Below are 144,179 nucleotides of genomic sequence, written 5' to 3' on the forward strand. Positions count from 1 at the left end.
TAATATTTGGACAGTTCTTTAATTTGTTCCGCTGTAAGTCTTAAGCGGTTTCCTTGAGCATTTGATTCAATTTTTTCTGGCATTCGAATTCTGTCACCCCCTTCAGTCGGCCATGTGATTTTCAGGATGTTATGGTCGCTTGCTTCTGCCCTTATAACCTCAAAAGTTGTAATTCGGCTCAGCATCGACTCTGATACATATATGTAGTCTATCGTTCCTTCTTGAGAACCTCTTTCCCAAGTGGGAATATAGATGGCCTGAGGAAGAGAGTGATCAATATTGTGGAGGTTTCAAGAATCCATGAGGGATTGCCATTGCTTACCACGTGATTCCACCTGGCTTGTCGGACGTGGTGAAGTGCTTCTCGGGAGTCCCGTCGGGCATTTGGCATTCAAGTCTCCACTTAGAATTATAAGGGGGTTGTTTTGGGCAGTCATGATGCCATCGATCTCGGTTTCGATGGTTGCTAAGAAGAGTCTATCTGAGATGACTTCAGGATTCCAATAAATTGTGATTATGGTAATCAAAGATGAGATCATGGAGTGACTCTTCGCATCCAGTCGTTCCCACTTCATTAATACTGCTAAGTGAGTTTGAGTAGCAGAAAGCTTCTTCTGAATTGAAAGTCCAGAACCGGATCGGACTGCCACAAGGAGACCAGCTGATGGACGACCCAGACGGCCTTTGTTTGCTGGGGAACCTACAACTGAAAAGCCATCAATTGTTGGAGATTTGAGGAGCCATGTTTCTTGGAGGGTAATGATGTCAAATTCCCCAAGGTTTACTCCCCCTGGTTCTGTGAGGTGAGTATACCCCCTGGTGTTCCAAGACATCATTTTAAGTGTTCGAGTTTGGAGATCAGGTTCTGGCCTTGGGTCTTTTATGCATGTTCCATCTTTGGTTAATTTCGCCATTTCTCTGGGTATTTGTTGCTATTTCTTTAGGTGGCTTGAAGAGGTTTTTGGAAGCCATGCCAAGAGCTGCTTAATTGGAGCAAATGTTGACAAGTTGTTCTTGGCTGACAAAGATTCCGAGTGTCTCGAGGTTTTATAACTTCTGTCAGACAATTTTTGCTCAGTCTTAGTTTCAGAGTGAGACGGATTCCTTCTCTTAGACGGGAATCTTTTTTCCTGCATTTCGCTTGGTCTATGTAAGTTTCTTTCAGTGGGTCTCCTTACCGGAGAGTGTCGGTTCTTGCTCATGCCAGTGTTGTCCGACCATGGGGCCGAGTCTCTCCTTGGGGTCTGGATCAGGTTTTGCACATTTGACTCTATTTTTGACCTGTAGTGGATTTTCCCAGGTTGATAAGCGTTCTCTTTGGGTTGAAGTTTCCAATTGTTCGATGTTCTTTTCACCTCTGTAATGAAGTAGCCCTTTTTTAGGAGGTCTGCTTCACCTTCTTTGGACCATCTGCTTTTAGCTTCTGCTCTTACATGTAAGTACTGTAAGTACGCCTTTGCTTTTTGGTCTTTGTGATAAGGCTCTACTAGTATCAGATCCTCCGTCATCAGTTCTTCGAGATCTCTGGTGCGTTTCAAAATTTTCTGTACCGTTCTCCTATTTAGGGTTGTCTTCTCAAAATGTGCCGGGATCTGTTCCAGCTTAAAAACTGTTGCAAGAGCTAGCCTTTGTTGTTTTGCTATTTTTTGGTTCCAACTGCTGTCTCTGAAATAGTTATTTTCTTTCTGTACAATGGATTCCTTTGGTTTTTTGTACAAGTTGAGACTGTTTTTCCGGTCATCGACAGTGTCCTTAGGTGATTTTACTTCTGCGTAGTTTCTTTTTAGTGACACAGAGATTCTGGACATCTAGGATATCTCTGGTTAGGGCTATGCCAGTCCTTTTTCTTATTTTCACTATTTGACCTTTGTTTTTTTGATCTTGGAGATGTTACACGGTTAGTATTTGTCGGCGGTCTTTCTCCCTCGCGTTCGTCAGTTTGTCTTTGTCTGCAACTCCCAGGAGATGAGTGGAGAGTGATGTTCATAGAGGCTTCATCCCTCAGGAAGTCTTCCACGGTAATTGGTGAGTGTAGCAGTGAAGTCTGCAAGGGACTTCTGACGAAATGACAGACCTGGATGGGAGATTTTGTGGATCCACAGGACGCGCTTGGTTTAGGAACCAAATCTCTGTTTTTCAGGCAGATTTAAAAGGAGGATATTACAGTAGTCAACCCTACTGACAACCAATGCTCTAGATACATTGAGCCTCTAGGGGAAGGAGAGGAAAGGAAGAATACCTCTGAGGAGGTGCAGTTGGTAGTTCGACTTCCTAAAGACGTCAGAAATATGAGGAGAGAAGGCGAGCAAGGAGTGAAAGATAACCCTGAGGTTCTTAGCCTCATAGGTATGAGCAGGAGGAGGGAGAAGGGAGGCCAGCCAGAGAGTGGCGGGAAAGAGGGGTGTGGGTGTGCTGATGAGGAGGATCGCCATCGTGCTTGCATTCAGGCAGAGATCATTAGCGGTGCACCACTCCTGGATTGCTGTCAATCTGGGATGAGAGAGGGAGAAGAGGCTGCAGAGGGGATCCTGAAGGCAAACTGGGTGTCATCTGCATAACAATGGAAATTGGAGCAGAGAGCTGCAATGCGGTGGGCGAGAGGTGCCAGGTATTGGTTTAACAAGCAGGGAAAAAAGGTTAGACCCCTGAGGAACACTGCAGGTGGAGAGAGAGATAGAGGAGAGGAAGGACCCAAGTTGGACCTGGGAGTGTCGGTCAGAGAGGAAAGAAGTCAGCCAGGCCATTAGCAGGAGGGCATGGTTGACTGTGTCAATGGCAGAAGAGAGATCAACTAGGATGAGGACAGAGGGGAGAGTAAAATCAAAATTAGAAAGCATGTCTTCACGGATGTTCAGGATAGCAGTTTCCATGCTTCTGGTTGTTCTGAAGCCAGACTGATGGTCATGGAGACAACCAACAGATTAAGTGTGAAGAGTAAGCTGGGAGATGGCCAGCTTTTCCAGGAGTTTGCCCAGGAAAGGAGTGCTAGAGATCAGGCGATAGTTAGCCGGAAGGGAGGGGTTGGCTGAGGGTTTCTTGGGAAGAGGGTGCACAATAGAGTGCTTCAGAGGGAGGGGAAGGACCCAGAGGCAAAAGAGTGGTTGCAGAAGTCAGCCATAACCACGCAATTTAACCATTTACTTGCAAGATACATTTGGCAAATGCAGGTCTGAGCTGGGTAATGCCTTTGATCATTGTACTTTTTCACCATGTACAAAGTCAAAGTTATTTCAAAATTGCAAGGTATATTACGATTATTACAAGAATTTGGCTTCACCAGAGCTCTACTGGTAATGTGGCACACATGCATTAACCTGGACCTTTCAAATTCAGGGTTGGTATTTCACAAATGCATGTATGTTGCAAAAGGGATGTTTACAATTATATTGAATTGGCATTTTGTGATATTGAGAGAAAACAATCTGTCACCCCAAGCCCATGCTGTTTGTTGCACAGAAGCAGTGAGTAATTTGAGAACTGCCATGGTAGAAAAGGCTTAACTCTAGCCCCATTCTAGACTTTCAGGACATTGTGCATATATAAAGTTCTTTGCAAAACCAAACGTTTTGGTGTTTGCAGCTGTTTATTGCATGAATGCAGTAACTACCTGGGCAATGAAGAGCAATTACTTTATAAGATAAAATAGCTCTGGAAGTTAGTGTTTCCAGACATAGGTGATAAGGATACTGAAAAGATATCAGTGTAACGGGGTGATAGTCGTTGTTTTGCTATGCCTATTGCTAAGATATTTTTTAACCGTTTAAAGCAATTGCTGGATGTGCTGTGTATTTGCTCTATTAATGCATACTAATGTAAAATGCAGTAAATAACTACAAATACCAATATATTCATCGTAATCTAAATCTTTAGTTGCAGCGGCGTTAAGGTGAGCAATAAATTGTAACAAAACCTTTCAAATTCAAGGAAAACACTTTAGTAGCAGGGATGGTAAGGTGAGAACCTAACACAACAGAACCCCTGAAATTGAGCTTAAGCGACGTTATCTTCATCAATGATTATTTAACTAATGGCATCAGACATAAGATCACTCTAGGTTATTTGCCTTTATTTAAACCACACTTACGTTTCTTCATATGTGATATTAGCATTTTAGAATAGTACATAACAATGAGTGCATTGTTTAAAACAGTAAACAGCAACACATACATCATATCACTACTGGTGAAGCTTTTCTTGTAGAACTTTTGTAAAAGATGATTATCTGAATTATGAATAATACACTGCTTCGAATATTGCCGTTTGTGCCAAATATATCTAAGACATGTTCACTATGATATAATCTTTATATACATTTACAAAGCTATTAGTAGAAATGCATTGAAAGAGACACATGTTGAACCCTAATAATTGACTATGTATTAAAATAAACTTTTGTAAATACTCAATTATTTTATTGTAAGAACGATGTGTACAGGTATACATTCCTAAATGACATGAGAGGTTCTTTAAAACAAGAAACAACTATGTATTAGGATATATTTTAAGATCACACATTTTGGTTAAGCAGCGTTCTACAAGCTCCTTGTTTTATGGCTGGTCTATTGGTGTCTGCTGTGATACACCCCAAACCTCCAACTAACTGCAATTAAGAAACACATAGGCCCTCATTACGACCCTGGCGGAAAGTGACTGACCGGAGCGCCACAGCGTAAATAGCGTTTCCGCCATTGCACGAAGGAGCAAAGTGCGGACCATTCCGACCCATCGGGCACGAGCACCACGCCACGGCGGAAGTGCAAAGTCCGCGATGGCGGAAATGACCCCAAAACGGCCCACACCGCCGCCGTACGGCGCCCTAGGTGCAATACCGCCACCCCTCTTAGCGGTCACCGCAGTGTGCGCCTACCGGAAAGTACGGTGACCGGAAATATACGGAAACGGAAGTAAAAACATGGGCCCGGAACGGGAAACATCCCGGCGTACACCTATAAAACCACTAAACCCACACAACCACTAAAATCACTACCCTGAAACACACCCCAACCCGTCACCCACCCTAGCGAAACCAAGACAAATGGGAAAAGTAGCGAAGAAAGCGTGCGACCGCAAGCGGCAGGTCCACTTCTCCCGCGAGGAACTCACCGTGCTAACCGAGACCCTCCAGGAGAATGCTGCCGTCGTCTTCTCCACGCAAATGACCAGAACGGCACTTGCAAACAAGAAGACCATATGGGCTCTGGTGGCACAGCGGGTAAGTGCGGTGGGGACCGCACCCCGCACCCCACAGCAATGCCGCAAGCGATGGGACGACCTGCGGATACGCGTCCGCAGCATACTCTCTGCCAACCGCAACATTGCCACAGCCACCGGGGGAGGTCCTGAATCACCCATCAAGTTGACCCCCTGGGAAGAAATCTGTGCCTCCACCATCGGAATGGAGAGCATAGAGGGAGTCGGAGGGATGGAGAAAGGAGTGCAGACATCCGAAGATTCAGGTAGGTGTACCAGATAAAACAATGCCAAATCCACACAGTCCATCCATGTGAAGTACCATGCGTCCACATAGTGCAACAGAAACACATGTCCAGGAGAACGGCCACACACATCGGCCTGATAGCGCACGTAAAAACCCACAATAAATACATAAATAATTAAAAACCCCTAATACACGCACTACACGTGCAGCAGGCACACCCTAACTGCAGGCTGCCAAACAACTGCACCCTCACTCCACACACAAATCAAAGCACCTCCAAGGACCCGACCCAAATCACCCTCAGGTACCACCCCAGAGCATGTGATACAATGCCATTCCAATTCCCACAGACCCATCATTAACCCTCGCCCTCCTTTACTCCACCACAGGGTCCGATCCAAACGACGAGCTACAGGACACCCCTACCAGCACACCTGCAAAGAGGGCCAAGACCAACGGCCAGAGACCCTCCACCTCAGCTGCACGCATCAAGACACGGCAGCAGCACAAATCAGGTGGCAGCACAGAGGAGGGAACATCAACAGGCACCCCAGCAGCCAGCATGCCCACAACACCACCACCACAGGTCCCCCCAATGGATGCCACAGAAGGCACTGCCTCTGGTGGCAGCAGCACCATAGGTGACACCCCATTGATGGCAGCATGCTCCGACACAGAAAACGGGGATGTCGAAGTCAGATCCATCCATGACCTGTCCCAATCCCCCTGTCTGTCCCATCCCGTACAACATGAGGATACCACGCAGGGGCACCCACAAGACAACGACTGGCCATCCCCCACAAGCCCTGTGGCAAGGCAACATGAGGACAACAGCCCCTCTGTGACACCCCCGCAAATGGGCATGGCCCAGCAGAGGCAACAGTCCCTCGACAAGTTAATCGTGCAACAGCAGCAAATGGCCACGCTCCTCAAGGACCATGCCGATGAATGTGGGGGCACTAAGGCAGACATAGAAACATCAACTGAGACACTTAGGGCAGAAATGGAGAGAGGCACAGAGACGCTAAGGGCACAAATGGAGAGTAGCACCGAGAGCCTGAGAGTCCAAATGGAGAGAAGCACCGAGAGCCTGAGGGGGGAACTGCATGCGACGTCCAAAGACGTATGTGCCGAACTTGCCGCAGTGCGCCGTGTGCTCACTGAGCTCTCGCAAACCCTTAGGGACATGCATGGACGTGAGCAGGCAGACACATCATCCGTTGCAAGTTCCGTCCAGGGCAGCCCCCAACGTAGATCTGGAAGGAACCTGCGCTCCACAGGCAGGGGTGCCCCTGATACCCGCAGAGGGGGCTTGCAATAGCGACAGCCCACTGACAATGAGCATCTTTGGACACTAGGGTTCGGGGGGGAGGTAGGAGGGTGGAGGGGGTGTGTTGGGCTCACTTGGGTGGCGGGTCGATAGGGTGTTCAACATGACATCACATATGCCATAAAAAGTGCACGATCAACCAATGAGATGTGTGGACATTGATTTTTGTGTACTAGGCCATCATAGGCGTACAGTCCATATTGTGCATGTCCCAGACACGCACAGTGCCACGAGTCCCGTGTCCATGTATCAGCCACCAGGCGTGAGTGCTAGAAGCATACATCAATGAGATGCTGACGAATGTCACGGGCCTCCGGTGCCTCGCAGACTCCATGAGGTGCTGCCACATCCCCACCCTCATCATGACCATCATCAGGTGCTTGCAGTTCTGCGTCAGGGGGCATGGGCACATTTCTACGTACGCACATGTTGTGGAGCATGACACATGCCATCACCATCTTTGCAACCTTCTCATGGCGGTACAGGAGTGCCCCGCCAGACCTGCTGAGGCAGCGGAAACGAGTCTTCAGTAGGCCGAATGCCTGTTCAATGACTACACGGGTACGTGAGTGGGCATGGTTGTAGTCCTCCTCATGCTGGTCCCGTGGGTTCCGGACTGGTGTGAGGAGCCATCTCTTCAGTGGATATCCAGCATCACCTGTATGTGGACGAGAAACGTATGATGTGGAATGCCATTGCTACGTACGCACACCCCCCCCTTCCTGCCAGGTCATTGCCAAATCACATTCCCCACATAATCATGCATGTAATGAGACTCACCGAGTAGCCAGGATCTGTTCCCTGCGTGTCGCTCCATGTAGCGTGGTATTGTAGAGTTCCTCAAGACCATAGAATCATGGGTAGATCCAGGGAATCGGGCACAACAATGTGTAATGATCCTGTTGGAGTCACACACCATTTGTACATTCAGGGAATGAAATTGTTTTCTGTTGCGGTACTGGGCCTCCATTGCATGTGGGACGACCAATTCCACATGGGTGCAGTCGATGGCACCAATGCAACCCGGTATGCCGGCAAGTGCATGGAATCCCACTTTTGTGTTGGTAATTTCCTGCTCCGAGCGTGGTAGAGAGATGTAGTCGTCTGCGTGCTGCAGGAGGGCATCGAGCACTTGCAATAGTGTCCGTGAGAACAGTGGCTGAGAAATGCCATGCAACTGTCCGACTGTGTGCTGGTAGGTGCCTGTGGCCAGGAAGTGGAGTACAGACACCACCTTCAGTAGGGGTGGGATGGCGGTTGGGCTATCTATCATGCTGACAAGGTCAGCCTGTGTCATGTCCACAATGGCGGCTATGGTGTCCCGGTCCAGACGGTAGAGGGTGTGGATCTGCTCATCAGTGAGGTTGAACGGATGTGCTCGGAGGCGTGGGATTGCGGGCTGCCTGCGTGGTGGTAGTGGCTGTGCTGGCGGCCCTTGCTGGCCCTGCCTTGCCCTCCTCCTCCTCCTGCGTCTCCTTCGTGCGGCCGGTTGCAGTTGGTGTTCGTCTTCTTCTTGGAGTTGGAGTACTTGCAGTGCTATCAGGTCCCCCAGGGCCAACATCGCGAGTCCTGCCGGTAGCATTTCGGTGTGGTTGTGGGAGGAGACTGGCTGTGCAATTTATGTGTTTTCAGGCTGTATGGCCTCCACCTGTGGTGATTAATTCCACCTGTGCAAACTGCTCTCCCCTTTGGCCGAGCACGTCCCGCGCACAACGCTGCAAATCGGGGAATGGCATCTTGCTATTGCAATCATGTATTTGTACCCGATGGCCGTGTAACATTGGTTGACATGTTCATTCTGCTGTGGTCCCATTGTTGCACATACTATCTGTGCAGTCGCGAACAGACTTGTGAAGGGTCAGTGGAACGTAGTACTCGAGTAACGGTGGGCCCTCATGCATCACTGTACCGAGTTGCAATGACGGGCGGGGCGTCCCATTTGTGGGTGAAGGCAGTTGCCATTTTCACACACAGCCGCACTAGATGGATTAATTAGTGATTTCAAACGGCCACAGATGCCTCTTCGACGTGATGTTGCAAATGTGGAATGCGAAGGGCGGCGCTTTCGGTTTCCAGCTAGCGGCGAGGAGATGCCCACAGGTCTGACTGCAAATATAACGTTCTGTTGTTCAATGTCCTTGAGACAGGGCCCATGGCGAGGAAGCAATGATTGATATGAATAGTTTGGGATGCGCAATTGCTACGTGGGCGATGAGGCCGGCCGTTCCCAAATACATGTTACTTCACAACACTGGAATTACGGGCTGGGGCACTGTGGATTTTGCAGGCTGCATAACGCACAGACTCAATGGATTTTTCTAATGTTATGTGAGTAATTATTCAGGCGTTTTGATTCCGGGATGAGGGAATGATGAATGGATGCATGGGCAGGTGATTTGATACAGAGTTTGCCATGTACAGGGCTTCTTGGGATCTATCCGCCTCCCCTACGCTATGTGATGCAGGGCTGCCATGGTGGGACCATCGTCTATCTGGCCTTGTTGAGCCCTCCCTGTCGCGACACGCCCTCAGACACTTGTGTCCATGCACATTAACATTCCCATCTGATGGATTCTGTTTTGACAGACGCATGCACAGGTACACTCGTTTGTGATGGTGTTTGCACCTCGATATAGATGGTTAGGAGTCGCAAGTGGTTTTGGGGTGGTGATGATCCTTTGGAGTGGGCTAGCATGCATATGGCTGTGGATTTCGTGTGATCATTGAAGTGAGTTGTTGGAATGTAGTTCTGATGGCCATTCTGTTCTTTTTCTTTTCTTTTGGTTGACAGGTATCTCCTCCCCTTTTGCCACTGCCATCTGTATGCCACTCCTGCAGATGGGTTTTACTCCCGACACCTGCTGCTTCGTGTTAATCAGTGGAGCAGCATTACGATCTTATGGGACGATCGCCAATGGCCCACATGCCCTTACGCAGTACTGGTGGCTCGGAGCAACATTTCGGCCTTTCAGCTGGACTAGTGCCTCCCCATTGGGACGGCCCTGCGGTTCTGTGCGCTTCCATGTTGCCTTTTCGTACGTGAATGTGGCTCTGTGTACCATGAGGGAACAGGACGACACACAAGTAGTGGCTGGTCATTTCTTGCGGATGCAGCCCACAATGGTGATTGGTGTTTAGGAGTTCATGGCCTGATGGCTGTATGGGCTTGGTGACTTTGATGTGCATTAAATTTCTATTCTGATTTGGCCCGTGTAGCGTTTTTCTTTGCAAGTGAGGTGGCATATGCCTATTTGGGGGGCGATGTATTGTGAGGAGATCTGCATTGGGTTCCAGCTTCGGAGTTTAGTTGCGTGGTACTGTACTGGGCGCGTTTGCCTACTAAGCCCATGAGGTCAGGGATGGGGGCTGCCAATATGACAGTTTGAATGTTGTCATGCTCAGGGGCGGGGGATTGGGTTTTGTGTAACAGATGCCGGTCAGCCAGGTGGACTGGTGGAATGATGTGATTCTCGGAATATGGCTGGTCACAGGTGCCTGTGTTTGCGTGCGTTTCTTGGTGGGGGACTGTGGTCATGTCCATTGGGATGGCTTCTGTATTCGTGCCATCTGTGCCCTGCAGCTCCCATTGGCCCCTCTTGTGTTTCTTTTGTTCGTTGCCATGCATGGGTGACTTGTACATTTCAATGGTTGCATTGTGGCTTCATTGCACCTACGGGGAGTTGTACTTTGTGGGCAGGGAGCGGTGTACAGGCACTCAGTGGGGCCGTTTACGGTTGATTCGCGAGGCCGTACTTCTCACCATGGCGGAATGGTACATTACGCCATGCCTGATGGCGTTAGGTACATGTCCGCTAGGGTCGGAATTGGCGTACCGTTGCGCCATGGTGGTGTTTGCGGTTTCGCATGGCGCGCGCGCGCGTGCTTGGTGCAGTTAGCGTTGGCGTTCACTACGGTGTCGCTAATGGCTTCGTACTTTGCGGTGACGGGTCATAGTCGCACCGAGCGCTATTCGATGGCGGTATTGCATTTCCGCCATCGTTTTCCGATTTCCGCAAGGGTCGTAATGAGGGCCATAAAAGGGAAAAACATGACCAGCTACAAGAAAGAAAATATGGCCGGGTACTTTTTCCCCATAGCGAAAATCAAATGCTGGCAACCATAAATATATGCACAGTAAGTGAACATATATTTTAAAGTGATATTACAAATGCAGTTCCATTGACCTCCTTAGAAGAAAGTGTGAAGGACAAAATAGCATTGGACTTTTAAACAAAGTAATGAACACCCGATAAATGACCTGAGAGAGGAAATCGTTCAATACATATGCTTGCAAAGTAGTAAAGGTGCTCACGTTTTAAATCCAAAAATCTGTCCTGAAATATTCACTGGAAAACAAAATCTCGATACGTAACATGTGCGTCTGGTCTTGCTGGTAAGCGTCTTCACTGGGAACATGACAACCTGAGTAAATCCTGGTAGCCAAATACTTAAGCAAGCTTGCCAACCTCAAAATATCCCAAGGGGTTGCATCCTCCATCTGACAAAAAGTTACACTATCCACCCACATGTGCCCTTTACTTGTGCCTTAACCAGGGGAAAAAACTGCACCAGTGTCCAGGATTGCTAACTCTCTTGCCACATTGTAGGCAAATACTCATGATTTAATTGACCTCTCTGTATTTCCCCTTCTCACCCCATGTCTGGCTTTCATCAATATTCTGCTTTATAAACATCACTTGAAAAGTACACATACTATAATGTCTATCAAATATATAAATCCTTACAAAACAATGTAGGCACAAATTGCACAATTGTGGCATTGTTCCCCACCTTGGACACTACAAATACCAGAATGCAATTCAGCCAAGGCACACAAATAGTCTCTGAGTGCAAAACATTTAAGGATTGACAGTAGCAGGATTTAACAAACAAGAAGTTGGAGGCCCATTCAGTTGCCCATCCACGTAGTAACCGGGACTGACCCTGCTTAATTTCAAAGCAAACTGACCTGGGCCGTCCACCCTCAAGCCTTGTTTCTCTAAGTAGTCATTTAAAGTCAACTTGTAAATTTGGTAACATGATCTGAGGGGGCTGGCCCCTTCCCCACTTTAAAGCTAAGCAGGCTCTGTCCTGGTTATTTAATGGATGGGAGACCTAGATTGTTATCGAGTCAATGGCCAAAGGCACCGGGCAGTGATTTTTTCCCCCCAAACATCACTATAGCTGTAAAAATATCTTTAATAATAAAATATATTACATGGATGCGGTAGCGTCCATGTAGTTATGGTTAAATTGGTGTTTCCATAGGAAGAGCATTTTTTGGGTGGCTTATAACTTCGCTCCCCCTGGGCAAAAAAGGTATATGGCCCACTCTGAATTTTTTTGCAAACTTTGGAGAGGTTTGGTCCAGGGGGGACAAAGTTATAGGGGGGGTCCCAAAACTTTTGTTTTTTCCCATAGACATAATGAGTGCAAAACATTTAAGGATTGACAGTAGCACGATTTAACAAACAAGAAGTTGGAGGCCCATTCAGTTGCCCATCCACGTAGTAACCGGGACTGACCCTGCTTAATTTCAAAGCAAACTGACCTGGGCCATCCACCCTCAAGCCTTGTTTCTCTAAGTAGTCATTTAAAGTCAACTTGTAAATTTGGTAACATGGCCTGAGGGGGCTGGCCCCTTCCCCACTTTAAAGCTAAGCAGGCTCTGTCCTGGTTATTTAATGGATGGGAGACCTAGATTGTTATCGAGTCAATGGCCAAAGGCACCGGGCAGTGATTTTTTCCCCCCCAACATCACTATAGCTGTAAAAATATCTTTAATAATAAAATATATTACATGGATGCGGTAGCGTCCATGTAGTTATGGTTAAATTGGTGTTTCCATAGGAAGAGCATTTTTTGGGTGGCTTATAACTTCGCTCCCCCTGGGCAAAAAAAGTATATGGCCCACTCTGAATTTTTTTGCAAACTTTGGAGAGGTTTGGTCCAGGGGGGACAAAGTTATAGGGGGGTCCCAAAACTTTTGTTTTTTCCCATAGACATAATGAGTGCAAAACATTTAAGGATTGACAGTAGCACGATTTAACAAACAAGAAGTTGGAGGCCCATTCAGTTGCCCATCCACGTAGTAACCGGGACTGACCCTGCTTAATTTCAAAGCAAACTGACCTGGGCCATCCACCCTCAAGCCTTGTTTCTCTAAGTAGTCATTTAAAGTCAACTTGTAAATTTGGTAACATGGCCTGAGGGGGCTGGCCCCTTCCCCACTTTAAAGCTAAGCAGGCTCTGTCCTGGTTATTTAATGGATGGGAGACCTAGATTGTTATCGAGTCAATGGCCAAAGGCACCGGGCAGTGATTTTTTCCCCCCCAACATCACTATAGCTGTAAAAATATCTTTAATAATAAAATATATTACATGGATGCAGTAGCGTCCATGTAGTTATGGTTAAATTGGTGTTTCCATAGGAAGAGCATTTTTTGGGTGGCTTATAACTTCGCTCCCCCTGGGCAAAAAAAGTATATGGCCCACTCTGAATTTTTTTGCAAACTTTGGAGAGGTTTGGTCCAGGGGGGACAAAGTTATAGGGGGGGTCCCAAAACTTTTGTTTTTTCCCATAGACATAATGGGAAAAAACTTTGCGCACGCCTACAGCCCAAACCGCTGGACGGATTTACACCAAAGTTGCGGCAGGAGCGCGGGCTTGGTCCCGAAAGCGTGATTTTGCAAATTTGGTGTAAATCCGTCCAGTAGTTTTTTTTTAAATGACCAAAATGTAAGGCAAAAAAATTAGTGATATCTCCGTTCGCTCCGCGGATGGACTTCCCGGTTCGCTCCGCGGACAGTGCCCTGATTGGCCGAGCGACTTGCGTGATGTCCGCAGACATGAGACGTGTTCGCTGATTGGACGGCGTGGTGCGTGAAGCGAGTCAGATTTTCTGTGGCGCCCGCCATCTTGCATTCGCGGACGACCGCTGACAGCGCGGTGAAACTTGGATTAAAAATCGTATTTAGTGTTGGTGTGTAAGAGTGTTTGGGGAGTATGAGATAGGTTCAATGTTCTGTTTTTTTTATATGCTAAACACTTTTGTTGTGTTCGATTTGTCTGCGGACAACACGGCTGTTCTGAAATGTTCTATATAAACTAAATGGTGGGGTGTTCTGAGGACGGAGTATGTGTCCGTTTTGTTCGCAAGCAAGCTAAAATTGACCTAAGAACACTTGCGGTGTCCTTAAATGTTCGTACATAAACAAAATGGGGGTGTCCTGAGGACGCTATCCGTATTGTACTCTGGCAATTTGAATGTGTTCTAAGAACACTCGCGGTGTTCTGAAATGCTCTGATTACTTACCGGTAATCTTCATTACTCCTAGTCCTACTCTTCCTCGTCACAGTACTGACGACCCTCCTCACCCTCCCTGCGGGGAAGGTAGCATGCTCCGGCTTGGTAATATGAAACTGAGTGATGTGGATGTTGGGGAGGAGTTAAAGGAATTTAAAGAAATAGAAGAAGGTCCTGTGTCGGAGGCAGGGGCCTCATGAAGTAAGTACTGGGACGAGTAAGAGTGGACGTGGAGGTAATGGTTGCAATTAAACAAAATGGGGGTGTTCTGAGAACGCTGTTCGTATTGTTCGTTGTCAGGTTGAAAGTGTTGTAAGAACCCTCCTTATGTCCGTTGACATTACAATTTCCTATGGCCATTACCCGACTTTTTGTCCACTAAACAAACGATAAATCAGGCTGCTGTGCGTCGACATTATGTGATAATCCTATCACTTGCCCCATCGACCTGGCTGACCTGCTTTTGTGACACTAAATCATATCTCCCGCCCCTAAGCCTGACATTATCAAAGCATTCATATTCCCCGTCTCTCTCCGTGACGGTACAGGGTGCGTAGCCAAACGCGCCCAGTCGTCTCCAGTCCTACGTGACTTTACACACAACCCGGAAAACAACACAGATCATCTCACAACACAGCGCGCAACAATTCAGAATATGAAACTGTGATTTAAAAGCAAACAGCAAGATTGTAAATTTCGTAAAGTACTTTTATTTGACATAGAATGTTTAGAGAATATTCAGCGATTTGCATTTGTCTTTGCTGTCGATCCACAAAAGTTCATCTTGAGTCACGCGCTGTTCCTTTGCGGTACACACAGTGTTGGTTTATGATAAAAGAAGCACTATGGTCGCACTGATAATCGGAAGGCTGTTCCAACAACGAGGCATTAGACCACCATAATGGTTGGTATGTTGCTTCTAGCCGCTAGCACCGTGTAAGGGCATGTTGGTCCTTGCCATTTGTCCCATAAAATGGTGAGGGTCATGAAGTTGTTTAGAAGTAGCTGCACCTGGCAGTTAAAAAATCTGTCGGCCGGGGTCTGAAAATCGTGGCATTGACAGTACGGAAGGACATCCCTGTTTTAAAAAACATAAATAAGTCTCACCAGCCGATCTTCATTAAAAATATTCATTTTATTTATTAGGGCGTGAAACTGTTTGCTAGCGAGGATAGTGCAACGGAGTATGTTAACTTATTCCCATGAACCCACCCTCTGTCCTCAGCCTTTTTCAGAGCCCTCTAAGCGACAGGGGACCAATCCGGCGGTGATAGTGTGCGGTAGAAAACACTTTGCCACATTGAATGAACAAGTACAACTTAACCGGGCTTTAACGCCACGCTATTGTTATTATATTCCGGTATAAAATAATCTAAAGGGTTACTTACATTATATTGGCATTTTCCATTGTCTAAGCGTAGTGCAGTCCCAAAATACGCCTCCGTCTGTGCCAACGATCTTTCTCATAGTGATATAATATATAAAAGTGGTTTCGTTTCAGAAATGTCATCCTTATCGTGTCTTATGTTTTTGCAACACTCCTTCAAAAGAAGTCTTTTAGCAAAATCCCTGTCTGTCAAGGTCCAAAAACAATAGAACCTTATAGTGCGAGTCGTGGGCCTCTCCGGCACGCGAGCAAAAAATGGAAGCAGCTGACCTTCACTGTAAACGACCATAAATTCTTAGTTTGCAACATTCTGTGTACAGCCATCTCTGAGAAATTGCTTTTTACACTCCATCTTTGTATATTGTTTGTGTGCTAATAAAAAAACTTTGTTAAAGGGACATTATGGTTCCAAGTAAAACCGAAATACAGCTGAAATTCGCCAGTTATGGTAAGCTAAGCAACCATAACTCGCGCCACCACCGTGCACTGCTAAGACTAACACCCAGGACATCAAAGATGACATCACAAATTTCATTGATGACATCACATGTGTATGTACTTTTCATGAACTATGTGTACACGGGATTCTTATTATAATGTTGTGAAAAAAGTGTCAAGGATCATTGCAATAAATATCATACCCTAATTAGTGCTTTGAACGATGCATTGATATAAATAGCATTCTATTATGGGGTTCTATCTAGTATACTAAGCTACTAATGCAGAAACATAGCATTGTGTGCAGCGTACAAGATGAAGGTATAATATTCGTAATGTTAATATGTTGAATAATGAAATGATAATTGTTTTCTTAATAGATTTTTGTGTACTGTGAAATATGTAATAAATAGCTAATACAACCCATGTATTACATAATTGCATTACTATAGAGAAAACAGAAAGAGACAGGAACACATACCAATATACATATACATAGGGTAAATAACAGCTTTGAAACAGAGAAATCATCATTTATTTGCTTGAAAATAATGCTGTCTTCAAAGCTTGTGTCTTCCCCTATGTATATGTTTCATATGATGTGACTGGACTTTAAGGGAATTACTATAAGAACCTACTTGTAGGATATGTCTACAAATAAAATAAAATGTTTAGTTTCTGACTGTTACTGAAGAAAACCATGTGGCCTAGATATGTCAGCAAAAGAAAAAAGAGTGAGCCAGAAGAACACTCGCAGTGTCCTGAAATATTCATACATAAAGAAAATGGGGCTGTTCTGAGGACGTTGTCCGTATTGTTCGCTGACAAGTTGCATGTGTTATAAGAACACTTGCGGTGTCCTGAAATGTTCGAAAATAAACACAATGGGGGTGTTCTGAGGACGCTCTCCATATTGTGTGACTGTTTAGCTGTATGCAATGAGGGAATGGCAAAGAGAGTGAAGTGGAAATGGTAGAAGGGCTGTCAAAGAGTTACGCGGTCCGCGGACACCGCGGCTGTCTGTGGACAGGGCGTGCTACATCCGGGGTTTTCCAGCAAATCCAGCATGGAAAGAAGATTGTAGGGATAAGCCAATCAGAGGTTGAGGTTGTGGATTTGTGTTGAAAGAGACTGTGTGTAGTGAAGATGGCAGAAGTGGAGAAAGTCAGGGTGTTGGTGCTCGGAGATATGTTTGTGCATGGTTTACAACAGTATGCTCAATGCAGGCATGTTGCAAAGAATTTTGATGTTAAAGGAGTGGAGGTTGTGTGGAGCACTGTGCCTGATTGCAATGTGCAGGGAATTGTACACGTTTGTGAAGATATGGGCAGGATCAACAGTAATTTTTTCTGGATTACTACCTAGGGCAATATGGGACAATAGTTCAGTTTTTTATCCTCAGCAAAACAATGCTAGGTGTGAAATCAACCGAGGCATGTGTGCCTTCATGCTTAGAGCTGGTATGTTCTTCTGTAATAATGAGAAAATTGATTCCAGTAATGCTGTTTATTTTAAAGAAGATGGCATTTCCTTATCTTTTATGGGAAATGCCATGCTGTTTTGGAATGTAAGGGTTGCTTTGGAGAAGGTTATGTGAAGATTTTAGGAGTAAAGTAAGAAAAAAAGAAGAAAAAAAATACAAAATAACAGGTGTCTGTCAAGCATCTGCAAAAAACCCCCAAAAAATGGCTCTTTTCAGAGCCAACCTCAAAGGGGAAATGGGGCACACTATTTAAATTTACATTCACCACGCTCAGATTTTCGATATGTCCGCGGACATGGCGGTAGTCCGCGGACATCGAAATCACTAGCTAGGGGTTCAGTATGTTCTATGTTACATGTATTTAAAGTCAGGGATATTATGGTTAAGTTGTGCTACTAAAAACCTATGAAATTCAGTAAAAACACTTTGATAAAGGGACGTTATGGTTAAGTTGCGCTACTAAAAACCTATGAAATTCAGTGAAAAAACGTTGTTAAAGGGACGTTATGGTTCAAAGTAAAACCGAAAAACCCCTGAAATTCGGCATTTATGGTAAGATAAGCAACCATAACTCGCGCCACCGTGCACTGCTAACACTAACACCCAGGACATCAAAGATGACATCACAAATGTCATTGATGACATCACTGATTACAGAAAACCTTTGTGTTGCAAACTCAGTCCCTGGACCGCCTCCAACTCACGCATTTCACTTGGTGCCCTCTAGCCACACACCCTCACCTAATGACATTTGCTTTTCTTGTACATGCAAATGTTTTTTTTTTCCTTTGTTTCATTTTCCCATAACATAGGCTATAGCCACTGCTATCTTTCGCATTGAGAAAACGAAGATGGCGGCCATTTTATTGCTAAAAATCCCCGGTTTTGGCAATTTACCTGAGGTATACCTATCTATTTTCGTGAAGGGGGCTCCACCTTCTCTGTCAAATATTTAAAAAACAACTGCAGGGAATTACCTCAAACTAGAAAAAGGCCTCTTTTAAATGCTTCATGCCCAAATTGTTTCAGATCTGGTTCGAATCCATCCAGCATTTTTGGGCTGTGTGGTCCGGCAGAAATTGACCTTGTTTGTCTTTAGGAAAATGATTGGGAAGTAGGCCGCAACTTTGGGAATTTCTTCTTTATTAAGCTTCTTAGTAACTCTTTTTTAAACAAATCTTTACAAAACTTTGCAATCTGCGCTGGGGGGGTTGCACACTCCTAACCAACATCAAGATTTTGGTCAAATCCGTTGCTCAAATCAAATGTTATTAACAATAGAATTTTTCAAGGTTTTTATGGGAGTCCAAGTCACCTTAAATATAGGTGCCTTATTATATATGTATATATATAAAAGAAGGCATGAATAGGACTTCTAGGAGAAGCCTGTTGTTTTCTCATAGAAATTAATCTATGAGTTCAGATTGAAGGTACTATAAATTGTATAAGAATTGCTACGAGAAAAAAACGAAATGTTGGACTTTCAAATTTGAAAGCTTCTAATATTATCCAACAGGAATGCTTGTATGGACTGTTCATGCTGTTTACCTTGAACACATACCTTTCCTTCACATCCTAAGAATCCATTAGGAATTTTTCAATAATTTGGTTGGTGGGTCCTGTGAGCTATTATGGAGCCAGGTACCTCATTGAAGTGGATTAAGTCCTCTCGGATGAGTGATTGAGGGAGACCTGCTTGAAAGTTTGACTGATGGCATGCTGAGTTGGATTCCCTAGTGAGGCCATTAGGCATTGCAGTATGTGCTCAATGGTGTTGCCTAAATGCTTTGTGTGCTTGTTTTCTCGCTGGTAAACTAGTTTGAAGTAACTTGATACATAGTTACAGACAGGGGTGTAGCGGGAAGCAGTTTCCATTGTTTCCACTGATGTTATGGTCCTGCTACCACCCAGAGACTTAATTTAAGATTCACAGGGTTTTAACAGTGATGTGTTGGTCCGTTTGGAGCCAGCACAATCTTTTAGCGCAAGCACAGTGTCTGCTCTTTTAGCACAACCAGGAAGTGTTCAGCTCTTTTAGTGCAAGCAGGATGTGCTCTGCCTCCCAAAGTTCAGGTAGAGCTTGGCTGCTTCTCTCTGGCTCTTCCAGAGGACTTTTGTTCAGTTGGCAAATCTGTTACTACATAAAGACCATTTCAACAACATGAGAATGGCATTGGTACTTGTCCGGATAAATAGGGCTTGGTGGTCAAACCAGATGCCAGCTCTTCACTTTCTTTTTAATGGGATCTCATGATTTCTGAGGGTGGGGGATCGCAGATTTGGTCTTGTCTGAACAACAAGCAGTCAGTTTCTTGGTGTTAGAAAGATCAGGCATAAATAAATCTGCTTCACCAACTAATGTATGTACCACATTGTTCTCCAATACCACAGACGTCTATGATAGCAATTGGCATCTATGATCACCAGTGGAGGGAACTGCACATTCATGTTGGAAAATAATGTCAACAACAATAAGCCTTTGGGGAACACTGCAGATAACCTGTTTGATAAATTAGTTGGTGTTGCTGATTGTCAATTGCTGACTCTAATCTTAAAAGGAGGTTTAGATGCTTAAAGTGCAGGATGGGGGTAGGGTTTTACATGATGAAACATGAATGGGTTGTTAATCGTGAGGTCAGGGTCCACTGGACCCACTCTGAAAAATCTGCAATTCAGTCACTACAAGTACTCCCATGTATAAGTGCTGGGAGCTGTTAGGATATGCATATGGCTGCATATGGCTTCTGGGGACTTTCAATGGAAAGTAGCAGAGAGAGATTTTAAGGTCTGAGCTTTAGAAGAGGGTTTGAATTACAGTATAGATTAGAGCACACAGTAGCTTGGTGGTGCTTGGTGGTGCCAACAAAAAACACACATGCTTTCATTCATTCCATTTAGGACATGTTCTACAAGCCCCAGCGCAAGCACAAAACCAGGATGGTGCTCATATTTCTATGATGATATGTGTTCTTCCTTCAGGTATACATCCCTACACGGACCTGTGAAGATTCTCCAGAAATCAAAGAAGCAACTTTCTCTTAAGGAGAGTGTTGGACTTTTCCAAAACTGTGCTATTCAAAATGATTTTTCCTAAGAATGTTCCTTTATTGCATTGATCCAGTTAGTGCAGGACCTAAGGAGCTTCAGCATGGTTGACACCATGTCTCCAGCATCTCTTTTCCAAGCAAATATCTTTTACAGCACTGACCTGCCCAATGTAATGTGGCCTCTGTCATCTGATGTCACCCACATATTCCTGACTGGGATGCTCTAAATCATGTTGGGGATTGGCATTTTAGATAGATCGACCAGATGGGCCAATCAAGAAAAGGTCTTCTTTCAGACAGGTTCCATGTTTTAAAATCGCGGCAATAATTGCAGTGAATACAAAATATTGCAGCAAAGATACTGTGGTTTTGCCGCCACAATCATGTAAAGGATGCTGGGGACACCCCTGCGACCCCCAGACTCATTATACCATTTAAAGGGAGCCGGGGAAACCCCCACGACCCCTGCTCCCCTTAAATGGTATATACACCTTTACCGGGTCAAACCACAGTATTTTTGCCGCAATTTATTTTACCGGCAACATTTTTGCCGCAATTTTATTACCTGATACCTTTCATCCTGCAGAGTCATCCCATAGGTTCCATGAAGTATTCTGTAGCTTTTTAGCTTTTGTCAGGGACTTCACTTTGACCTAACCTCTCCCCGTCCACCCTACAGCAGTTTGCTGCCTTTTCACTTGGCCAAAGAAGAAGTGGACAAGAAATAAACAAAACAAAACATGCAGTCGGGCCACTTGTTTCCCAACAAAGCACATGTTTGCCTAATCCGACAAAAAAAACAAATAGTTTGTTGTGTAGCAATGCATGAGCAGAACATGCATTGTATTTTTGTGGTTTGGTGTCCGTCTATATGTTGAATAGATGTAATGAATGCTGTATTTGTAGGCTTATTGTTTTGGATGGGCCAATCAGATGCATATGAAGAAGAGAATGAAGGAGTTGTGAGCAGATCTTCTCAGGATTTGGCCCGTGGGCTGTTGGTCGTGGAAGAGAGTGCAACCAGTGGCAAGAGGAAGTATGGTCAAGGCATGCAGGTAATGGGCAAGGGAATGAGGGTGTTGTTGAGGCCTAGCAATGTGGACTTTGGTATGGGAAAGGAAGAGTAAAGTATTCCCGATGAATGAAGGGTGTGTAATGGGAGCCTAGTGGGAGCATCTATTGGTGGGAGCATCTATATGTTTAACCTTTTTTTATTGATAACACATTTTATTGGGTTTTGAAACAAACAAACAAACAACATAAGCACACTGTAGATACAGATCATTGACTGTTTCCCACCCTCGTTTCTTACAACATTTTGAATCTGAGTTCACTGCCCCTTTGCAGGAGCTACATTCGATTCCCCCGCTTGGAGGGCACCATGGACATCGAGGGGTGCCACATTCTCTCTTCCTGTCCACTTGTGCAAAGTTACCTTTCAATGGACGTCTTCCCACTTTTGCCATACTTTCTGTGCCTTGGCCGGACATCTTCTGGCCGTGTATACCCGGCGCTCCATTGCAACACAGATGTCTACGTCTGTCATCCATTGTCCATAACTCGGAGTCATCTCCGACCCCCATTTTTGCGCGATGTTTCTTTTGATAAGTGCGGTAGTGGTGAACACAAACAACTTTTCATATGTTGTCAGGTCAACTTCATTGTCTATTCCCAGCAGTAGTAACTTAGGATCTCTAGGAATCTCTTTGCCTATGACTCTAGATAATTCGTTACAACATGCACCCCAGAATTGTTGAATGTGTGTGCATGTCCACAGTAGGTGGAAGAAGGTACCTTCCTCTGTTTTGCATCGCAGACAAGTTGGGTCGTTTATCCTTCCCCATGTATAGAGGGCTACTCTAGGATAGTATACTCTGTGCAGTATCTTTAACTGAATCAGCCTAAGCCTTGACAATATGGCTACCTCCCTAGGGAACATCAATTCCATGACCCATTCTTCCGGTAGTATTGTACCCACATCAGTCTCCCATTTGGTCTGTAGTGCCAGCAATTCTGTCGTGCCAAAGGAGGTTATGGCACTACATAGGACCAACGTCACTTTTTGGGTGATTCGCTCTGGGAAAAGGTTCCTTTCTATTGGGGTAAATTCCGGCAGTACGGTCATGTCAGGGAGGTTGCCCTGTAGTGCGTTTTGCAATTGAGTGTAATGGTATTGTTCGGTTTGGGGAAGTGCAAGACGGAGAGCCAGCTCCGTGAATGGGATTACGGTGCCTTCTCTCACGACGTCACCCAATGTAAGTATTCCATGTTGAGACCAAAGCGGCCATTTGGGAAGATTGTATACACCCGGGAGGTTTCTGTTATTCCACAATGGCTGGGCTTGTGACAGCTTATTGCCCCATCCCACGAATTTGTGTGTGTCCGTCCAAATTTGGGTTATATGTGTCCGCATATTTGAAGTATTTGGTCGGGCCCTTTTCTTATAGAGATATTGCATCACAGGGTTTTCAGGAGAGCCGGCTTCTAATGAACGGTTATGCGGCGTGGATTTGTCCCCGTGCAACTGGTCGTTCACTATTGTCAATTGGCTGGCCCAGTAGTATGTCTGTATTCGGGGAAGCCCTATTCCGCCCTCCCATATGGACCTTTGGAGCGTGGCAAGTGCCATGCGCAGGGGATGGCCAACGTTCCACAGCAACTTCCGGAGTGACTGATCTATTTTCCTGAATACATTTGGGCGATGTGAAGTGGGGCATTCTGTAACATATATAGGAGTCGGGGCAGGTACATCATTTTAAAGAGCGCTGCTCTGCCTAGCAGCGTCAGGGGGAGGGAAGACTAGTGTTGGGAGTCTTCTGCGAGTCTTGTCATCACTGGGTGTAAATTTCTGGGGACGTAATCATTAAGGTTATTTGTGACGAGTATGCCCAAGTACTTGAAATGCTCCCTCTCCACCTGGTAGGGGCATTGTGGTGGTATCGCTTGTTCTACCTGCCCCAGCGGAAACAGAATGGACTTAGCCCAGTTAACCTGCAGGCCGCTGAAGGCACCGTATTTTTGCAGTAACTCAGTCACTATGGCACAGGATCTTACTGGATCATACAGGTATGTAAGCAAGTCATCCGCATATAAGGACACTTTGTCTTCCCAGTTTTCTGTCCAGCGGAAGCCCTTCCATGTCTCGTTACTTCTCAGTATTATCGCGAGTGGCTCGATTGCTATCGCAAATATCATGGCTGACAGTGGGCATCCTTGTCTGGTCCCTTTTCCTATTTCAAAGGGGTTTGATACATAACCGTTTACTTTTGTGACTGCTATTGGTGATTTATACAGTAGTTTGACCCAGCTCATGAATTGGGGCCTGCATCCCATTCTTTGCATTATCTCCCAGATCGCTTCCCAGTTAACCGATTCAAACGCTTTTTCAAAGTCTACCGCCAACAGGGCTATTGGGCCCTGAATGGTGGGCGCATTTTCTATCGCTGTATGTAATCGATGTATGTTCATGCGCGTGAATCTTTGTGGCATAAATCCACATTGATCCGGGTGAATTAAGAAGGATATAACTGGTTGGAGTCGGTTAGCTAGTGTTTTTGCTAGGATTTTGGTTTCAGCGTTGATGAGAGAAATAGGTCTATACGAACTGCATCTATCCGGAGGCTTGTCTGCTTTGGGTAATACCACTATGGTGGCTTCATACATTTTCAGTAAGTGTGGTGTAACTATGTTTGTACCTATTTTTGTCCACACCTCTACCAGGAAGCCATTGGGTCCCGGGATTTTCCCGGGTTGGAGGTCCGCCATGTCTGCGGACAGCTCGTCCTCATTGATGTTAGCGTCTAGCAGAGCACTTTGCTCGGGTGTTAAAGAGGGAAGGGTGACTCCCGATAGGATTGCGGTATCAATGGGGAAGGTCGGTGCTTTGTAGAGCTCCCTATAGTAAGAGGCGAACCCCTCCGCAATTTCCCGATCTGCAGTTAACAGTGTGTCCCCCTGTGTCCTAATCACTCTGACATGTCTGAGCCCTTCATCTCGCTTCTCCAGCCATGCCAGCATTTTGCCCGCTTTATTCCCGGTTTCGTACACTCTGGCACACATTGCTGTGTGTGTGCCTGTTTGGCGTTATCTAGGGCAACATTCTGTAGTTGTTTTTGTGCTAGTTGTAATGCCCGGTGAGATTCTGGTTGGCCTTGGGATATATGAGCTGCCTCTGCACTCGCATTTCCGCTTCCCGGATTGATTTGGCTTGTCTTTTCTTATGGGCCGCTATCCAGGAGATAAGTTCCCCCCTTAATACCGGTTTATATGCTTCCCATACGGTTGTTGGGCTTCCCACAGAGTGTTCATTCACTTCAAAGTACAATTCTGTGGTGTTTTGCACATGCTCTAATAGTTCTGGGAAACCCAGGTAGTAACTGTTTAGCCGGCAGGTAGGTGGGGGGATCGGTCTATCGGTGTTCATTTCCATCATGAGTGGGGAGTGGTCTGATATGCCTCTGGGTAGGAACTGTGCTGCACTTACTAGGTGTAGTTCAGATGTCGAACGAAATAGTCAAGCCTTGACAATGAGGCATGTGCCCCAGACAGGAACTAGTATTCCCTCGTGCCAGGGTGTAGATGCCTCCACACATCTTTCAGTCCCATAGCGTCCGTAAATGTGGCTAATTTGTTACGCGTGGAGGGGTTTCTCGCGCGGATGTGCATGCGATCAAGCTCCAGGTTCATAACCTCATTGAAATTTCCCCACTATCATCAAATTCGAGGGATCTGCAGTGATTATAGGTGTTAAGTCATCAATTAGGGAGGTAAGTAAGGTTGGTGCTGCGTAAATGGCTAGCATGGATATGGTACGTTCCCAGAGAGTCCCGGTTATATGTACAAATCTGCCCCCATGTCCTGTGCAACGGATAACAGCTTAAAAGGTAATCACTTGTGTATTAGGATTAGAACTCCCTGAGCCCCTATGGAGAAGCCTGAATGCAATGCTATGCGGTAATTGGTTCGCTTGAAGAGGTTGCAGTTCGTGCCAGCTAAGTGGGTTTCCGTTAAGAAAGCTGCGTCTGGCGCTTGTCGATTCAGTTGTTGTAAGACAAGGTGCCTCTTAATGCTACTGCCTAGGCCGTTCACATTCCAGGTCATAATCTTAATGGACTTGGTGTTACTCATATTGTTGGATTCCATCATATCGGTTAGGTATTGGGTGTGACGGGTTGAGCTGTGTGTGTCCTGCGGTAGTGAACCTTGTGTCTCTGGTGGGAGCCAGATCCCGACCTAAAGTGTGCTGTAACTTCTGTGCCCGAGTGAAGCCACGGGCCATCTTAAAACTAAGAAATAAACAAGTAAATTCTGATGCATCTTCAAACTCCCCTACCCCCTCCCCATACTCCACCCCAACATGAAGTATCTGTCGCCCGAACATCAGCCCGAGATCGCCAACGGTTTGCTCAGACAACAGTTAACAACCCCTACAACTTCTACAACTGTTCCCAATTAACTAGGGGGGTGCGTGCGTCCGAAACGGCCTCCTCATCCATGTCAAATACCTTGCTCCGATGCTTCCATTCAATGCCGATCCCCTGTCCTACGGTCTGCCGCCTGGGTGAACGCTGCTGCCTTGTCTACCCTCTCAGCCCTCCCCATCAAGTGGTGGCATAATGTCATCTCGGTTGGGTGGATAGTCCGGAGGGGGGTCTCTGGCCGGAGGATTGCCAGGGTGCACAGGTCTGTTTCATCTATTCGGTCTCCAGTCGTCATCTATGTGTAGTTCCGCCCACCTCCATGCCTCTTTAGGGTCAGTGAAGTGGACCGTCGTCCCTTTATGGAAGATTTTCAGTTGGGCTGGGAAGATTAGACCATATTTAACGTTCAGAGAGCGCAGCTGTTTCTTGATTTGCTCAAATGATTGCCTCGCCTTTTGCACTTCTCTTGTATAGTCCGGAAAGAGAGCAATTCTGGAGCCATTGTGGGTTATCGAGCCCCTCGTGCGTGCCATTTGCAGCAATGGTCCCGGTCCCTGTAATTTAGGAACCTTGCCACCACCGTGCGTGACGGGGACCCAGGCGGGGGACGTCCTGTGGGCACTCGGTGAGCTCGTTCTATCGAGAAGAATTTGGAGAAACTCTTTTTATCGAACAGATCGATGAGCCATTGATCCAGGAACAGTTCCATGCAGTCACCTTCGGCCTTCTCAGGCAAGCCTAGAATGCGTACATTGTTCCATCTCGATCTGCCCTCTCCTTCGTCTACTCTCGCTTTCAGTACCTTTATGCGGGCCGTAGTTCTATGCAGCTGCTGCTCCAAGTTCCTCAATCCGTCCTCCATCCTAGATATGTGCTGCTCGGCCTCACCGGTGCGGGACGTTAACTTTTGAAGGTCGTTACGCAGTAGTGAGACATCCACACTTATTCCATGGAGGCACGGGATTCGGCGATCGCCGCCATAATGTCTTTCAGAGAAATTGTTCCTCTTTCTTCCATTGTTTCGTTGTGGTCTTGCTCCACCGGCGCATTTGCTGTGGCAGTGGTGAATTGGTCAATTTTGCTCTCCGTTCCCGTTTTTCTGGATTTTTCTTTTCCCATGTCAGAGGTCTCTACACGGGAGTTCCTGCGTAACATGTGCCGTCAATGTGTCCGGCGTCTGATGGGTTATAATCACCTTCGCCTTTCGATTTTGGGAGACTCTTGCAGTTGGGTGTGCGCTGGGGGCCAGTTAGGGCATGGCACGGGGGTAAGCGCTGGTTTGAGTCGCCTCCAGTCCTTCCTTGTGTAGGCTCCCCACTTACTTTCATGCGATGGCGCAGCCGTGTGCCGCGTGTAGGACGTTCGTATGAGTCAGCCTGATCGCCACCACCCGTGCCCCCTCGCCCAGCTTAGGCCGGCACCTGAGGGAATTTCGTCGGTGATCGATGCCCCTTCCACCGCGACTGTCCTCGTATGCATCCACTTCAGGCGCGACACCTTCTCTCCCCCGGAGTGCCTGGCGGATGAGTGGGGAGCGCGCCACTGCTCTCAGCGGGGTGGGTGCCGGGTCGGAGACGAGGCAGCCCTCCTTTCCCAGTCAGCCTCCGCGCAACTCCGCGCTCTGCCGTATGTTGCTGTCCACCTGCACCCACCCCGCACCGGGGGACGTCCCGGGTCTGCTCCCCACACCTCTCGTCCCCTTCGGCGGCGCCGGTTCACAATCTCGTATCTTTGCTACGCAGGCAGGCTCACATACGCATCACGTAGCATGGTGCCATCTTGGGAGAGCTTCCTCTGGCCGCTTCAGGGAGTTCTCTGTTCTTTGGTCACCTCGTTGTTGCACTTTTCGCTACGATTTTCTCCCGAAACTTCGTAGCAGCGGTCCCCCTCACCAAGGGTCTGTTTAAAAAATGTAGTTCGACATGGATGGCAGGTGTTTTAAGCAGGATGTATGTAGCGGGCCCGGGAGCTCAAAGGCTCATGTCCGCATCGTTCCGTAGCTGGCCACGCCTCCCTATAAGTTTAACTTTTGAGATATTGTTCCAAAATCTTTGGGAACTGGAGCCAGATTTGTGGGCACTTTACCAGGAAATCAGGATCCTCAGTATTGAGAAGGAGGAGTGTAGTTCTTATTGAAATGTCCCTTACAAGTTGTTTGTCTTTGTTATATGTGATGGCCTGAGGATTCTAGTATTGGGTACAGGTTTGTTTAGGTGGGTATACAAGGGCAGATGTTATGTCTAGGAGGCCTGCTATTTACTGGTTTTGTCTTTATAGTGTGGCCTCACAAATTAGTTCATTGGGTTAGGGTTTCCTACTTAGGCTGCCAAGGTTATTTATTTTCTGGGTGCTTGTGGTCTACATTGGAATGTGCATTTTATATGAGTGCAGCGTGATCCGCATGGATCAGAACATGGACATGTGGGTGCGTGGTCATCCACATTATATTGGCAAATGGACATGTAGGTGCAGGGTGATCTGCATTGGACAAGTGTGTGCAGGGTTATCTGCACGGTTTTCTTTATGTAGAACTGGATTGAAATTTGGAAATGTAGTGTTGAATTTGTTGTTTGTCTTGTTTGTTTAGTGCCGGAAGCAGATGTTTGGTCAGATTCATGTGCAAGGTCTACATGATCTGGTCAGGTATCTTCTTAGGGTTCACAATCTCAGTGTTCATGGGCACAATGTGGTGCTGCGAGGAGGTTGGTAGCCAAGGACAACACGGTCTCTTTAGGCATGTTGAGGTTCACAGGTGCAGTTAGGTGCTGCAAATAGATTTGTGGCTACATAGCTTAATTGAAGTTTTTGTTGGGGGAGTGGTGTGAGTATATATGTGAAGAGCACCACGTTGTGCACCCTGTATATGGGTGCAGATGTCACACAGTAGCTTTAGTCTGTTTTGCTTTTGCTTTGTTGCCTTCTTTGAGTGACAGTTGGTTTTAAATGTGTGGCCCTATTAATGTGCTTAGGGTTCTGACTGCATGCAGTGTTGGTTTGCCTTTAGTTAGCTCTTAGTGTCTCTAGGCTTCCATGCACTGGTTTACGTGCTGGCCACGTGTGAGCTATGCAAGTAATCTTGTGCTGTGTTGGGTTGAGGGTGATCAAGCTGGTCCTGTTCTTCCCAGTGCTAGGTGAATGTTGTAGTGGAAAATGGCATGTCACGTTGTGCTTCATGGAGTGTGGTAGTTGCCCAGTTGTGTTTTGTGGCGTGTGGTAGTTTCTAGATTTTCCCAGTCTTTGTGCAGTTATTGTTTTATATGTCAATGTGTTGAGGTTTTATTGGAGGGAAGGGTATTGTAGTCTCGTGTATCTGGTTTGCACCTAAATTAATGTTCTAAGGAGTGACAGTTACATCTGGGACTGTCTTGCGTGTGAATGGTCAGTGAAATGCCTGACAGTGTCTTTGTCACTTACCTTGTAGTGACGACTTACCTTAATATGAAGGCCTTGAGTCTGGTGTGCCAAAGGCATTACATCTACTTACACAAGAAGCTTGGATCTGTCTTCCTCTCTAACCGAAGGAACCCACATTACTAAACAATCCTTGTTAACACATTGTTTACGTGCTTTTTTGTGGATTAAACTCATTCTTTGTCAAGAATATGGTCTCTGCTATTTATGCAATTTGCACGTTGTTCTTTTTCCCCTCATTTTTGATTGAACTCCCATTTTCAGATTTCTAAGGAAATATTAAAAGAAATTCCCATAATTGTTGTGTGTCTCCCACCACCTACTTCACTTTCATTCTTTGTCAGTACCAGGGGTCCCACATCTTCATAGATCAAACATTGCATTTATTGCTGGTGATCTTCAGCTTCATCTCGTGGACTAAGATTCTGATTTGAACCTTCAGTTCATCCAATTGTAAAGAAGGAAAGCAATTCGATCAATAATCACATGGTTGTGGTTTATCCTTTAAAAGAAATATATTGAATGTAGGAAAACCAACAAATATTACCAAGCAAAACAACAACTGGTTTCTATTGCAGTTAAACTTTATCGAAAAAGACAGGGAAGCCCACAATGATCAACATTGCTTGTGCAATACATTTGATGTGATCCCTGTCAAGATCTCTTTTCTTCCTGTCGATTCTGGCCTTGGATCCAGGAAACAGAGAAAGGGATGGTTTTCGATAGGCACCTCATTTTGCCTGGAAGATGTTTGAAGAACTCACTCATGGAGAACTCAATATAACCCTCACAGTGCCCCCCCCTCCCATCAGTCTGGAGTTTGAGTAGCTATTTTGTATGCTCGGCATACCAATGTGCTTCAAGCCCCTCAGTCAAACTACATAAACACTCTTTAATCTTTATAGCAGATCGTCCACAGTTGCGCACTGCACTGCTCAGTTTACATAGTCTCAATTCTAGCATTCTAATGGGCCTGTGATACTGTCCGGAAGTGGCATTAAGGTGATATACTACTGGATTTCATGGAGTATGTTGCTACTTTGAGTGAGCAGTTTACCACACTCACTTGATACATTTCATTGTATCCAAACAATACTTATGATTTTGAGATTTGTGAGAGCTTCAGTAATTGTATTTATAGGCAGTGTTTGGTTTTGAGTTTTACTTTGACTGAATATGGAAACATTTCTTTGTGAGGACCTAATTTGATGGCCGTTTGACTTTCCTTTGTTACATTGACTCTAGCTAAAGTAAGAGTTATTGTTTCTTTGGATGTGTGAATCCCATTTTCACAATTTTTAATAGTGTTTCTAATTGTTAGTATTTAAATTGTACTAACAAAAAGTACCTGTACTCTGCCCGGATTCTGTAGATAAAAATGATAACACTCATACATTCTTGAAAATCAATGATCCTGAAGGTTGGTGTTCTGAGTCATTCTTCGCTTGATGTGCTTTGCACTATGAAGTAAACTGCACTGAGAATGGGCATATATGCCTGGCTTACATACCCCGGAGCAAATGTGGAGGGGAGGTGAGATTTGGCGTGCTGGAGCATAGTGGGACCTTCTGTGCGCTCTCCCCACCAGTCACTTCACACTGTGCAAAAATCTTGGAAATCGTGCGCCCTATGCTTTAAAACGTGGTTCTCAAGGTTGAATTTTGTTCCTCGCGTCATGACACTTTAAATGAGCCTTCTACTACCACATTGATGTTTCGCCAGTTTCAGGCAACCTTCTTATGTGTGAAGGGGATGACATCCAGGAAAGGGGTGGGGTGTCAAAATGTCAAGTAGCCAGTAATGTCCAGAGGGTCCTAACAGGTAACTATGCAAAATTCGGGGGAGATTGGTGGAACAGTGTGGAATTGTATAAGGAACATACTAAAAGATTTTCTGCTTTATATATATATATATAGATTGGGGCTTTTGGTCTTTTCGGTGTTGAAAGGCATGGCCTAGAATGGTGCACCAGGGTTTGGGTAGCGTAAGGTCTGTGTCTTTCATACATACACCAAGGACGTGCAGATTGCATTCAAGCAATCTGCATTGTGACCCCCACCTCTTGATGGAAGCTCGATCATGTCCTGACTCCTCTGTGTCCAAGACCTGATGAAAGTTAACAACATATACCATAACACATCCAAACAGACATCGTTATAAAGATCAACATCCTTTCTCCTTCCATCCTGTTATTCCTGAGCCACTTCTATTGGTTCCCCTCCTACCCTGGTGCCAGGAGCATGAGTGTTAACTTTCAAGACTGGCTCTTCTTCCCCTCACAAGTCCTAGAACTATCCAGTCTAAGAGATCACTCTTTCAGTCGCACCTACTCAGGTTCATCCAACCCTTTCTCTGCTTTGCTCACAAGGTGGAAGTGACAAGGGTTGTAGTTCCCTCTAGGATTGACTACTGCAACAGTCTCTTCCTTGGCCAGCGAAGTCTCTGTGTCATCAATTTCAGTTCACTCAGTAAAAATCAGCTAGACAGGGCTGCATAGGGCTAGACAGAGAGATCACATTACATTTGCCATGAAATCACTCCGGGGCACTCTGCATTATCAACCAGACATATTGAGGCATGTGCCTGAGGTATCTCCCCTGGAAGGTGGGCAATTACTTATCTTCCAGACTCTTATGTTCTGCCTCCTCCAGGTTTCATGCCATTTGATGAATTACGTTTGGCAGAAAAACTCTTTTGCCTGCTAGGGCAAGCTCTCGAACAACCTGCCTACCTCTCTCAGGGCTGAGGAAAAACACATTTTGTTTCAGAAAAGGTCTCAACACTGAAATAAGCCTTTGATGATATTTTGCCACCTGCCTGCAGTGTTTCACGGCTATCCACTAGTTACGAGCACTGGTTTGCACCTTAGTACCAGCAATGTGTGTTCAGTATTGTTTTTTCCTAGTCATAATACTTATTGACCTCTATGGTATTGCCTGCACCTATACTGTACTCTCACGGTTTTCCTTGCACTTCTCCAATCACCCTTTTATTTGCAATTACCTGATCTGAATGGTCTTAAGCTGCTAAGATCAGTTCTTCTCCTTTCCCTTGCCCTTTCCTATTGTGGGGATGGGTGCAAAGTGACTATGTTCACAGCGGGCACCTTATAAATCAACAATCAATCAATACATGTAAAATACAGCAATTATATAGAACTTCTCCAGAGATCTAGTGCATTTGAAGAAACTCGTAACTGTCGGCAGACGATGCAGTGAGAAACAAACAGATATCAGCGTTTCTTAATATATGGTTGATAGTGTATTGACATTTACAGTAGATCCTTTAGTTTATACAATTTGTTACGGTGGGTGTAACATGCTTATGGCTCCACATTCTAAGGGTCCTGGATATCCAATGAGATAGGGGGGGGGGGATGCAGCGCTGTATACTATGTTAGGCCCTATTAATAAAAACACTGCACCAGATCGGAGACCCTTGGGCTAGAATGCCATTCAAAGAACTGTGGTACCCCGTAAACATTCTCCTGTGGCTAAGAACAGTTAGTGCCCTCCTTCAAACACAACCAGCGTTACACCCCAGCTGGCACCTTCACCCTGAATTTGACCTTTCACATTGCTGACAAGACGAGAAAATAGAGTGACCAGATTTAAAAGATAAAAAACCGGGACAGGGCTGCTAACATAAAAGTAGGACTAACATTTGACAGTGGCTGTCCAGGCACTGCACTTCAGTAGTGGTTGGAGAAGGGGGTTTCAGTGTTACTGTTCGAATGAACACATATAATTGATTCATCACAAACTACCACTATATTAAGTTGTAAAATGCAGCATTTCTTTTTGTGCGAGATTGTGCATCCCTGCCTGCCAGCTATGAAGAACTACTACAAAAAACCAGGACCACTGCAGTTTCCAATGGAAATATAATATTGAGAAAGGGGGACAGAGCACCCAATTCCGGGAGAGTGCCAACAAAACTATGTATATTGACAAATTAAGCTCCCATAAGTACTGGACCGATAAATGTGTTACCTTGTCAAGAAAATGTTCTAATAGTGATTTGTTTGCTACTTGCAAACAACCCCTGATGAATTTCCGTTTTATTTTGACCACACCAGAATGGAAACATGTCGGGATGAATTTGGGAGAGAAAGAATGAGTATGAGTGAGAGAAAATTTGGAAAATTAGGATGAATGAAGGGTTTGATGTGAGACATTGTTTCGAATTTGCACAGCACAAGACACTTGTATCTGTGATACAACATTGGGTGGGCCAGTAGAAGCCCCAGATATGTCAAATTGTGTGCTATGCATCTTTGCACAAAATCAATGACCTATGATGAATTATTGGTCATTTATTAACTTGTGGAATTTGCGATTGTACTTTTTGATTATGTTTTTAGAATTGTATTGCTATTAATAAAATTGTCATATATACTTTTGGTACATTAGTCTTACGAGTTTGACTATAAATTCATTTGTTTGTTCAAACAGCGTTGGTAGGCAATCATAGCAACAGAGAAGCCTGCCCTCTAGCGCTATATTGTTTGTTGTTCAATGCTCTGCCTATATGACGGATCACTAGATGTGGGCGTTATTCCACCTGTACCTCTCCTTTTGTTTGTTTGATGTCTGGTCACCCTACCAGGAAACCTTCATGTATAAGTACTCATTTTATGTATTTTCCATCCCTATCATTCCGTGTTCAGGTTAAGGGCCCACACACTCCGCGTGGTATAGATGTGGTCCCGTGAATATGTATTTAAAAGGAAGTGTGCAGATATCCTTAACATTTCTAAATGATGGCGGTATGGAGAAAGCAGCACACTCTTACTGTGAAGTGTCCATCTATGGAGAGTGTGCACTCGGACGTGTGGCAATTTTAAAGTGTGATGACAGGGTAAAGGCAAGGCTTGACAGAGGCACAAGTGGGCAGTGGAAGGTTGCAGGCTGCAAGGCATTTGTCACGTGCTATCTGGCCGCAGGCAGGACAGGCGAAGCAAAGCTGACATGTTTTAATATATTTTAAGCATGCCCTGGCTTTATCTGTTCTAGGGTTGGAGTATGGAGGTATAACTTAACCAGGAATTAATAATTCTACTGGAAAGGAAAAGCACAGTGAAGACTTTGCGGATACAACAGCCTAACACATGAGGCCCATGTCTAAGTCATCTATGTGTAGCCTGTAGTCACTGTTTTGAATCCAGAAAAGACCAACTCAGCCCTTTCTACTTCAGAGGTGGAGGTGCTAGAGTGCCATAAAATGAGTTTATAATACCACATGGCATATTATGCAGTTCCAGGAAGAATCTGTCATGAAGTGTTGCATGAAAATTTGATATTATTTGTATTTAATATCAATGCTTGTTTGCAGCAGGATGGTCCTACGTGGCTCGCACTTCCTCTTTGGTTGGCAACGCTGGAGTCAAGATATCTTGGCATCGGTTAGGGCGGCACAGCAAGCCTTTAGAAGAAGACAAAGCAGAATGCTACGAAAGAACACAGCTATTTTAAGAGTGGGTAACCCAGCCCTTTGAAATGCATGTAATTTTATCCATAGCAGATGTCCGTAGGATTCCACCATAGTAGAGCAAACCTTTTGGGATGTCTGATATTTTTCGTTCTAAATGCATGTCAGGGTTCGGGGGCATATTTTGGGGGTTTCTAGCATCTGCTAATGCTGGACCTCGTTTAGTACTCCCGACGTTCCCCTTCTGATCCCTACAAAACGCACTAGTACTTTAGTTCTTCCAGCTACTAGACCCCTTGCACATCAGTAAATAGGAGGCTGCTGGAAGGCAAGGTTGGGAAACGTCGTTTGAATGTCCTCTCCTTGTCACTCTCCTAGCCCTTAGCTGCCTCCTATTCTCTGTTGTGTATTAAAGGTCCTGGCTCTGAAAAGACTAGGAAATCATCATTATATCATACAAAGAATCTGGCCCCTTGCAGTACCATGAGCAGGCCGTGTGGCTGGGCAGGCCTGCTCCATATCAATGGCCCGTAATCACATCAGTGCCGCTCGCCTCCGAGGCAAATGGGGAGGAGCTCTCTATGTTAGAGGCCCCTCTGTCTCTGCCCCACTCCTGTATTTGACATTGGGTGTGGGAGTCAAACGTAACACTTTTGGCTTGTCAGTACCCAGGGATGTAATTTCACCCAAATGCCAGGGCTAACCGGAGTGACATCACACGACACTTGACCTCTGATGACATCACAGGGAGTGATGTCATTTGACCCCACCCTAAAGTGACACCAAGGGAAGTAATGGAACATTACCTTTAACCTTTTGGCATAACAGGAAGTGGCATCACATAGCATTGTTCCTAAGTACAATGTGAAAAATATGGTTATGATATCACTGTAATGTGAAATACATTTCATACAAGAATGGATCACCATATGCATCCTTAATATCATAATGCATAAGCCCACATTTCCAAATTGTTGTGATTGCAAGCAGACGTCCAAGGCCAAATGATAATGTGGTGTTGCTATATAGCACTTACGCTTAAGCACTTTATATAGAACACATATACATACAATATCACCCACTCTGTTTTGGTACTCATTTATTGACCTCAGAAAGATGAAAGGCTAAGTTGGCCTTTCCCGGGATTCAAAAGTGCAACCTGCAGATCACACACAGATTGCAGCAGCGTGCGCCCAGCCCGCTGAGCTATCTTACTGCTATAGCTATTTTACTGACTATAGTAAAATTTTTAATTACATGTCTGAATTTGCTCAAAGTCAGAAAGCAAATTGCACTCTGTAGTGGATACCATTAAAGTGATAACTGAGATTTAACAGCAGGCCAGTTCATCTGCAGGCCTGGTGCAAAGTTGGCCACATGTCAGGCCTGCGTGGATCTAATTTTCAGACTTCAGAGGTTGGCAGAACACATACCATTGGGAGAGTCCATTACTGTGTATTAAAGAAATTAGAGTAGTCCAGGGAAATCAGCGCACTCAAACGGCATCCCGTACTCTGGGCAATTGTTACCCCATACATGCAAACAAACATCCTGAAAAGCATGCCAGGGAGATAGGAAAGATAGACACATTACAACAAAGCATTAATTGTGGCACAATGAAATCAAGGGCCACTTGATGTGCTATGGTCTGTACACAAGCCTTTAGGGACAAGGATTCTGTCAAGTGATCAAGGACACCGAGATGGAATGTCTTGTGATGATCGTAACAGAGGCAACAGCAGGAAGAAATAAAAAAACATGCTATAACTGAAGTTACGAAATGCAAAATACATAGGGCCTCATCACGAGTTGGGCTGTATTCCCGACTGTAATACCACCTACTGTAATAGCCCTAGCACCGACCGATCCAGTGGTATTACCACCGGATCACGGTTGGCCCTTAACAGTAAATCCCCATTCCTGATTGAGTCCATTGGAGCCAATGGGGAATTTTCGGTTCTAATACTGCAGGCTAATACTAATACCTGCTTTCGGCTGTAATACAGCCGAAAGCAGGGATTTACATCTTCAGAAAAAAGCTGGAGGTAAAACAGCCGATTTAGCGCCCAACTCGTGATAGGGCCAGCCCTTAAATGCAGCGGTAATACTTTTACACCCGCATTTAAGGGCTCCAGCTCAACTCGTGATGAGGCTAGTCTAAAACTGATGCTTATTCTAATCTAAATGCTTTTTGGAAGTTTTTGTCTGCGTTGTGAATTGGAGCTGTTTAAAAACAGAATAAATCAGTGACTCACCCCCCTGAAGTGCTTGAAATAAACCTTTAATGAGTCTAGCAATTATTGTATAGAATTCCAGAAAGACACATTATTTGTTATTCCTATTTTTTTCTTATTTAGGGTCACTGCACAAAGTATTAAACTTGTGGAATCCCCTGTTTCTTTAAGAAGCCTGGACAAGAAAGGCAGCCACCCCAGAAACAAAGAACCACATGGTGCTGGCCACAGCCTAGAAGCTTCCATTTAAAAAACAAACATTAAAAAAAAACAAGAAACAAATATTTAATTTTGTATGGGTTGCAAGGGAGACCACAGGGATAGCACGGGAGACTTCAGGCGCCGCAGCTGCGACCCCTGGTGGCCCCTAAATCACGTAATTGTCAGTAGCGCTGGTACCTGGAGTGAGGGTAGAAAAGCAGGGAAGATGCTGTGGGGAGAAGCATTTGGCATCACCACCCACCACGTCCTTGGCTCTTGGTCCCGGTACAACAAGGGTTGAATAATATTATATAATCTCAGCACATGGAGAGGCAGCCCCTGGGCCTGTGATGTTGTAACTTGAATATGATTCCTGTCCATGACATATGGGTCAATAACTCGCTTTGATAGGCAACATTTAAAGCCACATTAATCATAGCACGGCTAAACCTGAACATGTGTGCCTCTTCCTTACTTATGATATATATTTCTGACGTTTTAGGCTATATTTGGCAAAAGGTAGCAGTATTTGGGATTTCTCTGTGCAATTGGCATAAGATGTTGACACTTCTGCACGTGTAGCTGTACCATACATAAGAGAGCGATACCTGGGACAAATATAGAAGTACTAAGGCATTTGAGGCTGAACTTGCCACATGTTTCCAGCCCAGTACATGTGAAGTTGTATTATGCATGTCACTAAAATACTTTGCATGTGAGGCCACAACTGGCATAGGATGGCTGGCATTGCCTGGTTCTAGTAAGCTCCATATAATGTCTGCACCAGATGGATTTGTGGCTGCATTTAACATTAAATGGAGCCTTCGAATAACGTAATATGGCAGCAACTTGTTAATGGCATGCTATTTATTTGGTTTTATATAATGCGATCATTGACTTTTTCATGGTCAACTGCAAAAAGAGTTGGGAAATAGACTCTCAATGGCAGGGGCCCTGACAGGGCTGTACTTGGTACACCCTCCTTGAGAAATATAGCATCCAAGGCCTACAGTATGTGTTAATCCTTAACTATGTGTTGAAGATGCAGTTTTCCCATTATGGAACACAGCAATATCAATCGAAGCCTCACTCTATCTTACAAACCAGATATCTAAGACTCCCAGTAAAAGTACACACTTGTAATTGAACTTTCCACGAAAGTGGCATTGTCAGAAGGTGATTAGTATATCAGAGGAAATTATAATGTGTTTTCAAGGGAGGTGCTCAAGAAGGAATTTGCATTTAGGGTTGGTAGTTGAAGGGGATTTTATTATTTATTTTTAATTTGTATTGTCTTTATTAAAATAGAGAGGAGGGCCATATGAATGATTAGATATTACCATGATCGTGTCCTACAATGATACAAACAATTGTAAAGTAGATACGCATATTGGTTGTTGTGGGGAGGAAATGGGCCAGCGCGAGAGGGCAGATAGACAATACTAAGACATACAAAGAGCAATAATAACAATGGGTAGTCATATATAGTAGAGCAGTGCTGATTGCACTATATGAAATCATGTACAATAGATGGGCTAGACAGCAGCATGATTACAGTGAGCATGCTTGGTGATAGTGGTGGAGTGTTTAGGGGTGAGGACGGGTGCAGAAAAGCCTTCTCATAGTCATTAGCGACCAATAATAAACACCATGTAGACCACTAACATGGAACAAGGATTTAAATATGCAGGACACAATTTGGCCAGGATTGATCAAACATAATTTTAAAAGGTTGGTAGATAAACAATAAATGCAATTCAGTCCTGCAGCAAGCAAACATTATTTAAATAGGCCAGTAGCAACCAACAATACATTTGCATTTTAGGTTATCAGCAACCAAAAATGATTTTACAGTGTTGAAACCAAATATTAATGCAAATTACTTAAATAGTACATTAACGGTAATGTCAATAAGTCCGAAAAAGCCGAAAGCAGAGATTTGGCTGAAAATTCTGAACGGATGAAAAGTTTGACCAAATCCCCCATTCGGTGGCAAGGGCTGCGGGGGCTGTGGATGGTCCCCCGCACCATTGTTCACTACACATTGAATGTGGGTTGTACAAAGTGAAAAACGAAGAAAGGAAAGGACCCTGTGGCACCGGTTCACGATCACGGAAGTGAAAGGGAACAGGCGTTGCAAGGACACAGCGAGTCGGCAGCATACAGCCAAGTGTGCCACCATAAGGTAAGTAGTGGGATGGTGGGGTGTTGGTGGGGTTGAAAGCCTGTGGCTGCAATGTTCAGGGGAGAAAGTACCAAATGTTTAAGGGAAAAATTACTTTTGGTCTTTTCACCCTTGAATATTTCCGCCATGGACTTCCAACCCCAATCCTACATTAGCCACTAGTAGAATATTGTTATGTATTTGCAGGAGAGTTAGAGAAGTGTTTAGTGACTCTGGGTACAGTTCAAGGGTAATGTTTAGGAGGGGGTCAGAGATGGAGAAAATGGTTGACTCCGTCTTAACTAGCAGTGATGGCAGCCATCTTGAGTACAGGAGGGTGAGATAGGTGAACAGGCAAATGGGTGAGACGCTTGCCAAACTGTCTATTCACCTTGCCACCTGATGATGGGCTGGACGACCATACGAAGATAGCTTGAAGGAGGTCCTGTAATCAATAAATCTCAGTTTTGAAGATTCACCTTACAGAGAAACATCCCCTGATGTATCACACCGACCGTGACAACTCCACCCCAACTTTTTTAAGCATGAAACATACTGCTTTTAAACTGAATATTCCATTTAATTTAACATAATACCTCAAAATTAAAGGTGGTCCCCTAACATTCAATGTTTGGGAAATATTACATAAGGTTCTTCACAAATACAGTCAACTTGTTTACAGAAAAGAAACACAACTTTATCACGCTAATATTTTACTTTTCCAATGCCCACAAACATCCAGACATATCAAGGCAAGTCTGAATAACTATGCTGCATAAAAATATGCCTTCCTCTTCAATACGAACATTCAAATTATCACTGCTTTTCAGCATTCATTTCAAAGAAAAAACATCTGACAGATATACTTCACAACATATTATTTGCTTGGTTTCCACTGACAACATTGAAGAGTATTTGCATAAGAAAACAAACTTGGATTCACAAATAACTTTCTTATTCTAGGGCTGATCCTGCTCTGAATGTTGGTCCCTCATTTGAACATAGATGCAAGAGTACTGGGTATGGTATGTTCAGCAAATGTGTCTATAGGTTTGAGTTTAGGATAGAATATTTTATTTTGGGGAACACAATATCTAAATGTATTTAACGGTTCACCCAAGCATGAGAGTATACATATCAGACAGAAAAGGAATTAATGCTTCATTTGAATTGTCTTTAGGAGTACAATTAAGGCAGAATCCATTCTTTCCTACGCTATTTTAGTTAGAAAAAGGACATTGGTTATTTAAATTGACATCAATTTCTTCAAAATGAAGGGAATAACATAACCTCCTATTCCATTTTGAGGGGTGTAAAACTGTATTGCAGATTTATCTTTTCATGTAAACTATGGTTTTCACAGGTCAAGACGTCTATCAATTCCTGCAAATCTGCTAACCACATTATATACCATGACTCAATCCAGAAATAAATTGCCCTTTTGAAAATTCGGGATGCACCATACATACTAGGGCATTCTATTTTAGTATATTTCACAAAGTATCCCTTGAATGCCCAGTCCCCACTAAGGGGCCGATTCATAGAATCCAGCGCACAAGTGGCGCACGCGGCTGGCGCACAGTGTGCGCGTGCGGTAGTCTGCGCCAGCCGCGTGCGCCAAAACACATTCAGGCGCACAGCGTATTCATGGATTCCAACAACCACAACTAGCCGTGGCGCAGAGTGGCGCAGCGACCCTGCAGCAGCGCCAGTAACGCCCCCAAGAACGCCCCTCGCGCAGGGAAAAGCCATCAAAATACCCAATCCAGCGCAAAGGGCAGCAGCAAACGCAGAGCGGGGAGCGTGTATTCCAGGGGTGTGCGGGTGTCATCACACGCGATTGGCCTGGGTACGTGAATTTCAGGGGTGCGCGAGAAATTCTACACGCGATCGGGCTGGGTACGTGGATTTCAGGGGTGCGCGAGAAATTCTACACGCGATCGGGCTGGGTACGTGGATTCCAGGGGTGCGCGAGGAATCCTACACGCGATCGGGGCTGGGGGAGCGGGCTGCGTGGATTTCAGGGGCTCGCGTGAAGTTTCACACGCGATCGGGCCTGGGGGAGCGGGCTGCGTGGATTTCAGGGGCTCGCGTGAAGTTTCACACGCGATCGGGCCTGGGGGAGCGGGCTGCGTGGATTTCAGGGGCTCGCGTGAAGTTTCACACGAGATCGGGCCTGGGGGAGCGGGCTGCGTGGATTTCAGGGGCTCGCGTGAAGTTTCACACGCGATCGGGCCTGGGGGAGCGGGCTGCGTGGATTTCAGGGGCTCGCGTGAAGTTTCACACGCGATCGGGCCTGGGGGAGCGGGCTGCGTGGATTTCAGGGGCTCGCGTGAAGTTTCACACGCGATCGGGCCTGGGGGAGCGTGCTGCGTGGATTTCAGGGGTGCGTGAGAAATTCTACACGCGATCAGGCTGGGTACGTGGATTTCAGGGGTGCGCGAGAAATTCTACACGCGATCGGGCTGGGTACGTGGATTTCAGGGGTGCGCGAGAAATTCTACACGCGATCGGGCTGGGTACGTGAATTTCAGGGGTGCGCGAGAAATTCTACACGCGAATGGGCCTGTGCGAGTGGGGCAGTGTATTACGTGGGTGTGCGGGAAGTTGAAGAGGTGAATTGCCAGTGTGGGTCCCCCCAGGTCTCCCCCCTACCCCCTCCACGACTCCTGCAGGCAGCCCACACCACAGGGGACTACCCTGCACCCCTGGTCATGTCCCGCAGGCAGCCCATCCACCATGGGCATGCCCCCCAGCCAAGCCACATGTCCCCTTGCACCCCCACCCCCCAGCACTGTGGGGCACCTGCCAGCAGGCCCCGAACCCATGTCCAACTCATGTCTCCCACCACCCCCACCCCCCAGCACTGTGGGGCACCTGCCAGCAGGCCCCCACCCATGTCCCCCTGCCCCCAGGTCCTGACGAAACTCAATCATGGCAGTAATGGGCAGCACACCCAGCACAAACAGCCAGCCAAGGATTGCATCCACCCACATAGTAGATGCAATTACATGATACAACCCCAATGGCAAGTATGTAAATGAACACATGTCCATCACACACACATACACAATGGGTGCAAGTGAATGTCAAAACCCATATCATGAAATGCATGAAACCAATGAGAAAATACCACAAATGAAAGTAATATAAATATGTATTAAAGATGAAAAAGAACTAAAGAAATGAAACACACAATAATGGGGATGACAAAACAAATGGTCCATGTCCGATAACAAATAGAAAAAATCAAAAAACAAAGGAATTCAAAAACTAATGTAGTCCAAAGGAAAAAAATGGGTGAAAAAAATAAGGAAAAACAACTGAGTCATGGAGAACACACATATAAATCCAAAAAATGTTGTCCAAATAAAAACGATGCAAAAAGAATATCCCAGGGTCCATGAGCCCAACACCACAAATGAAAACTACTACTACCTAACACTACAAATATATACAGAAAAGTGGCCATTGTCCGAGCGGTCCAAAGAAAAATAAAGAAAATAAAGGAAACCTACCACTAACTAACTAAAGAACTATATACAATGGCAGCGGGCAAGTCCTGCGGCTCACTCCGTGATGTTGCCGGCCAGGGCATCATCGAACTCCATGTCGATGTCCCGGAGGCGGGACTCTGTCCTGGCCCCGAGGTCTCGCAGGGACAACCCCGTGTTCAACTCAAACTCCCTGCGAGCTTCCTCGAGGCACTCAGCCCGCCTCAACGCCCGACGCATGGAGAACTCCGCCCTGACCATGGAGAGCCGCTCCTCTTCCGCCCGCTGCCGCTCCGCACCTATCCGCTGGACCAACTGCTCCAACACGGAAGACACTGCCATTCCAGGGTTCTCCTGCCCTCCAGCCGATGCCTGCCCCTCTGATCTTGATGGCCCCGAGCCATGATGCCTCCCACGTCGAGCCTGCTGCTGCCTCCGACGCCACTGCCTCTGCCAGCACGACGGCATCCAGGCTGATGGTATCCACCGATGCCGTCGTGCACGTGCCCTGCCAGATGATGCCGGCACATCCTCCATCTGCAGGGGGACAGTTGCGGGTGTGTCCACCCCTGCTGGACCTTCGACTCCCGACTGTGGCAGGGATGGGGTCCCCACCGAGCTGGCTGCGTTGGTCGGGGCAGGTCCACAGGGGGCCCTGGTGGCATCTGGGCCGGAAGACGGCATGGAGCACGACTGGCGCATAGCCTCCACAGAGGAGGAGAGGGTCGCCAGAAGGCCACACACATGTAGGAAACCCCCGACCATGGCGGCTCCCAAATGGTTCACGTACGCACGGTGCTCTTCGTGATGATGTGCATGCTCCTCCCGGGAAGCATGCACCTCATCACGAATGCCAGCCGTGCGCAACGCGACACCAATCAGGACCCTCTCCACACGGCCAGGGGTCCCCACGTCCGCAGGTAGAGGAGTCTCAGATGACATGGACAACTCCCCTACCTGCGGACGGGCCTGGGATGGGGCATCCCTGCTGGTGCATGGTGGTGCAGTCACAGTGTCAGGGACAGTGACATGCACAGGCCCCTCCACGGCGACCTGTGCTGCCTCCTGCCCCTGGCCCTGGACTGCACCACTTGCACCAGCGGGGATGCCCCCACCAGGCCCCATGTGTGGCTCAGTAGCGGCCTCCTCCCCCTCTGTGGAAACCACCAACCTGGATGTCTCCACGCCGTCTTCCGCCGTTGCAAGCCCCTGTGGGGGCTCACCCACCCCTTCCGCTGCAGCCATGGCGGCATCCCCGCCGCTCTGCTCCACAGCGCCTTCTCCGCCCTCTTCTTCACTTGCCACTGTGTAGAGGGAGACATAGAACACAAGCATTAGGGTACTGTACAATGGTCCCCTAGACAGGAAGCAATAGCAGATGAGTGGCACTGTCATGCATCACTTCCATCATGTCCCTCCACAACACATGGGTCAGTGCAGGCTAAACACATGCAGTAACAGGCATGGCGCATGCCATGGACATTGGCATACATGACCAAGGGACTCATGATTCATACAATGTTGGTTTTGAACTCACATGCATCATGGGCCTTGCCATCACATGCACACACCTCACCGTAGTTCCATCCATCCGGCCTCGCACACCACAGATGCAGTGGATACAAGGATGACTAGGCTGCATCAGTGAATCTGAACATTGTCACAGACATGTGTCATGCATCCATGGCATTTACAAGTCACAGACACGCAGGTCAGACACACACACATGGACACCATACGTGTACATGGGACCAGCACCCATCCCTCACCCCCACCCATGTCCAGGAACAGAGACTGCCATGCTTCCATGTGTCCATTCCGCGCAGAGCCCCCCATGTTGCAATTGTACATATGCACCAACCATGTGGTTCACACATCACTGTACTCACATGCCTGACCATGATGTCCCTGCACACGCACATACGTACATGGCCTATGTCACACATACAGGCATGTATCAGACAACCAGCACACTGCAACATGCCCTGTCTCACACAGCAATGCCTGGCCACTTACCGGCCAACTCCAGATGGGTCTGCCTCTGAAGGATCTGGGCGTGGAGCGCTGGGTCTACGCGTTCCAGGACCCTCATCTGGATGTCAGTCAGGCATGCCCGGCCCCCCTCCGCGAGGCGCCGGGCCTTATTGAGGGTCCTGGACCTGAAGTCCTCCCAGCGCTTCTTGATGTGCTTGATGTCGCGGGTTGCCACCCCCTCCGCGTTGATGGCAACCACTACATCGTCCCAGATCCTCTCCCGTCCTTCCTTGTCGGCGCGTGGTCTTCCGGAGAGGGCATCATAATGCCCCAGGACATGCTCCACCAGGACACCAACTTCCTCCTCACTGAAGCTGGTGGCCCTCTGCCTCTGTGGCTGGGGGTCGCCACTGGTCTCAGGTGGTGCTTGCCCCGACATGGCGACCCCCGAGGCAGGCGTGGGTGGGCTACTGGGTCCTGGGGCTGGGCTGTGGAGCGATGGTATCCCAGTCGGGAGTCTACTGTTCCAGCAGGGGTGGACACAGCAACTGGACCCCTGCAGATGGCTGATGTGCAGGCACCAAATGGCAGGGCAATGTGGCAGCAGGCAGGCAGGCAGGCAGCAGCAGCAGATGGCTCGTGGGAGGCTGCTCGGGGCTATGGGGGGCAGTAATTCGGCCTTCTGGGCAGGAGCGTGGTCTTCCGTGTGCTTACGTGTGGCCAGCTTGATACGGAGTGAATTTGCACGTGAAAAATCTGCACGTCAGCGTGTAATTCGAGGAAAGGGCCTTAGCGCGTAGGCACGTCAGCACGCGTACGCGATTTCATTGGACCAAAGGCCCTTAGCGCGTAAGCGCGTGTGATGTTTCGCGCACGGGCGTTGCCCTGGCAGGGCTTGGAGATCCCGCGTGCTTTTCGTGCGGTGCGTGTGTTTTCCATCCGTTGGGGTTCACACGCTGTTACTTCACAGCGGGTGTTGGCTACGCGTTCTTCTACACGCAAGGCAGACGGTGGTTGGTACCCCGAACTTCACGCGAGCCCCTGAAATCCACGCAGCCCGCTCCCCCAGGCCCGATCGCGTGTGAAACTTCACGCGAGCCCCTGAAATCCACGCAGCCCGCTCCCCCAGGCCCGATCGCGTGTGAAACTTCACGCGAGCCCCTGAAATCCACGCAGCCCGCTCCCCCAGGCCCGATCGCGTGTGGAACTTCACGCGAGCCCCTGTAATCCACGCAGCCCGCTCCCCCAGGCCCGATCGCGTGTGAAACTTCACGCGACCTCCTGAAATCCACGCAGCCCGCTCCCCCAGGCCCGATCGCGTGTGAAACTTCACGCGAGCCCCTGAAATCCACGCAGCCCGCTCCCCCAGGCCCGATCGCGTGTGAAACTTCACGCGAGCCCCTGAAATCCACGCAGCCCGCTCCCCCAGGCCCGATCGCGTGTGAAACTTCACGCGAGCCCCTGAAATCCACGCAGCCCGCTCCCCCAGGCCCGATCGCGTGTGGAACTTCCCGCGCACCCCCGAAATACACGTACCCCGCTCATTCGCGTGTGTAACTTCCCGCGCACCCCTGAAATCCACATACCCGGCCTAATAGCGTGTGGAACTTCCCGCGCACCCCTGAAATCCACGTACCCGGCCAAATCGCGTGTGGTACTTCCCGCGCACCCCCGAAATACACGTACCCCGCTCATTCGCGTGTGTAACTTCCCGCGCACCCCCGGAATACACGTACCCCGCTCTATCGCCTATTTTACTTCCAGCGGCGCCACTTTTTTGATGCGCTGGGACTCTACCGCCTGCCTTCATGTGGCGGCCGTGTTTCAGCTTGTGCGTGGCTTTGGCTGTGCGTGGGTTTGCCCTATTCCATTCCATGAATACGTGTGGTTCGAGTGCGTGTGGGCGTTCCCTCCGCTTCCGTGCAGTACATCCCCAGTTATGCCCTTATTTTCGCGTGTTGTTCCCCATTCCGCGTGTTACGCCCCATGTCCCGCCCACTTTCTGCTGTGTGCGCTGAGGTTGTGCGCTTTCACTGTGCGCGTCGCGCACCGTCGCGCATGCCTTTCGTGATGTTGCAGTGACTTGTGCGCCATGCACGGGTTTGGCGCACATCCCGCGGTGAACACGCGCAGGGACTTCCATGAATCGCACGCGTGCGTGTGCGCCTGTTTTTTTCCGCTTGCGCATGCTTGCGCATGCTTGCGCCTAGATTTTCGGCGCACGTTGGTTCCATGAATCGGCCCCTAAGTGTCATAGCTTGTAAAGGATTCCCCCAAAAGACTTTAAGATGCAATCACAGGTTTAACAAATTATTGAGGCATACATTTAGGTCCACTAGGGTTGTTTTACTCACTTTTGGTTTATCTTTTAAAAGATCTTAACCGGTATGAACATCACCAGTCTTGGCAGCATGGCCAAGAGAGTTCTACTCACAATCGGTCCCCTGCTTCTGAAATCCCTCTCAAGAAATCTGGTCCTGTCTTGGGAAATGCATCTACATTTGGCACCCTCTGAAAAAGGCCTTCTAAGAGGCACATCACCCATGCAGAATTATTTGATGAAGCAACTTCTGATTGGACAGGTCTATGAGAGATTTTTTACAGATACTGACATTACCAATGATCCTATCCGTTACTTTGATTTGGTACAGTATATCTTGCCATGTGGCAACTGGATGAATCCCCCCCCTTACAGAATTATCATAAAGTTGAAATTAAATATATATTTTTCTTATCATTCCTTGTGTGGACCTGTAGTATTATTGAGGCCTATGTATTTAGAATTTTCAAGTGGCTGGTAATCTGAGAACACTATTAACATGTTTTTTATAAGGTACAGATATTACTATATTGGGTTTATAGGCAGATGATAGAGATATTTATGACGTCATTATTTTTTGCTTTGTACCTTGAGCCCATTTACTTTGTTTCAAATGATGTTCATTGCACATAAATTGGAGTTCATCATTAAAAGATAAATGTGCTAAACAAATATTCTGAGACCCCGGGTCACAAATCAGACACAAATAGATAATGGCGTATTGCTCTGGCTCAGATGTAACGTTCAAAATATATCTGGAGATCTGGTCTTTGGAAGCAGCCTAACTAAAGGGACAGGCTTGTGGCATTTGACCTTGGCACCCATAGTCTTTGGATCCCATGCAAATGTGGTTTTTGGAATGTAATGGCTTGAATTTCATGTATTTCTTTTGACCATGGTATTTTCTCTTGAATCCCACAACTAGATCGGTTCAGCTAAGCTAAAGGGATTAATAACTGATTAATGGTGGGTCTGTCTTTACCGAAAAGCGGACCTCTGGACATTTTGCCTTGAAAACAGAACTCTGAATTAGAACATACTAGATTTGCAATAGTCCATCTGCATTGACCATTTTAAAGTGGCATGCAAACAGAAACCAATGCTAACGGTGAAATGTTTACTTAATAAGAACTTAACAATGTATGCCTTATCAACAAATGTAACTTGCTAGGCATAATACATACAGTGCATAAACTTGCCATTCTCTCTCAAAATATTACAATTTAAATGCTAATTTGTGTAACATGGCTGCAAAAATTAACATGGTTCGCATCCAACATTCACTGGGTGAAAACTTTGTTTTGGACCTCTTCCACATTATTTTTTATTTATTTATTTATTACATTTCTTACACACCCAGACTCTTAGGTATCACAGTGTGGTTGCAGAGCGATAATTCACATATTACACAAGATTATTCACATATTGCACGATGCAGAACATAAAAAAACATGATTATATTCAGTTACACAATGATGGTCGGTACAAGATGAATAGAGAATATTGTACATCCACTCAATACAGTTATCCTTTCTTCTAATTAAAGAGCCACGTTTTTAGTGAATTTTTGAATCCTGAGAAGGAGCCCTCTTCTTTGATACTGTTGGGGAGGGAGTTCCAATGTTGGGGGGCTAAGTATTGGAAGCTACTGCCCTGCTTTAGTATTCTTGTAATGGGGTACCTCTAGAAGTCCGAAGTTGCTGGACCTTAATGTTCTTGTGAATACTTTTTTTTTTTAATAGCTTTATTTAAATACTTAGGAGCTGTGACCTGCTGGCATTTATAGGTTTTGCACAGTGTTCTAAAGATGATTCTTTCTGCAACAGATAGCCAGTGGTGATCTTTCCTGATCTTAGATATCGTGTTTGACCCATGGGGCCATACCCATGAATTCCCTGGCTCCCCCATCTCTGCTCCTAACGTTACCATCTTTGCACTGGTTTCCCACATATGCACATCAGTACTGCCCCCATGATGGGGGAGCGGCCGACCTACACTGGCACGTTGCTCGCTCGCCCTGTGTGCACTAGCACCATATTTCCAGGACCCTGCGGCTTCTCCTGAAATGTCTCTGGATCTGAGGATTATAGAAAGAAACGTAATTTGGAGGGCTCCTTATTTGGTGCAGCATGTTACATTTATATTTATTAAACATGACCATGCTGGCCAAGTGAAAATCTCGGAAACAAGTAGGGCTTTCAATCAACCTGCAGTGGTGGATTTTGAGATGCACAGATATACACAGTGATCCTTGAAATCATGGATGGAAGAGGGGGAAGAGCTTCCATTTACAAAAACCTTTGGGGGACTTTCCCACTGGACTTTGGAAGGTTCCGGCCTCATACATAGTCCACACGAGCAGCTAAATAATTGCAGGGAGCACACAGTCAGGATCCCTCTGGGCAGCCTGCCCTGATGGATCTGGGGGTGGGGCTACCCTCTCCAGTGCATACTGGCATATCTTCAATGGTGGAAGGGTGCAGTAGAAAATTAATATGGTATCCAGTCATTGTTTCAAATGCATTGTTTCGAATACCAAAGTGTTGAAAAAAAATGAATTGAAAAAATGCATTTCTTTAGGTAGAGTTTTTTTTTTTTACTATAGTGGTTTGTAAGGGCTAAAAAAACGGGGGTTGGAGGGACTCCTCCGTTACATTTTTTTTTTTTAAATGAATTTTTTGATGCATTTTTTTGAAACTTTGCAATTCGAAACTATGGCATTCGTAACTTTACTAGGAACCAATAATATGAGGCACGGGATGGGCCAGAGTGCAGGTCCTTGGCCTTGGGTACAGTTAGCACCCAGCCCCAGTGGATTCTGATTTGACCTGCAATGACATCTGTGGCAGTCTGTACCGGTAGAGATCAAAACAGGGGAGGAGCTCTAGCGGGTGTTTGCCCAGAATGATTTATTATCTGTGATATGAGTGTACATGAGATGTTTTGGTGATTTTATGGCACTTAATGTGAGGATAATTCCTTCTCTTATTTGTCCTTTATGATTGGCATAGATGAGCTTGACATTTGGTGGTACTACCTCAATATAATCATTGGACATGCATGTTTCTCTTGTGAAGATTGTGAAGACGATTCACCTGTCTTATGATGGATTTTCTGGTTTTGCCCATTCCATATCTTGACCGCACTCATGGCAAACCATGGTAGAACCATTTATTTGATTGTTGACTAAACATGTCTTTTGTATACTTAGGTTTATATGCCTTATTGTATGATTGTTATGCACATTATGCCTGCCTGACCATACCTAAATACAAGCTTACCACTATTGGTGGTAATAGTTTCCCTTTAAAGGCTGCTAAATCATGTAATTCTCTGCCACAAGACTTGAGAGCTGACCAACCCTACCTACACTTCAGAAAAAATGTTATAAAACACATTGGGGGTAATTCATAGAATTCAGTGCACAAGTGGTGCACACCACTGGCGTGCAGTGCACGCGTGCGGCAGACTGCGCCAGCCGCGTGCGCCAAAATCCATTTCCGTGCACAGCGTATTCATGGATTTCAACATCCATAACCAGCCATGGTGCAGAGTAGCGCAGCGACCCTGCAGCAGCGCCAGTTACGCCCCCAACCCCTCTCCGTGCGCCATGAACAGCACACAAATCCCTTACATGGCGCACAGCCCAGTGGACCACATACAGCCGCCCAACCACGAAAATGTCCGTACAAATCCCCACGCACCCCTCCGAATACACACACCCCGCTGCATGGGAAGTGTAACACGCGATTGGGCCTGTGCGAGCGTTGTACGTGTATTTCGGGGGTGTGCAGGAAGTTTTACACGTGATTGGCCCTGTGTGAGCGGGGTACGTTTATTTTGGGGGTGCGCTGGAAATTTTACATGCGATTGGCCCTGTGCAAGTGGGGTACGTGTATTTCGGGGATGCGTGGGAATTTTTACACGTGATTGGGCCTGTGGGAGCGGGGTACGTGTATTCCTGGGGTGCCCCAACGAATTAGCAGTGTGTGTCCTCCCAGGTGTGCCCTCTCCCCCCTCCCCAGGGCCTGCAGGCAGACCCCAACACAAGGGTAGACACTGCACCCCTGGCCATGCCCACAGGCAGCCTATCCACCCTGGCGAAGCCCCCCAGCCAGCCCACATGTCACCATGCACAAGTGAGAACTGACTCATGTACCCCAGCACCCCCATCCATCCAGCATTGAAGGGCACCTGCCAGCAGGCCCCGACTCATGTCCCCCAGCACCCCCATCCAGTCAGCATTGAGGAGCACCTGCCAGCAGGACCCGACTCATGTCCCTCAGCACCCCCATCCACCCAGCATTGAGGTGCACCTGCCAGCAGGCCCCGACTCATATCCCCCTGCACCCCAATCCACCCAGCATTGAGGGGCACCTGCCAGCAGGCCCCGACTCATGTCTCCTTGCACCCCCATCCACCCAGCATTGACGGGCACCTGCCAGCAGGCCCCGACTCATGTCCCCCTGCACCCCCATCCACCCAGCAGTGATGGGCACCTGCCAGCAGGCCCTGACTCATGTCCCCCAGCACCCCCATCCACCCAGCATTGAAGGGCACCTGCCAGCAGGCCCCGACTCATGTCCCCCTGCACCCCCATCCACCCAGCATTGAGGGGCACCTGCCAGCAGGCCCCGACTCATGTCCCCCAGCACCCCCATCCACCCAGCATTGAGGGGCACCTGCCAGTAGGCCCCGATTCATGTCACCCCCAACACATCTTAAAGATGCACAATCATGGGCCTCATGTGCACCAAAATCCCACAGCACGCCACCCCAGTCTTGAGAGGCAATCAAGGCCCCAATCCACCCCACACTGAAATGGCTATTCCATGACACAAAACGAAAGTGAACTATGTGCATCAAAACATGTCCCTCACACACACACACTGGGTGCAAGTGATTGTCTAAATCCACTTTTTCACATGCAGTAACCCAATGAGTGAATACCACACATGGAAGTAAGACACAAAAATGTATTATTAACAAAATGAATGAAATGAAATGAAAGCATAAAACATATTTCAAACGATGAAATGAAATGTATGTCCGAAACAGAATAAAAAAACATATGAAGAACCAATCCAAAGTGATGAAAAAAAAAACATGTGTCCAATCTCACGGTCCACCAAATGAAATCCAAAGGAAACGTAAATTGAAAAATCCATTGATCCATGGTGATTAATAAAATAAAATCCTCACATGATCCACTGTTCAACTATGAACACTGAGTTCATCCAGGGTCCATGAGCCCAACAAAAGAAATGAAACCTATCCAAAAAACTACCTACGAAAATAACTATATACAAAAGTGTGGGGCATAGTCCAATCAACACAAAATAAAGCAAAACGAAAATGAAACCTAACACTATTTACAATGGCGGCGGGCTAGTCCGACGGCTCATTTTCCGATGTCTCGGGCCAGGGCATCATCGAACTCCTGCTCAATGTCCTGGAGGCGGTCTTCTTCTATGGCCCGAGGGTTCGCAGGGACGATGCCATGTTGGACTCCAATTCCCTGCGAATAGCCTCGAGGCACTCGGCCCGCCTCAGTGCCCTCCGCATGGAGTTCTCTGCCCTGACCATTGTGAGCCGTGCCTATTCTGCCGGCCCTGAGCCATCATCGCTCCTACCTTGTTGCTGCTGCTGCTGCTGTGCCTGTGCCCTGGCTCTTGCTGCCTGCACGTCCTCCTCCGGCTGGGGTGCAGTTGTCGTGGTGGCCACCCCTGCTGGACGTCTGACTCCCGACTGTGGCAGGGATGTGTCCTCCACCAGCCTGGCTGCTGGGGCAGAGGCAGCTCCACAGGGTACCCAGGTGATACATGGGTGGGAAGATGGCATGGAGGACGACTGGCGCATAGAGGGGTTCAGGTGAGGAGGGGGTCGGAATAAGGTCCAGCATACGGAGGAATCTAGCCCTGGTGACCCGTCCCAGTAGGTCAACACGGTCAACGAGGCATCCACGATGACGTGCAGTGTCTTCACGAAAACACTGCAGGTCACCTCGAATGCACCGTTGATGCAACGCCATCCAAGCCAGGACAGGCTGAACCCGGTCACGGATTGCCACGTCCGCAGGGAGAGGAAGGCCAGTTGTTGTGCGCTCATCCCCTCCCTGAATACGGGTCTGGACGTAGGCATCCCTGCTGGTGCAGGATGATGCAGTCACAGGATCGGGGACAGGATTACACACAGGCACCTCCGTGGCAGCCTGTGCTGCCTCCTGTCCCTGCCCCTGCACTACACCAATAGTACCAGTGGAATCCCCACCTGCAGACACCATGTGTGTCCCTTCCACGGCCTCCTCCTCCACCAAACCCCTCACCAACCTGGATGACTCCATGCCATCTTCCTCCATCGGACCCTGTGGGGTTTCAGCTGCCCCTTCTGCTGCCGAGGAGTCCACCTCCAACCTCCGCCTCTTGGACATACCCTCGGCAGCTGCGGTCTGGGACACGGCACCAGACTCCTCAATCCCCGACGAGATGACAACGTGGGAGGGGAGCCGGGCCTTGCGTCTCCGGCTGGTGGTGCGATCCCTGCCGCTTTGCTCCACAGCACCCTCTCCGCTCTCTTCATCAGTTGACGCTGTAGACAGGGAGAGATAGAACACAGGCATCAGGGCACTGTACAATGGACTGATACACACATGACAGTTGCACATGTGTGGCAGTGTAAAACTACAGACATGGCATCACACTCCGCAACACACATGTCATTTCAACTCACACACATGAGCAAATCAACAGGAATATTGCACCAGGCAGCACCGTCCATACACAAACAACAGCACGAGCAGCCGAAGGTGAGCCTGACATCACATGAAACACGGGGAGTGCACAACACATGCACACACACCACCAGACTTACATGCATGTGTACATCTCCACCAACCGTCGCAGTGATGAGATCGCCATCCATGTCACATCTCGCATTCAGCCTTCTACATGTCAGTGTCAAATGCATCCATGTTGCATCACAGTTGCACACTTGTCAAATACACCCACATGCACATGTGCATAGTGCAGATACATGCAGCATGAACCAGCATCCATGTGTGACACCACAACCATGCCACAGTACATACTCATAATTCATTACATGTGTGCACCCACACATTCATTTGCACGGCATGCTTACCAACACATACACCATCGATGTGTCTCACACTTGATAGGAATCACATGTGGCAGGTTCACGTCCCTGTACATACGCAGCCATACATATGTCCCCACAAAGACATATGTGCAACCTGCACACTCCTGGCACACCACAACACACACAGCGTCCGATCAGTATGCATGTACACTTACCGCTCGACTCCAGACGGGTCTGCCCCTCAAGGACCTGGACGTGGATTGCTGGGCGTATGCGTTCCAGGACCCTCATCTGGTTGTCGGTCAGGTGGACCCGGCATCCCTTGACATCTGCTGCCTTCAAGAGGCACCGGGCCTTGTTGAGGGTCCTGGACCTGAAGTCCTCCCAGCGCTTCCGGACATGTTTGATCTCACGGACTGCCACCCCCTCCTCATTGATGGCAGTCATGATGTCCATTTAGATCCTCTTCCGTCCTTCATTGTCGGCGCGCAAACTTCCAAAGAGGGCCTCATACTGCCCCAGGACTTGCTCCACCAGAACACCAACTTCCCTGGCACTGAAGCTGTTGGCCCTCTGCCTCTCTGCCTGGGGGTTGCCAGTGGTGCCAGATGGTATAGTGTGCAACCCCAGAGGCAGGTGTGGGTGGGCAACTGGGTCCTGGGGCTGGGCTGTGGAGCGATGGTATCCCAGTCGGGAGTCTTCAGTTCCAGCAGGGGTGGTCACAGCAACTGCACCCCTGGCTGACGTGCAGGCACCAAATAGCAGGGCACATGGGCAGCAGGCAGGCAGGCAGCAGCAGATGGCAGGTTGGAGCATGCTCGGGGATGTGAGGGGCAGGAATATGGCCTTCCGAGCAGAAGCATGGTCTTCTGTGTCTTGTTGCGTGGCCAGCTTGATATGGAGTGATTTGGCACGTGAAAAAATTGCACGTCAGCGTGTAATTCGAGGAAAGGCCCTTAGCGCGTAAGCGCGTCTGTGACATAGCGCGCACGGGCTTTTCCCTCAACACGGGTGCATAGTGGATCAGCATGTGAAAAAAGCACACGTCCGTGAGTGAATACGTATAATTCGAGGAAAGGGCCTAAGCGCGTAAGTGACGCGACACGAACAGGCGTTTCCCTCAGCACAGGTTAAAGGTGAGCGGGGCCAGCAGTTCACTGTACGTGCCTTTCATGGAGACCGACGTGTGTGTTGCTACTTTGTGTTGTTTCGCGCACCATCACAACTTCACAGCGGATCAAAAACGTATCTCTTCTTTTGGCGGGGGTGTTGGCTATGTGTGTTTTTCATCATCGCGCTAGTCTGACGGTGAGTCACGCACGCTATTTTTCCCACTGCGGGTGCCCCTGTGTATCGCGTACCCGTTTCCGAGGTCATAGTAGCCTGCGTGTCCCATGCGTATGCATTTTTCATGTTCCTGGGTGCCCCCGCGTACTGCGGGAGGTTAATTCCAAACACATAGGCTGCAGGGGTTGCGTGCAGAGTTTTACTGCAGTTGTGGGGTGCCTGAGCGTTGCGTGACCCGTCACTACATCACCGGGGTCACATACAGCCTTGCAGGTGCAGGGGTGCTGTTAACATCTTGCATCACACCTCCCTTTGGCACTCCTCGATCTGTGCCATGGTTGGGAGGCCACCAAAGGTGAGGGGAGCCTCAGCAGTGCGTACTCCTCATGGTGGGCATGGTCAGGGATGTGGCCGGGGTGACCAGGGAGTAGGGGGACTCCAGGGTGTCCAGGGTGGCCGCAGAGTGGGAAGAGGAAGGGGTGCACCACTTGTGCATGATGTTGTGCCATGTGTCGGTGCAGTCATGCCACCACCCTCGTGGTTCAGGGAGATGCAGCTTCTGCATCTGGCACTGGCGCCCATGTGACCCAGCAGTCCGTTTCATTGACTGCCACGGGCCCAAGGGTAGTGGTAGCTGCAGGTGCAGCTGTGGACACCACCACCCAGGCTCAGGGTCTGCCAGCGCAGGCTGAGTTGGCACTTGAAGAGTCCTTGGAAGATTTCCCACAGGGCAGGAGGCAAACCGTAGGTGCACGCAGAGCTGCCCTGACCGAGACATGTGTCCCTGGGGCAGTTAAGTCATCTGCTGCCCCGACCGGCCAGGTGTTGGCACGTGCAGGGGCAGATGCAGCCAACAACACCCCGGTTGTGAGTCTGCCAACCAGGACAGTCGCGGTCAATGACCCTGCCACAGCGGATGTTGCTGCTAAGGGTCCATTAGAGGGCACCCAGCAGCCACTGACGCAACTCAGGCCTTTGGTCGTCCCTCCACCTGCCACTCCCTTGGCTTAATCCAATGGTGCCACTGGCCATAATGATCAGGGCGGCATTTGCCAGCCAGGGTCCGCGCCACAATCCAAGAGGAGGAAGGTTGCACCTGCAGCACAGGCTGGGACCCCACACACAGCCACGACTTCCTGCATGTCGAGGGAGAAGCCTTTCTGCAACCAGGAACTGGACTTCCTCGTGGAATACGTGCAGGACCACAGCCGTGACATGCTAGTGGGGCCTAATTGTCAGACTACGGCTGCCCACCGTGATACCCACTGGAAGCAAGTTGCGGAACATGTGAGTGCATTCGGCCATGAGGTGCGCACGGCGCAAGAGTGCAAAAAGCATTGGAATGACCTCAAACGCAGCGCTAAGGCTGAGCGTGCCTCAAATTACAACTTGACTCTGCTGACTGGCAGTGAGCCTGCACCGGAGGAGGAAGACCTCACTCCGCACGAGTCACTCGTTGGAGAGTTCATACCACCTGAATCGGTTGAAGGAGTGGGAGAGATGCCAGACTTTGATGCCCAGTCCAGTGAGTGTTGCTGCATGTTTGTTGAGGACATGTGTGCTTTACTTGTGTGATGTGTTGTGCATGCCTGCCACTACATGTCATGTGTACATGGTTCTGATGTGCAAGTAATGCAATGCTTGACTGATGTATGGCTGCTCTGCAGGATGGTGGACATGTGGAGTGGACAGGGACTGTCCGCATCACCACTATTGCACCCTACTCACATGCTGGTCACCAGGATGCCCCTCCAGGTCATGTTCCAGCTCACTGGCACTTCTGCATGTAGCATGGGGTGACCTTGCTCTCAGCCCTGGGATTATGTCATAGCATGACTGATGTGCATGCGTCCTCTGCCTGCATGCAGGTACTCCACGTAGGCATGCTCCCTTGCCCCTCCACCCCCCTCTGCACCCCAATTTCACCTTTGCACTGGTATGCTTCAATTTTGCCGTTGAGTACTTGCCTGTTCATTCGTCCTGTGTACATGCTAACTTCCACCAGCCAATCTGCCAGACATATGCTGTGGGGTACATCCTTTGTACTTGATGCAGGGTGTCTCACTTGGACTGTGCAGAGGTCAGATGACCCACAGGGACATGAGTGCCCATTCATGCTCCCTGTGGATTCCATGCATGCCCCCATGTGCCCTTGACTGGATGATCATTGTAGTACGTGTCCAGGGTGACCTACATTGCATGGCATTTCATCAGCCTTCCCATGGCCACTGTGGCTCAGTCCTGCATTGCACACATGTTTAGGGTGTGACAGTCTGTGTGGGTCACAGGCTTCAGCCTGTTTCATGCCAATGACTGTCCAATTGGTGTAGTGTCTTCTTCGCACGTGGGTGTACTCCTGAGGTTTCATCATGTGTCCTGCTTACTGTCCCATCATCATCTGCTGTGTTGTCACTTGACTCACATGATGCAATTGATGCTAGTCAACACTGTCTGTCAATACACAGGTCTATGGTCATCCTCTTGATGCCATGCAAGGCATCCCTGCATTTGCACTTGGGGGGAGAGATGGTTTGCTTGTAGCCATGCTACCCATTGCATGCACATTGCACGTGATGGCTGACTGAAGTTGACCTTGGACTGCCTTCACATTTTCTGATACACATCATGAAGTACTTATACATGTGACTAGTGAGTAAAGTACAAATGTGCTGCACTGCATCGACCCACTTCAGAGCGATATAACACCCTTCTACATGCCAAATCACAGAAGCAATGTCAAGTTGACCCAGCATGCATGGCAGGTTCTCTTTTGTGTGTGACATGTCTGCTTCATGTGTTTGGTGTCTGTGTGATGTTTATGTGTTTGTGTGTTGTGTGCTTCTAACATGTGTAGTGAACTTTTTTCTCTCTACTTTTCAGATGATGACGCAATGGAGCCAGAGGATGGTGTTGTCATACCAGGCACAGGGTTGTTATCACTACAGCAACCCGACACAAGTGGGGGTCGTGGGGTGGTAGGCCACAAAAATCCACATGTGCTACAGCCCATCTTGTCTTTGGCTGGAAATGAGTCCAGCCCTGATGACCACTCTGACATCCATATCGAGTTGGATGTGCTTCAGGTCCATATGTCAGGGGTGAGTGATTCTAATGTGGGCACTCCTCTGTCCGTGACACCTGCACTGAGGGGTCAGACAGTCTTGGAACCTCCGCCTGTGGTGGACCGGGACGCAGAGTCACCCTCCACACCAGTCCCTGATGTGCCTGGGCCATCAGGTCGACGGGGGCATGTAGTCGTGCAGCCGCGGGCAGTGCCAACACAATGAGGACACCCGGTCCTTGGGTCCCGCAGGTGTCAAGCCCAGCAACGCGATCTCAGCGCGCAACCGCTGTATACTGAGTGGGAGCAAGACATGACTGCCAATTCTGAATGCCAGGGGGCAGCAATGGAGAGCATTGTTGTGAGCATGGAGCGTGTGGCCCAATCCGTGCTCCCCCCTGCTAGGCAAGTGCTTCTCCAGCAGCAGGCGGCCGGGTCCACGGCCCACTTGCTCAGGCTGGGCATGGCGGCCTCAGACAGGGCACACCAGGCTGAAATGTTGTCTCTGCATGAAGCAATTGCTGCTCACACAGAGACACCCATGGAGGCCCTGAGGGAGGAGTATGCTTCCCTCAGATCCACTCTGGGTGTCCTTCTGATTTCCCAGAGGGAGCGGTCAGAGGAGAGGTTTGCGCAGCTTGAGCGTACCATCTCGGCTGAGCTACATGCTTGCCGGGAGGTGCATCAGTTGTCCAGCCACACCTTGCAGGAGTAACTCTGTGTTACAAGTGGAAGCACGCGTATTACGTGAGGTTCTACATGCAGACCTACCTGTAATCGCCGCACAGAACCAGGCTCACCCGTTCGGCAGACTTGCTGCTGATGAGGGGCAAGCTGCGACTAGGCGTGGTCAGGCTCTTGTGACACGTCCTCCTTTCCAGGAAGAGCCAGACTCGGATGACAAGTATCTCCCATATAGGTCAGGCTGTGCAGGCGTTGAGTCCATGGAGGTTTTTTTTTTCCTCAACATCATCGCATGTGGGTGTTGAGCAGCACCCTGTACTTCCCCCCTCCTGGGTGCCCCCCGTGTCATATGTGGCCATTTTTGATTTTCTTTTATTTTAGTTAGTTAAGTTTATATTTGATAGTTAGTTTAATTAGGTAATGTAGGTTTTTGATAGTTAGTGTAATTAGTTAATATCGTTTAAAAATGCTTGTCTGTTGTGCTTTCATGTGACGGTGTGGTGCTTTATGGCTTTTGAAAGCATCCAAGCCGGTCAAGTGGCACAGCGAGTAGAGCGCTTGCTTTGACAGAGCCTGCTGACGCAGGTTCGAATCCCAGCAGGGCCAAACTTAGCCTTTTATCCTTCCAAGGCCGATAAATGAGCACCACACACCGTGGGTATAAGCAGCGCTCAGATGCCCGAGGGTTCGTAGCGCTATATAAATGCTAAATTATTATTATTATTATCCACTGTCTGTTCCAGCTGGTCCCTTCAAGCTTGTCTCGTGTATGTGTTTGCAGCTTGGGGTCCTGACTCACATATGCCACTCCTGCTTCCCTTATCCATGGGCTCGCAAGGATGGTTTGGTGTAACAGCCTACTACACAAGGGCTTTGGACTGTCATATCTGTGGCATGTCTACTGCTGTACTACTTGTGTTGACACCCCTAGTGGGGATGATAGGGGTGATTTTGACCACAGTTCTTTGTATGCTAGATGGGTGGTTTCATGATTCATGTGTGCATTAATTGTTATACATTGTGTAGTGTGTTTCTTATCTTTGCTGTACATGTGCTTCATGCAATTCATGCTGTAGACAGTGGCTGACACACTTTGGCTGGGAAAGTTGCACTGATGGAGTGATTTCAGATGTACGTCTCTGACATGGTCCACTCATGACATGCCTGAGGAGACACACACAGGGAAATGTCATGCATTAATCAAGTGTTTTCTGTCCTTTTTGCAGGGGGATGAGCCTCCAGACCACCTTTCCCAGCAGACATGGCCCATTGGATGTCTGGAAGCTGGCCACGTTTGGTGGTGCAGACATGCACATGTGTGCGCAGGCAGAGCCACAGGGATTGCACTTATACATCATACAGAAGCTGATGTGTTTCAAGGAACTCCAGGCAAGGTGAGCAGCACAAGGGGGCCACACCGCAGCCAACCGTCCACCAGGACAGTTGCACATGCATGCTAAGTAGCACCACTGATGGTGAGCTTGGACAGATATTGGTGTTGAAGCGCACAGTACAGCTAAGATGCGTTGGTGGAGTAATGGGTAGTTGATGGGAAAGTTGTCAGGGGCACATGCAGGGGCAGTGGCACAAATCCTCTGGTCCAACATGGTCCATTGAGGCATTTGTATTAGCCATGTAGCGTTCCAAGACAGGGAAAGAAGCAGCTCACAGGGACAGACAGCGAGGGACAGACTTGTGTGCAGTGCATTTCATTTACAGGTTTGAATTGCCACATGCACTACCTACTTTATTTAGGATATGCTGGAACACGACTTGTACTGAAGTCGTACCTTGCTAAATGTGCCTGGATGCTTACCCAGGGAACATTGGATGTTGTGTGAATCTTGACACATTGGTCTTACATTTGCCACACACCCACCGGCGCATTACTTACTGCATTGACTGTGTATGAACCATCACGGGGGGAATCTTACTTATGGGTACGAAGCACCACACCAGATAGTTTGTAGTATCTTGTTACTTTGGGGCATGTATGGTGGTGTGTATGTGCGTTATGGGCATGCACAGATTAGTGACTCTGGCTCTCTTTGCAGCATTGAACTGCTCATGTTACCGGACCTGAGAGAGCGCAGGCCAGCACTCACCCCATATATAAGTTTCTTTTTTACTTCAATTTGAGTAATTTGGTACTATGTTCATGATGTACACGTTTGGTCTGATTGTGTATGTGTTAATGTGATTATTATGTTTTTGTACATTCCCTACTTTCCCTTGTCAATCCTACTCCCGTCTCCTGCCCCTCATTCCGGTTATCCAGTATACCAATGCCTGTCCCGAATGCATATCACTGACCTGTTAGGTGTATCAACCCACGTTCAAGTTATTATGCTGTAACATTTGGTGCTGTGGGTTTAGAAAATCCAAGATGGCCGAAAAGCCCACATTTGCGCCAGAATCCAGGAAAACCGCGCAGTTTTTGCGCACACCAAAATGGTCACCTGACCTGCCACCGACCAGTGCGAGCGTGATGGACCAGAAGCGCCATGAGTAAAACGTGGTGCCAAAGGAAAAACAGCAGTGCCTGTTAGCTCAAAAAGCGCTTTAAAATCACCTTTGTTTCTCTAAAATGCAAGCTCAAAATGCCTATTTCAAACATTGCAAGATATTCAAAAATCTTACTGAACACCAGCAGACGTCTGGTAGAATGAAGTCTTGTGGTCATACCAAATCTGGAAGGATGAAGAGCCTAAAATAATGTTCATAACAAAACTGGCTGAGCTTTGGATGTCAGCAGCTTAAGTGAAATTCGACTTAAAGCCACTAAAATCGAAATGTTTAAAATAAATGAGTGATTTACTTTGGAGTGTCACATAGGTCACATGCAACTGTTTAAATGTCATAGTTTTGAACTTAGAATCAGTGTTCTAGCTGCATGTGTCAAAATTGTAAGTTTGATTTGAATGAAGAAAAACTGGAACAAAAGTGACATTTGCCTGAAGCCTGGCTTAAAGGGATTGAATTCTGCCCGGCAACTACCCCCGACAGTAGTTGAAACTTGCCCAGCAACTGCATTCACAGGCCTGGCCTGTCTTCTCCTGCCCCCACCAAAAGGAGATTACACCTCTCTGATTGAATTAGGGGAGGGGTACCGGAGACTGCAGGAAACAGAACAATGAACTTTCATTGGCTCAGGCAAATGCTAAATCAGGGGGTCGTAAATGGCTTCCTCGTGGAAGGAAATGGGAGGGGCGCTGCCTCTGTGAGCCAGCTGAGTTTGGAGGAAGTGGACAAACCAGAAATACTCCATGTGCTTTGGGAAACCACACCCCTCTGGGCCAGAGCATAATTTTAGAAAGATGGATAATTCATATTACATAATTTTCCAAATTATATCAATAGTCTCATGATTCCTGTGATTTTTCTGTGCACATTTTAATAGGTGTTAGGACTCTGTGGTATGTTCTGGGGGGTAGTAGCGGAAAATAGGGTATTACTCCAAATGTATGTATGTTAAAAATCTGACACTTCATCATCTGATGCCCATATTCCTTGCGCAAATTTGTGTAAATTCTGGAAAAGTTTAGAGATTGTGTTCTGGATGAAAAGGGCAGAATTCTGTCAGAAGTGAACACAGCATCTTACAAAGACAGGAATCGGATGGTTTGGCGCTACAGAAAACATGTTAACTGGACATATAATATTAGAAAAATTGTACATAGATAAATATGCATTTAAGTCAAAAATAGATTTGTGTGCAAAGTGACAAGGGGAGTGTTCTTTCTGTATGCCATAAAAAGGATGTCAGATTACTCACAACTCTGTTCCCCAGTCAGGCGACAAAGAATTTTATAGCCTATCGGGATCCTCAGAGGGTTGGGCATAGAAAGTCAGCCTTCCCACCCACTTTCAAAAGACATAAAAAGAGCCACTGAGACCCAGGTAGAGACACTCACTTCCCACTTCAAACTTATTTCCTGCAAAGCGTTTTGTCAGAAGACTCCAGAACCAGAACTTAGAATCTAGACTTCAAATCCAGAAGATTCCAGAACCAGAACTTAGAATCCAGACTTCAGAACTTGCAGCAGAGAGGCCTAGTCCACAAGCTGAATCCTTCAGAGGCCTCAGAATCCAGCAACCTAACCAAACTATTCTACAGCCGAGCGAGCTGTTTGATTCTGGCCTAGAACCCTTTGCCAGAACCCAGAAATCAGAGCTGTATCCAGACCACCGTGCAGTGCCGATAGAAGACCAGACCCAGACCAGACTGCTGTGCAGTGCCAGAACTTTTGCCAAAACCAGAGACCCAGACCAGATCGCTGTGAGCAGAACCGGTACCAGAGACCGTCCGTGGCGAGTGAAGCCCAAACATGACCAGATCTTGACGGCCTATTTCTAATTTATAGTGTGAGTACCCACAGAACTGTGCATAGTCATCTCTTGGTTTAAAATAATCTAATTCAAACCATTTCCACCTATTTAAAACTGCATCATAGAAATCGTGTGTCCATTCTGTGATTTCAAACCTGTGAAAGTGTCATTTGCCATTCTGAGCTTTACTTTATTTTTGAGAATCTACCTCTACTATATTGTCCGTATCTTTTGAACCGCATGTGCTAGGAACGAGATTTAACTTTCATTTTAAAGCTAAGATCCTCAGCTTTTCAACGAGCCCTAAACTTTCTACCTTATAGTTTTTCCGTAATCGCGCTCGATGCACTCGGAAAAAGTGCTGCGAATTGCAATTTGAATCAAATTTCTCCACCTGTCAAGAATCGCTGTCTTTTGCTTGCAACTGCTGAAATCCGTTTTCAACCTGATAATCCCTTGTGAATCACTGATAGTGTTGACCTGAACCAATCTTAAGTAGCTATCACCTACCCTGAATCTCCTATAGGGAATTAAATTCATTTTTAGCATATTTTCACTTCTTTGCAAATCACATTTAAAATATTTTTGCCTGTGTTTTAAAATCATCCTTGTTGCTCTATGCTTGCTAGGGGGGAACTGAATTGGTATTGCATTTGATTGTATTCCTGAAAATTGTGTGCTCACCTTCCATCTACTTATTTTTATTTTTTTTATTTTTACTTTGTGTGCTATCAAAATTAAATTGATTTTACAAAGGTTGTTAATTCGTAATTGTGTCCATTATTGTTTGTGGTTGTTTGTGGTTCTGTTTCTAATTTCCTTGGTTCTTTATACTTTATTACTTTCATTTGGTAGTTTCATTCTTTATTTCTTTGTTACTTTACTTCTTTATTTCCTGTATTCCGGGTCGCTGTATCTGCTTCTGTCCTAAGATGTTGGATTTGTGTTTTTCAAGCATTTTTCCAAAGCAGCTTCTAGGATTTTAGTTGTTGCTATCGTCCAGCGGGTTTTTTTCCCACTTAGGAGGCGGCACCACCAAGTATCCTCCTCTCGGAGGACGAAGGATTCCAGGAGCGGGGTTAAATATGCTTTCCTGAGGTAGACGGTTTTCAGGCATGTCATCAAAAGATGTCTTATTGTTTCGATTTCAGCAGTATTCTTGCAAAGATGGCACTTGTTCGTGTTTGATAGCCCTCTCAAAGCTCTTATCTCGTTTGTATGCAAGAGGTTTAACCTGGCCCTTAGGAAGATGTTTCTTCTTCGTTTGTCCGGAAAGCATGTGAAGACTTGGTAGATTTCATTTAGTTTTTTTGGGTTGGATGGGTAAATGGCCAAGGAGCTTATTGGCAGCTGCTTTTTCCAATGTATCAATCCAGTCAAGCTCTTGGAGCTTCTTCTTCACCCGCATTGGATTTCGTGTTAGATCGTTCTCGTCGCATCCGATCTGTAACAGAGAGGCTTTCTGTTTGAGCACCCATTTTGCAAGGATTTCGCTTTTCCCTATAGTTGTTTCTTCTTTAAGCATATTATATTGTGGAGCGGAGTCTGGCATAATGATTTTTCTAAAAAGGGCCATTTCATTCCAATCGACAGTTGCCTTTAGTGACAGCAGTCCCAGTTCCCTTCGAATTGCTGGTAGGGATGTCGATTTCGGAAGGTGTAGCAGTTCTCGCCAGAAATAGGCTTCCAATTGTGGCCAGATGTTTGGCGGAATAGTTGCCATACCTTCTCCTCCATATGTTATTGATGGAACGAATTTTCCTTTGTAATATTTTATTACAGGCAGCAAAGAAAATCGGCCAAATTTTCTGTCTAGGGCCTTTGCCTGGGAGGATAATTTCTGTGTTTTTTCCCAAAGGTTCGATTGCATACTTGTCTCTTTTTCGGAGGAGTCAATCATAACCCCTAGGTATTTAAAATCCTTTACCTGGTCCACTTTTATGGAGTCTATCGACCAGTGGTTAGGTTTTTGGTTTGGTTTAGTTGTTCTTTCAAGAACCAGGATTTTGGTTTTCTCTTTGTTGATCAGCAAATTGTTCTTAATTACATAAGTGTTCAAAGTGTCCAACTGCCGTTGGAGACTGATCGAGGTCTGATCTATCAGGATAATGTCGTCAGCATAAAGCAACCTCGGTATTTCTGTGCCCCCTAGTTTTGGTGGAAAAGTTCTGGGCTGGTCTTCGGAGTCTTTTAGGTCGCCGAGGAAGGCCGTGAATAGGGCCAGAGCTAGAGGGCAACCCTGCTTTACGCCTCTTTCAGTTGTAATTTCTTCTGACAGGGTACCGGTCTGATTTAACTTTACTCTGATAGATGTTTTTGCATGTAGTGCAATTATAGGTTCAAGAATCTTGTCGGGGCACTTCCATCTTTTTAGCTTCGCCCATAATAGGTCTCGATCGATCATGTCAAAGGCCTGAGTCAGGTCCACAAATGCCAGATAGATCTTTTTTATCTTTTTTCCTTGCCAGATTTTTTAAAATGCTTATGAGCATGATGTTTATTGTTGTTCCAACGTTTTTTGTGAAACCTGCTTGCAACGGGTCATAACATGACAAATTTTTTGCCCACTTTTGGAAACTTGTGAGCAGGTATGAGCCGTAGATTTTCCCTATTGTATCTAATAGGGCGATTGGTCGATAATTTGATGGATCGGATCTTTCTCCCTTCTTGAAAATTGTTACCACCGTTGCTGATGACCATGAGCTAGGAAACGATTTTGAACGACAGATTTCTTTGAATAGTATGCTGATAAAAGATGCCCATGATTCTTGGTTTGTTTTTAGATTGAAATTTGATATCCTATCAGGGCCAGGCGCTCTTGAAGTGGTTAAAGTCTCTATTGCTTTTTCGATGTCCTCTTTATTTGAGTAGTCTTCCCACAGTGTACTACTCAAGGTGTAGGTACAAGTTTGAATCGAGTGAGTCGGAGGTTTATTGAAAAGCGTAGTAAAATGTTGTATCCAGCGTTCTTCGCTTACTGCATTTGTTGTTGCTGCGATTGAAGGATTTCCTGCCCCCTTTACCAGGGTCCAAAACTCACGAGAATTTTTTCCATTAAACTTTTTTAACATTAATTCGGCGTCTTGCTGATAAAGGTGAGTTCTGTGGAATTTTAACCAACCAGTATATTTCTTGGTCTCCTCTTTAAATTGCCTCTTCAGCGATTGTGAGTTTGTCTTTTGGGCTTGTCGTTTGAGTTTTCTAAGTGCTCTTCTTTTTGTAACCAGGAGTTTGTTGTATTGGTGTGAATCTTGCGGGGCTTTACTGGTTGTTTTTGAATAAGCGCTTTGATATGGACTCAAGAGAGGTTGATAGTCTGTTGTGTGCTGGCTTTTGTTTTTTTCTTCACCAGCAAGTTTTTGCCTGTAAAATTCAGCAAGTTCCACAATCCGGTCTTTTGTCATCCTTAGCCGGTTTCCTTGGTTGTTTACTTCGACCCTTGTTTCCATAGTTGTTTTTGAGGGGTTGTCAGACAGCCAAGTTGTTTCCACGATATTATGGTCACTTGCTTTTGCTCGTATCACGCTGAAAGATGTTAGGAGGTTTAGCAGGGGTTCAGAAGTAAAGATATAATCTATTGTGGCATTTTGATGAGCTCTTTCGCATGTCGGTATTTGTTGCGCGTTTGTTGACTTTTGGGCTTCGTTGTATATGTGCCTCGAGTCCATCAGTTTCACCCATTTTTGTCCTCTTGAGTCTCCCCGATGTGGCTCTTTTAGATTGGTCGATGGTTCTTTCGGAATGGGACAAGACGCGTTTAGATCACCGCAAATGGCAATCATCGTGATTTCTGTGTTTGCTTGAATATCATCGATCTCAGCTTCGATCATCCTCAGGAATCTATCGTCTGTGATTGCTTTCGGGTTCCAATATACAGTTATTACAGCCAATGTTGACTTTAAAGACTTTTTACTTGTTGGGTCTTTTCTTGACCATTCCACTTGAATTGAGAGATGACTTTGGGAAAAAAAGCGTTTTTTGGCTATCTCGAGCCAGAACCGCTTTTTACGGCTATTAGCAGACCTGCGGACGGGCGGCCTATGATAGCTTTTTTGGCTGGTGCAATTTCGAGTGAGTATCCATCTATCGCTGGAGCTTCCGCTAGCCAAGTTTCTTGGAGAGCCACAATGTCAAATTGCCCAAGGTTTGTATCTCCGTTCGTTGTTAGGTGTTTAAATCCCCTGGTGTTCCATGATCCAAATTTCAGTGAGGCTACCTCTTTTGTTTGAGTTGGAGTTTCAGAGATTGTATGCCTCACTTATGACTGCTATTTGCTAGAATTTGAAAATGAAGGTTTTGGCAGCCATGCCCAAAGTTGTTTAATTGGTCCAACAGGGGTTTTGCTATTTGTTTTAATTAAGGACAGAGGAAGCTTTGCGTGATGAATTGTGGGAAGCTTTTTTCCCAGGTCTATTATGGAACTTCTTAGAATAGGCTCCGTTTGCCATGGATTAGTGCACCTTCGTTCTTCTGGCCGCAGTATCTCCGCAGAGTTTAGTCGTGGGTGTTTTTTCGGGGAGGCTTCCTTTTTCGTTGATTGATGGTGGCAAATATGGTCTTGCTGCCTGATGTTATCCCGAAGGTTCTCTGGCAACCTTTCTCGTTGGTTTTTTGCTGGAGCTCGCTTTGACTTTGTGTATTCAGTGATGATTAGGCCTAATTTTGAGAGGATTTCAGAGTCTCTGTTGGATATAAACGAGTTGGAACACTCCTTTATATGAATAAAAGCTTTAGCTTTTCTAGCAATGTGGTATGGTACCACGAGCGTGATTTCCTTCGGGGTTAAACGTTTGAGGTCTTTGGTAATTTTCAGAATCTTCATAATAGTGCCTCTATTCAAGGTTAGCGATTCCCTGTTTGTTTCGGATTGTTCCAATTTTAGGATTGTTCCATTGTTGCTCTTACGGGGAGAACTGTGATCTAATCTGTTTCTGTCCCATGGTCTGTTGTCTTTGATCTTGTCTTGATGAGATTGATCTCTTTGCTTTTTCATTTCTGCCGGTCCTTGGGGTTCCGGTTTGTCTTTAGAAGTTCTGTACCTGAAGGATGATTGTTCTGGTTTACTTTTTTGTGGAGCTTCTTTCTGGAGAAGGTCTGAGCACGAGAGAGTTTGAGTAGTATTAGTTGAACTGTTTCTTCTGCGTTTTTTTGATTGTTTATCTTTTTCAAAGGAGCATATCGATGTTGGTTTGCATGCTCTTGGGGGAATTTTATCTTGTATTTCTGGCGAGAGATGAAGGGTAATATTCATTGCGCTTTGATCCGCTAAAAAATCTTCAGCAGTTCTTTTCACCGAATTTAGATGAACTTTTCTGGTGATCGAATGCCAGGTAGTTTTGTTTTTCGTTGGAAGCTCTTTTTATACTGTTATCTGGAGAATTTAAGTGATCAATGATGGTGCATGTTTGATCATTTTGGCTTCGTTCATCAGCAGAGGTTTTTGGACCTGCCTGTGGTTTTCTGTTTTCTTCGTTGGCTGAGATTTCTTGAATGCCAGAAAATACAAATTGAAGTGGTCCTTGTTGAAAATCAGTTTGTGTATGAACGCAAGCGCTCTTTAGTTTGGGAGCCGCCCTTGCTGTATTGTTCGTTTTAGAACTTGAAGTTACTAAGTTGAAACAATTTTTAGGTGTTTGGGGACTCTTTTCTTTTGCAGTGATGAAGCCCTCGATGAAAATCAGCTTCGTGTGCAACATAGCTAATAGAGTAGTGTGGTCTCTCAATGTCTCATTTACCGAATGGTGATAAACCAATTGTTATAGCCGACATTATCGTCGTTAGGTCTGTTTTTTTTGTAAAGGATTCGTTCTGCCTTCCAGAATACTCAGGTTGGTTTCTGTTTGATGCCTCTAAGGAGGAGTCTTGAGGAACCCTCTGTTCCTGCTGGTGGTTCGTTTCTCGAGGCTCTCGTACGAAATGGGGAAGAGAAGATCTTCTTGCCGGTCTATGTGCGCCATAAAGCAGCCAATCTGCGTCTGCAGATATTCTAGGATGGTGGGACGATGGGGCTTTAGATTTAATGAAGACTTCCGGGTGGTCTGGCGTAAAAGTTATTTGATTGCTGAAGGAGGCGGAATCTAAGCTTTCACCAACTTTTTTTGTTTCGTTGGGCCGAGGCCGGTCGGTAACTTCAGCTCCCCGGTCCTTTTTTAACGGTGATTGGGGGGGGTGGGTCGTAGTTGGAGACCCCAAAAAGGGGGGGTACAACCAACCCCTTCTCAGCATTCATCTCGCTTGGCGCGGGCTCATTTGCACATATTTCAGCTGAGTTTTCTTCTGTGATTTTCGAAGTCCTGCAGGGTATTAAGATTGGTGCAGTTTTTCTTGTTTTCACTACGGGTTGTACATCGATCAGGGCATCAAGTATCTCATCATCAGTGAGTTCCGTAAGCACATCGTGCTTTCTTTTCCCTTGTCTAGCGAAAAGTTCTTTTATGGAGTTGCAGATCCTGATTTTGGGGGTGACATCCCCAAGCGCTCTTTGTTGTGTTTTATTCATTTGGCCAGTTTTTTTGGCATTTATTTGTCCTATATTTTTTTTTTTATTCGTTTTTTGATGTTACTTGACCCTCCATTGAGTCTCTGGGAACTTGTCTTTTTCTTTGTCAGAAGCCCGAGTTTAGGGTCTTGGATGTATTCCCATTCCTCAGCTGAGTCCGGCGTCTTATCCTCGGATTGGACTGCAGTGCCTCTAGTCTCCACCGGGGGAGCTAGTCTGTCCGGGCTGGCGCCGAACGCGCCTGCGCAAGGGCAGCCGACCGGAGAATCACCCCTCGGGTGAATCGACCCGGAGGTCCCACCGTCCCCGAGGCCGCCCGCGTGCACCTGTGCGCGGATCCGCACCGCCGGCTGGGGCGCCGCCACCCCACCACGGCATCGAGGCGGGTCCTCCGTCTCTGGCGCCGACCTTCCCGCCTGAGCCGCGGCGTGGGAAGAGGAACCCGCCAAACCCCGAAGATCCGCCTGCTCAGTGCAAGCGTCCACGGTAAGTGGGAGGTCTTGTGTTACGCAGCAATTTGTTTGTTTGGGTTGTTTAGTTGGTTTCGCCTGTTGCTCTACGGCCTCTTCCTGGTTGAGCCTATGCACCTGTGGAGACTTTTCCCTCGCGGTCGGTCCTCCGACTGGCCGCACTGGGATGCCTACAACACTTGGCAAGGGCTGGGCTGGGTATTCGGGCTGAATATTCGGAACCTTTCCCGCATTTTCACCACTTCTCGCGTTGTTCTCTTTGGTCGGAGAGGCGGTTATGGGCTGCGTTGTGGCTAGAGTTTCGACCTCATGACTCACTCCTCGGGTTTTAGATTTTTGTTGATTCGTGACTTCCGTGAGGGGGATGTGAGTTTTAGCCACACATGATTGGCCCTTTTTAGGTGATTTCTGAGTGGTCACTGCCGCTTTTTTCTGGCGCTGAGACACGGCTGATGTGATGGTTGCGCAGGTGCCCATCAGGGTGGTGTTTATAGGCAATAAAGCCTGAGGTCTGAGTTTGACCGGGTGTTTTTAGGAAAACGGAGGACTTGAGGGCAGTTGGAGTTTTCGTGAGCTTCTAAGGCGCATGTTTTCTTCTTCTTCTATGCCCTCGCTGGAAATATTTAAGATGCCTAGTTGGTGGAAGTCAGAGGTTGTCGCCATGTCTCTGCCAGGGACTGCAGAGACTGCAACTGACTCTGCTCTGACTCCACGACCGCTCTGCGGTGTATCTGGGTATTTGTATTCTTCTTCCTGTAGTAGACAGTGAGAACAGACTCAGAAAGTAGAGGAGCAAATGAAAAGTCCAACCTGCAGAGACTGCAACTGACTCTGCTCTAACTCCGCGACCGCTCCGCGGTGTATCTGGGTATTTGTATTCTTCTTCCTGTAGTAGACAGTGAGAACAGACTCAGAAAGTAGAGGAGCAAATGAAAAGTCCGACCTGCAGAGACTGCAACTGACTCTGCTCTGACTCCGCGACCGCTCCACGGTGTATCTGGGTATTTGTATTCTTCTTCCTGTAGTAGACAGTGAGAACAGACTCAGAAAGTAGAGGAGCAAATGAAAAGTCCGACCTGCAGAGACTGCAACTGACTCTGCTCTGACTCCGCGACCGCTCTGCAGTGTATCTGGGTATTTGTATTCTTCTTCCTGTAGTAGACAGTGAGAACAGACTCAGAAAGTAGAGGAGCAAATGAAAAGTCCGACCTGCAGAGACTGCAACTGACTCTGCTCTGACTCCGCGACCTCTCCGCGGTGTATCTGGGTATTTGTATTCTTCTTCCTGTAGTAGACAGTGAGAACAGACTCAGAAAGTAGAGGAGCAAATGAAAAGTCCAACCTGCAGAGACTGCAACTGACTCTGCTCTGACTCCGCCTTATATTGCATAGGGGGGGAGTGAATTGTCAAAAGAAAAAGTGATCATATTATCTCTTGTGGAAACCATCTCAGTTACTTCTGTGCTGCATTCTTTTCCATCATTGCATTTCCTTGAACCCATAAAAGCATTCTCAGCTACTTTATCCTCTCTATACCAACTCATAAGTAATTAAAACAGTGTGCTAGTGTAATAATATCCATTGTTGATCACTGTCATATTCATAAGTGTGCTATCACATATTAATACATTTATAAATAAATATTAATGTATTTATAAAAGTGTGATATATATATTGTTTAATTTGTAAAATAAATATTTTAATTTGCAAAACAAACCTACTTCTTGGCTCAGTGAGGTCAGGGGGATTCAAAGAGAGGGGCGTTAAACAAGGGTTTATCATCCAGATCTATGAACTTGTCATAAAAATATATAAATAAGAGCTCCCTTGGGCATCCCAGATTAGGCATTGACGTAGTTGGAGTGCTGAACTGAAGTCGCTTTACAGACCCTCCTTCCCTACTAGGGTCTCAGAGGGCTGTGTGAGTTTGACCTTGCAGGGGGGTGGTTGGTTCGTGCCACTCCTGCGCCTGTACACGGGAGCTGTGACAGTACACATCTTTTTGTGGTGCATCATTCGATATTATGTACCACACATGGTACACATTCTGTTGTTACATTGTTTTACTGCGCTACCTTGGTTGTTCCATCATTGTGCTAGTACTTGGGCTTTGTGACGTACTGCTACTTCAAGTCATCTAATGGAGGCTCTTCTGGTTCGTTTTGCTGCCTGCAGGCTTTTTGCTTGGCTTCTGTGTTGGCCTGATTTGAGTTCTCTTTGATTTGGTGTTTCTGCAAGTCAAGGTGGTCTCTGAGGGTGCTGGACACTTTTTACATGCAAGGTGGAAGATGGAGACAAAGGGGAAGGGTGATCCTGTGGCCAGGTGAACTTATGGATGAAGGCTACATACCCCATGCGCAGTTGTTCAGTGGGTCATGGTGATATGTGAGGGAGGGGGGGTATTTTGTTGTTGAACAGTTGCCTTGCCCCGCAGTGTGATGGGCACCCTGACATTGAAATTCTGGTATCCTATGTACATGATGTATTCTGCTGATCAATCGCTGTTCATGTGTTGTGTTTACCTTTAGGGTGTGAGGGTATAGTTGTAGTTTGACATGCTGGGGTGTACACATGGGCAATGTTCACATGTGATGAGGACACTGATGGTCACTTGATTGCACATGCATGTATTGAGTGCATGTCCATACTGACACACTCACTCACACTATGATCCACAACATGTACAACCACCCTTCCATGTCCACATGTGCACACAGTTAGCCTTCTTTGGACCACAGTGTCCCTGCAGCACATGATCTATGAACATTTGTGGATCCTGTACATGCGTGATTTGTTTTTTTATTTAGTTTGTCATTTTCATGTGATGGTCAGGGTGTGCATCACACACAATGACCGGTCACTATGCTGTGTGCTGAGCAGTGTGTTGCAGGAGATGGACACAGCTCACGTATTATGCAGTGTTTATTTTGCCATGCACAATGTGCATGTGAACAGACATTCATTGTTATGTTCAAGCTACAACTGTTGTTATGCATTTGGGTATGACCTGCTTTGTGTGGGAGGTTGTTTGTCAGTCATTTCATCTGATTCCATGTCAGGCATCATTGTCTGATGCCACTTTGCATTTTTCACATGTCAATGTGTACATTATTGTTATTGTGTTGGTGTTTTGCTATTGCTTGCCATGTCATGTTGTGGTTTTGGTGGCTTTGTGTGACATACCTGTGATTGTCCTGGCCTGATTTGCAAGTCTGTGTGATACACACCTTGCATGTGTACTGTTTGGTCACACAGGATTGGTTAGGTTTGAGTAGCTAGGGATGCACACAATGTGGCACTTCCATGGCAACATTCTCAGGGTGGTAAGATTGTGACAGTTGACTTTCTCTTTGTCATCATCGATTGTCACCTGGTATGTGCCAGGCCTGTGTGCACTCCGCAGGGGTGGGAGTTTAGGTGAAAAATGTGGCCACAAGCTGGGTCCGGGCTGCCTTGCCACTTGCCCTATCCCCTCCCATGGGCAGCGCCTGTGCCTGTGGTTGGGGATGTGGGGGCACCACCATGTCCACCGGTACGCCCTGCCGTGTTGCAACATTGTGCAGGACACATGCTGCCACAATGATCCTGCACACTACTGGAGGTGCATAGAGTAGCTGGCCGCCAGAGCAGCCAAGGGAGCGGAAGCGTGACTTGAGCACTCCGAATGTGCGCTCCACTATGGCCCTGGTTGCAATATGGGCAGCATTGTATCTTACCTGGGGTGGTGTGGTGGGGTTCCGGATTGACGTCATCATGTGGTTGCTCAGAGGGTAGGCACTGACCCCTGGAGAGGTGATAATGGTTGTGATTATTGGGTTTTGTGTATTTGTCTGTGTGTGACATGCATGCATGTGCACAGTCATTTGTACTCACCTAGGAGCCATGTGTCGCCATGCTGCCCAGCTTCCAGGGCCCGGCTCAGGGTGGACATTCTGTATATGAAACTGTCATGTGTGGAGCCAGGGTAGTTTGCATAGACAGAGGTGATGATTCCCTTGGCATCGCATAACACCTGCACGTTGATGGAATGCCAGTGCTTGCGGTTTCGGTAGATGTGCTCAGTGGCCCTAGGTGGACATAGGGCCACATCGATGCAATCTATGGCACTGAGCACTTTGGGGAAGTGTGCCACCCTGTAAAAGTCCTGGTGTAGGCAGCGTGACTGCGTGGCCTGTGAGACCCCCCCCCACTATGGCAGTAGTCCGCTGAAATGACCGAGTTGCTAAAAAATGCAGGACATTGAGCACCTTCTCCAAGGGGCTCAATGCTTGGGAGCAGAGGGTGGGTGATCTAAGGTCATCTTCCCACTCCCTGACCAGGTCTAGGATGATACGAGGTGGAAACCTATACCTGCCGTAGACCTGGTCATCAGGCATCCCAAAATGGCTTGTCTGGGGGGAAGAAATGTGTGCCCTGGCTATTCTCCTCCTCCTGCGGTGTCCCACGATCAGTGCTGCGACAAATGGGGCATTCATCGTAGCGGTATGTACGTGTTTGTTGTTTCTGCGCGCTTTTATACTGTGCGCGGGGACGCTTATGCCTGCCTTCCTGTGGCAGATGTGTTGACGCCTGTCCGCGTCTTTTAGCGTGCGCTTGTTTCCCGTATTCAAATCCATGAATACGAGTTGTTCGCGTGTGCGTTCCGTGTATTTCCCTGCAGTACTTCCCCAGTTACGCCTTCTTTTTCACGCGTTGTTACCCATTCCGTGCGTTACGCCCCATGTCGCGCCCCCTTTTGGGTATGTGCGCAGACGTTGTGTGCTTTCCCTTAGCGTGTCGCGCACGGCTTCGGGATGTTGCAATGACATGTGCACCCGTGTGCGTCACGCACGGGTTTGGCGCACAACCTGAGAAAAACACGCGCTGGACTTCCATGAATCGCATGCGTGCGCGTGTGCTTCCTTTTTCACGCTTGCGCCACTTTTTTCGGCGCACATTTGTTCCATGAATCGGCCCCATTATCTCTACAGACCCTTAGCCTCCTACCCTTTAGGATATGTCTGTAGCTGGAGCGACCTATTCCTACTCACCCTATATTCTCATTTAATGTTCTGTTATCACTTCAAGCTCATGCGTATTATAGCCTATCTGTGAGCCTTAGTGATATACGGAGTGCAACACTCTGTAATTTGTATTTTTGTACATTGTTTATTGTTTATTTATGTAACTATATAGGCCATTTTATATCTGTATATATTTGCATATTTTGTATATGTTGTAATCATGTAAGCTTTGCTTCTGGTGTGTATTTTGTAACTAAGTAAGCCTTGCGTCTTCATACTGCTGCGCTCTTTTACTTTCGGGTCTGGTGCGCATAACAAGTGAATAAACAAACAAACAAACATTATGTATGTCTTTGATACAAGACTCATGTCATCATAGGCAACTGCCATTTGACATCACTCCTTGTGATGTTTTTGGTGGTTTAGGGTCCTGTGATATGACATCCTGTGTTTACACATAATGTCATTTGTACTAGCCTCTAGCATTTTGGTGAATTGACACCACCGCCAGTGTTCTGAAATATTCAAGTAACACAGCCGTATTTTGGCTGAAGGAATTGTAGGGCAAGTGAAGAAAGTGTAGGGCAAGAGTGAGGGATAGACTGTCTGGGCATCCATCCAGAATGTTGAGGAGCCACTATTTGTGTTCTCTACCCTTTGAATATAGCAGGACAGGTTCCCTTGCCAATTCCTGAACCCCGAACAGCCATGTCATGATTCCTCAGAATCATCCATCCCCTGCTAGCCAAGGAATCCAATCATCACAAAAAAGTTCCACACTTGCCCTAAAGCCAGCTCTGAGAGATGGATGCTCACTGCAGCACTACAATATGCATTGCACTGTGGGCAAGTCATTTTGCTTGGTAACATTGCATCACATCTACAATTCAATTGAGCCCTTAGTGGATGTGCAGTGTGAAGCCCCATCATTGGTGTATGCTTTAGAAGATGGACAAACCAGTCTATGTGTCGAGAGAACCAAGAGTGATGTTGAGGAAGGCAACCTCCAATCATCTTTAATGGCCGAGCCATCATTAGTTATTCATCATTTCCTGCCGTTTTATTTTCTTGCAGTCCCAAAATGACAGGTGACACGCCCTTCTGTGTCTGCAGCAGAATAAGGTGGGCAATTGTCCCATATTTTGCGGGACTTTCCTGTTTTGGAGGACTCTGTGCTGGACGGGTAAATGTCCTGCCTCCTTTTAATTAACAGTCTCGACACAGGCCTCATAAAGTGTGCCTGCAGATGGGGAAGCTGCCACCACTCTTCCAGTTATGCTGTTAAAAATGAACTACACAACCATTACCTCTCAAGGCCAAACCATTAGCATTGAAATTAACCTGGATGTTAGAGCGCTAACACCCATTCACCAATTGTTAAATAACAATTGGGGGAGGGCCAATGTTGAATGATACTGTGACGTCATTGCCGCCTTGTGGGCAAGTATTGTGCAAAATAATTTCAGGAAGATGGCCACCCTGCACCAGAAGGATTACTTTCCACATTGGAAATGAAAGTAATTAAACATTCAGAAGCAACCAGGCGATTTAAAAGATGTGAGATATAGAACTGCTTTGCATCCAAAAAGCGAGCATTTCTGTAAAGCATCCGCGTACTCCAATAAATGATGGGCGCCTATTGTGTGAATCCATTTATTCTGCTAAACTGCAAAATACTTTCATGTTCTGAAGCACTTTTTCTTTACAGGCTGGCAATAACCCAACCCGTCGTCAACGATTCTCTCTTTACAGCATATTATAAAACTTTCCGGGCGCCGATGCCCGTTCATTGTTGTGCCAGGAAGCCACAGACAGGCAAAACCATTTGTAAGACATCAGTGTTTATTTCTGGAACTATGTGGAATGAATAAAGATGTCTCTCTCTCTCTGCACCGCTCGCGCGTTCCCATCAAGAACGAAAGGGCGCACGTGCGGAACAAAGACGGCTTTTCAAAATGCGATAACATGTTTTTTTTTTTTAAAGACCTGCAGCCTTCACTATTAGGTGAACATGTGGGTAGTGTCGAGAAATTGCTCTTTTTTTCTATGGAAGTAGGGGCTTAGGCCCCTTTTCATAAGGAAAAGGTGTTCAAAATCAGAGCATTTGTGGGTGGTATTGAATGAGTTGTGTCTTTTATATGCCCAAATTCCTTCCTTGGCATGACTCATGGTATTGCTGGACTACAACTTCTAAGATTCCTCACCATCCATTATACTGCCTAGGGCTGATGGGAGTTTTCTGGCAGAGGGAATCCCAGGACCCCCCTTAGTTTCATAATTTAAGTAACTTTGTGTCTCACCCTAAGTTACTAGGGGAATCCAGACATGGACCCCTTGCTCACTATTCTTCCAGAGGCACAGCTCCACTCTGCTGATGAGGTCCAACAAGACTGAAACACGTGTCTGGGGTTGCTGTTGGTGCTCTTGTTCAGAGGAGAATTGCCTAGCATTTCGGTGCTGGACTGCCCCAGGGCAGGACAAAGACTGATATATTTTGGATATTTCTCATTTATGAAAGATAGTGAGCTAAAGACTCTGGGTAAGTCTCTGGTAACCAGGACTAATGTCTGGCAGAGGGACTACCAGGACCTCCCTTGTTAAATTGCATAATTTAAGTAACTTTAGGTCTCACCCCAAGTTACTAGGGGAATCCAGACGTGGACCCCTTGCTCACTATTCTTAGAGAGGCACAACTCCACCCTACTGATGAGGTCCAACCAGACCGAAACACGTGTCTGAGGTTACAGTTGGTACTCTTGTTCAGAGGAGAATTGCCTAGCATTTTGGTGCTGCACTGCGCCCGGGCAGGGCAAAGACTGATATATTTTGGATATTTCTCCTTTGTGAAAGTTAGTGAGCTAAAGAATCTGGGTAAGTCTCTCGTAACCAGGACTAATGTCTGGCACAGGGACTCCCAGGACCCACCTTGTTAAGTTGCATAATTTAAGTAACATTGGGTCTCACCCCAATTTACTAGGGGAATCCAGACGTGGACCCCTTGCTCACTATTCTTAGAGAGGCACAGCTCCACCCTACTGATGAGGTCCAACCAGACCGAAACACGTGTCTGGGGTTGCTGTTGGTACTCCTGTTCAGAGGACAATTGCCTAGCATTACGGTGCTGGACTGCCCAAGGGCAGGACAAAGACTGATATGTTTTGGGTATTTCTCCTCTGTGAAAGATAGTGAGCTAAAGAATATCGGGAAGTCTCTCGTAAGCAGGAATAATGTCTGGCAGAGGGAATCCCAGGACCCCCCTTGTTAAGTTGCATAATTTAAGTAACTTTGGGTCTCACCCTAAGTTACTAGGGGAATCCAGGCATGGAACCCTTGCTCACTATTCTTAGAGAGGCACAGCTCCACCCTACTGATGAGGTCCAACCAGACTGAAACACGTGTCTGGGGTTGCTGTTGGTGCTCTTTTTCAGAGGAGAATTGCCTAGCATTTCAGTGCCGGACCGCCCCAGGGCAGGACAAAGACTGATATGGTTTGGATATTTTTCCTCTGTGAAGGATAGTGAGCTAAAGAATCTGGGGAAGTCTCTCGTAACTAGGAATAATGTCTGGCAGAGGGAATCCCACGACACCCCTTGTTAAATTGCGGGAGTTGTATGCCAACATCGCTAGAGGACTGCTACCCTTTTGAGAAAGTACATCCTGGATTAATTTTCCTTTAAATAATAACTTTAAACATTCTCTTTATGTGGATGAATACATGGTTACCATACGTAAATAGGCAATGTGATTGTACACATCCCACCATAGTGCAAGTTATCACCAAGAATGCTAATGCAAATACATGTAAATATTGCATGCAATATCACCATTGAATAGTTTGTTATTCGGTGCCAGCCTTCTTTATACCCCTTGATGAGGAACCTACTAAGCATCTTGGTATTGTGGGTTGAGTGCTATGATAAACAGTGCTGTGTATCAGTGGAGCAGTACTCAATCAACATTTTATTTCGGTTTCGATTTCACCATTAACAATACAACAAAAAACATAATCAGAACAAGATAAATATAATATCATAAACCCCAATTTAAAATCTTCCAACTCCAGACGTAGATTATTAAAAACAGGCAGTCTGATAAATGTCAAGTTGGGTAAAACATAAGTCTAGTCGCCGGCATTATGCAAAATGTGCATTCTAATGTCTAAAGCACTCTTAAAAAATTCAGCCAAATCATACAGAAATAAAGTATCCTCCACATTTAGGACCATATACATTGCTTCCTCAGTGACCATGATCTGCTTACTCCTAAAATGTGGTTTTAACCTTTCCTTCCTCAAATCATGATAATGTGGACATATGAGAAGAAAATGAACCAGATCCTCCTCTAACCCTGTTTTACAGCTACATTTAATCTAACCCCTTCATCCAGCTCTTCCTTTTAGACAGAGACAGTAGACCTTCACAGATGGGGAGTGGTACAGGACACTACGGCATGCCAAAAAAGTCTTCAGAAATGAGAGATTCAAGCAAATGCAGGTGTATCGCATGCACAGGGCGTACCTCACACCCAAGAGAATGTCACATATGTGACACAAACAAACCCGGAGCAGCCCACGTTGCTCGACGGAACAGGCGGACATGATACATATGTTCTGGCCCTGCCCAGTGATACTCAACTTCTGGGACACAGTAAAAATAAGGACAGAGGTTGGGGGAATTCAAATGCAAGTGTGGTCGCCGGAATCTTACCTCCTTGGACTGTTCCTGAGGGGCGGCAGACAACAAACACATATATCGAAAATGAAAGAAGTAATGTGTATACTGACGAAACGCCTCATAGCAATGGCATGAAATTCGAGTACAGGACCATCAGCGGAAATGTGGTGGGCAGACCTGAAAAAATAGACTATAGTGGAAACATCAGTGTGGACCAGAGTGGCGCAGAGGGGAGACGGGGTGGGCGGGGCCAAACTACTTTCATGGAACTCTCTCATACAGGATATGTTTAACAGTACGGATGGGCAAAGCACGACAAGCCCCAGTGGGCCGGAGGAAGACTGAACTTCCAGCGACGACTTGAGTGGGGAAACTGGGAGGGGCTGCTGACATGCCATAAGGGGTTTAACAGAGGTGCCAGTGAAGATCGAACTAAATACGATGGACAGAAAATGAGAGTGCCAAGCCGAAGCGCCAAGGAGACGGAGGACGGAGTGTGGATCCCATCACAAAGTGCCAGTTGTAGTGTAATGTTTGTTGTTGTTGTTAATGTTTGTTTGTTAAATGATGGAAATGAATAAAGAGTTAAAAAAATGATTCAAATGTGCTCAAGTTCATTTTAGTAATGGGTCCTTGACCCAACTCAAAAATGTTCATACCAGTACCAGTCTAGCGACGGGAATGATTTACAATTTGCCATCTCAGAGTTGGGAGCCTTTCCCTTTGCCCAGGAAAGAATACTTGCTTTAGCTAGATTAAACCCCTTAAGTGCCAAGGACAAGGTATCTCGTCCTTGGCACTACGTTTGCAGTGGCAAGGACGAGATACCTCATCCTTTTAGGCACTTCTGTTTCTGCGATTGCTGCAAAACAGGCCCGCTTGCGAAAGCCCCAAAAAGGCTGAGCCTTTACTGGATGCCCAGGCACGGGCAGCATCAGTGGAAGAGTAGGAATTCATGTTCCTTAAGTGGATGGAGGTTTTGGCTCAGTAAACACCCTGGTCAAAGACTATGGTTCAGCTCCTAACTCGTTGTGGGGCTCTGAGGAGGAAATATTCTGGGACTATTAGGGCTAGGGTCCAGGAATGAGGGGGAGGTGCATCAAGAGACGGCTCAGAGTGAGGACCATCCTGCGAAGGTGCTGCAGTATGTGGTAGCTCTACCAGATGGAGAGGTGGAGGAGGTAGACGAGGGGATGAGAAGGTGAAGGTGGAGAAGTATCTTTCAGCATCGTTCTTTACAGATCGGGTAATCCAGCCACAGGAAGAGCCAAAAGTAGCCACAGTGTTTCCCTCTACCCAGGGCACATGCTCTTCGGCAAGGGGCTATTTTACCCTGCCACAAGTGATGACCATCAGGGGGCAGACTGAGATCCTCTTCATGATGGAGGGCTGTCAATAGAAGTAGGGCATCAAGGAAATCACAATGGCCATTCCTCTGGGGACCAAAGCTATGTAGATCCATGTTTGTTGGTGGCACAAAAACATATACCTTGTGACTGAGTCCGTAGTCTCAACTTAGCCTGCTAAGGAACCCAATGCCACCGCCATCCCCTTGAGTGGTGGTGACGAGGGAGCATGTGCCAGGGTGCAGCTCAGTCATGACATTTGTAGCACTTCACCCATCCAGTTTGTCCAATTTGTGCAAGTGTCAATGGCGACTGTGACCACCAGTCAGCCCCTATTGTCAGAGCTGCCCCAATAAGCAGTTATAGTAGTGCACAACTTGGTCAAACTCAATCAATCAATAAAAGATTGCAGAAACTGCCTAAACATTTTTTTTTCAATCAGGATGTGCGCAGATAACCATTTAAACACGTGCCTTTATGTCCTATATTTTGAAGGTAGTCTTTTAGCTGGGCAAACTCGAACATGCACTTGTGGCAGACAACTTGAGGAGTCACATAGAACCCCACCTTCCTTCTGCCCTGTAGGTTACTGTGCAGCGGGGTAGGAATGAGGCCGTCAAAGGGAGTGGGACGCCCCACCAGTGAGAGTGAGTTCCAACTGTGGGAGAGGTTGAGAACTTAAAGACACTCTCCCTGGGAAAGTTTGAGAACTTCAGTGGGTTTCTGCACCATGTGAAAGAGCCAGATAATCTTAAAGGGATGCTGCACCCTGGGGAGAACCCAATCAACGTAGTTGGGGGCTGAACGGTGTAAGAAAAGAGAAGACCATTAAGGGGTGGCTGTGCCCTCTGAGACAACACAAGATCTATAGTCGGTGGCTACGCACTGTGAGAGAATCTAAGAACCTTAAGGGATGGCAGTCCCCTACAAAGAATACCTGAAAACTTTGGTGGGTGGCTGTGCCTTGTGAGAAAGCCTAAAAACTGTATTGGGTGAATGCACAAAGTAAGAGAACCTGATCATTTTAGTGGATGACTCTACCTTGTGGAAGAATGTGACCATTTTAATGGGTGACTGTCCAGTGGCAGGGAGTTCATGAACATTTGAAATATGGTTCTTGTGATCATGAGAATAATCTAGGATTCAAAAACATTAGCTGCACAATAGTCAACAGAAAGTGAAAGTCAGCGACTGGTCAGGGACTCTCAGTCCCAACTACAGTGATCCATGTGCCAACCATATGCACTGTGAAACTACTTGTGTCCATTTTCGGTTTCTGACATGTACCCAATAACAAGTTACGGTCATCATCGGAGCAGGTGTGTTGACTATGAATACATGTCATTCCACTGTCTTACGCAATAAAAGCTGTTCATCTTTATAAACTTCAGTTGTACAACATGCAGCACTGTGAGCTTCTCATGTGGTTATAGACAAAGGCTTTGCCAGCACTAAAAACTCTCAGACTGCACACTTTTGCACTTGGGGGAATCTTAGTGTTTGAACCGCAACATGCATAAGTGGCGCAGACCAGACAGACTGTTTGCTGTACCTGTACTTTACTGGGTCTTTATACCTTCCCTTTGTGTGGCTGATGGTCATCTGAATGTTCCTTTTGATGACCCCTCAGTGTCTGAGTGACTCAGGAGGCTACCCCAGAGCATCTCCTCCATGTAGCCAGCAGCTGCTCTGCTCAATAAGCTTTTAACAGTTGCCAGTGATGCACTGGCATTGATGCCATCAATCGTGAGCGGAATATTTGCAGTGAAGTTGGTAACATTTGGACTGGCTGATATTCTTCCTGCAGTCTGAATTATTTCTCCAATTGATGCATCAAGCACTGCAGCAAAGCATCCTTGCACGTATCCATGGTCTCCTCCTTGTGATGTTTGCTGAAAAACCACCTGCTCACACATGCAGAGAAAATTGGCCACTTATTCCCTGAAAAGTGAGTTCAAATAGGCAGGCAGCCAGTACTCAATGCTGCCTAAATGTCCAACAACACATGGATTGCCCCTGCAAGGTTGATACCAGCACCATCTCCAGCTGTGCCTTGTCGGCATCAGCTGCCAAGGCAAAATCCATTGCCATATTGGTCAGGTTCAGCTCAAGTAGGTACCCCAGAGGGATAACCTCACAGAGGAATGAATTATAATGGCCAAGATGCTGGGTGGCTTCCTCATAGAGTTGTTGCGCAGAACATCTATCTCTAACATCTAAAAAATGCCCCATCTATAGTTATGCTGTGAATGTTGCATTGGGCTTTGGGGGAGGTGGGAGTTTGAGGTGGGTCCGTGGATTCTGGGACCACAAGTTCAGGATAGCCATTCACCGCTTCAGCTGGTGATATTTCCCCTTTCTGTCTAATGGACAGGACAGGAGAATTCTTATTATTTCCATTCCCCGTCTCAGCCTGGAAGTAACCCAAAAAGTCCTTCCCCAGCCTTTCTGCTTGTTGCATAACCCAGTGTTAACCACATATAAGGGACTCAAGACTGTAAATTCTTCTGATGACTGCCAACTCAGGAGATAGAGAGACAGCCCACAAGATAGTCAGCCTGCAGCACTGTCGGCAAGACCCAGGAGAGTCAGTCTGCCCCGGAACTCCCGTCCAGCCTTCAAGACAGTCACTTTTATCATCTCCCTGTCCCTCCTTCTTCACGTATATCTAATTGTGCATAAATATATGAAGCATCTGCCAGTCAAATCACCTCCCCTTGACAAACCAGGCCATTAGATAGCATGTCATTTCCTTTGTGCCTTTGACCGAGATTCAAGCTGCAGCGCTGAAGGAAAATGGCACATTCATCCGGCGCTATTTCCTAAGCCAGTTTAAATAAATCAACTTGCATCTAAACTCTGTCACGTATTCACCGCATTTTTTGTTTAAATGTTAACCTTGTACAGATCAAATAACTTAAAACATTTTATGAAATGGGCCACTTTATCTCAATGCACCAATGTTTTGCACTCATAAGCAATGTACCAAATTGCATTGAATATTAGTAAGGGTATAGGTTATTGGGTCCTGGGATTTTAGTAGGATTAATATGGTAATTTTATTTTTCATTGCATTTAGCCCATAACTGTGGTGTGGTGCAAATGATAAACATCTGGGGCCAGACTACAGAAACGTTGCACCGGTGCAAGTGCAAAGTTGCACAGTATTAGCACTAGGGCAAAGTTTGCCCTATTTTTAAATACACTAGGACAAATTAGAAAACTATTGCACCATGACAAGTGCAGTTTGACATATTAAAAGCACCAGGGCAAAAATTGCCCTATTGCAAAAAAGATAAATATTTGATGCATTTTCACATCAGGGCAAAGTTTGCCCTAGTGCTAATACCATTCCGTATTAGCACTAGGGCAAACTTTGTCCTGGTACAAAAATGCAGTAGAAATGCATCTTTTTTGCACTAGGGCAACATTTGCCATGGTGCTTTTAATATGCCAAATTGCCCTTGTCATGGTGCAGTAGTTTTCTAGTGTGTGCCAGTGTTTTAAAAAATAGGGCAAACTTTGCCATAGAGCTAATACCATGCAACTTTGCCCTTGCATTGGCACAACGTTCCTGTAATCTGGCCCCTGTTGTGCAGGGTCAAATTCAAATTAGCTGGCATGTGCTTTATGCGTTATAATACTGACATCTACTAGGCACAGCTTGAGCCTCACTCATGAGTCTCACACCCTTGGCCCTAGTTAGAATTCAAACCTTTGCTAAACTGTGGATGATGAAATGTGGAGCTCCCATTATTGAAAATGAGAATACAGAAAGGTATTTCCTTATTACATTTCCCTACAGAACTGCTATAGTACCTGTCCCACTGTTGCCATAACATCATTGTACAACCCCATTACCACCTTTCAAGAGAAAAAAGAGTGGCTGCAAACTTTACAGCAGTGATCGACTTTTCCCATAATCTGCCAGAACCTACGTTCTTCTAAGAAAGATAAGTCAAGAGGTCTATTACCAACATTAAAGCCAGTCTAGCATTGAGCAGGCTCTGTCTGTTATGTGACTTATGACATTTTTGGGCTGGCTCAAACATTTTCACAGCACTGGCCTGACACAATGACGCAATGAGGGTTAACTGCAGCTGTTCATTACCAGGATATGGGAGTTAGAGCTAGGTGCCTCACTCCCAAGCACAGCTACAGTATTTTCATGGTAAATTGTGCCAAACGATGGTGGTGTGCTGCCTCTCTGTTGGTATGCAGAGGGGTAATATCTTATCACTTCTTGCCCTATCTGTGCTTGCTGCAGTTCCGCTGCATCTGAGACCACATCAATGTGATACCCTAGTTGGTCCCTGATTTTGCTTGGCACACCTCTTCCAGGTACAGTGTGCCAGTGTTACTACTATAACGTTATGAGACTCTAGGGTAATAAACGAAAGAGATCACCCCTAGTACAGAAACCTAAAATATTTAAACAGACCTTTCCTATAATTATGCGGGTATGTGTGACAACAATCTCAGTCAACTCAACTAGATACAAACGTATACATCTTTAATTAAATAATCCAAATCTAAAATAATCAGTACATATATATATTCAGTGAAAAAACGTTGTTAAAGGGACGTTATGGTTCCAAGAAAAACTGAAAACCACATGAAATTCGCCAGTTATGGTAAGCTAAGCACCCATAATTCGTACAACCACCCTGCACTGCTAAGACTAACACCCAGGATATCAAAGATGACATCACAAATGTCATTGATGACATCACTGATGACATCACATGTCTAGCTCCCTCTTTTTTTAGTTCACTGACATATCTAAGCCAGGTGGATTTCTTCACTGTCAGTCAGGAATTAAAAAAGTAAAAAGTGCTATATTTGTAGTCCTTAACCTTCTCATATGTAATTACAAGACTTTCCGTAGGGTACAGTTACATCATATGATACATATACATAGAAGAAGGAATCTGGAAACACAAGAATCTTTTCTGTGTATGAAGTTAATTAGTTCATTTATGAACACTTTCTGGCAATTCTGCATTTTTTTTGCTTACTTTACGTTCCTTGTATATGCTCATATTTGTATGCATTGTGGTCTCTTTATGTTTTGTGTCTAATGGTACAATTATGCAGTAAGGGAATCATTCGTAGATACTTAAGTTTCACAGCATGCAAAAATCTGTAATAGAAGCATTTATTAATTTACTATCCAACATGGGAAGATTTGGAATATTGCAACTCTATAGCGCATGCTGCAGACAATGCCTTCGTTTCTTCATGAGTTTGTTCATGTACTGAAAGAACTCAGTAGTGCAATGGAATTTTTAGCAATGCATTGCTTAATGAACTCTTTGGCATATGATAGTTCTTCAATTATCTCTGATACTTTTTGCCAATATTGTAATGACAATCCCTTGTGGAGGCTCTGCATAAACAGAAAATGCATATGTGATGTCATCAGTGATGTCATCAATGACATTTGTGATGTCATCTTTGATATCCTGGGTGTTAGTCTTAGCAGTGCAGGGTGGTTACTGAGTTATGGATGCTTAGCTTACCATAACTGGCGAATTTCAGTGGTTTTTAGGTTTTACTTGGAACCATAACGTCCCTTTAACAAAGTTTTTTCACTGAATTCCATAGGTTTTTAGTAGCGCAACTTAACCATAACGTCCCTTTAAAAAAGTTTTTTTCACTGAATTTCATAGGTTTTTAGTAGCGCAACTTAACTATAACACCCCTTTAACAACTTTTTTTTTACTGAATAACATAGGTTTTTATTAGCGCAATTTAGCCATAATGTCTATGAACATCTGACTTCATTGCACACCTTCCGGAGAATGCCAAATGACCATTTGCTGGCGCACAGCATGATGACGTGTCCGAGAACCCGTACACACTTCACAATAAGATCTGTGCTTTGTGGACAGTTTGGAACTACATTTTCTACTGATGTAGAAACTTGCAACTTCAACATTTCCCTTGCACAGCTCCAACACCTATTCATACTCATCCATTAACAATCTAGTACACAGTACATACTTTTACCAAAACTGCTATTTATCTTAAAATGACATCAGCTAAGGCCATCCCTCCTCCCCAAGAGACACCACCACTGCTGTAATCAAGGTGCATGAGAAACACTGCCCCCTACCTTTAAAATAACACACGCACAACATTTTCCCTTTCCAGTTGCCCCTCCATATTAGTGTTTGGCGCCTCTTCCCTCATTTCCCTCCTGACATTTCATTCTTAGCTCTCCTGCCAAAATAAATCCATCCAAAAACAAAATAAATGTTCCGTTAGGAACCACCTTTCACAGTGAAAAAATAGAACAAAAAAAAAAACGCATAGACTCCATCTACTTTGTATTTCTCAGTAAACTACATAGACGCAATAACGTTTTCCACCATTTCCATTTGCCTTTTGTGCTATACAAATGGGAATATTGTGGCGTTCATGCGCCGTTCCAGGGACTGGAATGGTGGATAATGGCTCAGCAGCCCAAGTTATCAGCCCAAGCGAAGCGAGGGTGGATAATGAGATCTCTGGACCATTACCCCCCCATTCCAGCCCCTGAAATGGGGGCTGAAGGCCATTAGCAGTCTAGGTTTCCAAAGCGGTAACCCGTGCTACTAACCTTTGGCATCCCGGTTTAGGAAGGAAAATCCTTTTCCAAGATGGCTACCATGGAAAGAGAAAGCAGCAGTTCCATACAGGGCCCCTCTTCGCTTTCCACGGCAGCCTGCAAAAGGCAACAAGAAATCCCTGTGACCATATTAACACAAGCACATTTTTCTTCCCTTTCAAATCTATCCTAATTTCGAATAACTTTACCACAAAGCCAGTCCCAGGTGGACATGACCACTTTAATCCTATGTTTTGTCCCTTCTGGTCATGGCCAGTAGCCGCATTGTCCAGATCATGAACTTATACCATGACCCCGACATTCTGTCCACTGCCCATGGCTACAGCCTACCCCTCAGTCACTAAAGCTATACCGCTATTTCTTTTTAGAAAACACTGCCACATTTGCAAAACCATGCTTTTCAATCCTTGTCAATGAGCCTTATGCAAATTTGCTGGAAATCCACCTACATTTTATTTTTTCAAAACTGTCAAATGAATGCACAAATGATTTGTCATATAAGCTGTGCACAAAATCCCAACAAACTTTGTAAACTCATTCGAAATCAGGTCAGAAATATTCCACCCATTATCATCACACCTCACCTCCCCAAACATTATTTCATAAGTTTCACAAGTGCAATGCTCAGAAAATATTAATGTCTCGAGGATTCGACCATGTATCTATCGCAAACATTTCCAATTCACCTTACCTCATTTTTCCTCTTTTAGAAACATACGAAATCTGGCAGCAGGGCGCGTCCATCTTGTGCTATTGTTATCCAGTGCTGCATCTGCCTAAGGTAAACTGGCCTGCCGTCACTAAATCATATGCCACGCCCCTGACCCTCACATCACCAACCCTAGTGATATTCAACACCTTTCTCGGTGACGTTCCTCTTCAGCGTAGCCAAACACGCCCATAATCACCTACGTGACATGATGCAGAACACGAAAATCAACACACATCGACTAACAACATAGCACGTCATAATTCAAAATATTAAACCAGTCTTTAAAAGAAAACAATAACTCTGTACAATTTGTAAAGTACTTTTATTTCACAATAAACTCTCTGAGAACATCCGACTTTTCCCATATTCAATCAAATTGCAAATTTGTTTCTTCGCTCGTGATCCAAAATGTTAATCGTGAGGCACACGTTGTTCTTTTTCCATACACAAAGTGTTATTTTTCGATAAAGGAACCACTTGGGTCGCACAGTGAATTCCAGGGCTTCTGCATCAACTTGGGCCTAGACCAGCATTAAAGATGTTATGTTACTCCTAATCGCTAGTGCAGCGTATTGGCACATAGGCCCTGGGTGATCGTCTCAGAAAACAGTCACGGTGATCATGTAGCTATTTGGAAAACATAACAGAAAACATGTATCAATACCGACCTTTATTACAATATATCTATTGATTTCTTAATTCGGCATAGAGTTTACACTAACGATAGCACACACATCAAACAATCTCAAAAAAGACAAAAACAACCTGGAAACTGATACACAATTCGGTATGGTCATACATGACATTTTAAAGAAATATTTGCATTGCACCTGGGTGAATCTAGTGATATTCTACATGCACCTAGATTCTGCACTCCCCATAACCACATAAAAAAGACAACCACACAGCAAGATAGTACTTGAGTTACATTGCCAAAATTAATCTTCAGATAATAATAAGTTAAAGCTCGTTCCGGTGTACAGTCGTCAAAATTAAACTTCCATGATAATCACCATTTTCATTCTTGTGGTGTAACTCAAACTGTAATGCTGACTGCGCTCGCACCAAAGAATCTTCATGAACTGATTTTACATGTTCCTTACACACTTTTGGAATGCAAAACCTTATCAAATGTTCATTATACAAACCTCCTCTCACTGCATTCCTTATGGAATATTCCCTTTCTCTCAAGGTCAAAAAACAATTGAACCTTATACTTTGTGTCCCATGCGTGGGCTTCCTTAGCTCGCAACCAAAAAATCAAAGCTGGTGACCTTCACTCAGAATCCAAATATATTCTCACTTTGCAACAACATGGCGCAACGCATTCATGAGAACTCATACTCGCATACACGTGCAGGGGCGCTGTTTCGATCAAACAATGCAGGTGGCTGCCTCAGATGCCAAACTCTAGGGGGTGCCAGTCTGACTCCAATAGTTTTTTTAAATACATTGTAACACAAACACATTAGTCCTTTGGCTGTACTTTACGCACATTATATTGAGGAACACCTCCAAAAGTACCGTATGACTTTTGTGACAAAAAAAACACCACTTTTTTGCTTCTTGCTGCCACATCCCATCCCATCCTCATCAACTCTCACCTCCCCAGTCAGTATTTGATAGGTTTAACAAGTGCAATGTTGTGTTTTTTTTATATGTTTTTGCGGCGATGTCCGCAGACACCAAAACACGGATCAAAGATGGCGGGCGCATCAGAACAATCTGACGCACTTCAGGTTCTTCACCATCCAATGAGCGAACGTGTCACATGTCTGCGGACATGACGCGACCGATTAGCCAATCGTTATCTTGTCCGCGGATTGTGAACAGGGAAGTGTGTCCGCGGAGGAGACATAGATATCACTAATTTTTTTAGACCTACTTTTTGATTGTTTAAAAAAAAAAACTACTGGACCAAACTTACAAAAGCACGCTTTCGGGACCAAACCGCTGCTCCTGTCGCAAATTTGGTGAAAATCCATCCAGCGATTTGAGCTGTAGCCGTGCGCAAGTTTTTCCCCCATTCAGTCTATGGGAAAAAAATACATTTTGGGACTCGCCTATAACTTTGCCCCCTCTGGACTTTCGTCACCAAACTTTGCACAAAAACATTAGAATGGGCCATACACTTTTTTTGCAAAGTTTGGTGAGGATTCGTCTAGGTGGAGCAAAGTTATAAGACGCCCAAAAAGTGCTCTTCCTATGGGATTAGCAACTTAATCATAACTACACGGCCACTTCTGTGGCCGTGTAATATAAAAGCATCACCACCAGGGACAGAATCTTGCATAACCACCACCAAAACGGGGCTTAATACTCTATCACAATGTTAGAACATGCCTCTCCATTTTCATATATATTTCTAGAGTGTGTTATTCAACACCAACACCAATTCGCCAAGTAGAACAGAGTAGATTTTAACAACTGCCAGACACGTTTCATCACTTTTGGTAACTCTTCATTAATTACAGGGATTTCTTCGGGGGAAATGCCTCTTTCAGTTGAATATCTGGCAGTGTTATTGTTTCGATGAAGAGAAATACATTAGACATTGGGAAATTGTGGTTAAAGCAAATCTGTATGAAAATGAGAAGTTACCAAATAATTATTTTGGAATACTGCTTCAGCAACTTTGCATAAGACATAACTGAAGATGTATTTGTGTGTTCAAACTTTATAGAACTCGTTCAGGTTATAATATATATATTTGGCTACTGAATTATAAACATTGAAAACAAAGTTAAAAAGCAGGCAGAATCCATAGGGATTCTAGCCTATTTGCTTGTGTTAAAATCTGCTCTGGGCGAAGATGCTGATGGTTTCCCCCGGTCAGAGCAAGAAAACACATGCAGTGTATTTCCCACTCTAGTGAACCAATTCCAAAATGGCCGGAAGGTGGAAAAGCATTGAGCGCTCCAATCGTCATGTTTTACCTCTTACATGCTTTATTGCGGCTTATAAATATTGCCAGTGGTGTGGGCAAATGTATATGGAAGATTGGACATAGAAAGGCACATTTGCATCCTCTGACGTAAAGTCTAGCAGATCTTGGAACCAAGAAACTGTAGGATCTCTGTTGTCGGGCACTGGTGCATTTCCGTTCTAAGGACTCAATAGAAGATGGGCATGAGGAATATAGAACTTGAGTACAGATGTCAAAATAGATTCCACGTTATTCTAGCTGAACAACTGGAGATATCCAAAATATCTCTTTCTACTCTGCCTTTCATGCATTGATTGTCCAATATTTTAATCAAGTAAAGAGTTCAAACTAGTAGGGTAATTTTCAGACTTATAGACAAAGGAACATCATACATTTAAATGCAAAAGGAGGCATTATTATGTGAAAATTTAAAGACCATTGTTGTTTCAGAGCAGCCTGTGTTCTTTGTAGGAATATACAGTTAAGATTCATTGAAATTATGCATCTGATGTTACAGCGCTTAAATGAAAAATTGAAGAGGTGTAAAGAGTTTAAAAAACTCATGACAGTTTTAGGTCATTCCCAGCATCAATGCATTATATAATTGTTGTATTTTTGGAATAACCTGCTAAAAGTGCACACCCTGCACAGCTCGGCAGTTACCACATGTATTCCCTATTAAGTTATAAAGCAAATAAACCATGTGGACTGTGGAGACTGGGGAGTTTGCAAGGTTAGGTTCCATGGATCTCTATACTCTGATGGATGTAAAATATGGAAGGAACCCAAACCAATGGAGTGTAGAAGAAAGGTAGGGAGTAATTCATCCAAATGTCCAATCCCAAGATGCAAGGGCAGAAACACAGAAACGTATAGAGCAAGCAAAAACACGAAGTAATCAGGGCCGTAGTACTATTGCAGGAAATTACCTATGACTTCATCTATCCAGAAAAGGAACCTATATGGTGGGAAGGAACGGCCAGAGAGGTGAGGATCTGGACTCCTCCAGACAGGAAGAATGTTCCAGGTTGGTAGACGGTCTGATAGTCCAGCAGATCCGATGACTGGTGCACGCAGTGTCCAAGTACAAGTAGGTGGGAGCAACACACGGCAACGCGGATGCAGATGCCACATTTCCATGTCCAGGAAGAGAAATCCAGAGGTGAAAGAAATGGCAGTGCAGGGGATTATGGAAGTAGGGCGGGGGGTGAAGAAGGAACACTGGAAGCCCAAGCAGATGTGGAGCCAGATCTTGTTGGGAATGGGTAGACTGTGGTGCTAAGACTAATGAAGGTAGTAAGAGTCTGGTTCAAATACCAGGGGGGCAACACTATATTACAGGGAGAAACATGAAATCGAAACACAGGCAGGTTAGTTCACAATTTCCAAGCAATACCAATTTCAATAGGCAGGAGAAAGAAGAACAGTTGTCAAGCAAAATTAATCTTAGGAAGTGAAGTGATGTGCAGAAGTGAGGGATAAACCACACTTGAATGCAGTGTGTGCCTCCAACTATGAATTCGGTGAGAAGCTGCTGCCTGCACAATCCGGGATTATATTTCCTGTTGCTGCATGTGTTCCATGTCCACATCACCGACATGGTGCATGTGCTTCCACTGCCAGGGTCACCTGGAGCTGTATTTTCCAGAGGCAAGTATCAAGGTGAAAAGTGGCAGATGGTTGTCTCATGCCTCTCATCCACTCCGTATATGTTGCTCTGTGCCCTCCAGTAAGAAAGAGACTCTCTGGGCATTTGGTCTTGATGCATGACAGTTGGGCAGTGTACTATTTAAAATATAATCTTTAGGCGACTGGGCCTCAGTATGAGTTGGAAGGGCATACAGAGGTAATTCCGCCTTGGCAGAACTATCTTTACCACCACAGGGTTCCGCGGATTGATTTGCATATTACGACTTGGCGGGAGCGTGCACACACCACTGGCAGTAATGATAATTCTGGCCGGCTGGAATTACTGACGGAAATGTGTGTCCAATGGTAAATCCACCCAAGAATCGGCAGAATTACCATTTCCGTCTGCACATTTGTCGATAATTCTGCCTGCGGATTTACCCGCGGGGGAAATAGTGCCATTGCTGGAACGGGAAGCATGGCGGCAGCCATCTTTAAAAAACACAATCCACTTTCATTCGGCCATTTCTTGTTCCCGTCCAGGCACCATGCCTGTTCCCCACAGAATAATCACGTGTAGTTCCATATGAGTCATCAATTAGCAAATGTTCCCCATAGATGAAGGTACTACATTTAATCAGTAAAGGGCCCAGATATTGGAATCAGCATAACAAAACAAATGAATGCATGCACGTGTTTTTGCCCGTTGGGTATTCATGGTTGAACACACATGGAGTTTCAAATAAGGGTCTATTTGGCAGTCCAGTCCGAAGAATGCATTTGTAGACCTCCCATTTGCCGAAACACTGTAAAAATGAGTACCCCAAATTTACTCTGTAATATGAAGTGGAGTACTCAATCAGTTCCAGCTATGTGATGGAGCTGTATAGGATAAAGTCCCTGGTTATAATTAGAGTCAAGAACTACACGTCTATATATAGTTGGGTGAGACATAAAAGACTGAATATGTCAGTGTTCAGAGATAGATACATTGAAAATATTTGGTAGCACAAAGTGACCTTACGAGATGTGGTGAGGAACCTACATTCACCTCATGCTTGTGCAGCATACACATATTATGCTCTTTTCGATAGCTTTGAAAGCTGATGAGATTGACCTACAGTTTACTTGTACTTGCACATTTTAAAACTTTTCTATAACGTTGTTCGTGTTCCACTATTTGTCTGTATTTATTATTGCACTAGAGCACTTTTGCATTGTTTGTAGGAATGGTTGTTTATTACACTATTTAGAAGAAATGATCTGTGATTATTTGACATGGGGTCGTGATGTAACAAATTAAATAACTTGATAATGTATTGATCTACATTTTTGTATATTTATACAAATGTGAACGGAGACAACCCTGATTTTGCATTTTAATCAAATACATTGAAATGATTATGTTTTAGACTGCCTGACTTAATTAGCTAGCAGGTTTATTAAACCATGACGATTTGTGTTGACGTTAGACACAATACACGCATTTCCCTGTTTAATGAGCCCATCATTCCACCATAGCAGTCATAACATCTTGCAGGAAAAGGTAAAGGCTAAAATCCCAGAGATAAGGAATTTACTGAGTCAGAGCTGCAGGTACTTGCAGGTGAGGTAGTGAGCCATGCCGATGAGCGGTATGGCAGCAGGCATCACAAGACCTCTGTCCAGAGGAAGGCTGCCATATGGTCCTCCATCACAAACAAGGTGGTGGTAGTGGGCATCATCCCACGTGACTCAGAAGACTGCCGGAAGAAGTTGAACGACCTCAAGGCCTGGGTCTGCAGCCTCATTTCCAGCCACAAGCAAGAGAGTGCAGCCACAGGAGGTGGCACTGTGGAATCCCTTCCCCTGTCAAGGTAGGAGGAGAAGTGTGGGATGTTTTAACCCACTAGGCTCTGCCCTGCGACATCCTTGTGTGCTGGTGGCACCAGAACCAGCAAAATGGCTGCGAAAGCCCTACGCGTGCCAAAACCTATGAAAAATTGCGCTTTGAAACCGGAAAAGATGGCTGCCAAATCTACTTTGACTGTTGTCAGTGGTGGAAGGAGTCCTCACAGCTGAAACCTGTCACTGGGCTGCCTACCGAGATAAATGGAACACTGCAGGAAAAGCAGTGCTTTATTGCAAGAAAACCAGAAATTGCTCTTAAATCCCTTTTTCTTGGTTGCTGAAAATACAGCATGCCATTCCAAAACATCAGAAAACACCCAATATCTTTGTTGGGTGTTACCCACCACTTAATTTAAGGAATCAATATGAACCCACAATATCAGGAAAAGTGGAATCTATCATCAAAATATCCACAGTAAAAAGTGTGCTTGCCTGTGAAAATCTGTCAAAATATGGGCGCAGTACCAGCGGCCGCCTGTGACTGTTTCAAAAGCCTGCTTTTAAACTGCAAAGTTGCACCATTAATATCTAATGTCTTAAATCTAAGTGACCTGTCATTAAGAGGAACATAGGTTGTAACTATTTCATCTCCATGACTTAGAGACTGGAATCAGAGTTCTAACTGCTTGATTAAAAATTGCAAGTTTTATTTTAAATGAAGAAAAAGGTTATAAAGTGACAATGGATTTAGCTGAACTCAGAGTCACCAAACAAGTTTTCCCCAGCTTTCCCCTAACAAAAGGCATCACTCCTGCTTCCCACAAAGGCCAGGAACTTACACCTTTGTGTTGATTAAGAGGGGAGGAGATTTTGGGCTGCTGCTCCTGGAGGAGACAATGAACCTTCCTTGGCTGAAAGGATATGCAGATTGTAAGTGTCAACAGTGGCCTCTGCCAGAGGAAGAAGGCGGGGATTTCTCTTGAGCTACAAGAAACATTTCAAGGCGGGGATAGACATTTTTGTTGATTCTCAATGGACAAAAAGGATAATTTTGGGAAAAGACTGACAAAGGGCTGTGCGAATTGGTAAAAATTGAAAAATTACAGTATTGTAATGTAATTTCTTTTTTGTAAAAAAATGTAAAAGGACCCAGAACTCTGTGCGATGTTCTGAGAAGGCGTAGTGAAAATTCTGGTTTGTATCAATTGTATTCATGTCAGAAGCATGAAACTGCATACGATTATGCCCATATACAATGCGCACATATGTATAAAATTGTCGACAAATCAGATGTTGTGTCCCGGATAAAAAGTGTGAAAAATTGTCAAATCCAGACCCAAAACCTCACAGCTACGGGGCTTGGAAGAATATTTGCTCCACAAAATATGTGATCTATGTAGGTTATTGATATAAAGATTGTACACATGTAAAGATGTATTATATCAAAAATAGATTTTATGTGCAAAAGGCAAAGGGGAGGTTTTCCCTGCCTTATAAACCGTATCATCATGATGACACTCTGTTTTCTCCTCCAATCAAGGGAGAGAGCAGACTTTAGCTAATAGACTGCCTAGGGAGTACACCTAGGATAATTCAGCATACCCACCCCTTTATGAAACACATAAATAGAGACAGTTTAGGACCTAGAAAAAGACACTTTTCCACCCATCAAACCAAATTTGGCAAAGCACTCTGCAGGAACTCATCCATACGCCTTGTTCCAGCCTCCTTAAACTTTGCAAGCAGAAACGCTCATTGCATAGCTGAACCACTTTCAGCTGGGCCTTAACTTCCAGAACCCATCTCACAAACTTAAAGGGGAAACAAAAGAAACAGCCAGCCTGTGCAGTTACTGCTTGCCTGCCAAAGAATCATCTTCATAACCAGAAGGGCAGATTAAGCCCCGTCTGGTGCTGTGCTGTGCAGACCAGAGAGCCATTGCAGATCCAGTCTAGTTGTGCTGTGCAGTGTAGAACAGAGTGCCTTGTTGTCCAGTCCCGCAGTGCGGTGTCCAGAGGGCCTTGCTGATCGCTGACCCGTCCAGTGCGGTGTGCCCAGCAGTCTGTCCCAGAAATCTTTGACCAGAATCCCTGATGGCTTCATTCAAAACATTGGTAGTGAGTATCCATAGTATAGGATTGTCACTAGCCTATGTACTGTCCATAGTCATCCCTATCCAAATCAATCTATCTCATATCCAGAACTGTATTGCTAGAAATCATTTTTGTCTTGCCTGAACTCTCTTATCCTATAGTCCTTCTGTAATAATATTGTTAAAATCATCTTTGCACTGATATATTGCATCTGAAGAAAGGCAAGTGTCTCGGCGGGCAAAAACCTGATCAGTGACGTCCTGATCTGGTGGCTGTGCTGTCATGTAGTTTGTTTCTTCATAATCCATCCCTAGTGTAAAGAAACATTGTTTGTACTTTTAAACACACACTTTTTTTTAACATTTTGCCTCTATTTGAACAAAAAATAACCTCAACAAAAAAAGTTCATAACTTCTTTATCTTTTATGCTAGAAACTTAATGTAAGTGTCTACTTGAAGCTATCATCCTAAGCTTTCCAATGAAGCATATTCTTCATTTGGCTAAAATCTATAACGTGTAAAATAGCTTTTCATTGCACCCGACCTCCACATTAAGGTTTCAACTTGCCTATCACTCCTAAATCATTGCTAGTGTTTGTCTGAACCCACACAAAGCAGCTTCCATTAGTATTTAAACAATTTCAGTGATTTAGACCATTTTTAGTGTTTTACCCATTCCATCCAAACCAACTTTAAACCATTTTTGACAATTTGCCAATCATCTCCGTTTTTCTCTGGTGTTTTTTGGGGGGGGGATTGGGATTGATATATTTTGTTGAATTCTGCATTCCTGAAACCTGTTCTCTCTCCTTCTATCTCTTCATATTGCATTTTGGGAGGATTGAATAGTGTGCAGGGGGAAATTTTAACCACATTGCCATTTGATTGAACACACACCAAAGTATTATTTCTGTGCTGCATTATTTTTCCCATCATTGCTCCTTGTGATTAAAGAGATTGTTTAGTGTGACATCACCCCATTGGTGATCATTGTATACCCATTCAAATAGTGTGATACATATATATTGTGAAATCCATAAATAAATATTTTAACTTTGCAAACCAGCCTGATTCTTGATTCAGTGTGATCGGGGTTTGGGGGGGTAAAAGAGAGGGGCGTGATATAAGTGGTGCATCGTTCAGAATAAAAGAACTTAGGCATTGACTTAGGTTAAGTGCTGGGTTGAAATCACTTAGAGAAGGTCTGCTCCATCCTCCACATGGAGAAAATCGAGGGGATTGGGTGTGCAAAGGCCGGAGAAGCAAGCCACAGGGATGGTGGTAAGTTTATCAGTCCCAACTCACTTGTGAATGCACTGTCCAAAAGCCCACATCCCCCAGCAGAGATGAGCAGAATAGGCAAGGGAATAGGCAAATAAACAGCAATCAGTGCAAAGGCACAGTCAGGCTCGGACTGGCGGCCTCGGCCCATCGGCCACTGGCCGATACGATCTGAGGACCTGGGCTGGTTTTTTGAGCCGGACCTGGGCCGTTTTTTTGAGCCCCGGGGCGTTTTTTTGAATTTTTTATTAATGTAATTATTAAATTCTCTGAGCGAGTCAGCGGGAGCTCAGAGCAGGGCCCTGGGCCTCTCCCTGCTGCTTCTGCGAGTCGCCTCACCTTTGATGGCTGCCTCACAGCTGTCAGAGGAAGCACCATGGCACACTCTGCAGCAGGAGGGCGGGCAGGGCTGTCACACTGTGCCTGTACAGCGTTGCATAATTATTCATCAAAGCAGGGTGAGACTTGTTACCTTGCTTTGATAAATCATTTGCATGCATCAGCTGAGGGGGCCACGCCGCCGGGGTGGCCGTGCAGCCACTACACTGGTGCTGAGTGCTCGCCTCGGGGCCCGGGTGGCCCCCGGCTCGCTCTGAAGTGCCTCCCGGCACCTATCAAAACATGTTGCTTTCAACTTTACAGGAAGTAGCAACAACGAATGTGTTGCCCTCCTTTGTAAAGTTGAAAGCAACTTGTTACTTGTGCCTGGGGGGCTGGGCTGGGCCATGAGAATGGGGGTGCAGCTCAGGCCGTGCGTGCAGACTCAGCGTCACCGCAGTGACGTCACTCTCTGAGAGAGAGGATAGAGTTGGGCCTCCTCCAAACCCTGGGCATGATGATTTTGGGCTTGGCCACAGTGACACTGGCAACAGGCAGCAGGCAGCAGCCAGCCCAGTCACGGTCAGTGGGTCACGGACTGACAACACCACACAGCAGCAGCAGCAGACTGACCACCTGTCCTGAGAGCTGACCCATGCTCAGAGTAAGACTCGACTGGAGACCAAAGTTCTTCTAACTGGACACACACATTGGACCCGAGGTAAGACATGCCATGCCAGATGCAGCCAGCCACAAATGCCTCTACTACTGTCATGTTTAACCTGTGTTACTCAGTACGCTTCCCTACAGGAGGAGTATAGAGAGAGAGAGAGTGGATTGATCAGCATTTGTAGAGCGAGATAACAGTGTAATGCAGAGTGTTCATATGGGGCCTTGTAGAGGCGTATTGCAATGGGTCTACAGGAGGTCTCGTATAGAGGTCTGAATGGGGGATAGTGCAGGACATGTGTTTAAAGGTTGCTGCTGATACAAAGGACTTCCATGCCAGGGATGGGGGGGGGGCTTCAGGGCACTAACCTTCTGCTAATGGAGGAGGGAGCACTACATCCCCAGAGATGAAATATGTTACCTGAGGGGAGCAGAGCAGAGTTAATTTACCATTGTAAATTGTGCGTCCACCTGCAATGTAAGGGGCTTGCAGGCGCCCTGTAATTTCTTAGAGAGAGGCAATTACTTTATTTGCAACCAAACTACACAGAGATAATAAGCTGGTGTACTGTGTGTGAGTATTCAGTTGATTTTATTTATAAATATGCAATATGGGTCTTCCCAAACAGTCTCTTGGGTCCCCCGGCACACAGTCTTGTTTTGGGCCTGTGCCTGCTTGACTCTTACCCTCTTTCCACACCCACGATACTTCCGAATGTGAATATGACAAGACTGTGAACATCTGTTCGGTCCATCTCCACTTTATTACTTCTGTAGTGGTGCCACAGAGTGATGGCCTCAGGTTTACTATAAATCAATCTGTACCGGTGTAGCATTTCTTTTTCTCAGCATTTATAAACAATGTATCATTATACCCCCAGTGTGCATAATGTGGGAGTACTAGGTTGTTTTTCCTCTACACCTTATCTCTCTTTCCCAAGGGATTGCTGTGGGGCTCGGGGTGTCCGGACCCTGCTGCTGAAGGGCTCTGCAGGTCAAGCGCTCTCTACCCCCAGTATGGTGCTGGTGAAGTAATGTGAGGAGGTAGGAGCCTGGTGGCAAATGCATGCTGAGCGGGAAGCCGCTCGGCCCTTTATTGAAGTGTTCACATGGTGGCGCACTCTGTGACATTGCACGTGCCCTGGGCACAGGGCCGGGCTCACGTCACGTTACAACATGGATGAAAACCATGACATTTTGGTTCTGCAGCCTATATGCTGTTAAACTACGCCAGGCATGAGACCTATAGGGCACTCCTCTGTATGCCCCACTGCAGTGCCTATATTGCAGCATAACACTTGTCGAGAGTGCATATGGGGGACTCCTATATGTGCAGCACGACTGCACTCACTTCACAGCTCACTCAGCCCTTCTTACACGCACACTCTAAAATATGCGGCATTACGACGCTCAAATTGCAGCACAATATTGTTTTGGCGCAAGCACTGTGGCACTCTTGAATGTGTTATTAAAGGGCCCACCTGCTTCACAGTCCTTACAAGTGCTGTTTCACTGGTTCAGCACCTGTGGGGCACTCAAGCAGCATGTTGTTAGAATAGCCTCCTGTTTCGGGGCAATTTGCACAAGTAGCGTAACCTTCGTTCGATTATGGAGTCACTGGTGGGTGGTGGAAGCCGGATTTGATGCCAGTCAATAAGAGGTTGTTTTTGCAAGGTATGGGCTGACATTCAGGGAGTTATGTACTGGGATGCATTACAGTGCAGTGCAGTCTTGTGATCCTCATCCTGGCCTGGGCAAATAATTGCACAGAGAGCCTGGTTGGTACTAGTTGGGTGTAACCTAGGAGACTGCGAGACAGCTCTGCTCCCAAGTGACTAGGTTTGCGGATGTGTGCTCTGACTGCTTTTGATTTCCACATGACATTCATACAGTAGTAATACACCGTACGGACTCATGAGGGCCTGCAGTCTTAGATTGCTGCCCAACTGCCACTGATAAAACATGCCGATTTTTCAGAAATTCTTCATGCCATGTATATTAGCTATTAGCTAACAAAAAAAAGTTCCATCCCAGACCCAGCGAGTGTGGGGGATGGGAACAGTAGAGGATCATATGTGCTATTTATCTGGCTCCCCAGATATTTTTGACAATGGCTCCCATAATCCCTCACCATTGTCTAAATGGCCTTTGGGTGATGGGAGTTGCAGTCCAAAATCAATGGAGAGCCAAAGGTAGGGTTGCTGATACTGACAGGGACTGATTACTGATGGAGTCTCAACATGATATGATGATAACACATGATATGGCATTTATAAGTGTTTCTAGGTGCGACAAGACAAGGAGGGGGAAACTGAGGGAGGACAAAAAAATGATGTTAATAGGCCCTGTGATATTCAGATTGCGCAAGTGCAGGGAGGTGGAAGGGGAGAAGTTCTGAGCAAGGGGTGAAGGGAGAAGTGCAGGTAACTCAAAAGTGCAGCCAGCGGGTGGCTCTGTGCACGTAAATCAGGTGCGTGCAGCCAACAAGAATTCCGAACAGGTCCAGTTCCCGTTTGATGGCACAGCACCAGCATTAGTAATTTCAGCTAGCGTCATTCGCTTTTCTTAGTCTGGTCTTGTCACATTATGCATGAGCAACGGGAATGAACCCTTCACACTGGGGATGTTAAGAAAGGTCAATGTTTTATTACATACAAGATAGGAGTTGTTCCAGTACATAGTACTGCTTATTAAATGCAACTCTATTTTCATTACTGGTGGCAATGAGTAGACATGCTTTGAGTTTGGTTCTGCAAAATAAGTATTAAGCTATGTGATGGTGTTGTTTTATTTAAAAAAAAGAACAAAAGGAATGTTATCACTTTTTCAAGTGCTTACACAAAACATAACATGCAACAGGCACATGAACCCTCCATAAGTAGCATTTTCTGTAAAGTTGTGAATTGATGCGATTCACGAATGATGGTTTGAGGGTTACTTTTGATTAGGCAAGCGGTGGGCCACTTTTTGAGGCGAGGGGTGGGCCACTTTTTGAGACAAGGGGCGGGCCACTTTTTTTTGGGTGTCCGGGCCTATTTCTTGTTCCAGTCCGACCCTGGGCACAGTGAGAACATGCATGTAATGTGCATGCACTGCAGGTGAAATGTGAATGCCAACAGAGGAAACATGAGAAACACCCATGTGTGCTATGACATGTCAACAGGGAAAGTGCACATGCATGCACTGTGTACAACCCCAGTAGACCCTACCTCCACCTAGCAGTAGCATCACTCATTGGCCTAAAACTACCCATGGACATTAAATGAACGGTGTGTGTCCTTATATGGCTGGGAGTCCTTATATGGCAATACTGGCAAATACTGGTGCAGCATTCATGGATGGACATGTATAGGCACAGCTAGTATGAGCAGTTTTTATATACTGACACATGTTGTGGGCAAAGGCATAATGAAAATGTGTTGGGAAATGGTCCTATGCACTGTTGGTGGCTTGCATCTATTGTTATTTTGTGCTACCATACAAAATTGATTGCAAATTGTGTGGGTTTTAACTCAGTTTTTCACAGAAAGTACTGTAAAATGCACAATTTATACACATACAAAAAAATAATAATAATGTTTCAGGGTGAGAACCCCAGCAAGCCACCCTTGTTTGTTTCAGGCTCCCTTGCTGCGCTTTTGTGCTCGCACCCCTCCAGTTAAAACAATCACCAGCCACTGCTGTTTTTTGTAAGTGTTTCATTTTGCAGATGTCTGTAAAGAAGGAGGGTGTACGGTAATGTTTTCAGATAGGGAAGAAATATGAAGATACAAAGTGTGAGATAGGAAAAACTCACACAAAGAAAGAAATAGGCATTGTGTTAGAGCGAAATTGCACAAGGACTGAAAGAGCATGGGCAAAACCGATGAAACATAATGAGAGGAAGTGAGAGAGAGAGAGAGGGAATGTGAGATGGAAGAAGGGCTTGCGAGAAAGTGATAGAAAGGCACTTTCTAGGGCTGATCTCATGGAGCCCAGAAGCACTTCCCATTCTGCAGCGATCTGCTGAACAATGAATTTTTGTTTCTTACCACTTCTGAATACTGGCATACTGACATGAGAAGGAGGCAGCAGGCCCACTCTTTGACAAAGGAGAACAATGTAGTAGAAGAGTGTTTTTTCTAAAAAAATAAAATGTTCATGAAGTCATTTTGGTGTGGCTACGCTGTACTTGTCATTGACATTTGAAGTATCGGCGGACACGCAATGCATCCTATGGACCGATATGGGGACCATATTCTCGGCGAGTGACCTTTAGTTGATGTATTTCTTTCATTTCCATTGCCAAAAGGGCCTAAAGAGAAAGTAACATCACCTCTCCACTCTCTAAATGGTCTGGCACTGGCTAGTTCCTACACATGATTTTGGCCAAGTCGACTGGGTGGGTAACACACAAGGATGTGTTATTGCTTAGGTACGATACTACCCATTTCATGTGTATTGGTTCGAAGTGTAGTGGTTAGGACCCTAGCCTCCAAATGAAGAGCTTAATGAGGGCTGAGTCCCAATACAACTTCCTCCAATGCCTATTTGATTTGGCCTTTCCACTTTTATTACATTGTGTTGCTTGTGTTTACCCAATTACAATACCATAAATACTTAGGCAATATGAGCGCAATTTGTACGTATGCTTAGTACAAGGTTTTGCCTCACAGGCAGGTGGCAGAGGGGATGCTGAATGCTGCTAGTTTCAGTCTCTTCAGTGCTCACATGTCTTTGGATTTGGCTCTTCACATTGAACAATTATTTTTATTTCCCTTGATGACCAACAGCAAAAAACAACTAAACGATATTCAGTGCGATTGGAGTGACAATTAAACTTGCTGCGTGGTTGTCCTAGGCGTTTTGTCTGCGGCATTGCAATTTTGATGTAGTCCTTCCATCTACCACTTTAGTCAGGATAGGCAATCCCTCTAGGTCCTTGATTCCTTTATTTCTTTTACAAAAAACGAAGAAATGTTAATAGTTTGCAGTTTTGAAAGTGGTTGGGCCAATTCATCAGCACAAACAGTTCACAACTGTCTCTGCTCTCCTGTTTCCATGAGCAGGTGGATGCATGTTTCCTAACTCCCGCCCCTCACCACCGTTTTACTGGAACAGCAGGAGAAGTGCCCTGTGAGAGTCTCCATGTGTTATGCCTATACTTCATCGAGTGTATGAGAGATTATATGCACTCAGACAACCATACCAAATCTATGCTCTCACTGAAAGTGTGGAAGAATGCTGCATGGAAAGATGTCAGCATGCACCAGTGGTCATCATGGAGCGCTGATTGAAATCTGACCTGGACAGAGGGATTTCATAAAGAAGATATACAAAGCCATGCTGAAACAATATGGAAATACTAAAGGGTGACAATGCAACTGAAGTAACAAGAGAAACATGTACGAGGCGATAAAGTAATCATGAACACAGAAGAAGATAATGTAACTTGCTAACCAATAAGTGTAAGTATGTAGTAACACAAGGTACAAAAGATACATAGAAGCTTGATATAGAAGAATATATAACGTGGCAACAACGGCCATCATTGGAAGAAGGACGCCGGCTTGTCTAAATATTCATTTCAACTACCTCAGAAGCCAATCAGGGTTGGAGAGTCAGGAGATGCTGGAAGAACAGCTGGAAGAACAGCTCTGAGTGTAAAACAAAGAAGAGTCAATGTTGGCTTGGGATCAAGGATGTTATTTTTAAGTTATATCTCCAAAGCATAAATGGAGGCAGATGGATGAGTCATGGACATGAGACATATTTCTCTTTGACTAAAGAAGAAGAAAACATTTGCAAGAGCCAATTATTGGACAATTAAAAGTGCATAAAGTCTATGCAAGGTAGAGTGAGCAAGTCTCTAGAGGCCCAAATGAGCAATGACATCAGTTATAATCAAATAGCAGTAAATAAGAGGCTGTAATGGACAAATGTGTGGTTTCTTCACACGTGATTCAGAAGTCAAAAACAAGGGCTATTTGTTAAGCCTCGAATGAAGACAATGATGTGTTTTCACTCATTTGAATGTTGTAGAACAGAGAACAGGCTACAAAGCTAACTACAGATGAGAAACTTTGGCTCATGGCCAGAGCTATGAGAGATGGTGGACTAATTGGGAAAATGTGGAGTAATCGGACGTGATTCAAGCACTTGGGTTTCAGTTTCCTTACATGATGCTAGCAGAGTCAAAAGTCCAGGGTTGGGTGGGAATGCCAACCAATCAGTGGCTCTATCGGGCAACCTGCTATACAATGTTGCATAGACAAATCTGTTGCCATTTTGTTTGCTATAATCAGTATTATACGTATTTAGAGGTATTTCAAGGGTTGTCTTACAGATGAGAGACAGCTAGTACTATCCTGTATATACTTTCCATAAGTAGATATGTTCCCCTAATCCAATCCCTCCCGCTAATAGGTTTTATGGTTTGCCATGTAGGATGACATCATAGATAATGCATATTGGTTTAAAAGACCCCTGTGTAATCAAGTTTGTGTGTGAGTGCGCATGCATCAGTCCGATGTCTGCCAGATGACCCTGCATTATTAAATTGAGAATAAAATAGTACTTTGCCATATTCCTTAAATCTGTCTGGTTATTTGGTTGGAGATATTTATTGGTAATTCCATTTAGCACAACAGACGCTCCAAGGTGCTAGAGCACATGTTGGTAGACGTGTGGATGGTTCAGGTCTAATCGACCTAGGCCATATTCTCTGACCTTTGGCTACTACCGTCATTAGTCAGAAGACTGCAGAGCTTCCTGTGGAGGACAGCGTGCAATAAATCATGTGATCAAAGATACGGTTGGCAGGTTCCCCTTTGACAAAATTCCTGTCCGGATCCCATTGGTGCCCCTGGACAGAAGGCAAACTGGGCAGTTGAGGCAGAGTCAGTGCGGAGGGACTCGACCTGACCAACGGATTTAAGTAGAACATCGAAGGGGGCAAACATAAAGGGGAGGGACAGTGTTCTAATTAATATTTATGTATATGTATAAAGGTAACAGGATTTTGGGGATTATAAAGAAGAGGAGTAGATATCTCAATTCCCAGTACCAAAGGGAAGGAAGGGTACACATTAAAAATACTCACAGGGTAGTTCATAGATTTCAGCGCAGAGGCAGCGCATGCGAGCAGCGCAGAGAGGGAGCGTGCGCCAGCGTGCGCTAAACAGCATTCTGGCACACCGCGTATTCATGGAATTCCCAAGCCATAATGAGCGCTGGTGCAGAGAACATCCGGCAGCACCAGTTACACCCCCAAGAACGCCCCTTGTGCAAGGAAAAGCCATTGAAATCCCCAATGCAGTGCAAAGGCCTCCGCTAACCCTGGACCAGCTTACAGGGGCGCTACACTGCAATCGCGCGAGCGGGGAACGTGTATTTCTGGGGTGCGCTGGAATTATCACACGCGATAGGGCTTGTGCAAGTGGGGTACGTGTATTTCTGGGGGTGTGCGGGAAGTGACACACGCTATAGACCTTTGGCGAGCGGGCTACGTGTATTCTGTGGGGTGTGCAGGGAGTTTCACATGCAATTTCGCTTGCAGAGCGGGGTACGTGTATTCTGAGGGGTGCGCGGGGAGTTTCACACGCGATAGGCCTTGGGCGAGTGGGGTACGTGTATTTCTGGGGTGCGTGGGAAGTGTCACATGTGATAGGCCTTGGGCGAGCGGAGTACGTGTATTCTGTGGGGTGCGCGTGCAGTTTCACATGCGATTTCGCTTGCAGAGCGGGGTACGTGTATTCTAAGGGGTGCGCGGGGAGCTTCACACGCGATTTCGCAGTCTGAGCGGGGTACGTGTATTTCTGGGGTGCGTGGGAAGTTTCACACGCGATAGGCCTTGGGCGAGTAGGGTACATGTATTCTGGGGGTGCGCAGGCAGTTTCACATGCGATTTCGCTTGCAGAGCGGGGTACGTGTATTCTGAGGGGTGTGCGGGGAGCTTCACATGCGATTTCGCTGTCTGAGCGGGGTACGTGTATTTCTGTGGTGCGCGGGAAGTGTCACACACGATAGGCCTTGGGCGAGCGGGGTACGTGTATTCTGTGTGGTGCGTGGGCAGTTTCACACGTGATTTCACTTGCAGAGCGGGGTACGTGTATTCTGAGGGGTGCGCAGGGAGTTACACACGTGAATTGGCAGTGTGGGTCCTCCCAGGTGTGACCTCTAACCCCTCCCCAGCCCCTGCAGGCAGCCCACACCACAGGGGACTACCCTTCACCCCTGGTCATGTCCTATCGGCAGCCCATCCACCATGGGCATGCCCCGCAGGAAGCCCATCCACCCTGGGCATGCCCCCCCAGCCAGCCCACATGTCACCATGCACCAGTGAGCACCGGCTCGTGTCCCCCTGCACCCCCACTGACCAAAAGTGACGGGCACCTGCCAGCAGGCCCCGACTCATGTCCCCCTGCACCCCCACCCACCCAGCATTGACGGGCACCTGCCAGCAGGCCCCGACTCATGTCCCCCTGCACCCCCCACCCAGCATTGACGGGCACCTGCCAGCAGGCCCCAACTAATGTTCCCCTGCACCCCCACCCATCTAGCATTGACGGGCACCTGCCAGCAGGCCCCGACTCAAGTCCCCCTGCACCCTCACCATTCCAGCATTGACGGACACCTGCCAGCAGGCCCTGACTCATGTCCCCCTGCACCCTCACCATTCCAGCATTGACGGACACCTGCCAGCAGGCCCTGACTCATGTCCCCCTGCACCCCCACCCACCCAGCATTGACAGGCACCTGCCAGCAGGCCCCGTCTCATGTCCCCCCAACATGTCATAAAGATGCACATTCAGGCACCTCATGTCCACCAAAATCCCACTGCACGCCACCCCAGTCTTGAGACCCAATCAAGTTTCCCATCCACCCCACACTGAAAGGCCTATTACATGACACAAACCAAAAGTCAACTATGTACATCAACACATGTCCGTCACACACACACACTGGGTGCCAGTGATTGTGTAAACCCACATTGTGACATGCAGTAAACCAATGAGTGAATACCACACATGGAAGTAATTAATCAAAATATATTTTGCACAAAATGAAGGTAATGGAATGAAAACATGAAAAATATTTTTAACAAAAAAAGAAATGCATGTCCAAAAATGAAAAAAAGAAATTAAGTCTCAATCCAAAGTAGTCCAAAAGAAAGTTTGTCCAAACTCTCTGTCCACCAAAGCAAATCCAAAGGAAACGTAAATTGTAAAATCCATTGATCCATGGTGATCAAAATATATATTTTTTTCATAAATCCACAGTTCAACTATGTACAACGATTCAAACCAGGGTCCATGAGCCCAACGAATGAAATGAAACCTATAAAAAAACTACCTAAGAAATAACTATATACAAAAGGGTGGGGCAATGTCCAAGCACCCCAACATAAAGCAAAACGAAAATGAAACCTATCACTACAAACTATATACAATGGCGGCGGGCTAGTCCGATGGCTCACTTTTTGATTTCCCGGGCCAGGGCATCATCAAACTCCTCGTCTATGTCCTGGAGGCAGGCCTCTTCCATGACCCTGAGGTTTCGCAGGGACGATGCCATGTTCAACTCCAACTCCCTGCAAATTGCCTCAAGGCACTCGGCCCGCCTCAGAGCCCTGCGCATGGAGTTCTCTGCCCTGACCATTGTGAGCCGTGCCTTTTCTGGTCGCTGCCGCTCCTCATCTATGGCCTGGCCCAACTGCTGCCACACAGAAGACACTCCCAATCCAGGGTACTCCTGCCCTCCGGCCAATGCCTGCCCCTCTGATGTTGTTGGCCCTGAGCCATCATCGCTCCCACCTTCAGCCTGCTGCTGCCATGCATGTGCCCTGCCCGTTGTTGCCTGCACGTCATCCTCCCGCTGGGGTCCAGTTTTTGGGGTGGCCACTCCTGCTGGACCTCCAACTCCCAACTGTGGCAGGGATGTGTCCTCCACCGGCCTGGCCGCTGGGTCAGGGCCAGCTCCACAGGGTGCCCAGGTGACACTTGGGCAGGAAGATGGCACAGAGGACGACTGGCACATAGGGGGTTCAGTTGAGGAGGTGGTCGGTAGAAGCTCCAGCACACGGAGGAACCCAGCACCGGTGATCCCTCCTAGCCGGTCAACGCGGTCTTCGAGGCATTCGAAATGACGTGCATTGTCCTCACGAGAACCCTGCATGTCACCCCGAATGTCACGAACACACAATGCCACCCCAGCCAGGACAGGCTGAACAAGGTCCCGGATTGCCACATCCGCAGAGAGAGGAAGGCCAGTTGTTGTGCGGCTATCCCCTCCCTGAAAATGGGCAATTGGGGACGCGGCACCAGACTCCTCACTCCCCGAAGAGATGGCAACCTGGGAGGGGAGCTGGGCCTTGCATCTCTGGCTGGTGGTGGGATCCCTGCTGCTGTTCTCCACAGCACCATCTCTGCCCTCTTCATCAGTTGACGCTGCAGACAGGGAGAGACAGAACACAGGCATCAGGGCAATGTACAATGGTCTGATACACACATGACAGTTGCAGATGAGTGGCAGTCGCAGACTTCAGACATGGGATCACGCACCCCAACACACATGTCATTTCAACTCACACACATGAGCAAAACAACAGGAATGTTGCACCAGGCAGCACCATCCACACACAAACAATAGCATGAGTAGCCGAAAGTGGAAGGTGAGCCTGACGTCACATGCAACACGGGGAGTGGAGAACACATGCACACACGCCACCAGACATACATGCATCTGTACATCTCCACCACCTGTCACAGTGATAACATCGTCATCCATGTCACATCTGGCAATCAGCCTCCTACTTGTCAGTGTCACATGCATCCATGGTGTATCACAGTTGCACGCTTGTCATATACACACACATGCACATGTACATAGTGCAGATACATGCAGGTGGAACCAGCATCCATGAGTGACACCACAACCATGCCATAGTACATACACAGAAATTCATAAATGTGTGCACCCACACCAGCATTTTGCCAGCATGCTTACCAACATATACACCATCAATGTCTCTCACACATGAGAGGACTCACATGTGGCAGGTTCACGTCCCTGTACATACACATCCATACATGGCCCTACAAAGACATATGTGCAACCAGCACACTCCTGCCATACCTCAACACGCACAGCGTCCAATCAGTACGCATGTACACTTACCACTCGACTCCAGACGGGTCTGCTTCTCAAGGATCTGGACATGGAGCGCTGGGCGTATACGTTCCAGACCCTCATTTGGTTGTTGGTTAGGCGGACCCGGCACCCCTCAGCATCCGTTTCCTTCAAGAGGCGCCGGGCCTTGTTGAGGGTCCTGTACCTGAAGTCCTGCCAGCGCTTCCGGACATGTTTGATGTTGCGGGCTGCCACCTCCTCCACGTTGATGGCAGCCACAATGTCCGTCCAGATCCTCTTCCATCCTTCATAGTCGGCGCGCAAACTTCCAAAAGGGCATCATACTGCCCCAGGACTTGCTCCACCAGGATACCAACTTCATTGGCAGTGAAGCTGGTAGTCCTCTGCCTCCCTGCTGGGGGGTTGCCACTGGTGCCATATGGTGTTGTGTCCGACATGGCAACCCCCAAGGCAGGTGTGGGTGGGCAACTGGGTCCTGGGGCTGGGCTGTGGAGCGATGGTATCCCAGTCTAGAGTCTTCTGTTCCAGCAGGGGTGGTCACAGCAACTGGACCCCTGCAGATGGCTGACGTACAGGCATCAACGAGCAGGGCAGGTGTTTTGCAGGCAGGCAGGCAGCGGCAGATGGCAGATGGGAGTGTGCTCAGGGTACTGAGGGGCAGGAAAATGACCTTCTGGGCAGGAGCGTGGTCTTCCGTGTGTTGTCGCGTGGCCAGCTTGACACGGAGTGATTTGGCATGTGAAAAAGTGCACGTCAGCGTGAAATTCGAGGAAAGGCCCTAAGCGCGTAAGCGTGTCTGTAACATTACGCGCGCAGGCCTTTCCCACAACACGGGTGCATGTTTATTGTACACGTGAAAAAACTGCACGTCCGGGGGTCACTGCGTGTAATTGGAGGAAAGGCCATTAGCGCATACTGGCTTAAAAGGTACACGTAGGACGCCTTTTTCTTGTACGTGTTTTTTGTGTAGAGCGAGCGGGTGATTCTTGTACCTCTTGTCGGTTCACACGCGATTACTTCACAACAGTTCCAGATTGTTCTGCCTGTTTACTCAGACAGCGTTCAATTCCTCTTTTGGCGGGGGGTTTTCAAACGCGCACACGCATGTCTTTTTCACATTCTTATTCCAGGCAGACGGTGAGTCACGCACGTATTTTCCAACTGTGGTTGCCCCCGTGTGTCGCGTACCCCTTCAGAGGTCAATGTAGGCTGCGTGTATCACGCGTAAACTTATTTTTGTGTTTCTGGGTGCCACAGCGTAGTGCGGGTTCATTTTTCCACACACGTGGTCTACCAGGGGTTGCGTGCACATTTAACTTTGTTTTCGTGGTACCTCTGGGTTGTGTGACCCATCATCTTCCGCCAGGGGTCACAGACAGCCTTGCTAGAGCACTAGGGTACGAATTCCATCTAGTACCCTACCTCTTTCACCCCAATTGCCCAGGACAATTGTTTAATGCAATTCCCATACGCACAACAACAGGCCCAAGAGGCCAGTGTGTGGAGGACCAATCAGCACACCTATTCCCCCACCCCCCATTGGTTGGGGGAAATGTAGCTGACACCATCCCAGCTCAGCCCATGTTAAACCGGCCCATATTGTAAACATAACTGCCACAGAATGACTCCCAGGCTGACTTCCGTGTCACCAAGTCTAAGCCACGTGTGGCGGTGAAAGTTGCTGTCACCAGGCCACGAGGATCTGGGGCAGCAATGTCATCTGCTGCCCCAAGTAGCCAGGGTGAGGAGGATGCAGGGGCAGCTGAAGGTCAATCCACCCCATCTCCGAGTCTCCCAGCCGGGACAGTGTTGGTCCAAGTCCATCACACCGAGGTTGGTCCTGCCAACATCACCCTGCAGCCAATGCCTGCAGTGAAACCTTTGGTAATTGTGCCTTTGGAAACTTCCAGTACCCAGTCCACCTGCGCTTTTGCCCCTACCAACCAGAGCAGCGTAAGCCACCCAGGGTCCGCACCACCTTCCAAGAAGTAGAAGGGTGCTCTTGCACTACAGGCTGGGACCCCAGACACAGCTACACACTCCGGCACGTCAAGGAAGCCTAGCTTCAATGACGCTGAACTAGATGCACTTGTGGCCTATGTGTTTGCACATAGCCGCAAAATGGTGGTGACTGCAGGGTGCAAGACTACGCCTGCTCAACGTAGGGCCCACTGGCAGACCATCGCGGACCACATTAGTGCCCTTGGATTTGTGATGCGCACATCTAATGATTGCTATAAGCGGTGGAATGACCTGAAACGCAGAGCAAAGAACAAGCTGGCTTCCAATCATGCCTCTACTCTGGTGACTTGAGGTGGGTCTCCACCAGAGGACAACTCACTGAACATGAGCCTGTCGCTGGAGGCTTCATCACAGAGGATCAGATCCGATGCGTGGGAGACCTGCCAGATCTTGAAGCATTGTCCGGTGAGTGGCCATGCATGTGTGTGCAATCCATGTCTATGTTGCTTAGGTGATGTGTTCTGATTGAGTGCCAGGTGAGGCTGTGTAGCCATGACTGATATGGGTCACCCATGTGGTCCCTCCAAATCATTCCCCAGACTTGGGTTTGGGTATGACAGTATCCCTTCTGACCACAGTTGCCAATTTGCACCAGATTACTGCAGTTGCCCTTCAGCTGTCATCTTGCAACAACATTGTTCAAAATGTTTCCTGTTCATTCAGCCTGATTGTTTCAATCCTTGCTATTTTTAGGACACATTTTTTTGACGTACTGCCACAAATGTGACATAGTTCTGTCATAGATTACACCCCACGATGGCCCCCATTTATTACCTTGTTATGGGAATGATTTAACCATTCAGGCTGATTGAATAATGGCCTGCACACAATCATTTCTGGGCCCTGTTTGAATGTTGAACATGACTGTTGTCTTCTGTCATGTTGAAGTGACCAACCATTGATGTATTCATCTGCCTGCCATCACTGTATCAGTGAACACTGGATCTGTTGCAGGGTGTGGCACATGCGTGTTTTGTCACACTATTTTGCATGTTTTACCTCATGATGTCCATCTCACATGGATGGGTGACAGTACTGATTTCCTACCATATGGCTGTACTTGTCAAATGTACCATGGCTATGCTACGTGCCATCTGTGTGAGGGCATGTGTCATGTATGTGTATTGGACATGCCACTCACAGGCTAATGTGTGATGCCAGTGCTATCCAGCATGCTGCACATGTGTTGCTTTTCCATCTTGGAGTCCTCAGTTATCTGCTTTTTGCCTCACCGTCCAACTCATTGACAGTGCATGCATGCCAGGGTTATAGTCATGTTGGACATGTGTAATTTATGTACTGGATCTCTGCCTCGTCAGGCCTATGTGTGTGCTATGGTGCTCATGCCTGTTTCCATTTGTTATCTTTCATGTTTTTGCAGGTGATGAGGCACTTGATGCTGTTGAGGAGGAGGAGATGGTGCAGACCCAGGAGGAATCACAGCCACAATCGGGCACCACTGGAGGACGTGGGCTGGTGGTGGGTGAAAACCCATTTGTCCTACAGACCATGCTGTCCATGGGTGTCTCTGGGTACACCTCCACAGACCTCTATGAATCAGGTGCTGAATCGGACAGTGACACATATGTGCCGTCGCAGGTGAGTGTTTCTGGCAGGGATGCAGTTCTGTCCAACCCACCTGCACCGGGGGTAGACCCCTCTATGGGGATTTCAGTGTTGGTAAGTCCGCCTTTGGCGGTTACGGATGCAGGGTCACACTCCACAATATTTGCTCCTGTTCCTGGGCCGGCAGATTAAAAGCGGCATGCAGTCCTGCAGCCTCAGGCAGTGGCAGCACAGCAAGGTGCAGATCCCCTTGCCCCAAACAGGTGTGGTGCCCGCCAACGCAGTGGCCGTTGGCCACCAGGCAATATTGTGTGGGAGAACTCCATGTACAGTATAGCAGCACAACAGGGGGCATCATGTGAAATGATGGCTCAGGCAATGGATAGGGTGGCCACTTCCATTCTGCCCCCTGAAAGGCAGATGGAGATCCAGCAGCAGGCAACAGACTCCATTTGCCACTCACACAGGGAGGGCATGTTGGCATCCAACAGGGACGCACGGGCTGCACTGGAGACTCTGTGCGCAGCCATATCTGTAGAGTCACAGGCCCAGAGGGAAGCCCTGAGGTTAGAACACGGGTCCCTCAGAGATACTCTGGGTGAACTTGAGGTTTTTTGGAATTTTAGGTCAGAACAGCAGCTGGAGCAGCTCACACGTTCACTCTCAGCTGAGCTCCAGACAACCCATTAGGAGATCCGGGCATCACGCAAGGCCAGACAGGCAGAAATGCGTGCTACCCATGAGGTGCTGAATGTGGATCTCCGTACCATCATCCTGCAGAACCAAACCTTCCAGACCCGCATGCTTGCTGCCATGGAGGACCATACCAGGGCTTTGCGTGGGCTGCCTTCCATATCACGGCCACCTCCTGATGTAGCAGCAGAGGGTGATGACAGTGACGGCAGTTCTCCCACTGTAGCGTAGCCGTGCAGGCCATGAGCCCATGGAGGTATATTTTTTTCTCAGCATCCACACACGTGGGTTGTGGGGTGCACCCTGTACCTCGTCCCTCCTGGGTGCCCCCCCTCCCTGGTCCACACATGGGCATTTTTGTATTATTATTTTTTTTTACAGTGTGTAGCTTTGTGTGGCTCCCGTGGGCATCCACTGTGTATTCCAGCTGGGCACATGCAGGCTTGTTCTGTCTTTGGGTTAGATGCTTGGTTTCCTGACACACATACCCCTCCAGCTTCCCCTTTCCATGGGCTTACAAAGGGTGTGACCAAGTGACAGTAACTTACCCAGTGACATTGGGCTCCCATGAGTTGTGTGGGCAGTCTGTAGTCAAAACTGTGTGTACATCCCTAGTGGGGATTGTTGTTGGATTCTACACTGCATGGTGTATTGATATGTGCGTGTGCATTCATTTCTTTCTCCTTATATACATGTAGGTTCTTCATGTCTTCACAAGGCCGTCTCCTTTGCAGATGCAGTTCATGTTGTATGAAGTACACTGAGACATTTGCCTGATAGCAACACTCTGCAGTTGGAAGGGGTCGATGTGCTGCCTTAGTCAGGTTGTGAGACTTGCACTACTTTAATGTTTTCCTGTCATATATTGCCACGGTTTCATCCTGTACTGATGTTTTGTGTTGCTGGTAAGTATTTGTTCATGTGTGCTGTTTCTTATTGATTAATGAGAGCATATTGTCTGTGGCCTGTTTACATTAGGGACATTGCACTTTGTGACACTTGTGTTATGTGTTGTGCATTATTTTGCTTGCTTTCACATTGCATGCCATGTCATGGTGTGTTGGGTAGCTGAGATGGGGAGGTATTGGGTGACATGGCCCTATTTTGATGTGGTATTTTGCAAGGGGGTAGTCATTCCTGCCGCATGAATATGTGTCTTTTTGTGACACAGCATTGGGTGTCTTTAAGTAGGTGGGGATGCACACAATGTAACACTTCCAGCTGAACAATCTCAGGCTGGTATGGTTGTGACAGTTCACTGTCACTTTTGTCATCATCATTTATTGTCAGCTGGTATGTGCCAGACCTGTGTGCACTCCGCAGGGGTGGTATTTTAGGTGATGTAATTTGCTACAAGCTGGGTACGGGCTGCCTCACCACGTGCCTTTTCACCTCCCATGTGCAGCGGCTGTGCATGTGGTTGGGGATGTGGGGGCACCACCATGTCCACCGGCACGCCCCGGCGGGTTGCAACGTTGTGCAGGACACATGCTGCCACTATGATCCTGCACACTACTGGGGGTGCATATAGCAGCTGCCCACCAGAGCGGTCAAGGGAGCGAAAGCGTGACTTGAGCACTCTGAATTTGCGCTTCACTATGCCCCGGGTTGCAATATAGGCTGTGTTGTATCTTACCTCGGGTGGTGTCTATGGTTCCGAATTGGCGTCATCATGTAGGTGCTCAGAGGGTAGGCACTGTCCCCTGGGGAGGTGATAATGGCTATCATTAGTGAGGTTGTCACATTACTCAGCATCTGACATGCATGCATGTGCAGAGGCATTTATACTCACCAATCAGCCATGTGTCGCCATGCCGCCCAGCTTCCAGTTCCCGGTTTAGGGGTGACATTCTGAAAATGAAACTATCATGGCTTGACCCTGGATAGTTGGCATATACTGAAGTGATGATTCCCTTGGCATCACATAACACCTGCACGTTGATTGAATGCCAGTGCTTGCGTTTTTTGGTGGCGCTGTGGAGCAGCCCAAGATGGCTGCTTAGCCCTCGAGCTCCATGTGGGCCTGGCGGACATCTGCCTTCATCTGCGACCAACGGGGTGCAATCAACCCACATCTTGGCCGGGCTGCTGCCCTACATCGCCGTGCTGCAGCCTGTGAAATCCCGACTTCTCTCGGTGTCGGGAAGCCTCCGGACGAGCCCCCTACTGTGGCGGCCCACGGCCTCGCGGAAGCCGCGGCGTCGGCATCCGTCGGTTTCCTGCTTCCTCATCTGGGTGGCCTGCCGAGTTTTGCGACGCTGGACGGGGCGCTGCCCCTGAGTGCACCGCCCGCCTATCTGTGACCCCCGCTGGGCTGGCGGAGGCCCGATCGGGGCTTGGAGCTGCGGGGCGGGCTGTGGCCCCCCCCCCCTGCGCAGATCGCTCTGTCGGCGGCCGCCGGGACTGCCCGCTGCCCTCCGCCGCCGGCCCGTGTGAACTGGGGGTGCCGTGGCGGGCCCTGGGCGGAGGCTGATCACCCCCAAGGCGGGTTGGGTCAGCGACTGAGAGCCTGGGGGCCCCGCTCGCCTTCCCTGGTGCCCTGCCGGACTGTCTTGGGCCCGATCCGGGTCGTGCGGCTGGGCGGCTGGCTGCGGTTGCCCCCCCGGACGAAACGCTGCATCTGCGACTCGCGGCTGGCCCTCCGCCCGGCTGCAGCCCCCGCTGCTGACCTGTGGAGACTGGCTCGCTGCCGTATCGAGGTGAGGTGCGGGGGGGAGTCCCGCTCTGGGCTCTTGGGATACCCACAGCCCTTTCACTACGCTGCTGGCCTGCTGTCTGTCGGAGGCCCTTGGGCCTATTGCGCCCCCCAGAGTACGTGCCACGAGGATACACACCGGGCCCGTGCCCCTGGCGCCCATCCCTTCCCCTCAGCTACGCAACATCACACACGCTGGGCGCCTGGTCCCCGATTTGATACCGTGCAGTGACTGTGGGGTGGCTGCTGCCCTCATCTGCACTGGGTGTCCCCCCCGGTGGTGCAGCCCCTACGGGAATCCTTATCTCTACTGACACTTGCTTCCACCACTGCTGGGGATATACTGACACCTCTACCTTGCCACATTGGCCTTGGGACTACGCTCTCTCCCTCAGTGACTCCCTTGCTCAGCGCCACTCCTTTACTTGAATCCACAATGCCTAACAAGACCAGGGGGTCTTCCACGGGGGGAGCCATGGATAGATTCGCCAGGGCTGTCCCGAGGGGGAGGAGGAACATGAATCGCCCATGCAGGAGGAGCGGGTAGCGGACCACCATCCCATTGCCTCTCCCCCTGATCTGACTACACTCATGGAATCGATGGCCAAAAACTTTGCTTCCTTTCACGAGAAGCTGGACGACATCAACGCCAATGTCGCCTCATTAAAAACACGGGTGGATCAGGCGGGGACCAGAATCACTGACGCTGAGAATCGGATATCAGCAAATGAGGATGAAATACATGTGCTGCAGAACACTGTTGCCTCCCTGTCGCGTGACATGCGTAGTGTGAGAGCGAAGTGCGACGACCTCAAATCCCGTTCTCGCAGAAATAATCTACGAATTATTGGAGTCCCTGAGAATGCCCTTAAGGGGCGCATGGAAGATGCAGTGGAAACCCTGCTCAAGGATTTGCTGGGCAACCCGGCCCTGTCGCCATACTTCACTGTTGAGCGTGCTCACCGTGCTCTATCACCAAGGCCCAAACCGGGTGATCTCCCTAGGCCCATAATAGCCAGAATCCTCAATTATCGGGACAGAGACCTTATCCTTCGACTGTCGCAGGAGAAGGGAGACCTGCGTCTTGACTCACATACTGTAAGGATTTTTCCAGACTTCTCAATAGCGGTGCAGCAGGAGAGGCGCAAGTTCATTGGAGTCAAGAAGCTACTTAGAGAGCGAAATGTTCCTTACGCCATTCTTTTCCCAGCACGCCTTAAGATTACCTATAATGGCAAACTGTATTTCTTCACTGTTCCGGAGGAGGCGTTGAAATTCATTGAGGTACACCTACCACTTCCCAGCCCGGCGGGGGCCCCTGCTGAGGCCGAGTGACCCAGAGAGACACTACCCGGAACCCATCTATCAACCCAGTGAATCCGAGACTCGGAACGTGTTTATGGCAACAACGTACTGCACACCCAACGATCCAAGCTCCTCTGGCGTCTGATGGGGCTGAGACTAGACTTGACTGTGGTCAACGGCACTCTCCCTGCCCTACGGGGTGCTGTGCCGGCCATATTCTCTAGTTACCTCTTGGTCTTGTCTCGCCCGCAGCGTTCAGCTAGGTATGGAGACCTATCTGGAGATCCGCCCGTAGCAGAACTCACATCCGGCAGCACACGCTGCCCTACATGTCACTCTAAGAGCCGCCCACACGGCAACAGCACACCTACTTGCGATTGCAATGTTTATGTTTTGTTGGTTGTCACTGCTTATTTGCCCCTGTTGGGCTTTGAATGGGGCGTATACTGGTCGGATTGCGCCCTCCGACCTCTGCTTCTTGGGTAGAGTCGGGTTTACTGATGACACCGGCACAGGGGGGTGGGGGACTTACACTGCAAGTTGGGGGTGGGCAGTGAGGGAGGGGGGTGGCACTGTTGGGGTTTGGAGAAATGTTATAGGAAAAGGCAGAGGCGGACCGACAGACCGCATCACATCGGGTCTTCTACACCCGAGAAGGCTTAATCTCACATCTGAACTGCGGCGACAGTGGTGGGAGGGCTACCCCTGTGAGGACTCTCCTCACTTAGGATGTGGGCTCCGGCTGCGACTGTGGGATGTACCTTAGGCATCTGAAATGTCCACAATAGTAATGTCCTGGAATGTCCGGGGTTTAAGCAACTACACCAAAACTCGCAGAATCGTGGCCTATGCCAACAGGCACGGCTGTAAGATTCTGCTTCTGCAGGAAACACACTGCAAAGGCCGGCTGGCCAGGTGCATAGCACCTTCTTGGGGTCCCCACAGATATTCTACCGCTTACTCGACCAGCGCCAGAGGGGTATTAACGATGATCCACAGGTCACTCAAGTTCGTGCTCCATAAGAGCTACATTGACCCAGAGGGGAGGTATGTCATCCTACACTGCGCAATAGCCAACAGGGAATATCTGCTAGTTAACACATATGGCCCTAATGTGGACTCTCCCGACTTTATCGACCAGGTGGCCTCCATTTTGCTGGGATACATCGGGGTGCAGATCATCTGGGGGGGGGACATGAACTTCATATTGGACACCACATTAGACAGAACAGGCTCGGCCCCCAGACTCCTTTCCAATGCGGCCCGCAAGCTCCTTACACACAGCATAACCCTTAACATTCAAGACCCATGGCGGGTAACGCACCCGCAGACGCGTGAATATACTCACTATTAATCTGTGCATGATAGCTCTTCCAGAATTGACATGTTCTTCCTGTCCAGTACCTTGTTGGGGAACGTGGTGGATACTCAGATACTGGCGCGTACCCTATCGGACCATTCACCGGTCCAATTATCTCTGGACTTGGGTGGGGTGGGGTGGGCCCCCCCCCCCACGATTAATACATGGCGCTTCAAGTCCTTGGCTTTACAGGACATAGGGCCTCATTACACGGAAGGCGGTGGTCCAGGGTGCTATTAGCACCCTGGACCATGCCAGTAAATTACCGGCACCGCCTTGGCGGAAAGGGGATTTACCGCCCCATTCCAAGGTTGGTGGGGCGGTAAATCCCCCTTCCGCCATTGCCCTTCCCCATTCCCATTTCTGCCCCATAGGGCTCTATGGGAATGGGGAAGGCGCTAATTACGGCACCGCAATTTTGCGGTGCCGTAATTAGCTCCGAGGTCCCTTAGCGGGTTGGTTTTTAACGCCTGCAAAAAGCAGGCGTTAAAACACCAACCCGCTAAGGGACCTCGTAGTAAGGCGGTAATGGTTAAGGGCCACCTTTACCATTAACGGTGGCCGTTAAACATTACCGCCTTCCGTGTAATGAGGCCCATAGTCTTTAGGGCTGACATTCTGTCCGATATCCAGTCCTACTTCGAGCTTAATACGCCCCAGGCTACCTCTTTGGGGGTCCGGTGGGAGGCTTTCAAAGTCTTCATCAGAGGAATGTCCATTGCCAGGGAGGCGGGAGTCCTCAAAGCCATTAGGGCTGCCCTTGCCCGCTCTGAAACCAAGCTGCGTGAACTTGAGAGTGCCCATCCTGCATCCGTTGACCCTGCCATCCTGTCCCGGATCAGCGAGGAACTCAAATTCTTTAACGAACAGGCTACAAGGGAAGTTCACTACTTTAGTCGCCCGCAGGCTGCCCGTAAATATGGGGAGGGAGACAGGCCCGGCAGGACGCTGGCGGCATTGGCTAGGGGTGAGTGGGGCCAAGCTCAGATCTCTTGTATCAAGGACCCCCAGGGGTCGGAACGGTGGTCTGACCAACGTATTCTGGAGGTCTTCACGGACTTCTACTCAGAACTGTACACCCAACCCCCCGAGCACAGTGAGGTCCAAATGCGCAACCTCCTCGAGCAGATCCCTACGACTATTGTCTCTCCCGCAACCAGAGACCAATTGGATTCCCCCATCCGTTTGGAAGAAATAGTTGAGGCTATATCTAAATTCCCTAAAGGAAAAGCACCTGGTCCGGACGGGCTGACAGCCAAGTTTTATCAGGAGCACGTGGCCATTCTGGCCCCCAAACTGCTGGAGGTTTGGAACGAGTCACTCCGGCTGGGTACCCTTCCCCCGTCGTTGCGTGAGGCTGTCATCACTGTCCTGCTTAAACCTGGTAAACCCACTAACGAGTGCGGATCATACAGGCCCCTCTCCCTAATGAACTTGGACACCAAAATCTTTGCCAAGGTGATTGCTAATCGCTTCCTCCCGGTCATGTCGTACATGGTCCTTGATGATCAGTCAGGATTCGTCCCTGGGAGGTCAACATCACACAACATAAGAAGGCTGCTTAATGTAATGTCACGCATTGACCAGGAGGTGAGTGCGGTTGCGGTCACACTGGATGCTCAGAAGGCGTTCGACATGGTGTCATGGAAATATATTTGGTTGGTGTTGGAGAATATGGGTATAGGGCCCAACATGATAGCATACATTCGGTTACTATACACTTCCCCGGTGGCCAGAGTGCGAGTTAACTCCCAGACGTCCGGTCTGTTCCCTCTCTTCAGAGGTACTCGACAGGGTTGCCCGTTCTCCCCGATCCTATTCGCCTTGGCCATAGAGCCGATGGCCGATTATGTCAGGGAAAGACATGCGCGCAAAGGGTTGCGGCTGAAAGACTCCCCTGAAATTATCTCACTTTATGCGGACGATGTATTGCTCTTTGAAAGAGACCCAACGGCCCATCTAGACCCAATTCTGCGTGACATCACCCGCATTGGCACGTACTCTGGGTTTAGTATAAATTATACTAAGTCTGAGATTTTCCCCCTCACTAGCTCCACGATACAGCTCACCACCGAGTACCCGCTCCGCTGGTCCCCGGATGGGATCAAGTACTTGGGGGTCCAGGTGTCCCTCTCCAAAGACTCGCTACTGGCAGACAATTACCGGACTGTTGCAGAGCAGGCCGAGACCAAGGTTGCACGCTGGCGTGCTCTTCCACTGTCATTGGCCGGAAGACTTTTGCTGGTAAAAATGATATTGCTCCCCAAGTTGCTTTATGTATTTAGTAATGTCCCCGTCTGGCCAGGAAAGAAATACTTCGTGAACCTGCACAAACTGCTCGCTCAATTCCTATGGCACTCTGGTGCTGTGCGTAAAAAGTGGTCGGATATGTCATTACCCTATGCCAAAGGGGGATTCACAGCCCCGGACCTGTTGCGGTATTGGACTGCTTCACAGGCGCAGTTCGCATCCTACTGGTATCCGGGGCCTCCACCCCGTCCCCACGTCAAACTCGAGGTTCTGGCAGCAGCAAGCACCGATGTAATGTCCCTGATTCTAGACCGGCAGTATGTGCCAGACTCGCCCATTGACCCGGTCCGGACTACGGTGCAGGCTTGGGGCCAGATTTTTAAAACCTGCGACGAGCAACATCCTTACTACAAATGGCTCCCCGCCTGGAGCTTTCCCGGGCTGGAACCCACACGCGATACCACCCTGGCGCGACACTGGGAGGCCCTGGGCTACCGTGCCCTCACTGATTTCTATCCAGAGGGACAGTTCATAACGCCGCAAACGTGGAGGCCGGGACACTCTGGCTCGGTTCTGGAGCTTCTGCAGTTCTACAGACTTCGTGCTGCCTTTCGAAATGCCTGGCCTGTCTTCCCCATTGAGCCCCAGGATTCCCCTGGAATTGCTTACATTGCTAACTCGGGCGGTGCCCATGGGGTAGTCTCTTCACTGTACAAGCTCCTCCTGTCCGCTTCTTCTCCCCCTCCATCCAGGGCTCGTGCTGACTGGGCCTCCGAGCTGGAGCTGGATCTCACAGACCAACAGTGGGAGAAGATGTGTTCTCATACTAGCAGGGTGTCCCTAAACTTCCGCTACCGCACCATACAATATAAATTACTCAACCGGTTGTATTACACTCCAGGTAGAATCTCGAAGTTTGCTCGTTCTGATCCTCGATTGTGTCCCCGCTGCGGTGCGGAGGGTGCTGACCACCTGCACATGTTCTGGGACTGCCCGGAACTGGTGACATTTTGGAGTAAAGTCATAGAGACACTGTCCGCAATCACTGATACTGTTGTTGATCCCGATCCAATGGGGGTTCTGTTTGGGGTGTGGCAGACTGGAGGGGCTAAGGACATTGTTGGGTTCTTGAATGTTAGCTGTGTCATAGCCAAGAAATGTGTTTTACAAAACTGGAAAAGCCCTGCTCCCCCTACATTCCAGAAATGGTTAAATCTGCTTACGTGGTCCCGAAACTGCGAGGAGGAGTTTCTGGGCATGCTCCCAGTGCGTTTTCGACCTCGAAACATATGGTCGGCTTTCAAAAGTTACTTGATCAACTCAAATGACTCTTCTTCAACGGATGAATCCTCCTAGCCCCTCAGTCAGTGACTCTGTGTTTCGGCCACCTGTAATATGCTGCTCCCTTTCTGCTGTCGCGGCATCTTTGCCAATATGTTCTGTATGTGCATGTATATGTTACAAATTTGTCCATATGCCTCTGATGTGTCTGTATGTTGTTTGCCTCTGCCAGCAAAAATAAAAGTTTAAAAAAAAAAAAAAAATGCCAGTGCTTGCGGTTTTGACGTATGTGCTCAGTAGTCCTGGGAGGACGTAGAGCCACATGGGTGCAATCAAAGGCACCTAGCACTTTGGGGAAGTGTGCCACCCCGTAAAAGTCCTGGACCACGGCCTGCCTTTCTGCAGGTGTTCTGGGCATGTATATGTGCCTGCGGACTGAGGGGCGTGCAGTCATGATGGCCAACACCTGGTGTAGGCAGCGTGACTGCATGGTCTGTGGCACACCCCCCACTATGGTACTTGTCCGCTGAAATGAACCAGTAGCCAAGAAGTGCAGTACATTGAGCACCTTTTCCAAGGGGCTCAGTGCTTGCGAGCACAGGGTGGATGATGTGAGGTCATTCTCCCACTCACTCACCAGGTCAAGGATTATTTGTGGTGGTAACCTGTACCTCCCATATACCTGGTCATCAGGCATCCCAAAAAGGCTGGTCCTGGGTAAAGAAATGGGGGGCCTGGCTATCCTCCTCCTCCAGCGGTGTCCCACAACCACTGCTGCGAGGAACGGTATATTCATCATAGCGTCTGAGCTTGTTTGTTGTTTGCGCGCACTTTTATGCTGCGCTGGGTCGCTTACGCCTGCTTCCTGCTGGCGTACGTGTTTCCGGATTAGCGTATCGTTTTTGGCGCACGCCTTTCCCCTGTTTGATTCCATGAATACGTGATGTTGGCGCGCATGTGGGCTTTGCAAGCATTTACCTCCTGTACTTCCCCCATAACGCCCATATTTTCACTCGTTGTTCCCCATTCCGTGTGTTCCGCCCCGTGTTCTGCCCACTTTTGTTGTGTGTGCTGCTCTATGTGTGCTTTCCCTGTGCGCGTAGCACACGCCATTAAATGACGTGTGCGCCCGGGTGTGCCACCCACGATTTTAGCGCACATCCCAGGATTTACACGCGCACTGAATTCCATGAATCGATGTGCGCGGCTTTGGCACGCGTGCACTGCGATTTTCACGCTTGCGCTGTGATTTTCAAGCTTGCACTCCCCTTTTCGGCGCACATTTATTCCATGAATCGACCCCTCAATATATGGGTGTTAAGGATACCACAGGCAAAACCAACAAGAAGAGTGTGTATCAAAATTCTAAATTGGGTGAACATTAGATGTGATACATTTACTAAAGAGAGTAAAGAAAGGAGTATGCTGGGGAGATATGTATTGAACTGCACATGTGGGATTATAAAGGTGTCAGTGTAAAGCTTCTGTTGTGTTTAAACAAGTAGATATATAATGAAAGTGACAAATGAAGTTGATTATTTATATTTTTTGATCAAAAGATTGAAGTCAATCAGAAGGATAAAAATCAAAGGCAACTCATATATAAACAAAGAAGAAATGTTTAAAATATCAATGGTAGAACGAGATATTAAACAATGATAGAAAGTGCAATGAAAGGAACACAAACATCATTGCGGTCTTTAATTTAAAAAAATCACAGATAATATATTCTGATTTATGGATAATTACAATGACAATTGATGGTGTCTGCTCAAATTAATCACTGTGGTATATTTGATAATATAAAGAGAAGAATATAAAATCAGGTAAGTACAAACAGTCGAGATCAACTTGTCATCATGGGAGACACACCTCTTTTACATTTATGCAGGACATTGCCAAGATACACAGCAAAGATAAGGAAATATCATTCAGAATGGGTCCAAGGCAAAACTAATAAGACACTTATGCCATGCCCTCAGGAGTATTTGTTGTCAAAAACATTATTGTGACATATGACTATGCATTTGCATGCTACATATAAGGGAAAGAAGTTTCAGAAAAGGTTGGCTGTTTTAGAGTTATGGAAGATGTATCATAGTCAGAAAGAAGATCCAGTGCAGAAGGAGAGCATTCTTGATCAACATAAAGGGGACCATAAAACACATTAGACTCCCTTTTCCCCTCCTAGAAACAAGAGCGTTGACATAGAGGAGAAGGGATTTAATCCCTCAAATGAATTTAAAGCAGCGGCAGAGTATGTTAATCCGATATATGAACTCCCTGCTTATAACAGTGAGGACAATACAGAAGAGAGCAGAGGAAGAGAACACACACATATTTCGACACACAATAAAAGAAAACAGTGTGATTAGAGAAAGGACAGACAAGATAAACAGATAGAGGAGGGAGAAATGAAGCAGAAAGAAATAAAGGACACAGCTAAGGGAATAACAATAGTACAGAATGAATGGATGGGACGACAGATATTACTCAGGCTATATGATAAGGGCATTTACAGAAGAGAAAGACAGAGAATGCAAGTGAAGGAAAGAACGAAGAAGATGCAAGGCAAGGAAAGAAAAGGAGAGATTAGAAGAGAAAAGATGCGAAGAGGTAGAAGGGCAAATAATGCAAGAACGTAGGTTGCAAAGAAGGAGAGGGGAAAATGAATTAAGGGAGATGAGAAGGGAAGAAGAAATGAACAGAAGTAGGGGAATAAAATATGACCAGATAAATTGTCTATGTCATAGAGGCATAATGCTGATTGAAACACAAGCACAACTTAAGGAAGAGAGAGGGTCAAAACAACCCCACAGGGAGCTGCAAGGGGTACAAAGATTACCATCATGGCTGATGTGTGAAATACAGAGGGCATGGAGAAATGACTTGGGGATTTATATAGGCAAATGAGGGATAAAGAAGGGTACAAAACTGAAGAGAACATAGAAGGATATCTATCAAGGGGAACTGGAGGTAGGCTAGACAATGTCATAACAGACAATCAAAGAACGGAAGACTTAATCTTGATGCAGAAAAGGATAATAGTCATATGAGCTGGGGCATAATAATGTCAGATAAAAAACAGGGAGAAAACGAGATAGAACGAAGTGAGAGCACATTCAGATATTCAAAAGAATCAAGTGCAGAGTAAGAGGTAAAATGGTCATAGTTAGAGGACTCTAAAGAAAGAACACCAGAGGCAATACCATATACTGAGCGACCACAGGCATGATCCCTCAGTACAGGGGATGTATCCCTGCTTTATGTAGGTAGATTAATGACACTATCAGGACGGAGACAAGCGTGTCAGACTAGCCCCGCCTGGAAGATGAGAAGTACAGGCAAGTTTGATTATGGGCCAGGAGTTTCACAATTCCCATTATTAGAGAACAGAGGAGGATGACCACAATATATACCATGGCCACAAATGGATTAGGATAATTTAAGATGTAAATTGCCAAGTTTAACTTCTGGTGTGAGAAAATGGATTTATGAATTAGAGAGGATGACATCAGGAATGACGTTGGCTATAGGTGATGGAAATGGCTTACTAGCAGCGATTATAGGGAAGAGAGCTGATGCCATTTGGAAACAAGTAGGATACACAGGTGTGACTGCACAAAATACAAGACACCATGGAGCTCTATTTAATAATTGCAGAGCAGACTTATGGAGGGCGCTCAGAGTGCAATACCCCGATACATCAGACATGGGTGTGATTATGACTAGGAAAATTAGGTAGGACGAAGACCCTGTTGCTTATATTTATGATAGATGGCACCAGGAGATGTGTGAACCATGGAATAAAGCAGTATCATTATGTTACCACATAATGTTTCAGGTAAGGCCCAAGGTAGTGCGAAGACAACTGAAGAAACAAGTGGGAATGGAAACAAAAGCCACTGCCAGAAATAGACTTGACAATTGTGCATCACTGCTTATTAATGCAGTAGAAGCATAAGAAGAAAGCTGAGAATATAAAGCAGGAGGAAGTGAAGTTAGTTCAGAAGAAGTTGTCAAAAATAGACATAGATGGAACAGTACTGACGAGTAATGAAGGAGGGGAAACACAGGAGATGCAGTCAGGGCAGCAAAACAACATAGGGTATCGCACAGATCAGAGTGGGTACAACCTTTGTCCAAGGAGAAGGGGAAATTGTCCAGAAGGAGTAGGATGAGGTGGATTTCAAAACCTCAGGGAAGAGGAGTATTTAATGGTGGACAGCCGCAACAATGTTGGAATTGTGGAAGAATAGGACATATAGGTAGAACATGTAGAAACATATAGGCGGCATGCAGCAAAATTGGCGATCTCCAAGAGGGGAGAAGGGCTATGTTCCACAAAATAATACAATATTATGCCCAAGATCAGATGCAGGTTCAGACATATGCATCGTAACCACAGCAAATGAAGCAAGCAGCATTACAAATGCAATCACCTCAAGGGCGCCCACAGCAAGTACCTATGCAAGCACAGCAGGTACAGACTCAGCAAGCATCGACACAACAGGCCATGGTGCCACAATGCAATATGACCGCAGGAGCCCATCAAGCACCTGCACCCAAAGTAGGGAGTGGGACTGTGGTAGGAGGAAATCCTTTCACAGTTACAGGGATGCATTAATATCCACAATAGGACAGCCCACAGAGTGACTTGATGTGTTCAGTGCTATCAGTGACAATGGACCCCCAAGAGGAGCCAAGGGTCAAGGTGATAATAGGAAGCAAGACTTTTTAATTTCTTGTAGACACCGAAGCAACTCGTTCCTGTTTCCATGAGGGAAAATACCCAATGTCATGTATTGCAATGACTGCAGAGGGATTCTCTGGGGCAATGAATGTATTCCCTTTTACAGACAAATTACCAATCTCTATAGGAGAACGCAAAATGTCTATGACATTATTATATTCTAGGCAAAAACCAGTTAACATATTAGGGTGTGACTTAATGACAAAACGTAACATTCCCATATCTTTTACTGATGAAGGAATAGTGTGTTCCAATCCAGGGAAATATTATATGAATGTGAGGAAGTTTATATTAGCCTTTACAGGTCAGAAAGCATTAAGAGGGGTCTCGTTGGACCCCAAAGTATTTTTGTATGGAGTGGCTGTTTTATTATGGTAGCTGCCCAGATTGATAGGTAAACTATTAAGGATACATGATGAGTTTTTGTTTAGACCAGCAATCCCATTGGATGATGAAAAAGGGCAGATTATCCCCTTGGAGTTAGATGCAGCAGTGGACAGAGAGCAAGAGGTTGTTCTTCATGGGACAGATGATGTGGGAAGAGGATTGAGAACAGTGATAGCCCTCAGTGAAGTATACAGGATGACTGTTAGGGAGAATTCTCTGTTTAGGCTGAATTTCCTAACCTAGTGAGTCCCCCAGCAGCTTTGCTGGATTTCTGGAGTTTGTTTTTTCCATCCTGCCAAGAGTGAGACTCTTTTCTCCCACTCTTGGACATGTATGTGTGTAATTCCTTTTGAAATGTCAATGTGTTCGATGGGCTATGGGGTCTTTTACTCCATAGGGTCTCATATGTTTTTCTATGGGTGTTACACCGCACCCAGGGGGGCGCCCTAGCGGGTCCCCCACCATAGACTCCATACCCGGGGACTGACTACTGTCTCTCCGGGCATGTAAAGTCACCATTGGATTTACTAGACCTAAATTTACTAACAGAACTAGTACAAACCATCGTATTGTGGACGTACTAGTAGGGGTAATTCGATTACTCCTGGATCTGTTACTCGAGGGGGCACTGCCCCGTCCCCCCTCGTCGAGTTTTGGCTGGTGGCAGTGGAAACTACTTGTTATGTTCGTCCCCGAACATAACCCTATGGGACTCGTCCCATTGTTGGAGATTGATACTTTTTATCATTAATCTCTGACGTACCACCAATCTACTTATCTTAAATAGGTTTATCGAGTGGTATTTTCTGCCAGAACTCGGTTTGTAAAATGGCGTCTGTGTTCGTCTCTGTGACTCCTAAACCAAAGGTCGAGCCCTTTGTTCCACTTTTGGCGGGCTCTGTACAGAGACCCGCCAAAGTGGTGCCATTCTGTGTGGGTTACCACAGGGGTGTGGGAGGGGGTTTAGGCACCCTGGACCGAGTTGCCTTGCCAACTCCGGTCGCACTCTGGAGTGATTGGCCCAGGTGGTGAGCCTTCCCGCTCACCACTTAGCATGTGTTGATTGACAGCTAGGCTGAATGAATGGGGGTTTTCTGCATAAAAGCAGGGCTTTTGGGACTGGATCTTCAGAAGTCGCCACAGGACCTAAGAATCCGACGAGGGTAACGCTGAGCCGACCTGCACGACGACACCTCCGGTGGAGCCCTGTGGAACCGACTCACCACTTCCCGACGACAGAGGAGATCTCCCTGCCGGAGAGTCTCTTCCCCTGACTGGTCGGAACAACCAGCCCCCTTTGCTTTTTATTCGCCTCAGGACGCTGTGGTCGAATTGCCCGTGCAGAAGCACCTCGGCAACTGGATAGCCACTACCCCTGAACCGCGACCAAAATGTGGTGCCTTGTGACAGAGCACTCTGCGGCTGGTCTCTTCCCTGGTGGTGCACCGGACTTCATTTCCTTCGACGACGAGATCATCTCTACTCTTGGCTAAGAACCAACGTGCATCCACCACCAGGAACAACTGCCCCCGCCGGAGCTGCCCCCCCACAACAAGGTACTGTGTCCGCCTGGCTTCCCTTTCGATCGGTTCGAGTGAGGTGTCTTAATCCTCTCCGTTCCGTTGGGTCGCCTCCAAGCTTTTCTCATTCTTTGTTCTGAACTGGTTCAATCCACCGATAACCATTTGCAATACAGACTTGAATGCATCTCCACTAGAGACTTTTTGGGACATCGCGCCTTGCCTCTCTCCGAGTGGGCCTGGCCTCTGAACTTTACGATCTATTGTGATTCTTGCCTTCCTGCCTTGCATTTTATCCGATAGGATCGACTGTGTTGATTTCGTAAACCTGCCTATCTTTTTCTCTCCCGTCCTAACTAATATTCGAGTGTCATCTGGGTTGAGGTATACACCTCTGTCTGAAAATAAGTGGTACCAGTAGAACCTAGAGTTGTCGATATTGCTAGGGGGATTGATCGTCTACTCCGTAGAGTAATTGTGTTTGATTTGTTTGCCGTGATTTGCCTTAGTGTTTTTCATAGACATTTTGTTATAAATAAATACCTTAATATCTTTACACTAAGCCTCGTTGCGTGTTTGCTTGTCTTGCTGTGAAGAATTGCCCTATTTTGTATACTCCACATACTGCTCAACTTTTCTTGAGAGATGTCTGACTGCTCAGCCACAGCTACCACGTGAATCTGTGTGGTGCAGACTGCTACCAAGTGGGTTCACCGCCAAAGCCTGTAGTCCTAAATCTTTTGCAGTGGTCCCAGAGGGAACTGCACAGGTTTCCACCTAACACTGGTGTACAGCGGTGGGATTTGTATCGAGTATACAGTTTAGAGTGCTTTTCGACACTGTAGGATAACTAACCACAAAACTTTGCACAAAAAGCAACTTTCAAAAAACATGTCTACGATGGAAACTTACAGTCAAGAGTCTTTGTCAAGTGAAAATACTGAGAGTCTGCGAGCTCTCTGTAGGCAAGAGAATCTTCCTGTAAGAGGCAAGAAGTTAGAACTAATCGAGAGATTGCTGGCGAACCAAAGTCTGGGTACTGGTTCAGAGGAACCAATCTCTCCAGAAACTGTAGAAGACAGCAATGGTGTTGATCTGAATCATGATTCTGATGATAGCGATGAAGAGGCTGACGAGGACGGATAGGCTAATGAAACTGTCTCCCCTGCTCCTCTACCTGCCTTACCAGCTGTGCCTACGGGGCCCATACCAGTTCCCACAAGTAACCCTGCTTATTTTGAACTTGAAAAAATGAAGCTCGAACTAGAATATAAACGGTTCTTGGCTCAATCTGAACGAAACCAAGAGCTCGAGTTCAGACGGATGAATGCCCAGGCTGAGCAGAAGCAAGCGAGTTAAGACTCAGAGAAATAGAACTTAATCACGAGTTAGAGATGAAAAAGTTGTCTATGGAAAATGCTTCTCTCTCCTCTGGTTCCTCTAGGAGCTCCAGTCCCAAAAGACCCCGGATGCCGAAGGAATTAGTGGGTATGTATGAACCGGGATTGGATGTGTTGGATTGGTTGAAACTGTTTGAATACAATCATGGGCTCCAGGACATCACAGGGAATGCGTTGCTCCCCTGGTTGTTCTCTAGGCTCCCTCCTGTTGCGACTGATGTGGTAATGGAGTTGGGGGAGGCGGATAAGACGGATTACGAAAGTGTGAAACTAGCTTTAATAGCTAGATTTGGGAAGACCCCTTCCCAGTATCTTAAGAGGTTTAGAACCCTCAAAAAGCATGATGGTACCCCTTGGGCTTCCTGGGTGAGTGAAGGGTTGAAAAACTTAGAGGGATGGATTGAGGTTTACAAAGTGAACACTTATGAGGGTATGAGAAATCTTTTTATGTTGGAGTCTATTTATGATGCCTGTTCTCCTGAGCTCACACAGCACTTGGCTGATTCGAAGGAATTGGATTCCAGCGAGCTAGCTAAGGCTGCTGACTTGTGGGTTGCCAACAGGGCTACTCATAAGGATTCTGGGGCAACTCAGAAAAAGGATGAGGGAAAACAGCCTAAAAAAGACTCAAAAGAGAATTCGAATAACTCACATTCCAAAGAGGGCCCCAAACAAAACCAGCAGGGTAAGCCACTGGGGAAACCACAGCAGAATAGTGTGTCTTCTGGTGCCAATCCGGAAGGAGGTCAGAACAAGCCATCATTCCAGAAAGCATTCGGTAAATGCTTTGTTTGTGGCTCGACTGATCACATGAAAGGAGATCCCAGATGTAAGGGTAAACCTTCAGGGGTCCAGCTTGTCTCCTTAGCCTTCGCTCCAGAGGAGGAAGTCCAAATGGCAAGTGGAAACCTTCTACTGCTAGCTGACGAACCCTTTGGAGTCTCAGCCAGCGTTTCTTTAGTATCTCTGGGGTTGTGGAACAACAGAATTTAGATGTCTTTATTATTCTATCCCCGATAATACTAAAGAGTATTATAAGGACAGTGTCCAGGTGAGTGGTCAGGAGACTCCTGCCATTAGGGACACTGGGGCCAGCATAACTGTGGTGGATAAATCATTTTATTCAGGCCGAGGATGTTGCTAAGGCACCCAAACGCCTCACTAAGTTAGCTGGAGGGCCTGTGCAGATGCTTCCCCAATTACCAGTTCTCATCCAGTGTAACGACATGACTGTGAAGATACCTGTCAGCATACAGAGTGAGGTACCAGGACGCGTACTGTTGGGTAACGATTTGAAAACTCTCGGAGTTGTATCGCATACTCCCAGACCTCCTAGTAAACGGTTACAGGAGCTAACCAGACCCGCAAGAGAGAGGACCATGCGCGGAACTCTCCAGGAGATGATGAAGAAAGATATCACTCCTGCTCCACTGGAATTGTCGGCCGCTGTCTCCAAGAAATCAGAAGCGAAAGGCAAACCTAAGACTTCTATCCCGAAACCCGCAGCCAGCATTCCAGTGCAGACAACACGGACTTCCCCTCGGTTGTCCAAAGTTACACCCATAACTCCACCTACAGCCGAGGGTGAGAGGGAGGTACAACCCTGTGTGGTAGAATTAGACTCTGAGGAAGAGCTAATGGAAGGCCAGGAACTCATTGCAGATCTGGATCCTGTTGACCATCCTGAGCTGCAGTCTTTACTGGCAGAAGGTGGACCCAACAGGGCAGACTTCAGTAATGGACAGAGAGAATGTCCAACTCTGGAAGGTCTTCGGCACCAGGCAGAAGCTCAGGCTGAAGGGCAAGAGCCTGGGAAATACAGGTTGCACTGGGAAGATGACCTCTTCTACAGTGAACCGACCGAGTCTGCGCCTGGAGACTACAAACGACTTGTAGTACCCCAAGAGAACAGACCACAGTTCTTGCAGTTAGCCCACGAGATTCCTTTGGCTGGTCAATTGAGTTTCAAGAAGACTAAGGAAAGGCTCTTGCTCTACTTTTATTGGCCAAAGATGGGGGCCGAAGTAGAAAAAGACTGCAGGAGCTGCCACACCTGCCAGATCTCTGGTAAGGTTGGATCCAAGAATGTGGCACCGTTAGTGCCTCTCCCAGTTGTGGGAGTCCCATTTGAGAGAGTAGGGATTGACATCGTTGGTCCCCTTGATCCTCCAACCTCCTCAGGCAACAGGTTTATACTTGTTGTAGTAGACCATGCTACTAGGTATCCTGAGGCAATTCCTATGAGGACTGTTACAGCTCCGGCTGTGGCTAAGGCCCTCCTTGGTATTTTTACTAGGGTCGGGTTTCCTAAGGAAGTAATCTCTGACAGGGGGTCAAACTTTATGTCCCACTACATGAAAGCCATGTGGAAAACCTGTGGAGTTACTTACAAGTTCTCAACAGCTTACCACCCACAAACCAATGGGTTGGTAGAACGGTTCAACTGAACCATGAAGAGCATGATAGGTGCTTTAGAGGAACCCCTTAAGCGTAAATGGGACCGTCTACTGCCATGCCTTCTCTTTGCTTACAGAGAAGTCGCTCAGGAGGGAGTAGGTTACTCTCCCTTCGAACTACTCTATGGTCATCCCGTCAGAGGTCCATTGGCCCTGATTAAGGAGGGGTTGGAGAGTGCTCCTTCCCCCAAGCCAGTCAGAGTGACTGACTACGTGATAGGTCTCCGGAGGAGAATATCGCACATGATGACGGAAGCAAGCGATAACTTGAAAGCTGGACAAGCATTGGTCAAGCACTGGCACGATCAAAAGGCTAACATGGTTGAGTTCGCTCAAGACCAGTTCGTTCTCGTTATGATCCCAACAAGGCAGAGGGCCTTGCAGGATAAGTGGATGGGACCCTTCCGAGTAGTGGGTAAACTCGGAGAGGTTAACTATCTGGTGCACTTGGGCAATCCCAAGGAGGCTCCGACAGTCTTTCACACCAACCGACTTAAAGCGTATGTCTCGTGACCTGATGTAGGAGCGTTGCTTCTAGCGTGATCCGAGGAAGAAGAAGAGAGTGAAGCTCTTCCGGATCTCCTCAGAGGCTTACCGTTAGATGAAAAAATTGAAGGAGTGAATCTCTCCTCCAATCTGACACCCGAGCAACAAGAAGAGTGCAAATCTATGTTGAATCAGTTTGCCTCCCTGTTCTCGCTTTCACCAGGCTTGACCCCTTGGGGCCAGCACGACATACCCACTGGTGACTGTCTGCCAGTCAAAAGAAGAGGATACCGCATGTCAGAAATCGTATGAACCCACATCAAAGGTGAGGTCAGCAAGATGCTCGATCTCGGGGTAATAGAGCCCTCTACTAGTCCATGGTCTAGCCCAGTTGTGTTAGTACCAAAGGCCGGATCTAAAGAGCTTAGATTCTGCGTGGACTATAGAGCTCTTAATGCAGTCACCAAGACTGATGCCCACCCTTTGCCAAGAACAGATGAGTTGGTGGATAAACTTGGCGCCGCCAAGTTCCTCAGCACATTTGACTTGACGTCAGGCTATTGGCAAATAGCCCTGACAAACCATGCCAAGGAGAAAACTGCATTTTCTACCCCCTTTGGCTTATACCAGTTTAAGGTAATGCCTTTTGGACTGAAGAATGCACCTGCTACGTTTCAACGGATGGTAAACCAGGTTCTAAATGGGATGGAGGACTTCTGCATGGCATACTTGGATGACATCGCAGTGTTCAGCAATTCCTGGGAAGAACATGTAACCCACCTGATAGATGTTTTGCAGGCTCTTGGATGAGCCAATCTGACCATAAAGGCAAGCAAATGCCAAATTGGACAGAGTAAGGTAGTCTATCTTGGGCATGAGGTAGGCGGTGGAGAAATAAGGCCTTTGCTCAGTAAGATTGAAGCTGTGCAAAATTGGACAACACCGACTACTCAAACCCAGGTGAGAGCCTTCCTAGGCCTCACTGGGTATTACAGGAATTTCATAGAGAACTATGGGACCATAGCTTCTCCACTGAATGTCATCTCCTCGCCCAAACTTCCTAAAAAGGTTAAATGGAACGAGGAGTGCCATCAGGCTTTTGAAAACCTGAAAAAGGCTCTTTGCCAAGCCCCAGTACTCCGAGCTCCTGATTATCGCCAACACTTCATTGTGCAGACAGATGCTTCAAATGTAGGAATAGGTGCCGTACTCAGTCAACTGGATGGGAAAGGTAGGGAGCCCCCCGTTTGCTTCATCAGCCGCAAGCTGAAGGATCCTGAAACAAGATGGGCAACAATTGAAAGAGAGTGCTTTGCTATCGTGTGGGCTCTGAAGAAGTTTAGGCTGTACGTGTATGGTTCTACTTTCGTCATTCAGACTGACCACCAACCCTTGAGATGGTTAATGCAAATGAAAGGGGAAAACCCAAAACTACTGAGATGGTCGATCTGCCTGCAAGGGTTTGATTTTACCATTGAGCACAGGTCAGGGTGTCACCACCAAAATACTGATGGTCTCTCTAGGATGAATGTCATCGACTAGAGGTATGAGATTCATCCAGGAGTGGATTAAATCCTCCTGTCCCTTAGTCTGGGGGGGGGGCGAGTGTTAGGGAGAATTCTCTGTTTAGGCTGAATTTCCTAACCTAGTGAGTCCCCCAGCAGCTTTGCTGGATTTCTGGAGTTTATTTTTTCCATCCTGCCAAGTGTGAGACTCTTTTCTCCCACTCTTGGACATGTATGTGTGTAATTCCTTTGAAATGTCAATGTGTTCGATGGGCTATGGGGTCTTTTACTCCATAGGGTCTCATATGTTTTTCTATGTGTGTTACACCGCACCCTACGTGCCGTAACACGGGGGCGTCCTAGCGGGTCCCCCACCATAGACTCCATACCCGGGGACTGACTACTGTCTCCCCGGGCATGTAAAGTCACCATTGGCTTTACTAGACCTAAATTTACTAACAGAACTAGTACAAACCATCTTATTGTGGACGTACTAGTAGGGGTAATTCGATTACTCCTGGATCTGTTACTCGAGGGGGCACTGTCCCGTCCCCCCTCGTCGAGTTTTGGCTGGTGGCAGTGGAAACTACTTGTTATGTTCGTCCCTGAACATAACCCTATGGGACTCGTCCCATTGTTGGAGATTGATACTTTTTCTCATTAATCTCTGACGTACCACCGATCTACTTATCTTAAAAAGGTTTATCGAGTGGTATTTTCTGCCAAAACTCGGTTTGTAAAATAGCGTCTGTGTTCGTCTCTGTGACTCCTAAACGAAAGGTCGAGCCCTTTGTTCCACTTTTGGCGGGCTCTGTACAGAGACCCTCCTAAGTGGTGCCATTCTGTCTGGGTTACCACAGGGGTGTGGGAGGGGTATTAGGCACCCTGGACCGAGTTGCCTTGCCAACTCCAGTCGCACTCTGGAGTGATTGGCCCAGGTGGTGAGCCTTCCCGCTCACCACTTAGCATGTGTTGATTGACAGCTAGGGTGAATGAATGGGGGTTTTCTGCATAAAAGCAGGGATTTTGGGACTGGATCTTCAGAAGTCGCCACAGGACCTAAGAATCTGATGAGGGTAACGCTGAGCCGACCTGCACGACGACACCTCCGTTGGAGCCCTGCGGAACCGACTCAACACTTCCCGACGACAGAGGAGAGCTCCCTGCCGGAGAGTCTCTTCCCCTGACTGGTGGGAACAACCAGTCCCCTTTGCTTTTTATTCGCCTCAGGACGCGGTGGTCGAATTGCCCGTGCAGAAGCACCTCGGCAACCGGATAGCCACTACCCCTGAACCGCGACCAAAAGGTGGTGCCTTGTGACGGAGCACTCCGCGGCTGGTCTCTTCCTTGGTGGTGCACCGGACTACATTTCCTTCACTGACGAGATCATCTCTACTCTTGGCCAAGAACCAACGTGCATCCACCACCAGGAACAACTGCCCCCACCAGAGCTGCCCCCCCACAACAAGGTACCGTGTCCGCCTGGCTTCCCTTTCGATCGGTTCGAGTGAGGTGTCTTAATCCTCTCTGTGCCGTTGGGTCGCCTCCAAGCTTTTCTCATTCTTTGTTCTGAACTGGTTCAATCCACCGATAACCATTTGCAATACAGACTTGAATGCATCTCCACTAGAGACTTTTTGGGACATCGCGCCTTGCCTCTCTCCGAGTGGGCCTGGCCTCTGAACTTTACGATCTATTGTGATTCTTGCCTTCCTGCCTTGCATTTTATCCAATAGGATCGAACTGTGTTGATTTCGTAACCTGCCTATCTTTTTCTCTCCCGTCCTAACTAATATTCGAGTGTCATGGTTGAGGTATACGCCTCTGTCTGAAAATAAGTGGTACCAGTAGAACCTAGAGTTGTCGATATTGCTAGGGGGATTGATCGTCTACTCTGTAGAGTAATTGTGTTTGATTTGTTTGCCGTGATTTGCCTTAGTGTTTTTCATAGACATTTTGTTATAAATAAATACCTTAATATCTTTACACTAAGCCTCGTTGCGTGTTTGCTTGTCTTGCTGTGAAGAATTGCCCTATTTTGTATACTCCACATACTGCTCAACTTTTCTTGAGAGGAGTCTGACTGCTTAGCCACAGCTACCACGTGAATCTGTGTGGTGCAGACTGCTACCAAGTGGGTTCACCGCCAACGCCTGTAGTCCTAAATCTTTTGCAGTGGTCCCAGAGGGAACTGCACAGGTTTCTGCCTAACAATGACAGATTTGACAGGCAAGGAGTTGTGTAAGGATGAGTATTCAAATGATGAATTCATATTTTTCATAACTCTCACTTATTGGATAAAAGTAGAGAAGAGAGACATACCCGAAAGACTGGTGTTGGTAAAAAAGACACCTTCCTTTGACCAAGGAAGATTTAGAAAAAGTGCCAAATATTTTACGGGCCACAAGTCCATATGATGTGGGTCTATTAAAAGGAGTAGGAGCAGTTAAAATGAAGCTTAAATCAGGAGCACATTTGCCACATCCTAAGCAATACCCTATGTTTATAGAGGTGCAAACAAGTTTATTTGAGACCATTTTTGCTTTGATGAAGCAAGGAATATTGGTACCGTCTGTTTCTCCATGCAACATAGGCAGTGTACTGTGCGAAACGTGAAGAAGTCTCCATAGCTGGTCCCAGGGATCTGTCATCCAGGTGGCCAGGACACAGCCATTGCTGATGGATCCAGTTCCTGGGAGTGGACCAGTGAGGGAGGGCCAACTGAATGGGTTGTCTTTGGGGAGTGGGAGGGGAACACTGATCGGTGAGATGATATAACCCCATTCTTTCAACATCTTTTCCCCATACTACCACATAGTATACTCCAAAATACTGACCCCCTTTTCCCACATGAACACGTTCGCACAACACAAATGACAACGGATGAGCACTAGAGCCATTTACCTGACATGTCCCCTTACAAGGGTTAGGCAAAGTCGGGCAATTGAGACACCTGACGGTCAAGCCCTTTCCTACAGGGATAAAAGGTAGAGTACAAGAGCACAGGACGAGCAAGACAGACTGCACAATGTGAGAGTTAACTCAGCACGGCAATCCAAGAGGAGGAGAAAGACAGGGCTGACTGAGAGAGTGACAAGGATAGAAGCAACCTTGCCCTTTTTGACCAAGGCCAGTGAAACCTCCACAGATGGAATCATAAGTCCATGAACAATAGCCAACGTGTGTTGCCACAGATGTCAATGGTACACAAGACCCCCCTCCAATGATTACTAAGCCGGAGAGAGATGCTTGTCTCTGTGGTACCAACCTTGACTCCAAGGAGAAAGAAAGCCAAGCGGTTTATCACAGCCAGTGCATCGAGGGGAGTGTCAATAAGAAACCAAACTGGGATGAATGAAAAATAGACAACAGCTTATTTGATCTTTGAAAAGCATAAAGATACTATTGATGAAAGAGGGGGAAAACCAGCAACGGAGGAGTCCGGCACCACATAGGTGCTCACTCAGGAAACTCTGGACGATTACCCGATGGTAGAGACTACCGTAACCAGAAGGCCTTGGGAAAAGGTGAGAAGAGGTCAAAGTGGTCATACAGAGGTCTTGTAAAATCCTGTACCGTCGAAAGTCTTTGACCGACAGATGATTGCAAAGCTAAGCGAAACAAATCCTGCTTGTTGAAATGAGCACATGAACAGTGTGATGCAAAGGTTGGCCACAGTGAACTTGGCAGCAGGAAGCCTACAAAAAGGGGCTAAACCCAAAGAACTGTTTAAAAAGACATTAAGATTTGTGAAAGCAAGAAGTATTGGACGACCAGGGGAAGTGAATTGTCCCCCTTGTCAGTTGGGGCCGAGCCCTGCCAAGGGAAACCCAGGGGTAAAAAACTATCACCCAAAGTCCATTTGGAAAGGACATCTTTGTTTGTTGTTGAATACATCAGGCCCTCGAAGGCAAGAGACTTTTATTGAAAAGAGACTTACCTATCGAAGAATCTGATAGCTGGAACAAAATTGTCGGCTTCTGCTGGGAAAGCTCAAGTGTGTGCTCTGCTCAGGAGATCCACCTTGTCCCTTGCTCAAAACGTGGTGATGGGAGACCCCTGGTAATCACACCATGACTTATTGTTTGTGAACACTTCTTTCTTTTTTTAAACCCTATCCCACACTCTTTCTGTAATTAGTTTTAAGAAATTGGCAACAGTTTTTCTTTAGTATAGGCCTTTTTATTTTGACAATACGCCACAAGGACTGCCTTATTTTTCATTTCATGGTCAAAGCTTGCTCCCATCTTAGATTTAGGTTTAGGTTAGACGTTTTTCCACCTGACATTTACAGTTTAATAAACAACCTTAAACTATGATCACTTATGTCTGTCTTTACCGTTGCCACCATGAGTTCCTTACAGTACCCAGTGAGAAAATCCATAGGGGGTCGTGGAGATTTATATTCTGGATCTTCACCCTCTAAACAATATAGTCAAAGCTGAGTTTCCTTTAGTTCTAAATTCCACAATAATGTTGTGCAACATCCCATCTAAGGCCAAATATTTTACAGTCATAGATTTAAAAAATGCATTCTTTTCCATTCCCTTTCACGAAGACTCACAGGATTTGACATACTTTTCATATAGAATAATCAGTCTGAAACATACTTGATTAGCCCAGGGCTACTGTGAGTCCCCTTCCATCTTTAATAGAGTCCTCCAGGTGGACTTAGGTAATGTTCAACTTAAAAGTACAATAGTTCAATGTGCGGATGACATGTTGGTGTGCAGTGAGTCTGAAGAAAGATGTAGCGAAGATTCCATTAAGCTTATGACTATCTTCTCAGAGAAAGGATATACAGTAGACAAAGAGAAGTTACAATATTGTCATGAAGAGGTCTTGTATATAGGACAGTTGATTTCCCATAAAGGGAGAAATATTACACCTGAAGGAGCAGAAGCAATTATGAAGACCTCGGAACCTAAAACAGTGAGGGAAATGCAACAGTTCCTATGCCTATGCAATTATTGCAGGGCCTGGATTTTAGATTACAGTACTTAAATTCAACAACTTTTAAAAGAGCTTAAAGAAGCACAGGTGGGAATGGGCAACATAAGATGGTCAGATGAGATGACTGGAGGATTTGAAGAATTAAGAAGGTGATCAGTACAGCCCCTGTTTTGAGAATTACAGATTATCATGTAGACAATTATATATTTTCTCATTCAAATGGAGAAGTCATGACAGTCATCCTTACACAAAATCGGCATTAGGATATGGACACAAACCATTAGCCTATTATAGTGTGATTTTACATCAAGTTAAGAACGGGCATTATCCTTGTGAGCAGTCTTTAGCTCCTGCTGTTGCATTCACGATTGAAAAAGGTTCAAGTATAACAATGGGGTGTTCAGTAACATTATTTGTTGAACATGCATTATTTGCAAATTTAGAGAAACCCAAAAGTACACACAGAGAAAATCAGGATACGAGGTAATAATATCAAATTCTGTGATTTAAATTGTTAGATGTAGTACAGTGAACCCAGCAATGTTGATAACTGAACCAGTAGGATAGGATGCTTATGTACATGATTGCACAATATATACTGAGAACTCTAATGAAATTCCCCAAGCTAGAGAAAATGCCCTCGGAAGGGGAACCAAACGACTGGCAAAAGGTATACTAGATCAGAGTTAGTGAAGCTGACCCAAGAAGGTGAATTTCAGGTAGGTACAAGCGAAACATTGCCTTTGCATTTCTCAGCCCAGGCTGCATAATTAGTGTCGCTTAATGCTGCACTTCAAAGATTTGAAGATGAGGAAGTGATGGTGTACACTGACTCCGCCTATATGATGTCAACTGTACACGCAGGTTTGTCATGCTGGAAAAGCAAGGGCTTCCTCCACACAGACGGCAGTCCAGTCCAACATGCGGCCCTATTGGATAAACTTGCGAGCACTCCCATTGATGCTCGCAGTCGTAAAAATGCACATCACATTCTAAAAGGACAGATTTAAATTCTTGGGGAAATGAAGCTGCAGATCTAGAAGCCAAAATGGCAACCTATTTTTTTTAATATTTCTAATTTTGAAATCAAAAGTGTAAAACAAATGACAGTACAGTGCATGTTGGTAAAGGAGGGTGTTAACATGTTGTCTATTGTCCAGTTAATTGAGATACAAGGGCAAGCACCACAAGAAGAGAAGGATCTATGGAAGAAGCAGGGGTGTTCTTTAGCCCCCAATGGATGCAATATGCCTCAATGGGGAGTAAAGACTTCTCCTGGAGCATCTGGCATGCCAGCACAAGGGCTCTCCCCGCCACCCCATCCCAGGACAGAGGGACTATCACCCCCAACCCCAGCAAACTTAAATTTGTTCCTGTGGGGCTTCCAATGCTTTTCTGTTGTTGACGCTGCACAGCATGTGCATGGTGCTAAGTTCAGCCAATTTCAAAAACTACAATTATCTGAATTTTCCAATATTCAATTTAATTTTTGCATCAGCGCTCCAACACTTTTTTTGTGTGCCGCTTTGGTTGCTGAGCACAGTGTGTCCCGTGGAGGGATACACATGCAATCATAGCCACCGCCAGTCTGTAGGTCCTGGAGGGCTTTCCTTTGTTCCATCTCTTTGCACTCTAATTTGACCGTTTTGGCCTTCTAAGGACCAATCAGGCAAGCTGACTGGTGATGCCGGCCCGCCTTCCAAATCCTGAATATAGGGATCTGCAGCAGCAGGCCTGCAGCAGCTGCCGTGCCAGCATGAGGGCTCTCACCACTATCCTGCAAGGACAGGGGGACTATCACCCCCACCCCCAGCAGACTCGAAGTAGGCCTGTGGGGCTTCTGTGCTTTTTTATAGTCAGCGCTGCACTGCATGTGCATGGTGCTAATTTCATCCAATTTCGAAAATTTAATTTATCTGAATTTTGTAAAATTCAATTTAATTTTGGCATGAGCACTCCAACGCTTTATTGTGTGCTGCTTTGGTTCCTGAGCACAGTGTTTCCCGTTGAGGGACACCCATGCCATCATGGATGCCGCCACTCTGCAGGCCTTGGAGGTCTTGCCTGTGTTCCATCTCTTTGCGCTATGATTGGGCCCATTTGTCTTCTAAGCACCAATCAGACGAGCCGACTGACGAAGCCAGCCCGCCTTCCAAGGCCCATATCTAAGGCCATGTCTGTTGCTGTCAGTACTTGGCCATGCTCTGGCCCCACTTTCCAGAATCTTCAGTAAAATGTTTTGCAATGTCATATTTCGAATGAATGGCCCTCTGGACTGTGTCTTCCCTAATCGTGTCTTCAGGTGAGTATTGCCTCTCATTGACTGCCTCTGTGCCACTGAACTGATTTCATCTACCTTCCAAGTCATCCACCTTTGTAGATGCCCCTTGCTCTGTGGTGACTCTGCATTCTGCCTTCACTCAATGTGTCTCATTCTCACTGACACCCACTACTGCATTGCTGTGCTGCACTCCCTGTGCCATTCCTCTAAGACTTTTTCTGTTTGTATGAAAATTGTTTTAGCTGTGCCTCCGTCCTGTATTTAAAGTAGCTGTTTGTATGAAAATCGCTTTCAGCTGTGCCTCCGTCCTGCCCTTAAAGTAGCTGTTTGTGTGTAAAATCGCTTTTAGCTGTTGCCTCCATCCTGCATTGAAAGTAGATGTTTATGTGAAAACCACTTTTAGCTGCGCCTCTGTCCTGCATTGAAAGTAACCCTTTATATGAAAATCTCTTTTAGCTGTTGCCTCTATCCTGCATGGAAAGTAGCTGTTTATGTGAAAATCGTTTTTAGCTGTGCCTCCATCCTGCAATGAAAGTAC

This window comes from Ambystoma mexicanum, chromosome 8, assembly GCF_040938575.1.
Source record: "Ambystoma mexicanum isolate Mex_15411 chromosome 8, UKY_AmexF1_1, whole genome shotgun sequence".
NCBI classification, from domain to species: Eukaryota; Metazoa; Chordata; class Amphibia; order Caudata; family Ambystomatidae; genus Ambystoma; species Ambystoma mexicanum.